General features: G+C 48.4%; 3 protein-coding genes, 1 long non-coding RNA gene and 1 other non-coding gene across 5 annotated transcripts in view; 1 reads left to right on the forward strand and 4 right to left on the reverse strand.

Annotated features, from left to right (window-relative positions):
- The first annotated feature begins 7,843 nt into the window (after positions 1-7,843).
- NRDE2 (NRDE-2, necessary for RNA interference, domain containing) lies at positions 7,844-53,132 on the forward strand. The gene is made up of 14 exons (XM_059688253.1): positions 7,844-7,995; positions 16,218-16,326; positions 17,985-18,218; positions 21,215-21,364; positions 25,237-25,687; positions 26,507-26,912; positions 28,877-29,010; positions 34,450-34,570; positions 36,871-37,046; positions 39,070-39,456; positions 43,045-43,973; positions 44,629-44,767; positions 46,677-46,748; positions 47,203-53,132. Exons 1-14 carry the CDS (start codon positions 7,932-7,934, stop codon positions 47,326-47,328), a joined length of 3,498 nt encoding a protein of 1,165 aa, XP_059544236.1. The 5' UTR covers positions 7,844-7,931; the 3' UTR covers positions 47,329-53,132.
- On the reverse strand, positions 21,807-30,939 carry LOC132230597 (uncharacterized). The gene is made up of 2 exons (XR_009451895.1): positions 30,583-30,939; positions 21,807-30,437 (listed from the first exon to the last, which is right to left on the reverse strand). It is a non-coding gene; the product is annotated as an uncharacterized LOC132230597 (long non-coding RNA).
- PSMC1 (proteasome 26S subunit, ATPase 1) lies at positions 48,924-63,038 on the reverse strand. The gene is made up of 11 exons (XM_059688238.1): positions 62,981-63,038; positions 59,986-60,039; positions 59,051-59,147; positions 56,859-56,983; positions 55,889-56,074; positions 55,599-55,727; positions 52,770-52,866; positions 51,516-51,705; positions 50,727-50,878; positions 49,972-50,126; positions 48,924-49,064 (listed from the first exon to the last, which is right to left on the reverse strand). Exons 1-11 carry the CDS (start codon positions 62,981-62,983, stop codon positions 48,930-48,932), a joined length of 1,323 nt encoding a protein of 440 aa, XP_059544221.1. The 5' UTR covers positions 62,984-63,038; the 3' UTR covers positions 48,924-48,929.
- LOC132224940 (small nucleolar RNA SNORA55) lies at positions 58,196-58,329 on the reverse strand. Its single transcript, XR_009450768.1, has one exon. It is a non-coding gene; the product is annotated as a small nucleolar RNA SNORA55 (small nucleolar RNA).
- A 15,519-nt stretch (positions 63,039-78,557) lies between the features above and the next one.
- KCNK13 (potassium two pore domain channel subfamily K member 13) overlaps positions 78,558-143,326 on the reverse strand; it is an 81,402-nt gene continuing 16,633 nt past the window's right edge. Inside the window, exon 2 of the mRNA XM_059688278.1 lies at positions 78,558-80,217. Coding sequence (XP_059544261.1) covers positions 79,340-80,217 — 878 coding nt within the window. The 3' untranslated portion in view covers positions 78,558-79,339. The remainder of the gene's footprint in view (positions 80,218-143,326) is intronic.

A 143,326-nucleotide genomic window follows, 5' to 3' on the forward strand; every position in this document is an offset into this window, starting at 1 on the left:
ATCAATAAAAAAAAAGTTACAATTTTTAATTATCAACCTGTGTTTCCTATCAAAATTACTTCTTGCGTGAATTTTGCGTGAAAGGGGACACCCTTTACATATAAAACATGTTTATGAGATTTGGATTAAAACAGAGAGATGCTTGTGTATTTATTATACTTGGAAGAAAAGCAATCACAACCATGATGAAAAAATATATAAACCAAGACACCCGACAAGCATAAAAGAAAGAAAGAAAGAAAAGGCCTGTGTAGAAATACTCCAAAACAGTATTCATCTTTGGGTAATGGAAATTGGGTGATTATTGCCCACCTTCTTTATACGTCCCTGCTTTTAAAACGTTTTCTGTATCAAGCATGTATTGCATGCTTAAAATTAGGAGAGGATAGTTCCTCTCTGTGTTCATAAAGAGGTAGGCAAAAGGTGAAATCAATTTAACTTAGGTACTTCCACCTGCAACTGGAAGTTTACAGGTGAGAAGATTCACACGTTTGCTTTTTTTGGCAATGAGAGGAGGCAGTGAGAAGAGAGGTGCAGATGGGAATGAAGGGGGAGGAAATAAACCAGCCACTCCCGCCCCACACTTAGGAGAACTGCCAGAAAGACAAAAGTCAACCAGATAAAAGGGTTTTTATTTATTTATTTTTTTTAAATATATTTTATTGATTTTTTACAGAGAGGAAGGGAGAGAGATAGAGAGCCAGAAACATCGATGAGAGAGAAACATCGATCAGCCGCCTCCTGCACATCCCCCACTGGGGATGTGCCCGCAACCCAGGCACATGCCCTTGACCGGAACCGAACCCGGAACCCTTCAGTCCGCAAGCCGATGCTCTAGCCACTGAGCCAAACCGGTTTCGGCGATAAAAGGGTTTTTAAATGGAGACTAAAATCAAATCAGTTCTTAAATGGTCACTTTCCTGTCAAAGAAAGGCAGCTTGAATGGTGAAGATTTAACTATTTACTTATTAAACAATTATTTTTAAAAATAAAGGATTTATGTTGTTTCGTTGATCTCTTTCATTATCAACATAACTCATAAAACATATATCTCTTTCTGGAAGAACTCTAATCACAACAAAAGCTGGGCATTTTGGGAAGAAGTGTTAGTTTCAGAGTAAGCTACCCAAGAAACTGCATTTAACCTTTGAAAACTCTTGTTAAAATCCCTTTGATCCAAAGCATTTAAAAAATGCCCTCAACCTGAGCACACAACCCTCCTTAGAGGAGAGCAAGCCGGAGTGAGCTTCCTCCTGAAGATTTTATTTTTTGGTTAATCCTTACCCGAGGATATTTTTTCCATTGATTCTTAGAGAGATTGGAAGGGAGAGGGGGAGTGGGAGAGAGAGAGAAACACTGATATGAGAGAGACACATTGATTGGTTGCCTCTTGTACATACCCCAACCAGGGTGGGGATTGAACCTGCAACCCAGATACGTGCCCTTGACTGGGATTCAAACCCAAGACCCTTTGGTGCAGGAGCCAACGCTCTAACCACTGCGCCGGCCAGGGCATCTCCTGAAGATTTTAAAGATTCTAAATGGTAACATCATTATCAGGTGTTGTTGCTGACGCTCATTTCTATACAATATCTCAAATCCTTACATATCTCAGATAGATTCTTGAGTACATGAATTGTGATTAGGCACAAATAGGCTAGTTTAGCTATGGCTGAAGAACTACCACTTGGGATTGTGTCTACATAGTAAGGCATTTCCAACCTAAGACAGTTCTACCCTCCTCACCACCCACTTCAAAAAAATAAATAAGTAAAAAGGAATGCAGATCATACCGATGAAGTGGTTCAGGCTCTTTTATTTTCTTGTGGTATCTCCTGTCTCCAAAGGCACATTTCCTTTCTTTTACTTCATAGGGGTTACCAGAAAGTTCCTTAAGATGGAATGAGTCGATAGACCAGTTTCTCCAGTTGCCTCAGTTGGTGGGTGAGGATTCTTTCCCTCTTAAGATGAAAGGAGTCTGCTTTTACACGTTCTGGGTAGACCAGTTTAAGAGTCTCGTTCACCCCTGAAACTAGTTGGAACACCTCCAGACACTGGGATCCAGACCTCCGAGGGTGGAGATGGTGTCATTTACTCATTCATTCACGTTGTCATTCTGTATTATTTGGGACTCTTGGTTGTAAATGACAGAAAGTCAACTTGAATCTGTTCAGCTGGAAATGGGGAATGTATCATAAGGATATTGGGACGTTTCTCAGAATCCAAGCATAGGAACGAGGCCCCAGGGACAACTAGAATTAGCGTTCCAGAATTTCTGGGACCCTCTTCTCCAACTGACATCGGCTTTCACCCTTCTCCCTCCACAGGTAGGTTTCCTCTGCTCCTCCACTACCTCCTGGGCTATTACATCTTGCAGTCCAGACACAATAAGAGACACCGTGTAGCTTCTCTTTCTCAGTTCTGGTTCCAGAGTTCCTGGAAGAGAAGTTTTCGTGGCCTGGCTTGCCTCAGAGCCAAGACTGAGCACCTACAGCCTGAAAACGTGGCTGAGTTGAGTCACATAGTTACCCTGACCAACCAATCAGATGGTGCCAGGAGAGTGAGGGCTCATTGCACTAACATGACCACATTGTAAATTCAGAAAACAGGGTGCTAATTAAGCAAAAATTAAACTAATTAACCAAAAAAGTGTTCACTACCTATTCTTTTTTCTATATCCTGCAAAAGTAAATGGGAATTATGTAGATGCTATTTTGCCAACAAACAAGTACTGAGCACCTAACTATCATGTGTCTAACTGCCTCTTGGCAATCCTTTTGTTCACATTGAGTCCTCCATGACATTACTTAAAGGCCTTTTCCTATAGTTTTCAGCTCCTAATCATGCCTACCTCCTTTGCATTCACCATGGCCAGCCTGGCTGCCTACTTTACTGAGATCAAGACTGTACCTCACCATCTCTCACCCAACTCCTTTGCTACTAAAATAAAGGCCTTTGTCACACATCTCTCGTGCACAATTTCTCCTTCCCACTTTTCCTTCCTATAGGTTTTCTTCCTCCAGCTTCAGAGAAAATATTCACTCTTGTCAATGTCTAGAGGTAATCAAGATCTGTGAGACAGGGTCCTGGCCCCCCAGCTCAGTTGGTTAGAGCATCATTCTGATATGCCAAGGTTGTGGCTTCGATCCCCAGTCAGAGCACATATAAGAAACAACTAGTGAATGAATAAATAAGTGGAACAATAAACCTCTCTCTCTCTCTCTCTACCTCTCTCTATCTCTCTTTCCTCAATAAAGATCTGTGAGAGAGATGCAAGCTAAATTAGAATGCACTAGAAAGTGAGATAGATGCTAGAATAGCATCTTACCAATTTAGATGAGTAATCTCTGCCACAAAGAATAGAAATACTTAAAAGTGGTTGAGTAGTGCATGCTCTTCCTTTGGTCAAGCCATGTGCAAAGCCAAGTCATAATTTGAAACCATTTTTGGTTTATTCTAAGAAATCCCTGCCACAGCCGCTAAAAATACCCACGGTGTCTGTGTGGTGAAATCATCATCATCATCATCATCATCATCATCATCATCATCATCATCATCCTTTATAATAAAAGCCTAATATGCAAATTGACCAAACAGCAGAACGACCAGTGGAACGACCGGTCGCTATGATGCACACTGACCACCAGGGGACAGATGCCCAAAGCAGGAGCTGCCCGCAGCCCACAGGCCCCAGGCCAGCCAAGGTGGGTACCAGCGGGGGCCCCCTGGTCGCCCTGTCGGTCACCTCACAGAGAGAGGCAACCCATGGCAGCAGTGGGGCAATCAGGGGGCTGGGGCGGTGGGGTGATCAGGGGTTGGAGCCGAGCGGCGAGCAGGTGGCATCGTCCCCCACATCCCCCCGATCACACTGCCAGTTGCCTCCCGCAGAGGGAGGTGATCAGCAGCGGTGCGGGGTGGGGCCCCCAGGTGGGTTGCACCAGGCCGGCCAAGGCGGGTGCCAGGGTGGTCCTTCAATCGCCCCATAGATTATCCCTGATCACCGCCAGGCCTAGGGACCCTACCAGTGCACAAATTTCGTGCACCAGGACTCTAATAATAATAATAATAATAATAATAATAATAATAATAATAAAAGTGAGCTGTTTTGTGCCTTCTGAATGGTTTTTCCTATATAGAAAAGACTATTCAAAAGTTTACTTTTAGTTTTGTCTAATGGCAAAAAGTTTGTAGGAGTCCAGCAAACTATGGCCTGGGTCAAATCTGCCCACTCCAATTTGTATGGCTCATGACTTAAAATCGTTTTTACATTTATAAATGTTGGAAAAAATGGAGCAAGCAAGTAATATTTTGAGACATGTGAAAACTGTATGAAATTCAAATATCAGTGTAGTTGCCACAGAGACCTTATGTCCTGCTAAGTCTAAAATATTTACTATGTCGGCCTTTCCAGATCCCTGGTTTAAAAGATTGGTGTTCCGTTTATTAAAACAACAAATTCAAAACCTTGTGTGTTTTTAAGCTTTTAAAAAACCAGGTGGTTACACAGCCATGAAACCACAACCACTACAATCAAGATAACAAACATTTCCATCACCTCAAAGAGCGGCTCCCCGCCTCTGCTCCCAGAGCCAGGAAACCACTGATCTGCTTCCTGTCACTACATTTTTATTTGCATTTTCTAGAATTTTATAGAAATAGATTCATACAGTAAGCACTCTTTTGTGTCTGGCTTTTTTTTTTTTTTTTTTTTGGTCCAGATTATACAGATTTTGAGATTCATTCATGTTGTTGTATCAGTAGTTTGTTCCTATTTATTGTTATGCTTTAAAAAACTTAAACATTTTTAGTCTAAAATTTCTGTATCATGGAACATTTAAACATACCTAACAAAAAAGTTCCAAATAATGTATGAACCCCCATGAACACATTACCTAGCTTCAACATTACTAATTTAGGGTCAACCTTGTTTCAGCCATACCTCCACCCATGAACTCCCTCCCGTATTTGAAGCAAATCCTAGGCATCATACCTTTTCCCCTGCAAATATTTTAGTATGTACTTCTAAAAAAGAATGGACTCTTTAATAAACATATAACCACAACACCACTATAATGCCTATAAAATTTTAACAGCAAAACTAGTTGGCTATGTAATAATAAATGTTTTAATTGAAGAACGATGTCCTTAAATGTTCAAGTTCTGCTTAAAATTTTAAGTCTATAAAATCTAGCAATAATTTCAAGGGGTCTTGAATACTGTTTGTTTCAATTTATAAAGGCTGCCCAGTTTAATAGAAGGCCCTTTGGGGTTGGCAAGCTATAGCCTAGGGCTTGCTACTTGTGTTTATAAATAACTTTTTATTAGAACTCAGCCATGTCCATTCATTTATATGTTTATTATCTACTAGAGCCCCGGTGCATGAAATTCGTGCACTCGGGGGTGGGGAGACCCTCAGCCTGGATTGCGAGAGGGCGCAGGCCAGTCTGAGGGACCCCACCGGTGCATGATTGGGGCCAGGGAGGGACTCAGGAGGTTGGCCAGCTGGGGAGGGACCACGGGAGGGCTCCAGGGCATATCCGGCCCATCTCGCTCAGTCCCAATTGGCCAAACCCCAGAAGCAAGCTCACCTACCTGTCGGAGTGTCTGCCCCCTGGTGGTCAGTGCACATCATAGCGACTGGTCCACCGGTTGACTGTCTGCCCCCTGTTGGTCAGTGCACGTCATAATAAGCAATTCAGCTGCCGTAGCATATCATTAGCATATTGCGCTTTGATTGCTTGAATGGCCGACCAGATGACTGGACACTTAGCATATTAGGCTTTTATTATATAGAATGGCTGCTTTCCCAATAAATGGCACAACTGAATAGTTGTGACAGAGAGCCTCTGGCCCACAAAGCTTAACATATTTACTACCTGACCCGTTAAGAAAATGTTTGCTGACCTCTGCTGGAATTTATACATTTCATATAAAGTTATATATTGAATACATTTTCTTTCCTTTTCAGGTACTTCAGTTACCACCTGACAGTACATCAATCTTTTTCAAGTATTAATTTTTATAAAGTCCCAATTATACTCACAAATTAGGTAAACTTTATTATTTTTTAAAAAGTAATTTTATTGATTTTTAGAGAGAGGGAGAAAGAGTAACATTGTTGTGAGAGCAGAACATCAATTGGTTGCCTCCTGCACACCCTTTATTGGGGATCGAACTCACAGCCTGGGCATGTGCCTGACTGGGAATTGAACCCACAACCTTTTGGTGTATGGGACGATTCCCAACCGAGCCACACAAGCCAGGGCTAAATGTGGTAAACTTTGAATTTTTTTAGATGTTCTGAAACTCTGGTTAGGCTTCATAAGCTTTCAACTTAAAGTCAGGAGTCTATTTCAGTTACTCAACCATACACTTTAAATTGTTCTCATAAGGGAGTATCTCAAGCCAAATTCTTGCACACATTTGTAGTACAGAAAATATCTAATATATCCAGATTTCTTCTTACTACAGAAACTATGGTTTTGATTCTCCTAAACCTTGCCTATTAGTTATTTTCCTGAAGTGGGAAGATAGGAAGCCCTGGGGAAGACTGTCACCATCCCAGTAACCAGAGCTGATCTGCTGAGGGAGGGAGATGCTGCCCCAATTAACTGAGGCAACAGCAGAGATTTTGGTAGGACCTGAGTTTTATAGTTGCAGACATGCAGGGTTTACCACCACTACTGCCCTACTAAGTCCCTTTGGAAAATACTCCGTAGAGGCCTCTGAGGCTTGATGGGTGCTCATCTTGGGATCACACAGTGCTCATCTGGGGGCAGCAAGAGTCTGTCCGTTCCTTGATTAGATTTGCATCTTTCGGTTCCTAATTCATTTCCTCTCTAACTCTAAAGATCTTCCAACTCTCAGGGATCCAAAAAATGTATTTTCATTTATCTGTTTTCACCTGCAAATAATAGAGCATGTATCTCTAACATATTAAAACTTTTAAAAGGAACCTTAGTGCCAGTAGTTTGTCTAGAATTAAGAATTACTAGATGTCATCTAATACTCCTCTTATTCACCTCTTATTTCTCCACTTGCCTAAAAAAGGTCTTTTTACAATTTGTCCAATCAGAATCATAATGAGGCCATATACTGTATTGCATTTGGTCTCCAAAGTCTTTTCATCTATTGCAATCTTCCATCCCCTTGTGCCATTGATTTGTTGAAGAAACTGGGTTGTTTTCTATAATTTCCCATATTCTGGATTTGGTTGATTAAGTCTAGGTGGTATGATGTCTTTAAAATTGTCTTTTTTTATTTTTTTAATCCCTTATATTTCTAGCAGGCTTAATTAGTTGTTTTTTTTATTGTTTTTTTTTTCTTTTTTAGTCAAGCATCCTTCATAGGTGGGTAAATGTATTTTCTAACTAGCAAAGACTTGAACTTGATATGACCTTGCATTCTTTTTTGCTATTTCTAAGATATTTAACATGGTAAACTTATTGAAATTTGGATATCCCACATAGCTTTCCCTTGGACTTGCAGTCACAACTCACATAATAGCTAATTTTTAAGTGCTTTCCAGGGACAATGTTAATTAAGTACCTTACCTATATGCTCATTCAATTTTCTAAACTTTTTGCAGACAAGGAAACTAGAGCTTAGAGAGTTAGATGAACTCAACCCGGTTAGTAAGCGATGGTGTGAGTTCAGGAGTGGAATTGCAATCCTAACTTCCTAGCATTTCCCGCTCCGAACAATTCCAACTCTCAGTCTCCGCCTTTTTAACGATTCTCACGGAAACTTGCTCGTATCCAAATTACCGGGACTGGCCCCGCCCTGCCAGCCCCGCCCCTTCCCGCCCCGCCTGAGTGAGCGCCAGGAAAACCACACTTCCCAGAGTGCACCGCGACCACGATGGCCTCACTACCGGCGTCCGCTCGCCGGGCGCCATTTATGTAGCCGGGCACGCGGTGCGGCCTGCGACCATGGCGCTCTTCCCGGCCTTTGCGGGCGTTAGTGAGGCTCCCGATAGCGGGAGCGCCAGGAAAGGTAAGCGCACAGAAGGGACGAAGAAGACACTCGGCGGGCTTAAGACGTAGTTCCTCCGCCCCCTGGCTTTGGATTTGTTGGTCCACCTGTGTCCCAGAGTTCCCCGCGGCGCTGCAAAGCCTCCTGGGAAGGGCCCCTGTCCGGGTCCCGGCTCCTTAGGCGCGCGAGTCCTAGAGTTACGGAAGGAGAAAGACCTCGGAGGGACCCTGGAGCTGGGACTTCCATAGTCATTCTTCCTCTGAGCCTCAGTTACTTCGCCTATAAAGTGGTGATAATGGTGCCCCACGCGTCAAGGAAACCCCTGGCGCAAATGCTGGGTGTTCTGGTGCCCTCCTCCTGTTGTGCTTATTCCTGAAACGCTGATTGGGTTCTGGCTTTAGGCAGGCCGAGAGCTGGGGCATGAGGACCCCCAGCCCAGTCAAACTGTTTCTCTCCCGACAGGCACAGCGGCTGGGAATAGACGTGACATTTATTTTTTGAGAGCCTACTGTGTGCCGGGTGATGGCCTACCATGTAGTATGTCAGCCTTAACCGTCCCCTGGAGGTCTGCAGTGTTAAAAACTGAGGCACTGACAGGCATGCCTCCGAGATGTTGAGAGTTTGGTTCCAGACTACCCCGCAGTTAAGCGAGTTGTATTCTTGTTGGTGGAGGGTCTTCCATTCGTAAAAAATGGAACACCTGTGAAGCACAGTAAAGGGAATAGGAGGTATGCCTACAGGGAATTGTAACGTACAGGAATTCTAAGTCATGGCTTAATGTGGCGGAGTCCAGTTGTATCTGACACCTCTTACATCCTCTCAGATGGCGCTGACATCTATATTCTGGTAATACAGTAATTGTGAGTAATTTCTTATATAATTAGTGCAATTTTGATCATCCTTTACGGACTCTAATCTCCATGTGACCAGGACAGTGTCTGTCCACTATAGCACACTCAGCCCCTAGCATAGGTCAAAAACAGAGTAGATGTTCACTACATATTTGCTGACTGTAGAGAACAGTAGTAGGTGTTTAACAAAGAAATAGCAGTACAAGGCAGGATGTTATAGATGTCACTAGAGGCCTGATGCATGCAATTCGTGCACTCGGGGAGTCCCTCAGCCTGGCCTGTGCAGTCTGGAACCCCTCGCTCCTTACTGCCCAGAGGCCTGCAGTGGATGCAGGAGAGGCTCCTGAGCTCTCCAGCCTTGAGCTTGGCTTCTGGCTGAGCAGAGCTCCCCCTGTGGGAGCGCACTGACCACCAAGGGGCAGCTCCTGCATCGAGCATCTGCCCCCTGGTGGTCAGTGCGTGTCATAGCCACCGGTGGATTTGCATATAAGGGTTTTATTATACAGTGGGGCCTTGACTTACAAGTGTCCCGACTAACGAGTTTTTCGAGCTACGAGCCGTCTCTCGGCCGATTTTTTGCTTTGAGTTGCGAGCTAAAATTTGGGTTACGAGCCAGCTTCAGATACCCCACCGCTAGTTGGCACAGCGAACGTCACAGTGAACGCCACAACATCAGCCCAGCATCACGTGTCTCACTCGTTCACTTTTTGATTTGACATACGAGTAATTTGAGTTACGAGCTCCGTCACGGAACAAATTAAACTCGTAAGTCAAGGCCCCACTGTATAGGATAGGTTAACTATGGGAATAATGACTTCTCATGGGAGCTTCATATAAGGCTTTATGTAGGAGCTAACTTTAGAGGCGGGTCTTCAAGAGGGTGGGGTTTAGACAAATAGAGTTAGTGGAAGGGCATTCCAGAGCCTTAGAAGGCATGCAGGAAGGGGAGCATGAGACCTGTGCAGAGAACTGCAAATAGTCCAGTTTGTCTGGAAATATAGAGGAAATATAGGAGCCTTGGGAAATATGGTTGGGACTGGTGATGAGGGAAGGTAGTGACTTGAGTAACAGGCCAAGGGCTTATCCTTTTATTATGGAAGGGTGACGTGGAAGGTTCATAAGGGGAGTGTTGCTCTTGTCTTTTAACTAGTACTTATTGGACGTCTGGGTATCCTGCATGGATAATGTTTGTAAAAGTGTTGTTTGTAAAGTACTGTATTTTTAAAAATTTAAACAACGTATTACTCAATGAAATTAATGTCATCTCATTGTCAATGTTCAGACTTCCCAGCTTGTCTCAAAAATGGCCTTTTATAGTTCGTTTGTTTAAGTCGGGATCCAAAAAAGATGCAACGTTGCATTTTGTGAGTATGTCTCTCAGTGCCTTTTAAGTATAAAGGTTTCTTCCTCCCCTCTGTTTTCCACTGTGATTTGTTGTGGAAACTGGATTGTTTGCCCCATACATATTTTCCACCAAATCCTCATGGTGTCGTTTAATATGCTTCTCCCAGTGTTTCCTGTAAACTGGTAATTATATCTAGAGAGTTAATTAGATTCAGGCATAATTTTTTTTTTAGTTGAAAATAGCTCATTGGAGGTGCTCTGCACTCGGTGTTGAATCAGATCAGGAAGATCCGCTGTCTAGTTTTCTCTCCCTTAGTGATGTTAAGATCCATCAGTGGGTTCCTGGACAACCGGACTCATCCACTATATTTTTAAAATATAGTATTTTACAAACATTACAAACATTATCCATGCAGGATACCGAGATGTCCAATAAATACTGGCTAAGATAAATGACAAGAGCAACACTCCCTTTATAAACTTTCCACTGTCAGTCTTCACTTAATAATCTTTGCAGCCATTTATGATTATTGCTTAGCTCTATTATTTCGTTGGGGTTACAAAATGGTTATTTTCTAATTTTAGCATCCCTCATATATTTGTTAGCTCAGTTATTTTATGAAGAACTTTCCTCGACACTATTGGGACAACCCGAAGTATAGTATAAGCTGCGTCCTCTGCCTGGGTGTTTCTTGGGAGCATATTTGCCTAAGTCCTTCTCATCCTTTAGGTCAGTGGTTCTCAACCTTCCTAATGCCGTGACCCTTTAATACAGTTCCTCATGTTGTGGTGACCCCCCAACCATAAAATTATTTTCGTTGCTACTTCATAACTGTAATTTTGCTACTGTTATGAATCGTAATGTAAATATCTGATATGCAGGATGTATTTCCATTGTTACAAATTGAACATAATTAAAGCATAGTGATTAATCACAAAAACAATATGTAATTATATATGTGTTTTCTGATGGTCTTGGGCAACCCCTGTGAAAGGGTCGTTCGACCCCCAAAGGGGTCGCGACCCTCAGGTTGAGAACCGCTGCTTTAGGTCTTAAATGAGATGCTCTTCCAGGCAGCCTTCTCTGATCCATATCTAGTTTGGATGAGGGGACCTAAGTATGTGCTCTGATTTTATGCTGAGTGTTTTCTCTATTTTGGCGTTTGTCCCATTGCATACAATGACTGCCAGTGTGTCAGCTCCCTGAGGGTCATGTTTGGTTTGTTGTATTGGTTTTGCATTCCTAGCATCTAGAACAGTGCCTGGCTCTCAGTAAAAAAAAGTGCTGAATGAAATAGACTCAGATTATCTTATTCAGTGTTGTACAACTAATAAATAATAAAGCCAGTGTTTGAACACAGGTTCTTCTGACTCCAGAACTTGTGTTAGAAACCACACTATGATATTAACATGCTCTGGTTTTGGTTGTTTATACATTATCTGTGGGTCTGGGTGTTTTCAAATTGTAGGTTTACTTCATGCAGGAGCTATCTTTGCCTAGGTTCTCTTTAATCACCACTTTAAAAAATATTTTTATTGATTTCAGAGAGGAAAGGAGAGGGGGAGAGAGAGATAGAAACATCAATGATGAGAGAGAATCACTGATTGGCTGCCTCATGCACACCCCCCACTGGGGATCGAGCCCGCAACCCAGGCATGTGCCTCTGACTGGAATCGTACCTGGGACCCATTAGTCCAGAGGCCGAGGCTCTAGCCAAACCAGCCAGGGCTCACCATTTTTAGGTGTAGTTTTGAGCCACGTTTTCTGGTGCTTTTTGTAGGAATGTTTGTGCTGTCAGATTCTTTGTCACAAAGTAAGGGTTTTGATCAAAATGAAGAGCTTGGCTCATTCTTTTTAAAGGAACCCCTTCCTTAATACATATGCTAATTTATTTATGCAATGAGCCCTAGAAATGTCTTTTGAATTACCATCCCTGGAGGTGTGGCCTTCACCTGAGTTCACTTAAACAAACTAGTAATCAATGCTATTTGGTTATAATAGGATAGGGAATGGGTATAGAATTGGATACTTTATCCAGTTGTGATTCAGAATTTATGTTAAGTATAAGGTTATGATTAAGTATAAGCACTATAGGAGCAGAGGCCTGGCCTATCTTGTTCACCACGGTACCCTCCAAAGCCGAGAACTGTGCCCGGCACATAGTAAGTATTCAGCACTCTATTCTTTAAATTATTAAATCTCTATTTACAGTGAAGTCTAGAAGAGTTATAATAGTTGTACTTTATACCTACCTAATGGCATACTTTTTAAAATCTCTTCCATTTGTTCAGTAAATTAGGTGCTGGGATACAAAGATGAAAAGATATGGTTCAGATCTTTATTCATTCATTATGGGACAAATACTTATGAGTCCAGTTACTTTGTGCTGGGAGTTGGGAATACAGGAGTGAGTGGTTATGGCTTCTGCCCTCGTGTTGCTTTTAGTTTGGGAAGAAAGGAGTTGGAGGAAGAAGAGGGAAGCTGGAAACCAGTTGGTGTATTTGTTTGGCTGGCAAAATATTTTTGTTTTGTCTTTTTTCTGTTGTCACTCCCTATAATGTCACAGTAATCGTTACTAACCTGGATCCTATAGGGGTGTGAGTTGTTGACCTTTAGTTTAGAACAAGCATGTCAAATTCAAAGGCTAACACAGGCCAAATAAACAAGGTTTAAGTTTATGTGGCCGCAAAAAATCAAGAGCTTCAATTTTCATGGAACATAGGTTTATTTCGATAGAGACATGTGACTACAAAGGGCTGAAATAAATGAGTCATCGTTAACATAAAATAATAGAACATTTTAATAAAAATTAATATTTTTTCTTGAACATTACCAGACACTGAATAACTGCACAAATTAATAAGCGTAAGGCAAATAAACCTATTTTTCTTGTTCTCCAAAAGCGAAGTACTTCCTGTTGCTCACACTGAACAAGTCAGTCCAAGACCAATGACGTGGCACGCGGCTGCTAAAATATTCGCTGCTAGTATTAGTGGAGAGAAATGGTGTGCCTGCGCGGAAGGCACGGAAGGGAAATAAATGCAACACGATTCTGTAATCAGTCATTAGCGAACGTAGTTTGTTATTAATAATTATGTATAATAGGCTATTGTAAAAATTAAGTTATGAAATTTTTATTAAAATGATTCTTACATACCGTTATATTGGCTGGGCCGCATGCGGCCCGCGGGCCGTGCGTTTGACATGCTTGGTTTACACCGACAAAAGATCATTTGAAATGAATGTCACACAGAGGGCCAGTGATTATTTGAGTTCAAAACCCAAGAGTTGTTAGTTCTTTATACTCTCTCTCTCCGCACTCTCCCCCCGCCCCCATGATCCTATATGCCTTAATTGCACCTTACAAACTCCTTCTGTGCCTTCTGAAGGACCTTGGAGAGGCACACTGTGTTTTTGACATTGTATCTGTTTACCTTTCCTCCAAGCTGTTGTCACCATCTAGAATCTTTGTGTAAAAATACCCTGGAATTGTTCGAGAGCACCTCTCCTTGCATGTTTTTTCCACCTCTCCCCGCTTTTCTTTCCCTCTGTTCACTCTAGAATCCAGTTGTTGTGGAAATAATTGTCATCTCAGCAAGCAACCGGAACTATTTTCACATGCCTCTTGCCGGGAATTAGGCCCAAGGGAAGGGAACCAACCTCAGAAGGAGCAAGGAGACAGTAGAAAAAAGATTGTGTGCACGGTTGTTTAGCACTTACTGGGTCTGACTTTATAAGTGACTTAGTCCCTTTGAGCCTTAGTTTCCTCTGCTGTATAGCAGAGATCATCATCCCATAGAGGATTAACAGATAAAGATGTACAGTGCTTACCCTGATGCTTGGCTTATTGTAGGCACTTAATTAGAATCCCTCTCTTCTTTCCCCCTTTCCTGTGCTTTTTAACGTACCTCTCCTCCTGAGGAATTTTCCTTCCTTCCTTTCCTGTTTTTCACCAATATTTATTAAACTCCTACTACTGTATGCCAGTCACTGGGTCCAGTGCTGGGGTATAGCAGTGAAGAAAACAAAATACTTGTCACCAGGGACTAGAATACAAAATATGTAAAGAACGCTTATAACTCAATAATAAAAAGGCAATCCAATTAAGAAATGGGCAATGAATAGCTATTTCTAGTCCAGTATGAATGGCAATGAACACATGAAAAGTTGCTCAATATCAGTAATCATCAGGGAAATGGAAATCAAAACTACAATGAGAAAATATATCACACCACTCAGACGACTGTAATATAAAAGACAGTAGCAAGTTGGCAAGGATGTGGAGAAATTGGAATCCTCATACATTGTTAGTGGGAATGTAAAATGGTGCAGCCAGTTTGGAAAACAGCCTGGCAGTTCCTCATAATGCCAAGCATGAATTACCTAGCAATTCTGCTCCTAGACATCAGCCCAGGAGAAATGAAAACACGCGTTCATATAAAAACCTGCACATGAATGTTTATGGCAGCGATATTCATCATAGCCCCAAAGTGGAAACAACCCAAGTATCCATTAACTGATGAATAGGTAAAATGTGGTATAATCCATAAAATATTATTTGGCAATAAAAAGGAATAAAGTAGTGGTACATGCTATAGCATGGATGAATCTTGAAAACATGTCAAGTGAGAGAAGCCAGTTACAAAAGACCATGTGTTGTATGATCTTATTTATATTAAAAGTCCAAAATAGGCAAGTATGTAGAGAAAAATGATAAGTGGTTACCTAGGACTGGAGTTGGGGTGGGAGAATAGGAGGTGGGTGGTGGAGAGTAACTGTTAACAGGTATGGGGTTTCCTTTGGGATGATGAAAATGTCCTAAAATTATTTTATAGTGATATTACACCATATTCTAAATCCCACTGAATTGTACATTTTATAAGGTTAAACCTTATGGTATATAAATAATATGCCAGTACAACTGTTAAAAATCTAATTACCCTTTTCTATTCTAACTGCACCCATCTTTTCAGCCTAAGAATATGCCCTGACCACCCATCCTAAAGCAAAGTAGGACAAATATAAACCCCTCGTTGGTCCCCCTTCCTTCTCCCGACCTATGATTTTCTTACTTTCCTTCATAGCTGAGACACCTAAAAGTTAGAAAATAAGTAATTTATAAATAGTTCATTGTAGAAGAGTTAGAAATTAATGGGTAAGCAGAAAAATTGTTTCAGACATTTAATCTGTTATTAATAAATAATCATTGTTACTATTTATTTTTATTTGTTGATTTTACAGAGAGGAAGGGAGAGAGGGAGAGAGAGAAACATCAATCGGTTGGTTGCCTCCCGCACTGGCCCTACTGGGAACTGAACTCGCCACTTTTTGGTGCATGGGATGACACTCCAGCCAACTGAGCCACACTGGCCAGGAGAGTCATTGTTAGTATCTTATATAATTTTAACTTTAGTTAGAAAAGTTGACACCTTGTGTGTGTATGTTTTTAAATCTTCACCTGATCAGTTGCCTCTCATATGTGCCCTGACTGGGGACCAAACCCACAACTTTTTGGTGTATGGGATGGATGATACTCCAACCAACTGAGCCACCCTTGTGTTTCTATTTTCAGAGGAGTGTTGTTATAAGGGCAGGTTTATGTTAACTCAGATAGAACATTAGAATATTCTTTTAAAGAAAAGAGTCTTACTCTTCTGTGACAATGGTAAGTATGGCGGGCTTTTATGCATGACTTGATTTTTTAACTTTTTGGAATTGCCTAGATCAAATTTGAGGTCATTAAAAACTAATGCTTACGAGGCCTTCCTGCTCAGTAGAGTGGATGGAATGCATAAAGCCTGGTTGCCTTTTAGGCCACACTTGTTACATGGCTTTTGCTTAAGCCGCAGCCTCATATCACAGAGGATTTCAGCCCCATGCCCTGTGAAATAAAAATTTCATGGATTACCTTCCGCTTCTGTGGACTATTCTAAATGTCTGGCTGACATTGGCTGTGAATGAGGATGTGAGCTGGTAAGATGGATTTCCTGCCTTAGAAATTATACTGAGCTCGTTTCATTGGTCTTTTCTCTCTTTTGCGTGTGCAGAATTAGATTGGCTGAGCAACCCAAGCTTTTGTGTTGAAACCGTCACAACTCTGAGCCAACAAACTGAAGAGGCCGCAGCTCTTGTTTCTGAAGGGTCACCACTGACGAGGTAGTACTTTTGGGAGATGGAGTTTGAGTCTTTGTCAGTGACCACCTATGGCTTAGCCTGAATGAGCCTCCTTAGAAAACCCTATGACAAAGAGCTAAGTAAAGCTCTCACTGAGAGTAATGAGGCGACCTTTGACTATTTTCCCTTACCTCACTCTTATTCCTTTCCCCCTTTGCATTGCAGTGGCAACTGCGTGACACAGTTACTGCCAGTAATTAGCCCATGAGGGAAATGGCATCACTGTGACTCTTATTTACTAACCTCATTAGTAACCTTTAGAATATTGATAAACATAGAATTCAGCTATTTCTTCAGTTGCATTTTCAACATTTTTGTAAAAGTAGAAGGCACTTGCATAATATAATGTGGGGAAGGGGGAAGTTTTTCCTTTCTTTCCTCTGGTTCTTTTTGGCTAGCAAAATAATATTTCAACAGGAGGTAGATTGACAAGAGAAAATAGAATTTAATATAGCGTGCACGGGAACCCCACATACAGGAGAGAGGAAGAGACCCGCATGCATGGGAGGTTCAGAGATAGAAAGGGAGACATCCTGAATGAGGGGTGAGGTGAGGTGCCTTCAGAAGGTCATTGCAGGATAATAAGAGCAGACCTTTAGTAAAATAGAAGTTTCCTGACCTATAGGTAGGTCAGAAGAAGCTATGACAATCTCTTATGGGCCAGGGTCTCTAATTCAGCTTCTTCTAGGTAGTTAAGGAATCGGGGAGGGAGGAGAAGTTTCTCTTGAGCCTGAAGCTAAAATTGCCTTTAGCTCAAAGCAATCTGCCTATCACTGAGGCACTCCTTGGGGTAGCTCCTTCTAGACCTCCACAATAGCATAGGAGAAATCTCATGGAAATGTTGGGAAAAGCAAAATGGTACACATCTCTACCCAGCTTTGAAAGAATATTGTTGTAGATGATTGAATTGAGAAATGAGCTCACTCGCCCGCCAATATAGACTAGATGGTCCATTAATAAATACGATGAACCCCGGAAGCCATGTTCTCCCAAAGCGGAAGAAGCCATTGAAAGTTGAGAGTAGTTGATACATGAGAGGGAGTTGTTTGTAGATATTTCAGTAATGATGAAGAAAATAAACCTTGCCCTAACCAGTTTGGCCCAGTGGATAGCGCGTCGGCCTGCGGACTGAAGGGTCCCAGGTTCGATTCCAGTCAAGGGCATGTACCTTGGTTGCGGGCACATCCCCAGTGGGGGGTGTGCAGGAGGCAGCTGATCGGTGTTTCTCTCTCATTGATGTTTCTAACTCTCTATCCTTCTCCCTTCCTCTCTGTAAAAAATCAATGAAGTATATTAAAAAAAAAAAAAAAAGAAGAAAAGAAACCTTTTCTAATGTTGCTTTTAAAAATACTATATTTGATAAAATAACTGGTAGATTACTTTCATTTAAAAATGTATAGATATCAAAGTATAGCTTCAGAAGCTATTAGAATTTCTTTACCTGGTTTTACTTTAGATCCAACTTTTATTTTAAGGTGAGTTGTGATCCAGGAAGATATTTTATGATACATGGGCAAATAGTAAGTCTCTGTGAGCACTTTTAGAATGTCCTTTTATAGACTTGTTTATTTGGTTACTTATTTACATATTATTTCCCCTCGTTCTCTTCTAAAAAGTCTAATGTGGATTTTCCCAAACAGGAGTCCTCTGAAATCAGAGCTATCAGATGAAAGTGACTCGAACAGAAACCTCAGACAAGCAAGCAGGAAAAAGAAGAAGGAGAAAAAGAAGAAGAGGAAGCATCAGCACCACAAGAAAACCAAGAGAAAACGCGGGCAGTCCAGCAGCAGTGGGTCCGAACCAGACACTGACTCCGAAAAGGACAAATCCCCCAGAGGCCTCAGAGGCGGCAGCAGAGGACCGGGGACACTGAGGTAGGTGTCCTGCCTCAACACCTGTGATCTTCTAAATCTTTAATTTTTCTCCCCCGATTACTGCCATAACTTAAGCGGTTAAATGATTATTTAACTTTACTCAGTCAAACAAAGTAAAAAAATATCTCAACAAAGCTGGGGAAAAAATAGTTCTACCACCCTGTCAACATAAAGAAAAATTTTTAACAAATTAGGGTCATGATTTTGTTTGAGAAATGTTAGGCATGGTAATGATTATGTCAAAATCTGATTTAGACAAAAAAAAATCCTTGGGAGTTTTGAAAGATGGCAAATGTGCACATGGTGAGCGTCTGGGCTAGTTCACTCGAAGGGGCCGTTGGCTCCACATTTATCAAGAATAAGAGAAACGTCTTCTTCTCATTGTGCTGTATCTTCCTTTTAGTCACTTTCACCCCTCTATGCACCCCCTCACACACTTTTTGTTAAGGTTAATTATAGCCCTTAAAATAATAGTTGCTGTTGTTCTTATTTCACATTTTTTAGAACCACTGAGTTGGAGGTATGAGCTAGCTATGACCACAGTATTTCCTCTCTGGGGCTTCATTGCTGTGCATCCTGGGCTGCTGCCTACCTCGAGGGCATTGTCCAAGTCCTTCTGCAGACGGTCACAGCGTAGGTCCTCACGGTCCCTGCTCCTCCTGCTTCGTCTAACAGCCCCTTCATAGGGAGGCCCTTTGCCCAGAGGCGGGACAGTGAGTATGCGGTGAAAATACTGAATTATCCCCTATTTAACTTTTTTTTTTTCTTTGTTCATACGGTCGAGAAGAGAGAAAAGTTAAGCACCCGTCCATGGCATACTAAAAGTTTAGTGCTAGTAAGATTTCTGCGATTCTCGAGGGGTGATTTGCTTTTGTTGTATGCTCAGAAGTTCCATGATGCCAGTGAGAACTCTGTGTGGAGCAGGTTCAGGACGTGGCCCGTAGAGTTTCCACTGGAGAGGCGGACGCTGCAGTCTTCAGGATCCTTCTGTTGTCTGACCGGTGATGGAGGACATGCCGGCCTCTGACATGCCAGGTGTATTTAGCCCTCCGTGTGTTTCAGGCGCTCTCCCTGTAACCCACACTTGCTCTCAGAGGATAAATAAGGGGTCAGGCAAAAAGGTGGGAATTTCTGTGGGCAGGAGCCAGGCCCCCCTTGCTGACCATTGTTCCTCCCGGCCTTGGCACAGGGCTTGATGCGTAGTAATACACACGCCAAATGCATTTTTGTTAAGCGAACCAGTGAGTATATTATTGACATGCTTGCTTTTTTGGCATGTCTTCAAAAAAAAATATATTAATCGTTATAGCGTCTGAAAATTCACTATTAGCTACCTGTCCCTTTTTATAGCCAAGGCAGAAAAGCTTCAAAGGATTTCCCAAACACACACAGGAACCACCATTCGAACTGGAAAGATAGTTGTTTGCCGCCTGTGCTTAACTACAACAGAGGTGATCTTTGCAGCCTCCTGGTGGTTTTATGACCCAGACAGCATTTTTAAATTTGTTGATGTTTTGCAGAATATCCCCAATAAGATAAAAATAAAATGTTTTTGTCCGGTTTTACGTTCTTAGTATGACTGTCTGTAGTCTCTTTGTGGGAAGGTGACCTGGAAGAATTGTTTGTTTCCATATTGATTGGTGAGTTCTGAGTCTTTCTGTGATGTCAGTAAAGCGGATTCATGGGGGGTAATGCACCCTGTGGGTCTCTAGATCAAGGGAGACTTCCCCAGAGACTATAGCTTCTAATTGACTTTGTTTCCTGGGATGACTTCTTCTTCACCTTCAGGTGGGAGGCAGATTCCTCCCTGCGCACAGCCCAGACCACATCCTGCTTCCTGACCTGAATACTCAGCAGGGGAGGGATTAGGGCTTGTTCACTCCCCAGGGATGGTCTGCTGCTGGCCCTTCCTTTTACTTTTTGTTTTATTGCCCAGCTGGCTTTCCCTTTCTTTCTGGAATGCATCCTTCTCTTTCCCTCCCTTTGCCTGACCCTATGGTTTTCATTGACAGAAACCCCTCCACAGTGTTTCTGAAGGGGGATGTGTTATCATCACCCTGTTAACCCGAGACACGTCATTTAACAGATATTTATTGAATTGCTACTTTGTGTCCCTGAAATACCATTCTCTTGTATTCCCAGCCAAGAATGATTTAGAAGCCTCCAGAATCCTCATTTCTGTCCGGGAGAGCTAAAAAGCAGGTGGGACAACAGTTAATGGCTGTTGCGACCTTTGGCAGCATCTGTCAGCAGCAGCATGAACTGATTTTCTTTAGAGGAGGAAAGATGTGAGATGCCAGAAAACCCGCCCCTCCCTCTCACTTGACTCCTAGGGAAGTGGTTCCATTGGTATCTGAGCTGAAAGTCTGCCAGCTCACAGATTGGTTCAGAGGGATAAATCAGGGCCTTGTCTTACAGCGGGCGCGCTCTGCCCTTCATGTAGGAGGTGGGTCCATGCAGGCAAAGCCGTGCTCAGAGCCCAGGCCAGAAAAGCAAGACTTAGACTTATCCCAAGTGACATCTGAGGCGGAACTATTCACAACTGTGGCCTTTGTTGTTGTCATTGTTGAGTTTAGGGTTGGAATAAATAACCCAAGCACTTTCAAATAAGGTGAAGTAAGAGCCGCCCACCTTTTTTCTTTTCTTAAAGAAAAATCGCTTGTTTATGAATATATTTGACATTCAGGTTACAGTAATTTAAATGGAATACTTGGAAAAGAACACCTCCGTACCCCTCAGGTAAGGTTCTGAGATGACTTGTTTTCTGGGAAAATGCCACTTAGTGTTGACAGGTTTGCTTTCTATTTTAAACCTGCTTTTGCAGCAGGCCTCCTCTTCTTGTCTGTATGGCATGTGCGCATTTTGGGCACCTGGTTCCCTTGATGCCGTGTGGAGTTTGAAACGTGTAACTTCCATGTTGCTGCAAATGTGAAATGTTAATGGAAGGTTGTTAAGTGCCTCTCCCTTTTCCTTCTTCACCTTCCCTTCTCCCATAGCCAAGAAAAGAATGCTGCTGCTGCTGCTGGGCCCCGCTGTGTTTGGCTTGAGGACATCCAGGCTCTGACAGGAGAAACCTTCAGAACAGATAAGAAACCAGACCCTGCAAACTGGGAGTATAAGTCTCTCTACCGAGGAGATATAGCCAGGTACCCATCCTATCTTTTCCTGACTTTCTCTGGTGGGAAGTCACTTCTCTCTCCTGAACTCTCTCAGCCTGTCTCTGGCGGGCCGGCCACACCCATCCTCTTGTAGATTCTGTTGGGTTTTTGTCCATTGCTAAGTTCTTTAGGCGTATCTTATCTTACATTCTTAAATGAAAACTTAAAACTTGAGATCAGGATTCAGGTCGGATTAATCGTATTTATCCATGGTGCTTGGGGAACAGTGCCTGGCATAATAGGTGTTCAGTAAGTATTTGTTGCATGAATGAATCTAAAAATACTGTGAAATAATTGTGACAAACTATCTGGAAACCATTTGATCTAACCCAGCAGTTCTCAACCTGTGGGTCGCGACCCCCTTGGGGGTCAAACAACCCTTTCACAGGGGTTGCCTAAGACCATCAGAAAACACATATATAATTACCTATTGTTTTTGTGATTAATCACTATGCTTTAATTATGTTCAATTTGTAACAATGGAAATACATCCTGCATATCAGATATTTACATTTCGATTCATAACAGTAGCAAAATTACAGTTATGAAGTAGCAACGAAAATAATTTTATGGTTGGGGGTCACCACAACATGAGGAACTGTATTAAAGGGTCGCGGCATTAGGAAGGTTGAGAACCACTGCTCTAACCTATATGCCATTTTAAAAAGTTGCAAAAGCCTTTTATTTATCCATCCCCCACTCCCATTTTAAAAATGACCTTAAATGGTAATGACTTTTCCAAAATGTTTTCAGCATACATCACTAGATAATCATAAAACAGGTGATGATATTTGCTTCAGTAATGAGTTTAAGCTTTTCTCCTCTAATCTGTTAATAAAAAATATTTGAATACGTATTAAACCTTTTAGGTACTTAGTGCTTTGTGAGACACTGTTGGGAACATAAAGAACAATAATATACAGTCTCTGTTCTCAAACAGCTCACAGGTAATCAAAAGAGAAGGCAGAGAATCATGGGATATAAGGCCAAGAGGTCCTGTCCAGTTAATAAGATTCTCTGATAAATGATAAATTGGCTACAACCTAAATGTCCTGGAAATTGTTAAATAAACTATGGCATACCCCTCTAAATGGACCAGTTCAAAGCCAATAAAAATTACATATATTAAGACTAATAGTGTGGGAAAATACTTGAAAAATAGGAAGAAAAGTCTGAAGCTTTATAACTATTTTAATCTGGGTTGTGTATATATACATATAAATCTATACATACCCATATATCTGAAAGAAGATGCTTAAAAATATGTACCAGTAATATTATTTTTTCTCCTTTATCATTTTCATTGAATTTGTTATGAAATGCAGCTATTAAAATTAGTTTTACAAAATGCAGTTTTAAATTCAGAAAACTCAGTAAACCTGTTTTGGATATATGAATTTCTAAAATATTAATTTTTAGTGAAAATAAAATAGTAATTAAGGAGAAAAAAACTAGTTTTTTACTTAAAATTTGTTCCTTAGGGAATGATAGGCTCATTTAGAGCAATTGTAGCACTGTTTTATCTCCTCACCCTATTGTTAAAGTTGTTTTTAACTCATAAATGGAACGGAGAGAGGTTCTTTGGAGATAATCTAGGAGAAGCTGGGGGAGAGGATGAAGAGAAGGGTTTGAGAGACAGCTCGTACGTGTGTGTGAGACACTTTTCCCCCAAAGTGGACTCACTGCACCTGGGCAGCGAGGGAGCACAGGCAAGCAGAGAGCTTCTCGGGTACCTGTTGACAGTGGGAAGCCAGTGAGGTGCTGGCTCAGCCACAGGGGGAGGGGGCAGAGCTCCCGGGAGTTGGGAGTTGATAGAAGATGGCAGCGGGTCTCTCCTGTGTTTTCTCCCCTTGGCACTTTATTATGAAAATGTAAAAAAATACAGCGAAGTTGGAAGGATTTTACAGTGAACACTCATATACCTGCCCCCTACATTCTTTCATCTTATCCAATATAATAAAAGGCTAATATGCAAATTGTCCCCTTGGGAGTTCAACCGGGAAACCGGGAGCTTGATTGCTTGCTATGACATGCACTAACCACCAGGGAGTGGTGTGGAATATGGCAAGTGACCAGCGGTGGTGGTGGGGTGCTGAGGGAGCGAGGGTGGCGGCATGGGCTGCGAGGGAAGGAGGAGGCGGGGAGGCAGGGAACCTGATCAGCCCTGATCGCTGGGCAGGCCTAGGGACCCTACATGTGCATGAATTTCATGCACCGGGCCTCTAGTTTTATTATATTTGCCTTATCATATATCTGTCCATTCATTCATCAACCCATATTAGTTTTTGATGCATTTCAAAGTAAATTGACAACATCAATATACTACCCCCTAAATACTTTAGCATGGATATCATTAACTACAATCGAAGATTTGTTTCATTTATTTCTCTTTTGATTTAAAATTTGCATATATTGTAATACACAGATCTTCATTTGCTGAGTGTGACAGAGGGATGCACCTGGATAACCCAGACCTCTGTGAAAGGAGAGAACATCACTGTGACCCCAGAAAGTTTCCTCAGGCTCCTTTCCAGTCAGTCCACACCCCACCTCCCCCGAGGCCAACACCGTTCTAATTTTTTCCTATCAGTTAGCTTGGTTGCTTCTAGAATTTCATATTCAGTGGAATCAGATAGTGTGTACTCTTTCGTGTCTGGCTCCTTCCACTCAGCGAAATGGTTTTGAGTTTCATCCGTGTCGTAGCATTTACCACCGTTTGGTTCTTCATTCTTCAGTTGGCAGACACCTGGACTCCCTCCAGTATTTGGCTGTTGTGAATAAGCTTATGAGAAGATTTGTGCACAAGTATTTGTGTAGACATGTGGTTTCCTTTTTCTTGGGTAAATACCTAGGAATAGAATTACTGGGTCATAGGGTAGGTCTATACTTAGTTTTCTAAAGAAACTGCCAGACCTTTTCCCAAAGTGCTTGTACCAGTGTATATTCCCATCGACAGCATATGGGGGTCCTGGTTACTCCGCAGATTACTCACCAACATTTGATATTGTCAGTCTTTTTAATTTTGGCTGTTTTGAAGGGTATGTGGCCTATCTCTTCGTGGTTTTAATTTGCATTTCCTTGATGACTCATGATGTCCAACACTTTTTTCATGTGCTTATTGGCCGTTCATGTCTTCTTTTATGAGTTCTGTTCAGATCTTTTGCCCATTTTTAAATTGGGTTGTTTATATAACATGTATACAGAGAAGTGCACCATTTTCCTGAGCTTTTGTGCAGCTAGTCGGTAGTCATGTGTTCCTAACTCTGGGGACGCCTACACGTTCCATAAAAGCATTTCAGAACCCAGCCTCTTTTCCTCCCGAGGAGAAAATAGCCAGATGTAATTTTATTTGACACACTTAGTTTCAGGATTAAAAAAGAATCTTAGACCTATATGTTATCTTTTTAAGTAGGGACACAGGACCACACTGAGGGAAAGGAGACAGATGACTTGGTGTCACCTGAGGTCTCAGTGTCCTTATTTAGGAACAGTAAGGGGGGGATGATGGTTCCTGCCTTGCCTGTCGCCTGTGATTGTGATCAAACGACATAATGTAGGTGACAGGACTTGAACTACAAAGCTCCAGGGAAGTGTAAATTACCACCATCCAGGAGGCAGGCATGAGCTTAAATTCGTGAGACGTCAACGGAGACTTGAAGTGTTAGAGGAATAAGTTACATGGACAGAAAAAGTTCACTGCTAATCCTCCTATTTTCCTCAGTAGAGACAGTTTGAAGGTAAGGTGAATTTGCACATATGCATTTAACTTGCATAACAAGAGTTTTAAGTGTGATGAGCCTTCACCCATTCAGAGTTAGTGCACATATTTCCTCAATAACTTTTTCTTTTTCATACTTAAGATACAAGAGGAAAGGAGACTCCTGCCTTGGCATTAACCCTAAGAAGCAGTGCATATCCTGGGAGGGGGCTCCCACGGGAAAGAAGCGTGCGCAGAAGCACATCGAGCGCTATTTCACGAAGAAGAACGTGGGGCTGATGAACGCTGACGGAGTCGCCGTGAGCAGTCAAACTGACCCTCCCTCGTCTGCGCCCCTCTCCTTCATCCCAGTGAAGGACTCGGACGATGTGGCTCCTCCTGTTACAACCTGGCTGAACCCTCTGGGGATTTATGATCAATCCACCACCCAGTGGTTACAGGGACAAGGTCCTTCGGAGCAGGAATCCAAGCAGCCAGACTCCCAGCCGGACCGTGAGGACGCGCTTCTCAAGGCCAGGGTGGAGGAGTTCAACCGGAGGGTGCGGGAGAACCCTCGGGATACTCAGCTGTGGATGGCGTTCGTCGCTTTTCAGGTAAGCATCACCGTCCCCCTCCTGCCTCACATAGCACGGCAGTGCTCATGTTGGCAAAGCGATGTGCCCTGTGAGCTCCCAGGAGGAACCCAGGCACTGGGCATGTAAAGATGATTACGCTATAGCCCTTGCCCTGAGCGTGCCCAGAGTGCAGGGAGAGGACTGGCGTGTGAAGAGCCATGCATCTGGGGAGGTAAACGCCTTCACGTGTAATTCGGGGATGGAGTGAGGGAGTGACTTGCCATAGAGAGTAAGAAAGGGTTTCCAAGAGAAGGTGAGATCTGAGCAGAATCTTGAGGGAAGAGTGGATGCTCGCCAGGAGGGGGAGGCCTTGGGGAAGTGCAGACAGACCACGCGGAGAGCGCAGAATGTGGAGAGAAGGGCTGCTCGTTGAGTTACCTCCTTAGGGCTACGTGCGCCCTTTCTAAAGTACATGGGTTGTCTTAGTTCCACCTACATTTTTTTGAACAACTTATACAGTTATATTTTGTCCCTCATTTGACTGTTTTAATGGTCAAGTTGATTCCAGAAAAGGATTTCAAGGCATTGCATGCTAGTTATTGATACATAAATCTAAGTTTTAAATGCCAATAGGCAGGTCAGTCAGGTGAAATAAATACAAGATCAGTATACGAGGTGGCACAGGTACCCCAGGAACTGAGCTGCCATTAGGAGAAATTGTGATACACTAGTGGTTATCAACAAAGTCCAAATAGCAGAGCCTTTTGAGAGATGAGGAACCCTCTGGGGCGTGTGGGCAGCTGGGATCCGGAGGTGCAGTTCCCCGTGCATTTGTAAATGGGTGTTTTTGTTGTTGAGGACGAGGTCATGAGGAGCCCTGGCCTGTATGCCATCGAGGAAGGCGAGCAGGAGAAGCGGAAGCGGTCCCTGAAGCTCATCCTGGAGAAGAAGCTGGCCATTCTGGAGCGGGCCATCGACAGCAACCCGAGCAGCGTGGACCTGAAGCTCGCCAAGCTGAAGCTCTGCACGGAGTTCTGGGAGCCCTCCACGCTGGTCAAAGAGTGGCAGAAGCTGATATTCCTACACCCCAACAATACAGCCCTTTGGCAGAAATACCTTCTGTTTTGCCAGAGCCAGTTCAGCACCTTTTCAATATCAAAAATTCACAGCCTTTATGGGAAGTGCTTGAGTACATTGTCTGCTGTGAAGGACGGCAGCATCTTGTCTCACCCTGAGCTGCCTGGCACCGAGGAGGCCATGTTTGGTAAGGAGATGGTGACCAGATCCATTTACGTGGGAGAATGATGCTGCCTTTTTAAAAATTTTTTTTTTAATTAAAGGAGAGGGAGGGAGAGATAGAAACATCAATGATGAGAGAATCGTTGATTGGCTGCCTCCTGCATGCCTCCTACTGGGGATTGAGCCCACAACCTGAGCAGGTGCCCTCGCTGGGAATTGAACCGTGACCTCCTGGTTCATGGGTCAGTGCTCAACCACTGAGCCACACCTGTTGGGCAGGGAATAATGCTTTTGACTTTCATTGAAAATGAAGATTTATTTTGATTTACTTTAAAAGAGTCGAAGTTGATAAACCTGATTGATACATTGATAAAACTGATTAATCAAGAAAAAAACTATTTTGACTCCTTTTGACCATGATGGATTCTTCCCCCTCCAGCTTCTTGGTGGTGGTGGTAAGGGCATTAGAGACAGTAGAGTTAGGAAATTATCCCTGGCCTAGAAGTTTCAGCTTCTCTGGTTATTAACCAGGGAGGTACAGTCAACACTCATAACTTTGGCTGCCAACGGCCTGGTCTGTTGAGGTACCTGTGCTGCTCATCACCTCCAGTCCTAGGGTTTCGGGCAGTAATGCTTGTGGGATGTCCTCACTGACTGGAAATCTTTGCATCAGTTTAGAGGTTACTGGGATTATATGGTTAGCCTTTTGGTGTGTCCCGAAGGAGCCTAGAATATAAATTTGTCCAGTAGTGACATATCAGAGGCAGCATGTTATGCAGGAGCTAGAGAATGTCGCTCTTGACTTGAATCCTGGGCTTGCCCTTCAGTGGTTCTGGTATGACCTTGGGTAAGTTCCTTAACCTGTTTAAGCTCTTGTTTCTCCCTCAGCATCGATAGTATGCTACCTGCTTACAGGGTTATATGGTGAAAATATATGGTGAGTCTAGCTCAGTGTCTGGCACACCACAGGCAGTTATTGGGTCAAAACCCTGCGATTACAGTGAACTTCTAAAGATGTAAATATATTGCTCTAGAGCAGTGGTTCTCAACCTTGGCTGCACATTAGAATCACCTGGGAATCTTTTTAAAATCCTGATTTCTGGACCTCATCCTCCGGAAATTCTGTTTCTTTCTTACTAATGTTGTGGCCCCACCCCATAACAAAGAAACAGAATTTCCGGAGGATGAGGCCCAGAAATCAGGATTTTAAAAAGATTCCCAGGTGATTCTAATGTGCAGCCAAGGTTGAGAACCACTGCTCTAGAGAGAACAAGCATTTACACACTGGCATAACAAGCCTCGTGTGTGCTATCATTTGTGATATGCTCAACTAGCTCAACATGACTTAGTAAGTGGAACTGCACCACACTTAAGGCAAACTGAAATGTTCAGGCGTGGAACCTTGATTTGGTTACAGCTGACGCTGAGCACAGGATGAAAATTGCTGGTGAATAATGCCATCTAGTGATCCACTGAGCATGGGTCTTGGCTTTCTGGTAAAAAAAAAAATGTACCATGCCATCCTTTAGTAGAAATCTTCTTGTGGGCATAACTAGCATTTAAACTAGGGCCATAAGTAAAGGAAAAAAGGGACATTAGTGAGTCTTTGTATTGGGGGGGACTCGTTTTATCTCTCCATGGTTCTCCACCTTCATTGTGGAAGTTTCCTTGGATTGCTAGAATCTGTCTGAGAAACAATCCTTTGAGTTTTTGATAACAATATTCAGACCAACCTCTTGCCTTACACTTATGTATATGTAGTTTTTATTGTTAATATTAGTATTCTGTGGTGGTTTTATATAAAAATTAAATGAATATACTTTGATTACAGAGCTGTTGTGAGTCCTTTTAAATCAGGACATGTAGGTATCACAGCTTAGAAATTTCAGCAGTAACTGATTTCAGGGAGATGTTCTCGGTGTTTTACTGTATCTTAGGAATCAGGTTGTTTTTTCCTCGGTGTTAACCAGAGTTCTCTGCCGCGTTCAGCGCTCTTTCTTCAGCAGTGCCACTTCCTGCGCCAGGCCGGGCACGCGGAGAAGGCCGTCTCCTTGTTCCAGGCCATGGTCGACTTCACCTTCTTCAAACCCGACAGCGTGAAAGACCTGCCCACCAGAGGGCAGGTAGGAGCTCCGCTTTCCTTTCTCTCCGCCCTTTTCCCCTCCCCCTCTTTCCTTCCCTGCTCCTCTCTCTTTTGGGGCGAGGGATGGATCATAGGAGGTGATGGTGGTGTTTTTTTTTTTAAATCCTCACCTGAGGATATTTTTCCATTGATTTTTAGAGAGAGTGAGAGAGGGAGAGACAGAGAGAAACACTGATGTGAGAGAGACACATCGATTGGTTGCCTCCTACATGCCCATGACCAGGGCTGGGAGCCTGCATCCGAGGTACATGCCCTTGACTGGAATCGAACCCAGGACCCTTCAGTCCGCAGGTTGATGCTCTATCCACTCAGCCAAACCAGCTAGTGTGGTGGTGGTAGTATTTTTAAAATACCATATCTTCCTTTGTATCAGACCTGCTGAGGATTGTTTCTCAGATAGATTCTAGCAATCCAAGGAAACTTCCATGATGAAGGTAGTGAAACATGGAGAGATAAACAAGAGTCCCCCCACCCCCAATGTAAAGACTCACTTATGTCCCTTTTTTCCTACTTACGACCCTTGTTTAAATGCTAGTTATGCCCACAGTCAGGGAAACCATTGTCTTGCCTACTTTTGTGCGTTCTAAGGTGAGTCTTTTGTAACTTCCCCTCGTAACCTTGCCGCTGCTCAAATCTTCGCTGGAGTTGCCAAGGGAATGCCACGCTGGCACTTTGCCAGCACCAATCCTAATTGGGGAAGGGTTAGTCATTCAGGTGACAGGTGAGCGTGGCCAGTATTTGTGATGTGAAGCAGCAAGAAAACCCTATTACAGAGCCATTCAATAAGAAAGCCTTTTCCCTTTTCCATGGAAGATAACCCGGTTTCCTGTTCTGCAAAGGGCATGGTGGAGAGGGATAGGATATCTGAATTCATGGTGACCTTTCAGAGGCCTTTCTCGAGAGGCCTAGGTCTCCATCTTGTAGAATTTTTTTGAATTGCCCATAAAGACTATTTTTACCATCATTTTTTCCCCACTAGAAAAAACACAGGATTTTATTGTTGTCCTGTTGAAGGGCAGGTCTTTGCAGGACGGGGGAGTGAATTTGACAGCAGGGAGGAACCCCTACTTGCCAGCGATGAGTGGGTTCCGCAGGACCACAAAGGCCGAGTCCCTGCGCAGGTTCCTTGTGGACTGGCTTGGACTTCTTGCCTCGCCACTCTCGGGGCCCTCGGGCCACATCTCCTTCACTTCTCCAGCACCGTGTCGCTCCGCCCAGGAGCTTCTTGTTGTTGCGACAGTTGGTGAGCACCTGGGTTGTTCTTGACCGACTGCGTGAGCACGGAGTGTTAAGCTCTCCCTCCTCCGCTCCTGCAGCTCCTCTGGGTCATCTCACTCGGGCTGTGGAGAAGGCTCATGGGGGTGTGGTTGCCTCTCAAAACGCTCCCATTCTCTGCATAGCATTGGCCTCGGAAGAGAAATATCATTATTATTTTTATCTATTTTTTTTCCAGACAAAGTTGGGTTAAAGAATATTGGTGGATATTGGGGTAACTGATTATTCGTATAGTAAGCCAGATAACAGTTATTTTAAGACATACTTTGCTACTTACGAGTATGCTGTGCTACAGCAGTGATTCTTAGCCAGCTCTGCAGAGCATGGGGTGTGTGGTCGGGGCTCAAGGTCAGGCTCAGGGTCATGCTCACGCCCACCCCTTTGCTGACACTCGCAGTCTGATGAGAGCCGTTTCTCATGGGGCTCAGGGGCGGGCCCTGGCCAGGACTGTGGGGCATCGGCAGCCTCTCTGATGTGTCAGGAGAGCCTGATCCAAGCTCTTGGGGTTAACAGCACAGGTAACTGCAAAGTATTTATATGGCAACCTTGAAATAAAGCTTTTTATTTAGTGACTTTCTGTATCTCTGAGTAAGTCGTCACCATAAGCAGACAGAGTCTAGTATTACTAGTCTGTGTTTCTTTTTTTTTTTTTAATTAAATCTTTATTCAGATTATTACATTTGTTCCTCTTTTTTCCCCCCCATAACTCCCCTCCTCCCAGTTCCCGCCCCACCCTCCGCCCTCACTCCCCACCCACTGTCCTCATCCATAGGTGCACGATTTTTGTCCAGTCTCTTCCCGAATCTCCCACACCCCTTTTCCCCCCAAGAATAGTCAGTCCATTCCCTTTCTTTGTCCCTGATTCTATTATAATCACCAGTTCATTCTGTTCATCAGATTATTTATTCACTTGATTCTTAGATTCACTTGTTGATAGATGCATATTTGTTGTTCATAATTTGTATCTTTACCTTTTTCTTCCTCTTCCTCTTCTTAAAGGATACCTTTCAGCATTTCATATAATCCTGGTTTGGTGGTGATGAACTCCTTTAGCTTTTCCTTATCTGTGAAGCTCTTTATCTGACCTTCAATTCTGAATGATAGCTTTGCTGGATAAAGTAATCTTGGTTGTAGGTTCTTGGTATTCATCACTTTGAATATTTCTTGCCACTCCCTTCTGGCCTGCAAAGTTTCTGTTGAGAAATCAGCTGACAGTCGTATGGGTATTCCCTTGTGGGTAACTTGGTTTCTTTCTCTTGCTGCTTTTAAGATTCTCTCTTTGTCTTTTGCTCTTGGCATTTTAATTATGATGTATCTTGGTGTGGTCCTCTTTGGGTTCCTTTTGTTTGGGGTTCTCCGCGCTTCTTGGACCTGTAAGTCCATTTCTTTCACCAGGTGGGGGAAGTTTTCTGTCATTATTTCTTCTAATAGGTTTTCAATATCTTGCTCTCTCTCACCTTCTGGCACCCCTATAATTCTGATGTTGGTATGCTTGAAGCTGTCCCAGAGGCTCCTTACACTATCCTCGCATTTTTGGATTCTTTTTCATTCCGCCCCTTCGGTTGGGTGTTTTTTGCTTCCTCGCATTTCAAATCATTGACTTGATTCTTGCGCTCCTCTGGTCTGCTGTCGGGAGTCTGTATAATATTCGTTATTTCAGTCTGTGTGTGCTTAATTTCTCGTTGGTTCCCCAATATAACATCAAGGGTCTCATTAGTTTTCGTGTAGATCTCATTAAGTTTATCGGCGGCTTCTAAACAGTTCTTGAGAGACCTTAAAAGTGTGGTTCTGAACTCTATATCTTCCTTTGACAATTTTGTCCTGTTTCTTTGTCTCCGCATTTTGTTATGCTTCCTTGGTGCACCCCCTAGTGGTCTTTGTTCACAGTCTTATAGTTAAACCTTTTTTTTTTTTTTTTTATTGCTTAAAGTATTACAAAGGGTATTACATATGTATCCACTTTATCCCCCCGCCCTAGACAGTCCCCTAGCCTCCCCTATCACCCAGTGTCTTATGTCCATTGGTTATGCTTATATGCATGCATACAAGTCCTTTAGTTGATCTCTTACCCCCCTACCTCCTGCCCCCCAACCCTCCCCGGCCTTCCCGCTGCAGTTTGACAATCTGTTTGAGGCAGCTCTGCCTCTGTATCTTATAGTTAAACCTTGATTGTTGTAGCTAATCCCAGGGAGGGTTTGACCTCCAGGCCAAGTGGCTATGAGAATCAGCTGTGTCAGCAGTGAGAGAACTTCTGTCCTCTAGGGAGGTGCTAATTTAGCCTTTGCCTGAGGCTATCCAGCAAATGCCTCTGTGCAGGGCTTGGGTAGGGCGGGTCGCACAGGATCAACAGGGTGGGCCGGAGAGAGCAGTTATGGCGGCTCTCAGTCCTGTCCCCAGGGGCTCTGCCTCTCTGAGTCCCAGCACCCGCTGCAAAACTCGGAGAGAAAGCTGCACTGGCTCTGACCGAAGCCAGATAGTCCCGCTTCTCCCGTTTGAGTCTGGGTCCCTAAAGACTCGCCTGTATCTGGAGCTCAGAGTCTGCAACTCCCTCCCGATTGAAAACAACAACCTCGCCCTCCGCCGCCAGCCCGCTCCGCGCACACTCGCACCTCAGAATTTGACTTCAGCACTGCGCCTCCTCTGAGTGTCCGTATGCGTTTCTCTTTCCTGCTAGTTGTAGGACTTCCACTCAGCCAGCGTTCCTGTGGTTCTGGGTGATGTCCCTTCCGTCTTTTAGTTTCACTTTTGAAGTAGTTGTTCAAAGCAGCAAACTCCGGCGTTAACCTATGCCGCCATCTTGGTTCTCCCTAGTCTGTGTTTCTGTGGAATAAATAAATTGGTTATAACCATTTATCACACTTTTAAAAAAAACATTTTGTTTTGAGTAAATAAAACCTGTAAAGAGGGAGTGTAGCGAGGCTGGCGTGGCTCAGTGGTTGAGTATCGACCTATGAACCAGGAGGTCACAGTTCGATTCCTGGTCAGGGCATATGCCCCAGTTGTGGGCTCAATCCCCATTAGGGGGCATGCAGGAGGCAGCCAATCAATATTCTCTCTCATCACTAATGTTTCTACCTTTCTCTCCCTCTCCCTTACTCTCTGAAATCAATTAAAAAATAAAATATAAATGTAAAAAGAGAGGGAGTGTAGTCTTCCCAGTTCCCTTCCTGAGGTGGCTGACGTGTGCTCAGCATCCAGGGCCCGTGTCATGCTGGCCGCCCTGCCTTCGTGGCTCTCCTGGACACCACCCTCCCTGGCGTGCGAGGCACTTCTGGGCTCAGGCTGGATAATCCTGCGGCTCCTGGCCCCCGTGTGCCTGTTCAAAGCCTGGTATCCTCTTCAAAGGTTCCTTACAAAGCTCCCATGGAGCCAGTTATTGGCTCTCTTATAAAGTCCTTACTGTGTGTTGATAGCATGATCGCTTTCCTGTTCCTTGCTGTGTCCACATTCTGTTCCATGTGGAATTGCTGCCACTGAACTGGTTACCATGCACTGAGGACCTAGTGTCCAGATGAGTGAGGGAGGGGCCAGGCTTGCAGACCTGTTTATTCGTTGGGTGCCTGCCATGTTCAGCTCTGTGCTAGCAAGTATTTATTGAGCCCCTACTAGGTGCTGGGCGCTGTGCCAGCTGTTAGGAGCAGGTAGTTGAGACATGGCCATGTCCTCAAGACCTCAGCGTCTGTCCTGATGGGACCTTGGCTCCCCTTCCCCTCAGCAGGTCTCGAAAGCAGCATGACTCTGGGTACCAGTTAGGAGGCCGGCAGTGCCAGTGCTTCCTGTGAGACTGGCCGACCAGGGTCAGAACTGGAAAGCCTTTCTGCTCCTCCCCTTCTCAACGACCTAGGCCAGTCTTTGTAACCCGATCTTGGACGCGTCATCCCATCACTTTTTGCCATATTCTTGGTCCAGCCCATACCAAGCGTGTGAATCCCATAGCCCTGAGGGTTACCATGGAGCCCCCCCGCCCCCCACTAGATAATTACATTTTCTGTTTTGGGGTGTGTGTTATATCTACTTCAGAGACTGATGACGGGCAAGGCTTCACGAAGCATAGCCCCTCTGAGGCCAGCCCGGACTTAATTTGCCTGGTGACTCGGCAGATTTGTACAAGTTGGGCTAACCTCCCTGTCTTACATCTGAACAGGTGGAGTTCTTTGAGCCCTTTTGGGACAGCGGAGAGCCCCGGGCTGGGGAGAAGGGCGCCCGAGGCTGGAGAGCGTGGATGCACCAGCAGGAGCGGGGCGGCTGGGTGGTCATCAACCCAGGTAAGGCCCTTGCAGCACGTGTGTGAGTTTTCCTTCTGGGACTTGTTTGTACGTCATCATGATTAGTTGTTTATATGAGGAAGCCATTAGCAGTAGCTTAGGAACATTGTACAAATGTCAATGTCGAAAGTACATTAAGTAGATGTCCCGGGAGCATAGACTGTTTTCCTCTTGCAGTGGTTCTCAACCTTCTGGCCCTTTAAATACAGTTCCTCATGTTGTGACCCAACCATAAAAGTATTTTCATTGCTACTTCATAACTGTAATGTTGCTACTGTTGTGAATTGTAATGTAAATATCTGATAGGCAGGATGGTCTTAGGCGACCCCTGTCCTGTGAAAGGGTCATTCGACCACCAAAGGGGTCGCGACCCACAGGTTGAGAACCGCTGTCTTAGAGCCTTTGAAGCACATGACCCCTCTCTGCATCACGCTTGCAGGCTTTGAGTTCTCTCAGGGGAAATGCTTCATTTTTCCTTTTCAGGCTCCTGAAGACCTGATCTTGTTGCTAATCCCCACCCCCATTTCAGTGTGTATTTAAGACGGTCTTTTTGTTTTCTTGGCAGTGTCCAGATCATTTGAAAATACATGCCTTTTAAGGAATACTATAAAATAATTATTAACTAGCACTTCTATAAATGTCATTCTAAATGACCCAAAGCACTTTCCAGAGTTACCCTCTAAAACAGCCCTGACCAGTAGAAATATAACTCAAGCACATGCGTAACTTCACATTCTCTAGTAGCCACCTAAAACAAGCAAAAAGAAAAGAGGGGCAATTAATTCTGGTAACGTGTTTTGTCTAACCTAGTAGTAAAAACATTAATGTTTCAACATTTAATCAACATTAAGAAACGAATGAGTTATTTTGCATGTTTCCCCATACGAACTCTTTGAAATCTGGTGTGTAGTTTCCCTTTATAGCACATCTCAGTTCAGACCGGCCACTTTCTGGAGCTTGATAGCCACTTGTTAACGCTACTGTTTTGGCCAGTGCAGCTCTTAGCTATTCGGGAATTGCTTCACTCACCTGGTTTCTTGCACGTGTGAGGGAGAAAGCGGTGGATGGGCGCTCACCAGGCTCGGCCAGCCTCTTTTCACAGGTGTCACCTTCCAGCGTTCATCTGAGAAATGAACACTTGGGATTGGCTGTGATCTGCCTGGCAGTGCAGAGCTGCAGGCCAGGTGGCATGTCTGTCGCCTCTTAGGCGGGGCCCTTCAGGTATCTGGGGTAACTTTGCCAGCACTTGTTTTCTGTGTAACTTTGAAGATTGGTTCCCCCCCCCCCCCCCCCACTTAGCATAGTTCCCCTGAGATTCAGCCAGATTGTTGTGTGTGTCAATAGTTCATTCATGTTTCTTGCCCAGTAGTGTCCATGACATAGCTGTACCAGTTTGTGTATGTTGTCTCCAGTTTGGGGCTGTTGTGAATGAAGCTTTGCTATGGGCATTAGTGGATAGGGTTGTGTGTGAACATAGGTTTCCATGTTTCTGGCATCAGCACCTACAAGTGCAATTGCTGGGCCTGATGGTGAGTGCATGTTTAATTTTATAAGAAACTGCCAGACTTTTCCAAGTGGCGGTACCATTTTACATGCTGTTTGTTTCTGTTTAAATGTGGAACTTTGCAGGTGATTCAACTCTTCTCCTCTTCCATTCTGCCTGCTCAGAGTCAGGAAACAGTGAAGTAGAGGCTATCACTGAAGGATGTCTTGAATTGACATTTTTTGAAAGACGTGAACATAGGTCATAATCGTAAGGTCACTGGCTAAAAATTCTGATGGCTTAAGAAAATCTAAACCAATGTTGTCATTAAGTGTCACTTAGTACTCTAGAATGGTGTTGTCCAGTAGCAGCCACTAGCCACGTGTGGCTATTTTAATTAAAGTTAATTAAAATGGAATAAAATTAAAAACTCATTTCTTCTACCAGCTACATTTCAAGTGCCCTGTGGTGGTGGCTGCTCTGTCAGACAGCACAGACATGGAACGTTTGATCACCACAGAGAGTTGTGTTGGTCAGCGCTGTTCTACAATATGTGTCCTCATTTTCATTGGTGTGATAGTGTTAAAAATCATTTGATTTCAGCAGCTGACCTACCGCTGCTGGGGGGACCTTGATTGTGATTACAGGAGAGCCCATCGGCAAAGCCACTGAGCCTTGCAGAGGCTGGGCCTAGGTAGCTCTTACCCATCTTGGCATTCCAGGGGCCACCACAGTGGCTGGCATGCAGGTTGATTGGGTGTTGATGGTGATGGTTTTATTTGCTGGTTAGTGAGCTGGAAGTTTTGTTCTTGCCTAGATGATGATGATGATGAACCAGAAGAGGATGACCAGGACATCAGAGATAAGACCCTGCCCAGGTGGCAGATCTGGCTTGCTGCTGAGCGGTCCCGAGACCAGAGGCACTGGCGGCCGTGGCGGCCTGATAAGACCAAGAAGCAAACGGAGGAAGACTGTGAGGACCCAGAGAGACAGGCAAGTACCCCGCCCCAGGAGGGCGCTAGCCATGGGGTCTTTGCCTTCTCCCCATCCCCATTGGGTTTGGTGCCCAAAGAAGGTGTTGGGCTCTCAGAGCACTTGCCTGGCTTAGGAGATGCTAGCCTGGCTCTTGTTCTTGTCTGGAAACTTCCCTCTCACTGAAAACCAGGGTAGAATGTCATTGGCTGCTGGTGATGTGGGAGCTGAGCGGCACTTGACCAGGTAGTTCCTGCCCCCGAATAGGAGCGGTGGTCTTCAGGTTGTTCAGTTACTTTTGCACATGGAAGCTGGAGGGCTCAGGGTTTAAAAACACAGAATCCCTGTCCTAGATTCTTTTTTTTTTTTAAATATATTTTATTGATTTTTCACAGAGAGGAAGGGAGAGAGATAGAGAGTTAGAAACATTGATGAGAGAGAAACATCGATCAGTTGCCTCCTGCACATCTCCCACTGGGGATGTGCCCGCAACCCAGGTACATGCCCTTGACCGGAATCGAACCCGGGACCCCTCAGTCCGCAGGCCGACGCTCTATCCACTGAGCCAAACCGGTTTCGGCTGTCCTAGATTCTTTAACTGTGTCCACTTTCCCCGCCCCCCTTGTATCTTCAGAAACATGGCCGATAGGTTTGACTCCAGAAGACAAGGGGGACTGGATGTAAGGCCGTTAGGGGACAGTCGGCCTACAGCTAGTCTTACTGGAGAGGGAACCAGCAGTCAGCCTGCCGTGTGCCAGGCATTTAACTCACGTTGGCTCTGTTACCGCCGTTGCCGCGTGACTCGTACATGCTGCTCTGCCTCGTGGCCGCAGCTCTGGGAGCTTTCCTTTAAAATAAAGGAAAAGATTCTCTTTTGATAACTGGAATTGACCCAGTTTCACAAGATACATGTTATATTGCTTGGAATAAAGTATAATAAGTATATGTTTTATAACATGGTAGTATGGACTCAGAGTAGGGAGGCTTGTCGGCTTTGGAATGGTTTGTTGTCTGTGACCCTCCCTACCTGTTACATGCCTCGAGGGTGGAGCTGTTTGCCTGTTTTCTTCACTGCTGAACCCTCAGTGCTCCGTGAGGGGACTGCCATGAGGCGAGTGTGCACGTGAGCTCCCTCTCCTGGCTGTAGCTGGAAGGTTCAGGGAGGACTGGGGTCTTTCTGTGGAGGTTGAGGGTTTTGCAGAGTTCATTACCCTTCCAGAGTCAGTTCTCAAGGCTCAAAATCTGGGCAGTTTCCTGGAAGCTCATTTCTGGAGCACACCACTGCTGCCCGCGGTTTCTTGTCACTTAGCTTTCTCAACTCCAAGCCTGGAGATTTCTGACTGACGGATGGTTTTGATTAGTTGACTCCAGGTAGTCCTTTGCTCAGAGCCACAAAGACCTCAGATGTGCAGGACCTTGGAACAAAGGGTAGTCTCCGTGGCCTTACATTTTAAAGTTTTACCTGAAGTCAGCCACGAACACTCACTGTTGGTATTAGGCTCTTAAAACTGCTCTCAACACAGTCTTTGCTCCTGTAGTTTCCTTCTTCCCTTACCTTCCTGCTGTTTATCTATTTTTTTTAGCACATTTTTCATTTCCTGAAGCAATTTCGTACCAGAAAAACACAGAACAATAAAGTTATTCTTCTATCTTAAAAAAAATTTACACTTGTGACTACAAAGCAATTATGTGTCCTTTCAGAAGTGAATGATTCTAGATTTCCTATGAATCCAACAGGATATTTTGAAAATTTTTGGCTCCAGCCTGCTCATGGGCCTCCCTCCTTCTGAGAATCTCAGGAGTGTGGGAGTCCTACCAGCATTGCAAACCTCTCCTGCAGCGCTCTGGGTAGCCTTGAGAGGCCTCCAGCTTTTTTGCATCTTGCAGAAAATCTAGCTCCTACCTGTTTAAAATTGTATGTTGAATCATTATGCAGCCATGTGAAGAGAATAGTGGGAGAATTGTGATGGTTTTCTGTTTATTACAATAAATAAATAAACAAACAAACCGAGCTCCTGAGCAGGTCCCTTTGTCTTTATTGCAGGTGCTGTTTGATGATATTGGACAATCTCTAATCCGACTTTCCAGCCAAGCTCTTCAGTTCCAGCTGATTGTGGCCTTTCTGCAGTTCCTGGGTGTGCCCGCTGGCTTCAGCCCTCCAGCCTCCTGCCTCTACCTGGCCATGGATGAGAACAGCATCTTCGATAACGGACTTTATGACGAACAGCCATTGACTTTTCTCAACCTTTCATTTTCTGGCGTCAGCTGTGTTGGTCGCACGGACCAGTTGGGCTGCCGGCGCTGGACCCGGGGTCACGGCCGAGAGGGCGAGGAGTTCATCCGCAACATCTTCCACCTGGTGATGCCTTTGTTTTCCGGCAGGGAGAGGTCCCAGCTCTGCTCCTCCTGGCTACGGTACGAGATGGCAAAGGTAACTCCGGCCCCTCCACCCTGCGTGGGGACTTCCTTTTGTGTCTGTTTATAAAGGCTCTTGGCGTTCTTCAGGGTCCGGGGCCACAGCACCTCCTTCGGGGACCCTAACGGCACCTGGTGTGTGGCTGCCCTTTCAGAGGCCTCAATACTAAAGTATTTCTTCTAAAGCTGCAGTAAGAGGAACGTAGGAGTGACTGGGCTATTTGTGTTGATTCTTGTGTCACCAGATGCCTGTGATTATGTGAGCTCTTAGTGTTAAGAACCAAGCTTAAGCTTAAGCAGGGTTAGAGGACTTAGGGGCTTATTAAAATAGATAAAATAAGCTACTTACCCTGCTCTCTTATCGATGTATCTGCTAGAAATTTGTCTAGAATAGACTCTTCTGCCCTCTGCTGGCCAGAGTTAGTATAGAATCTTAACCCCCAAAGTTGTGACATTTTAACTACAGATTGTACACACTGGGTTGTATTATCTCTATATATAAAAGGCTAAGTGTCCTCCCAGCCGGTTGCTATGATACGCACTGACCACCACAGGACAGACAACGCAGGAGCTGCCATGACGCACACTGGCCATTTAAAAATAAACAGCATCATGGACCTGGAGCCCACAAAGCAACACTCAGCCTCCCCCAAACAGGACACAGGCCCCTCCACCACCCCGGAGCAACACCCCACCAAATCGCAGCCAACGCTGCCAAGACCCCGTGGCGCAAAATGCGGCCCACAGCCCAGCCCAGCCCAGAAATGGTCTCTGTGGGCGTCAGGTAATGACGTCACATAGCAACGTCCAGCTTCTTCTCCCTCGTGACTAGCCTCCTTGGAGTTTCTTTAGCCCAGGAATATGACTTGCTTTATAGCCAGGTGCAAACATTTCACACTGTAACCAAATGTCTGTGAAGCATTGTCCCGTGTCTCATCTCATCTGATCCTCACAGAAGTCCTGGAGTAGGTAGATAGGAGACTCGGTGGAATCTTATTTTCTTTTCATTAGCCAGAAAACGGAGATTTAGGAAGCTTAGAAACTTGACCCAATTGAAAAGAAGAAAGAAATGGTGGACCTTGAAAATGACTTGTTTTTCTCACTGCGCAGAATGTAGTCAAATACTGCTACAGTTAAATATTTTACCCTATGTTCTTCCTGCGTGATCTACAATAATAATGTTTTGTGTTGATATTTACTGCTGTGTTGCTGACAATTACCTGAAAGAAAAGTTGGGGTGCTTCACTGGGCTGGAAAAAGTTAAGCTACATCAGAAAGCATGTCTAATTAAGCAAGTTTATCCTATCTAATAAAAGAGAAACATGTTAATTAGCGTACGACCGCTACCCTTCCCATTGGCTAATCAGGGCAATATGCAAATTAACTGCCAGCCAAGATGGCGGCCGGCAGCCAGGCAGCTTGAAACTAACATGAGGCTTGCTTGCTTCAGTGACGGAGGACTCCAACATTCCCCGCCTGCAGCTGCAGGCCTCTGAGCTGCAACTCTAAGCAACTATGTAACAAATATAGAAGCTAAACAAAAGTCCGCTGGGCTTCAGCCAGCAGGATTGCAACATTGTAAGCAAAGGCCAGAAACCTACTTTCAGCAGCGGAGGCCTAAGAGCTAGAGCCAAGCCTCAAAGCTAAAGCTGGCCCAGAATAAAAAAAAGAAAAAGAAAAAAAGGAGCGGTTGGGAGCTTCAGTCACCAGCCTGAAAACTGCCCTCAGCCCCTCACCCAGACTGGCCAGGCACCCCAGTGGGGACCCCCACCCTGAAGGGTGTGTGACCAGCCGCAAACAGTGATCATCCCCTCACCCAGGCTGGCCAGGCATCCCAGTGGGGACCCCCACCCTGATCCAGGACACTCTTCAGGGCAAACCAGCCGGCCCCCACCCGTGCACCAGGCCTCTATGCTATATAGTAAAAGGGTAATATGCCTCCCAGCACCGGGATCAGTGGAGCCGAGAGGCCCCCTGGCACCGGGATCAGCGTGACAGGGGGCAGCGCCCAAACCCCCTGATCGCCCTGCGGTTCTGTGTGTGACAGGGGTCGGAGCCACAACCTCCCTTTCCACCCTGCTCTGTTCGTGACAGGGGAAGGCGCCCCAACCCCCTGATCAGCCCTGCTCTGTGCCTGATAGGGGGGGAGCTCCCCAACCCCCTGATCGCCCTGCAGCTCTGTGTGTGACAGGGTGCGGTGCCCCAACTCCCTGATCGGCCCTGCTCTGTGTGTGACAGGGTGCAGCGCCCCAACCCCCCCCCCCCATGGGCCCTGCTCTGTGTGTGATGGGGTAGAGCCATAACCTCCCCATTGGCCCTGCCCTGAGTGTGAGAGTGGTGGCGCCCCAACCCCCTGATCGGCCCTGCTCTGTGGGTGATAGAGGGCGGTGCCCCAACCCCCTGATTGGCCCTGCTCTGTGCGTGACAGGGTACAGAGCCCCAACCCCCCTGATGGGCCCTGCTCTGTGAGTGACGGGGCAGTGCCCCAACCCCCTTATTGGCCCTGCTCTGTGCGTGACAGGGGGTGGCGCCGCAACCTCCCCATCGACCCTGCCTTGAGTGTGACGGGGGCAGTGCCCCAACCCCCCAATCAGCCCTACCCTGAGCGTGACTGAGGGTGGCATCACAACCTCCCTATCGCCCTGCTCTGTGCATGACAGGGGGTGGCGCCCTAACACCCCAATCGGCCCTGCTCTGAGCCCAACCAGGGGCTGCACCTAGGGATTGGTCCTTCCCTCTGCCACCCGGGAGCAGGCCTAAGCCAGCAGGGCGTTATCTCCCGAGGGATCCCAGACTGCGAGAGGGCACAGGCCGGGCTGAGGGACCCCCCTCCCCCCCGAGTGCACAAATTTTTGTGCACCGGGCCTCTAGTCTATATATATAAAAGGCTAAGTTGACTCATGCATGTGTGATACATATAAAGTTCTCGCTGGCACCAATCGCACATGTGTGTTTCTATCTGCCATTGTCAGTCTTGAATTTGGTTGACACTTCTATTGTAGAGAAAGGGCGAATAGCAATATTAAAGTATTTCTTCTAATTAATTTCCTTTCAATGTGCATGAATCTGTGCACCGGTTAAAGTATAAAATTGGGAGGCTGCCTCTTTGGAGAACATTTAGGGTATGTGAGCCTTGTTTATAGCGGTTTCAGATGGAAACCGGGATGTTTCATATTGGGATTCCTGTGGCCTTGGTAAAAAATCCTGATTTGTGCCTTGGCTAGTATGCTCATTGGTTAGAGCATCAGACCACGCTCCAAAAGGTCATGGGTTTGATTTCCAGTCAATAGCATGTACCTGGTTTGCAGGTTCGATCCCGGCCCCAGTCGGGGCGTGTGCGGTAGGCAACCAATTGATGTGTGTCTCTCACATCTATGTCTCTCTCTCTCTCCCCCCACCCTCTTTCCCTTCCACTCCCTCTAAAAATCAATAGAGGGGGAAAAAAAATCCTGATTTGTTTCCCAGCTTAGAGAGCCTAAGTGTTTACCAAACATGTGGTGAAGGAAGAAAGTGTAGACGCCTCGTGTGGCTTTCTCAGGCTGGCAATACCCCGCGGCTTAACATCATAGAACACGTGGAGTTATTCTTTACTTTTTACCTCTAGGTCATTTGGTGTCTGCACACTAAAAACAAGAAGAGGTTAAAATCACGAGGAAAGAACTGCAAAAAACTAGCCAAGAATCTCCTTAAGGAGCCAGAAAACTGCAACAATTTTTGCCTCTGGAAGCAGTATGCACATCTGGAATGGTTGCTTGGCAACACAGAGGACGCCAGAAAAGTTTTCGATACAGCGCTCAGCACGGCAGGGAGCGGGGAGCTGAAGGACCCTGAGGTCTGTGAGCTCAGTCTGCTCTATGCTGAGCTGGAGCTGGAGCTGGCGCCAGACACCAGAGTGGCCACCGCGGCCCGAGCTGTTCACGTATTAACCAGGCTGGCTGAGAGCAGTCCCTATGGGCCCTACACTGGGCAGGTCCTGGCCATTCACATTTTGAAAGCTCGGAAGGCTTATGAGCACGCACTGCAGGACTGTCTGTGTGAGGGCCGCGTCTCCGATCCAGCTGCCACCGCCTCCCTCAACCGCCTAGTTAGTGTGGTTAAATGCTTTATGCTCTTCCAGTATTTGACCATAGGGATCGATGCCGCTGTGCAGATATACGAGCAGGTATCTGCAAAACTGAAGGGCTCTCTTTCCCCAGAGGACCCAGGCCTGGAGGCCAGGGCCTGCCCCCCAAGTGTGAGCAGCGTCCTCGAGGCCGTCACCCTGATGCACACGAGCCTGCTCAGGTTCCACATGAAAGTCAGCGTGTACCCTCTGGCTCCTCTGCGGCAGGCGCTCTCAGAGGCTTTGAGGTTGTATCCGGGCAACCAGGTTCTTTGGAGGTCCTACGTTCAGCTTCAGAGCAAGTCCCACAGCGCCAGCAAGACCAGGAGGTTCTTCGGTGCCATCACCAGGTCTGCGGCACCCTTGGAGCCTTGGCTGTTTGCCATTGAAGCTGAGAAAATGAGGAAACGACTGGTGGAGACCGTCCAGAGGTAATCACGTTCATCTTGGTCGTGTGTCCACCTTTATGGAACGTGTGCGTGTCCCCTGCCCTCTGAGCCTCGGCACAGAAGTGAACACGGCCAGTGCTTGGCATGCCGGGGTGGGTAGGGTTTATAGAAGAGACTGCGAAGAGCAGCACCCGCAGGTGAGGCTTCTGTGGCCGGCTTCCTGGCCATGCCTTCTGGGACCCTGAGCCTTGCCGACGGTGGTGGGTGGGGATGGTCAGGCCTCCAGTGTCTGAGACGCTGTGGGGAAAGCATGTGGGTGAGAGCCAGGCCTGGAGTTGGACTCTGGGTGCAAACCCCAGCTCTTCCATTCACCAGCTGTGACCTTGGATAGGCCACTTCGCCTCTCTGACAGGTTCCCGAGAAGCAAGGACTTGGTGTGTGACTTCTAGTCAGACTCGTGGTGGAGAAACCACGGAACCCTGGGCACTGCCTTCCTCTGGCTTTGGCGGAGCGCATCCCATCTGTACTCCGCACCCCCAGCACCCCCAGCACCCCCAGCTCTGAGGGACAGCCCTGCCTCTGACCGGCTGTGAGCCAGTTGCTGCTGACGTTTGTTGTCACGAACACATGCATCTCTGCCTCTTGTGATGCCAGTGAGAGAACTTGTGCCGGGGTTTCATGAGCCTTTGTCTTGCAGGGTAGATGGCAGAGAGGTCTACGCCACAATCCCTGAGACCGGCTTGACGCACCGGATCAGAGCCCTGTTTGAAAATGCGATCCGGAGTGAGCACGGCAGCCAGTGCCCCTTACTGTGGAGGATGTACTTGAGTTTTTTGGTAAGAAAGTACTTGGAGTTTTTGTTTTTTACGCAGAAAGTGCAGGTGTCCAGGGGCCCCGCGCGGGAAAGCTGGAGGCACTTCCTTGTCCCTTGCCCTTGGACGGGGATAATGTCAGGGCTCCCAGGAGTTGCATGTAGCAGTTTTACTCGGTATTTGGTGGGAGGACAGGGAGGAGTAGTTGCTGGGCGTTTTGGTGTGAGGCTTCGTCAGTATTTAGGGACGGTTGTTGGCGGCCTCGGAGACTTTTACGTGGAGACCATACCTGCAGCTCTGCCCCTTCGGCACCTGTGACTTCAGTCCCGTGCCTGGTCCTGATTAGTGCCTGGTTAGTGCCCCGAGACGTTCCCAGGTGCCCGAGGAGACACACTTTCACCGTCACAGCCCCGCGGGGTCACAGGGTGCATGGGCGTCACCCACTGGTTAGATTTCAGCCCTGACGTAGGAACTGTACAGGGTCGGGGTTTAAGATGAGGAAATTTAGAAGGTGGGTGCTGTAGTGAGAGGGAGCAGTCACATCCAAGGCCGTTGTAGAATAGGGAATTCCGAACAGAGGAAACCAGCGGTCTCACAGGCCTTCCCCTGGCCGAGACCCTCTGTACGGTCCAGCGGAAGTGTCAGTGGCCGGTTGACAATCGCAGAGAACGGGTCCCCTTGAGGCCAGCCGGCTCATAGAGGCACCTGGCTTGCGGTGCAGGACCTCTGAGTCTCGCAGACACGCTGGGTGAGAACTTGCCGTAGTAAACCTTCTTCCAAAAACAAGGGGAAAACATCTCAAGTTTAGCCAGTATTTTTGGAGAGGACATTGGAGTACTTCGTTGAGTGACGGAGGGACCGCTCACACTGGCCCTAGCGTGCGATGCAGAGGTCTAGCCCCAGAACGGCTGAGGCTCACGCCAGGGGGGGAAGCAGGAGTGTTCAGCCAGAGGCTCTGTAGGGGGGGGGGGGCGGGGGGAGGACATGGGGAGGCTTGAACCTTTGATCACAGATGCTGGGTACAGCCCAAAGGTACAGTCTTGGTGATGGTGGGCATTAACCTGAAACATGGAAGAGGAAGTGAGCGGGCCTTGGTGGGCAGAGCTCCCGAGGCACAGATCAGAGTCTCTAGATGCCATTGCCAGGGTTTCCAGGAGGTTGGTCAGCAACCCTCATGGAGCCATGCTGGACGCCAAGCACCAGCCACCTGGCAGAGACCTGGCGTCCCCTAGAAGGTTCTGGGAATGAGTCTGGAGGAGGTGGGTGGGTAGGTGCAAAGTCCAGAAACACTTGAACTCTGCGAGCTTGGCTTGTGCCCACGAACAGCTGTGGACACCTGGCAGCCAGGGGAGCTGCCCGGTGGGCTGTGCATGGAGGAGCCGCCACGCAACAGGTCCCTTCCTGGGACGTGGGAGGCCCCCGGGGGGTGCCGCCTGCAGCTCCGGCTCCCACTGGGCGTGGAGAGAGAAGGCGTGTCTGAGTTGAGACTAAGGATGTTATGCTTGGAGAGACCTGCTGAATGTCTGCACCCTCTCGGACTGAAATGCCTGCCTGAAGTTTCCGTTCAGTGTTAGCCATTCAGCAGTCCTGGCTCTTTTCTTGGAGAGAGTTTTCAGAAAACGGCACGTGTTAAAGCAGATGTCTTCTCTGTGTAAAGCCATCAGCCTCACCACACACAGGGCCTCGGGGTCCCAGGCACTGTTAGGAATGAAAGGCTGCGCGCCCACAGGGAGGAGATGCAGGCCAGACAGAAGCACTCCAGGCCTGTTGGTGGAGGAATGGACCCCACACAGCAGAGGCCCCGATAGCTAGTGTCCCCTGGTACGTAGACCCCACGGCTGGCTGCAGCTGAGGACCCGGCGTGGGTCAGTGCAGGGGTGGTCTCCTACCTGCTTCAATTCACCATTTTTGTGTCCCCCTTCTTCCACCCTAGGTTTCGTTAGGAAATAAGGACAGAAGCAAGGGTGTGTTCTACAAAGCACTTCAGAGTTGTCCTTGGGCAAAGGTAAGTTCTAAAGGCCATGGTATCGCCTGACATCTGAGGACCTTCCTGCCCCGTCAGTCCCCCGTGTCCGCCTGCCTGTCCCTGTCAGGGAGACGGCACCCATCCAGGCCCCTCTGGGGGAACTGCCCTGGGCAGCCTGAGCCGGTGGGCACGCTTCCAGTCTCTGCATGGAGCGGGGTTCAGGGTGTTGCTGTGGGTTTCCCGGCGTTTGCCCTGAGGCTGCAGGCGTTGGGGTCTATGGCCCGTCTGCTCTGCAGAGTCCGGTCAGACACTGAGAACCTGTGTGCCAACTGGTCCCACCTGGAGTTGACTTGCTTTCACTGCCCCGAGGTCAGTGTGCTCTGAGGTGCTGCCGGAGTCAGGACGGCGAGGGGCTTGCGGGCTGTGGAGGCCGGAAGGCAGGCCTGCTAGGAGAGGGAGTGGCTGGTGACGGGGCGGTGGCTCTCCTTCCTAGGCGCTGTACATGGACGCCGTGGAGTACTTCCCCGATGAGATGCAGGAGATCTTGGACCTGATGACCGAGAAGGAGCTCCGAGTGCGCCTGCCCCTCGAGGAGCTGGAGCTGTTGCTGGAGGACTAGCGACCGGGGATGGGCCACGCCTCAGGGCATGTCCCTGCCCTGGGAGCTGGGGGAGCACGAGGTGGGATCAGGTGTGCGAGCATGCGTGCCAGCAGACCCGTTTTTAAAGTTTTCTAGATAATTTATATCTAGTTCATCAGTCTCATCTCTTGCACATTTTTTTGGATGTGCCAGTGACACAAGCCCTTGTTTTACATATTATAGATGCGCATCTGTGTTTACATGTACATGGACAGGAACAGGGCAGTGGTAACCAAACCTACTGTGGTTGGCGTGTGTGACTCCTTCTCTGCCTCTGCCAGTGCAGGGGTGAGTGACCTGCTCAGTTGGCACCCATGGTGGTCCTTGCCAAGTCTTTTGGGTTTGCAGTCACGATTAGAAAGGTCTGGTTACTCAGCACCAGGACCTCCTCCCCCGGGACTGGTTAGTAGAGATTCTGCCCTACCTTCAGATCAGGGCAGTAGGGAGTCATTAAAACTTGGCCTGTATCAGGTGTGTTTAGACAAGTGTTATTCCCTCAGCCTCCGCGTGATGCCTCCGCCATGGACCAGCCTGTTAGAGATGTAGGCCCAGGCCCGCACCAGCTCTGCTGAGTCAGCATCTGCTCAGACAGGACCCCCGGGGACTCGTGTGCAGTGGGGAAAGCACTGCCCGAGGAGACAAGGCGCCCTGCTGAGGGGGCAGCACTGTCCCCAGCTCCTTCCACCAGACCCAGCCCTGCCCGTGAGACGTGCGGAGCTCCGCATCCTGAGCTGTGCACAGGGCTGCTGAGGTGGAGGGGTTTTGTGAGGGCTGTCCAGCTGCTCTGGCTTTTTAAAGTCATGGTCTCTAGAATCGAAGAAAAATTTCTTTGGCAACTCATCCAGGAAAGCCAGTGTGTGGACTAGAACTCTGGCTACAGACATGGACATTAGGTTGGGAAAAGGGGAGGGCAGTGTCTCAGAGCCCACGAGGATGTTGGCCAGCCAGATACTTGCTGCCCCACTTACTGGCTTTAAGACTAAACAGTTGTGAGGAAGAGAAGTGCAGGATTTACATGGAGAAAAGGGAGAAGCTGACACTTTTAGATGCTCTTGAGAAGGATGGTTTCTGAGCCCAGGGACAAGGCAGGCAGGGCTGGTATGAGCTGTTTCATCCCTGACCTTTCCAGATTTCTCTTATCAGCACCAATGCTGCCCAAGTGCTGGGAACCCACAGCCACAGGAACGCAGCCTTTGTTGCTGGAGCGTCAGTGATGGCTGGCACGTGGCTATGGGGTGACGGCTTCCCCACTGGCTGTGCAGCCACCACCCGCTCTGGGGCGTGATGTGAGGGCAGCAGGTATTGAAGGCTGCACTCTGATCGCCCAGAACAGAAGCTTCCCTGACACCCAATCCACCTGCCGAGCAGCGGGTGTGGATGCTCCAGACACGGGAGGACCTGCTTGAGAAAGAACTCACTTTATTGGCGCTGCACGTCGGGCTCCTGCACGCGGTGCTCAGAGAGGTACACAGGGCACATAATGAAGAGCAACTGCAACGGGCTCCTCTGGGCAACTCCCCACCTCCTCCCTCCCCAGGGTCGGCACCCCTGACCACTTCCTTGAAGGCAACTGAGGTTCCCTAGAGATAAAGCCCCTCAGGGGTGCCTTCTTGTTTTTTATACAGAACATTTTCTTTCGATTTTTTGAAGTCTTCATTTGTGACTTTCATTCTGCGTTCTCTCAAGGCCATGAGACCAGCTTCTGTACAGATTGCCTGTAAGAAAGAACGGTATGTTCAGAAAGTGAAATACTTTTTATTTTTATTCTAACAATTCAGAGAGCTATTTGGAAATAAGGTGGAAGACACTTGTTTTAAACACAAATCACTCTAGATTTATTTGGGAAAAGATTAGATTTTTTAAATGCGTTAAGCATTGTAATTGTTTTCTCAAAGGACTGGAGTAACTAAGGAAGAGGACCTGGCCAGGAAGTAAGGCCCAGGTGCTAACCAGCTGTGTGGCCTGGCAGGTCAGTGAGTTCTCACAGCCCCACCTTAAAGGGAGAAATATTTCTAAGTAATAGATGATTTATACACGGAAATTTAGAGGTAACAGTGTATGACCATTTCATAGAATGAATACATAATATTCACTTTAATATATTTACTTTTTAAATAATCACCTGTTACAAAACAAGATATAAACAATGAAATGATATAAACAATCCTAGCATTGAAGTTCCTATTTGGTTAAAGTTCAGCAGAAAAAACGTGTGCATAGAAAGATAAAGCAAACGGTAAAATGGCAACATTTGGTAAATCGAAGTAATGGTGTATACGGGTGTTTACTAGTTGCAACTGTTATGAAGGCTTAAAATATTTCGAAGTAAAAAAGTTGGTGCAAAATCAGATTTCTCTTTTAAGAAGAGAGATTTTACTTCCCAACCAAGACACTAATGTAGTCCTACAGATCCAGGGATATACAGCGCAGGCAGCAGCACGAAAGGCCACGTCTGCGTCCCACCCTACCTAATCTAACAGAAACCGGATCTTCCCATAAAGAGCAGGATGCAGCATATTCAGTGCTGCCAGGCCTCGTTCTAAACCCTGGTCACCTGGGAAGAACCATCCTAACTCATAGAGGGATGTGATCAAACAAGAGTCCAGCCAGCGCAGTTCTCACCTTGATGTCGGCACCAGAGAGGTCGTCCTTAGCCATGATCAAGTCGTCCAGTGTCACGTCATCAGCCAGCGTCATTCTGCTTGTGTGGATCTGAAAGATGCGCTTCTTGGTCTTTTCATCGGGCAGGGGGAACTCGATCTTCCTGTCAATGCGGCCTGCAAGTACAGAGGCCTCAGTGGCAGCTCTGTGCCGCCCCGGCTGTGCCCGCGCCTGTCTCCTCATGTGCAGTTTCAGTGTCCTTTGGAAGGGGTCCAACTCTTAAAAGGTGAACACTCACCTTTCTAGTTTGTAAGTTTCTAGTTTGGATTCACTTATTTTCTCTGCTACCTCCAGAAACAAATGAAAGGAATGGTTCCTGAATGGCACATTTAGTGCAAAAGGACAGATCAGTCTGGTTAAAAAAATTATGAAGAGGGTAACGAAATTAGCTACCCCTGCTTTCACTGCTAAATGAATGCAAAAACTGAGCCTAAACTATTATATGAATTACTTCTTCATTTCTTCAGGAAAAAAGTCTTTGAGGCTTAAAAGGGAGTACCCGGGAAAGAAAAGATCACATAACATTGGAATTCAAAAAGCCACACTGCACAGACTATATCATGCTTATCTACAACCTCAAGGTTACTCTAAATTTCAGTGCAATGTTGCCTTTACATGTATCATTTTATAATCTCATAAGCTCCCCAAACTTCACGTAAGAAGCACAAATACACACAGACAACTATTCTCCATGATGAGGCAAAAGCAAATGTGACCTGGTCTGATTAGTGCTGGATCCAGAGTTTCTATTCGGTTTGTGGCCATGATGACTTTCACGTCTCCCCTTGAATCAAATCCATCCAACTGGTTCAACAGTTCCAACATTGTTCGCTGAATTTCTCTCTCACCACCGGAGTTTGAGTCATATCTTTGGAAAAAAAGAAGGAATGAAGACCCAACTGATCTGCTAACGGGAAATTACAGCAAAAAAACTCAACCCAACAGCCAGGTTACACAGCTCATTATTTTCTTTGTAGCAGTTTTCATTGCCTAAGTTTTCTCTCCCAACCCCTGAGTGCTCCCTGAGGCCAGAGGCTTGTTTTCATGGCTGTGTCCCCAAAGTCGGAGCCTGGCTCAGAGCAGATGCTCAGGGTGTGGTTACTGACCGACCAATCTTCAGGTTCACACCACCCAGTAGGTGGGAGAGCAGAGCGTACAGCATCAGGGAAAGCCAGAGTAGGAACTGTGGCAAACACTGAGGCCACAGGGAGTGCCCAATGACCACTCGGAGAAGAGCTACAAGGTTTTTCCCTCTAAAGCAGCAGTTCTCAACCTGTGGGTCGCGACCCCTTTGGCAGTCAAATGACCCTTTCACAGGGGTCGCCTAAGACCATCCTGCATATGATATTTACATTACGATTCATAACAGTAGCAACGTTATAGTTATGAAGTAGCAACGAAAATAATTTTATGGTTGGGTCACAACATGAGGAACTGTATTTAAAGGGCCAGAAGGTTGAGAGCTACTGCTCTAAAGGATACAAAACAGGTAAAAGAAAGTCTACCTTTTTGTCCCAATGGCATCAATTTCATCAATAAACACAATCGATGGTGCATGTTCTTCAGCAACTCGAAACAATTCCCGAACGAGCTTGGGCCCATCGCCTAGGTACTTCTGAATAAGTTCAGAGCCAACCACTCTCAAGAAAGTGGCTGAGGTTTGGTTTGCTACTGCTTTAGCCAGTAAGGTCTTACCTATTTTAGATTAAAAAGACAAAGGGAAAAAATCCTCAGACTCTGTCATTACCTACTTAAGTGGATATTAAAAATGGACAGATTTCTATGATGAAAAGGCATGCCACCCTCTTGGGTACAAGATTTTAAGTCACTCAAATAACCTTCCTCCTTTGTACTTTACATAGCAATGAAATGCTAAGTCCTGGACTGCACAATTTACACAAGTCAATTACATATAGACTAGAGGCCCGGTGCACGATGGGGGCCGGGGAAGGGACCATGGGAGGTTGGCTCCAGGGCGTGTACCGCCAGTCTCGGCCAGTCCCTGATCGGCGGGACTCAGCAGCAAGCTCACCTACAGGTCGGAGCATCTGCCCCCCGGTGGTCAGTGTGCATCATAGCGACTGGTCAAACGAACGGTCGGACAATTAGCATATCAGGCATTTATTATATAGGATTTTTTTTTTTTTTTACCTTCATGCATTTATTCATCCACTATGAATATTTAGTGCCAGTGGACCAGGAGAATGAACCTAATCTGAACAGCACAGGGTAGGTTTTAAATAATGACCCTCCGCTGTGGCTCTGGTGCGTGATCACACTCGACGACACATCGTAATCTCCAGGGAGGGGCCCAGACAACCAGGGTTTTTAAAGCTCCCAAGGGATGCCAATGTACAGCCAAGGTGAAGCACCCTCTTTTATTGAGCTCTTCTTACAAACTAGTTTCAATAGACTCACACTGCTTTTATAAACATTTGAAGGCATTATATTTTACAGCATATACTTCCACTGTGTTTGAGTATAGGACTTTTGGGGAACTGTTCCTAATATTGTTTTATTTATACACTGACTGTGTGCAGTCTACAATTTCAAGTCCTAAGTTCAGTTTCTTAGTGCATCTATTATACAGATAAATACACTTTTTTATGTAATAGGTATTTTTCCAGAGAATCTGCTTATCCCCAAATTCCAAAATATTGCTTAGAACACCGTTTTAAACTAAGGACCGTGTAACTCACTAACGCTGCTGCTCAGGTTGAGCTGAGTGCCTCGAAGTGTCAAACCCACAGCACACATACCTGTGCCAGGTGGCCCATAGAGAATGACCCCCTTAGGGGGCTTTATACCCATCTCTTCGTAATACTCAGGATGAGTGAGAGGGAGTTCCACAGATTCCTGTAGGAAACAAACACTACGTAAAAGTGGAAAGCTTTCTTACTGAAACCACCACCATAGTCATGAACTGGCATCACGAGCATGTCTCACTGGCAACAAAAAATGAGCTAAAATTTCAGTTACTCTTGTTGGAGACAACGTGCTTGACGTCACTAGTAGCAAGGACACACTGAAGACACCCACCCCCTCTCTTCCTAATGGCACCCCATTTCCCCTTCCCTTCTTTGTAGAAGTCAGCCTTGAATAACATCTAAAACTTCCTCAGCGAGGAGAACCAAGATGGCGGCATAGGTTAACGCCGGAGTTTGCTGCTTTGAACAACTACTTCAAAAGTGAAACTAAAACACGGAACGGACATCACCCAGAACCACAGGAACGCTGGCTGAGTGGAAGTCCTACAACTAGGAGGAAAGAGAAACGCACACGGACACTCAGAGGAGGCGCAGTGGTGAAGTCAAATTCTGAGGTGCGGAGTGTGCGCGCGGAGCGGGCTGGCGGCGGAGGGCGCGGTTGTTGTTTTCAATCGGGAGGGAGTCGCAGACTCTGAGCACCAGATCTGGGCGAGTCTTTAGGGACCCAGACTCAAACGGGAGAAGCGGGACTGTCTGGCTTCGGTCAGAGTGAGTGCAGCTTTCTCTCCGAGCTTTGCAGCGGGTGCTGGCACTCAGAGAGGCAGAGCCCCTGGGGACAGGACTGAGAGCCGCCATAACTGCTCTCTCCGGCCCACCCTGTTGATCCTGTGCGACCCGCCCCGCCCAAGCCCTGCACAGAGGCATTTGCCGGATAGCCTCAGGCAAAGGCTAGATTAGCACCTCCCTAGAGGACAGAAGTTCTCTCACTGCTGACACAGCTGATTCTCATAGCCACTTGGCCTGGAGGTCAAACTCTCCCTGGAATTAGCTACAACAATCAAGATTTAACTATAAGACTTCGAACAAAGACCACTAGGGGGTACACCAAGGAAGCATAACAAAATGCGGAGACAAAGAAACAGGACAAAATTGTCAATGGAAGAAATAGAGTTCAGAACCACACTTTTAAGGTCTCTCAAGAACTGTTTAGAAGCTGTCGATAAACTTAATGAGATCTACACGAAAACTAATAAGACCCTCGATCTTATATTGGGGAACCAACGAGAAATTAAGCATACACGGACTGAAATAACGAATATTATACAGACGCCCGACAGCAGACCAGAGGAGCGCAAGAATCAAGTCAATGATTTGAAATGCGAGGAAGCAAAAAACATCCAACCGGAAAAGCAAAATGAAAAAAGAATCCAAAAATGCGAGGATAGTGTAAGGAGCCTCTGGGACAACTTCAAGCGTACCAACATCAGAATTATAGGGGTGCCAGAAGATGAGAGAGAGCAAGATATTGAAAACCTATTTGAAGAAATAATGACAGAAAACTTCCCCCACCTGGTGAAAGAAATGGACTTACAGGTCCAAGAAGCGCGGAGAACCCCAAACAAAAGGAATCCAAAGAGGACCACACCAAGACACATCATAATTAAAATGCCAAGAGCAAAAGATAAAGAGAGAATCTTAAAAACAGCAAGAGAAAGAAACTCAGTTACCTACAAGGGAATACCCATACGACTGTCAGCTGATTTCTCAACAGAAACTTTGCAGGCCAGAAGGGAGTGGCAAGAAATATTCAAAGTGATGAATACCAAGAACCTACAACCAAGATTACTTTATCCAGCAAAGCTATCATTCAGAATTGAAGGTCAGATAAAGAGCTTCACAGATAAGGAAAAGCTAAAGGAGTTCATCACCACCAAATCAGGATTATATGAAATGCTGAAAGGTATCCTTTAAGAAGAGGAAGAGGAAGAAAAAGGTAAAGATACACATTATGAACAACAAATATGCATCTATAAACAAGTGAATCTAAGAATCAAGTGAATTAATAATCTGATGAACAGAATGAACTGTTGATTATAATAGAATCAGGGACATAGAAAGGGAATGGACTGACTATTCTTGGGGGGGAAAGGGGTGTGGGAGATGTGGGAAGAGACTGGACAAAAATCGTGCACCTATGGATGAGGACAGTGGGTGGGGAGTGAGGGCGGAGGGTGGGGCGGGAACTGGGAGGAGGGGAGTTATGGGGGGAAAAAAAAGAGGAACAAATGTAATAATCTGAACAATAAAGATTTAATTAAAAAAAAAAAAAATAAAAAAAAAATAAAACTTCCTCAGCAAATGAAACTTAAAAATTCACAGACAGGAACTGACAAGGCTTTCTGATTGCTGTAACCACCCTGGCCATTCCCAGCTGTGGAAAGGTCACCAGTGAGATCTGTGACAGCTCTGAGGGACTCCTCTACAGATGAAAGAACCTGCAAAGGACTGGCCCACAGCCTCCCCGAACCCCAGGCCCAGGGCAGGGAGTATGTTCCAGACCCCACCACTGTGTAAGTGTGTGCCACGCACCCTACCCCACACATCACTGGCTGAAGTCAACACAATGGGACCATTATATACTCACACAGAGAATCATTAAACATTACATGCAAAAAGTATTAAGTTGCAGCAAGGACTATCACAGAATTAGTTACTTCTATTACCTAACTCGGTATTCACAAATATAAAACACCACAGCTGGTAAGCTCTGAGTCGGTTATTGGTCTGATCAATAAAGAAAACAAAACATGCAAAACAACTCCAAGTATCCTAAACGAGAGACCAGAAGTCTAAAGACCCAGCGCTGGTTCCTAGACATACCTTAATTTCCTGGATTTGGTTGTCCAACCCCCCAATGTCGGCATAGGTCTCCTGCGGGGCCTTTTCCACCTTCATCACCGTGACCAAGGGGTCTGTGTCATCCATCAGCACCCCTATCACAGCATGCACCTAACAGGGAACATTACGCTTCAACACAGGATGTGAGGCTCACACATTCATTACAACCAAGCAATGCTGGTCACAGAATTTGACTGTGGCAGATGTACTTACATGGGATGGGTGGGCAGGTCTACAAGAAAGGAGAAAGCTTTCTCTGAGACTCCCCTCACCTTGTGGTTGAGCAGGACGGAGCAGCCTGGTTCCAGCAGGTCCTTGTCCACAAAGGAAAGAATGCTGACGTAGTGTTCTGAGCCCACAGATGTAGACACGATGGCGTGATTGTCATCAATGATCTCTTCCAAGGTCCCCACTGACATCGGAGTGCCCCTCAGGTCATCTACCTTTGATCTTTCCTCCTACGGAAGAGTGTGTCAAGAAGGAAAAGATTAGGCTTAAAAAAGCAGATGAATTCAGAGTTCACTAGATTTACAAAGCAGTTGGCACATTTATTTATTACTAAGGGCCCGGTGCGTGCCCATCAGTCTGGCCTGCGCCCTCTCGCAATCCAGGACCCCTCAGGGGATGTTGAAGAGCTGGTTTTGGCCCAATCCCCATAGGCCAGGCCGCGAGACCCTCCTCCCTCCTCTCCGGGTCTGGGGTGCAGGTGAAGTAGATTCGAGGCTGACAGTGCCCCAGCAGCAACCTAACCCATGACCGATTCCACGAGGAATTGGGCTCCCTCCTCTACGGGTCGGAGCGTCTGCCCCCTGGTGGTCATTGTGCATCATACCTACCATGCGAACAATCAGACGGTCGCTTAGGCTTTTATATAGATTACTTTTTGTTACTCCTCACTGGAGGATATTTTTCCCATTGATTTGGGGGGGTGCGGGGGGGGGGCATGAACATGAGAGAGACACATCGACTGGTTGCCTCCTTGCATGTGCCCCGACCAGGGCCAGGAACGGAGCTTGGGTCTGCAACAGTTAAGGTATAGGCCCTTAACTGCGAGCCAACAGTCTAACCACTGAACCACACAGGCCAGGGCACAGTTGGTGCTTTTAAAAGGCAGCTAATAATGAATCATCATAAAAGCCTGAAAGATTCAACTACTTGAATTTCATTTATCCACGGACAGTTTTAGGGTTTAAATAGAATTTAATTTGTAAAAATGAAAGCTACAGTAATTTCTCAATTTACCTCTTGCTTTTCTTCTAAAGGCTTCATTTGTTCCTGATTTCTAATGAATTCTTCCTCCATGAGAAGATAGTCTTTAATTCTTTCTAACTTCAATAATTTTAACCGGCACTGAGTGTGAGGTGTCACTGTAATTAAAAAAATAAAGTTTTATTATACTTGAAGCTTTAAGTTAGCAATTGTTTACTCTTTTTTTAAATTGTTGACACTATTACAGATGTCCTCATTCCCTCCCTTTGCCCACCTCCACACAGCCTTCCCCCCTCAGTTTATTCTTGAGAGAGATTTAAAAAAGACTTAAAATTAAGTTCACTTTAGTTGGACAGACTCTGAAAGTTAAAAGTTTGGTGACCCTAATTAAGCAGGAGCCTAAATGCAAAGGGGACAGGGATTTTGCAGTGACAGGCAAGCCTGTAAACATGGGATGAGGACTGTATAGATGCAGAAGGTAAGTTTGCTTTGGCTTATTATTCCCCACAGTGCTAATGGGTACACATAATGTGCAGTCCGTCCACCCTGTTGCACACTAATGTAATTCACCTCCCTTTGTAGGATTGTGAAATACTAGTGATATTTACATGCACTAAACATTTTTTTCCCACACACTTTTGCACTGTTTCTCTTAGCTTCGCTTCTTAATATTTATATAAACCTTTTCTTTTGTGGTGTTGGGTTTCCTGACTTCTTCAAAAGGTCTGTCCTCCCCTAAGGTTAATGAATTATTCCTGGAGTTACCATTTATCTACTTATTTTCATATGTGTATCTATAATCCATCTGGCAAAAAGCAAGGTGTCTATTTTCTTTCAATAGCAAATAAACCCAGCATCTTTCCACAGAACTAAAATGTCACCTTCGCCGTATATTAATTATCCATGTAACTTGACTTCCTATGCTCTTCTGGTGACATGATCTATTCTTTTTTTTAATATATTTCTTTATTGATTTAAGAGAGGAAGGGAGAGGGAGGAAGAGATAGAAAACATCAATGATGAGAGAGTCATTGATTGGCTGCCTTCTGCACGGCCCCCACTGGGGACCAAGCCCGCAGCCCGGACATGTGCCCTTGGCCGGAATCGAACCCAGGACCTTTCAGTCCCCAGGCCGATGCTCTATCCACTGTGCCAAACTGGCTAGAGCAAATTCCTTGACTTTAAAATAGGGTTCACATACTTACCCTGCTAACTCAGTTGATTTGATTATCAAAGAAAAATCAAGCAAATTCTGCAAATTGCAAAACATGGAAAAACAAACTTCCCACTCATCTTTCCTTCTTTCTCAGACCAGGATGGAAATTCTCACCCCAGCTCTAAAATCCTCACAATACCTTCGTTCAGGGAGAAAGTGTGGCAGAGCTGTAGAGACAGGCCGCAAGACAAATGAAAAACAACCCGTCTGGATTTCCTCTGCTTTACTGTGGCACCATCTGTCCCCACACTAGCACGAAGCAGCAAAGAATGGGAAAGATTCAGGTGCTCTGATGATCTATTCTTTACCAATGCCATATTGATTCATTACAGTAGACTGATGGCACATTTTTTACTGTCTGACTCATTTCTTAACCAGGCAATATTTTAAAAATTATTTCATCTAAGCAGGAAGGGACTGGTTTAGATAGGGGCAGGGGAGGTTTTTGAGCTCAGGCCTAATGGGGTGAGAAGCAGGCAGCCATAGGAAGGACTGGGGACGCACATTTTGAAGCAGAGGGCAAGGCCCTGGCGTGCAGAAGAGTCAAAGAGCACAGGGCTACGAGAATCACCAGCAAAGGGAGTGATGGGGCTAAGGATGGACAGAGGGGCCGGGCCACCTGGTCTGAGTTTTATTCTGTGTTGTACAGGAAGCCATTGAAAACTTTTAGGTTCAGGCCCCATAGGATGTGAATTCTAACACAGTGGCATTCCTTTGCTTCATACAGTAAATGTGTTTCTAAGTTACTCAAGCTCAGCCTGAGTTTTCTACTCTAAAACTACTTTTAGTAAATTAGAGGAACTGGTTCAAGATTCCTAAAGTGAGATAGTCATGTAACTGTTAAACCCAAAGTACAGCTTGTATTCCAACCTAGAGGCATGCCGCACACAGGAGTCAGACAGAATACAGTCCCGGGGCTGGAGCTCCAAGCGCGCCCATCTCCCGTCTACGCTACGCACAGTCCATTTCCCTAGAAGCGGAAGACAGCAAGGAAGAGCCGTGTCATTACCCAGGGGCAGTTTGCTGGCAGCATCTGGTCCCTTGGTTTTCTTCTTCTTTTTCCCCACTCTGGTTGGCACGGGAGGTTCATATTTCTTCTTCTTGTCCTAGAGTTTTCAGAACAGCAGGGGGAAGAGAATCACACAAATCATATGAAAACACAAACTTATTTCTGTAGGATCATTGTCTATTTCCAGGTGACATGATTTTCCTGATCTTTTAGGATACTATTACAAACTGTTCTTTAAAAAAAACACACTAGGTTTTATCTTTCTGCAATTTAATATGTGAATGTAATTGGTCTTTCTTTTTATAACATACAATGATAGATTATTCAATAAGGACTAGAGAGGTTAGAATTCAGTTATATTCCAAAAGTTTGAGTTGATATAACTTGAGACAATTCTTCACATCTCAGGAAATTAAACACTAAAATTAGAAGCAGCCCTGACTGGTTTGGATCAGTGGATAGAGCGTCGGCCTGCGGACTCAAGGGTCCCGGGTTCGATTCCAGTCAAGGGCATGTGCCTTGGTTGCGGGCACATCCCCGGTGGGGAGTGTGCAGGAGGCAGCTGATCGATGTTTCTCTCATCGATGTTTCTAACTCCCTATCCCTCTCCCTTCCTCTCTGTAAAAAATCAATAAAATATATTAAAAAATAAATAAATAAATAAAATTAGAAGCCATTTATTTTAACACTCCTCCAATGTGTAAATTACTTTTACACATTTAAAAGTCATTAATTCATAAGCACATATGTGCCAGGTCAATCACCTTTTCGAAAACATGTAAAGGGCACTGTATCTGTGGGCCAGGCTGGGTTAAATAGCTACAAGATTATTTATCTTGCATTTTAAGATCCATGAATCCCCACATTATGCACTGAGATCCATGACATTTCCCACAAGCTGTTCACAACACGAACATATCTGGCTTCATACTTACCTTGTCATCCTTCTTGCCACCTCCAGGGCCATGACCACCACTCTGACTCTGACCCTGGGGGTGAGGGGGGAAGAGGTATACATTCAGAATATGATCACTTCAAAAGAACACCCTTCTTTTCCCGAAGCTCTAAGACACTGGCAGCACTCCCCCCATTTTAACATCTCTGAACTCGAGATGCACTTGCAGTCAAGGAGCACATCGGGCATGGCACAACTTATTTTTCTGCAAAGCAGTCAGTAGCACGACGGTACACCTTCTAACTGCATAACTCAAGGACAACTCCATCAACAGACAGACATCACTAATGTATCACAATGAGGCCAACATTCCAGACACACACCCTTCTTGAGGGGAAGGTATAGAGTTTGGTACAGTATTTAATATAAAACTACCACCAAGAGTGTATTTTGTGAAATTAGGCCATGAAAACTAAATCATTTTCCCTTTCAACAATGACTTATTAATTTACTCCTCACTAAGATAACACCAGACCCAGGAGACTTCCTTTCATCAGCAGCTCACACACCTACAGCCTGGGCACTGGTGCCGTCTTTCCCCAAACCTGAAAGGCACCTTAAGGCACCAAGAACTTAAGGGTATTAATAATAAGCTTCAGCGGGATTTCTGATTTTAAAAGACCCTTCAGTTACAGGACAATGCATAACACAGAGCAATGTCTCGGAAAAGACTGCATTTTAAACAAGTAATAGTGAACCTGACTGGGGGGCCCCCTCAAATCACTTCTTCATCGGAACCTCTAAATACGCAGCCAGCTTCAACATCAAACAAACTACCATATCACGGTTACCCAAAGGCGTTAGGGCCAAATATATATCCCAGGTGCAGCCTTTTTAAAACACCGTGCTGACGGTAACCACGGGCTCTCTCTGAGAAATGCTGGGAAACAGCTATGCTGCAACAGGCTGCCCAAGCGACAGGTCTTCACAGTCACTTACAATAAGGAAATCTGCTGGTGGCCGGGCAGCTCGTGTGTGGGGTGCTTACTCTGTGCCCGTCTGTACAGACGGTTTCCTTCACTATCTCGTTAATTCCACACAATCCTCCAAGGCGGGGCTCACTATTCCCACTTTCTAGACGAGGAACTAAACAAGCCTAAGAACATGGCAGATGCATCCAGGCTTGACTTCCGACTCCATCACTAATAGGCCAGTGACCTCAGGTGAGTCAGGGCACCTACCAGAGCCTTGGGGTCCTTAACGGGAAAGCCCGGAGGATTCTAGCTCCTCGCTGCTGCTGAAAATGAAGTAGCATAATGATCTATAATGACCCACTCAGTATTCACGTGACGCATAACTACTCACCAGTATGTACAGTATCAGTGTCAGAAACGCCAGGGTCAGCATTTCATTGCTGGTCTGGTCACGGATCTGGACACTGAACTCCACCTGCTCCAGCTCACTCTCTCCTGTCCACCCCTAATCTCTGCTTCTGTCCAGGCCGCTGTGTCTTATTTGGACTCAACCTCTCCCCTGAGATTCCCCCCTCACCTATCCAGCTTCCACCTTCGAAAACAAGCAGCCGACCCTTTAATTCTCCTTAAAGGCCTGAGCTGCTCCCCAGCACCTGCGATGTGACACCCAACCCTTCAGCTTAGCATGCCGGCCGGGCCCTCCACAAACCGGCTGCAGGTTCCTCTGCTGTTCAGACAACCTTCCCAGCTTCACCGACTTCCTCGCGATCCCGCCGGCCCCGCCCCCCGGAGGCCCCTCCTGAACAGACCCCGCACCTCCGTGTCGCCGTTAACAGACACACCACACGCCGAGCCCGAGCCTCACCTCATCCTTACAGACACCAGGAGCGTGGTACCATCATTACCTCGAATTCACACACAAAACCAAACCACCGAGGCCCAGAGAAGTCACGCACGTTGTTACCAAGCAGGAACCACACTCAGGTCCCCTGGAGGCCAGTCTGTGTGTCTCCACCACATGCACAACGAGTCCATCGCAGAAGGGGCCCAAGGAAAGCCCGGCAGGGTCTGCCCCCAGCACAGCCACTTCCGGTGTCTCCTCCTCGCTAACGGGAGGATGAGAACTGCCTCGCTTGTGAGGAATATGAGGAAGTGCTGGCAAGTGCCTGGCACAGGCTTCAACAGCACCCCAAGTCCCAGATGCCCCCCAAGGCTCGGGGCCGCCTGCCTGCTGTGGGCGACGCGGGCTGCACGGTCCGCCGCAGGCCCTTTGCTCCGGGACCGCGTTTCCCCGTGGGCGCAGCTCCCCGCCCGCTGGATTGAGCTCCACGCTCAAACCTGACCTCCCGGGGGGCCTCCCCCCGCCCCCAGGCGGCCCTATGAACTGACCAGGCCGCCCGGGCACCCTCTGCACCCCGCTCTCCGGCATCACCGGACCTCTTTCTTTCTCTGTGTTCGCTGCCTCCCCTAGAACCTAAGCCCCGCGAAGGCGGAGACGGTCAGTCACGCTCAACCCCTACACCCCAGGGGCCTGAAGAGGGCCCGCCCCGCGCCCCCCAAAGCGCAGGTGCTAAGCGAACGGTGTGTTTTACTGAGATCGCGCCCCGGGGCCTTTCCCTCCGCCTTCCACCCGTCCCGACGCCGTCCGCCTTCCAGGCCGCCGGCCAGTGCCCCGCTCCGAGCGGCCTTCCACGACCCCGCTCTGCCCCGTCGGCGGGACCGAGGCCTCCCTTCCGCCGGGCGAACATCCCGCCACCGGAGCGGCTCACACTCACTCATCCCAGGTGCGTAAGGAGGCTCCCCGGACGGTCAGCCGAGCCCCAAAGCCGGGTGACCGGACCGCCCCGCAGTCCTACCGGTTCTCCCGGGGGACCCTTCGCGCCGAGCCGGCCCCAGCTCCCCGAGCCAGGCCCGCAGGTCGGCACGGCGCGCGGCGCACCCGAGCACCGTCGCCCGGAGCCTCCGTCCCCCCCAGGAGATCGGGCCGGCGGGAAGGGCAGCGGGTGGGCCGCTCGGACCCCGTCACACCGTGACCACCAGCCGAAAGCCTTAGTCACTCACCATTTTGCCTCGGCTGCAGGAGCCGCCGCCGCCGCCGCCGGAAGTGCTCTCGCACGGCAGGCGTCAGAAACGGAAGCAGCCCGGGGACGCTACGGGGGCCCGTAGGAGCCAAACCCCGCGGGATAAAATCGCGCGCCGAGGCTTCGCTCGGGAGAGTTGGGGCAACGGTATCTTACAACATGTGAACCTTATATTTTACTTGAAAAAACAAAGTCTAAATCGCAGTTTTTAGGCTGTCTCAACAACTGAAGAGAATAACCTCGACTGTCAGAGAACTAAGATAATTGTGAGAATACAAGTTATTTTAAACGTGCAAAAACCGTAACTGGGAAGAACTTTTCCTTATTGCTCCAAGAACTGGACTGGAGGGGTTGACTGCGGGGTTGACGTATGCTTGTGCATCAACATTTAAGTTATTATTTGGCCTCTGGAATTAACCGCTCACTTGAGAATATTTTTTTTGGTCTCGTGAATTACCTAAATCTTTTTTTCCTTTCTGATGACTTGTGTCTTGCAATTACGCCAATAAAGCCCTCATCTTGCACCTCGTTGGTTAAGTTCGTCACTTATCATACCCACCAGGACATCGGGAAGATGGCAAGCACCCCTTTGCCCGTGTGTCTCCTATGCTTGGTGATAAAAGGAGGAATGAATGAATGGCTGGTGATCAGTTCTTCTGGCGGCTGATGGGCGCCTGCAGTTCACACACTCACCAGCAGAGGGAGCCACAGCCAAATACTGCGCAGTGGCCCTATCACAAGTTCCTGTGGAGCTGGTCCCTCCCTGCTCCTCGATCCCAAATGGCTGTGACACTCCTTGCTCACCCTCCTCTGGGGTTACCCACCCTCGTTCTCACCGTGGCCCTTGAGCCCTTTGCCCAGGAAGCTTGGTGTTTAGCCTCTATCCGGACTGGCATGCTTCTGGAATCTACTTGCTGGCATCTTTGTGGCCACCTTTTGTCCGCCTGCCCAGGCTGAACCTGGCGGCCCACCCATGCAGGAGAGATGCTGGCGCTGCCCAAGCCCCTCTTGGTGCTGGAACCAGACCACTCCATTGCCCCTGGGCCACTAGTCACCACTCCCCCCTCCTCGTTTTTGCACCCCATCTGTCCCCTTAGGCACGTGATTCTCAAAGATAACTAAAGCTAAAAACTTTGATTGCACTTACACTGCCAAGTGCCTCCTAACTGCCTTCGTGGGGTGGGCTCAGATGACCAACACCAGTGCTTTGAGTTGACTGTATTGCCCTCACTTTGCAGATGAGGAATTAGGGCTCGGGGACATGAAGTGATCTGCTTGAGACCATGCATGTCTAACTCAGATACTCTGGTTCCCAACCTTTATCTTCATTGCCCTATTTGTCAAGAAAATCCAGAGTTCTGGCCGGCGTCCTCAGTGGTTAGAGCATCGGCCCGCGCACGGAAGGGTCATAGGTTCGATTCCTGGTCAAGGGCATGTACCTGGGTTTTGGTTCGCTCCCTCCCCTGGGTCAGGGTGTGAGCGAGAGGCAACTAGTTCATGTGTCTCACATCAATGTTCCTCTTCTCTCTCCCTCCCTCTCCCCCACGCCCCCTCCTTCCACGCACTCTGGAAAGCAAATGAAAAAAATGTCCTCCGGTGAGGATTAACAAAAAAGAAAATCCAGAGAGTTTTAGGACTGGCACGCACCCTAAAGTTCACATTCTGCAACTTCCCATCCAGTCGGTCAATGACTCAGCCAGTCCCGGGGACCCCATGCCCTCTGCTTGGGGACATCTCTGCCTGGCTTCCCTCCTCTTAACTTTCAGGTCTCAGTTCAGAACCACTCAGCCGGGGACCCACTCAGAACCCTAGAGCTGGTATGAAGGTTATTTTAAGCTGAAAACATTTGAGATTCAACAGATGCAGAAAGATGCCTTCTTGGAGCCTCTCTTATCGGACTGACTAAAAGCAGCAACCTCGGGAAATGGGGCGCCGTGAATTCCCTCGGTGGGCGTGCCCACCTCCAGGAGAGAGGCTCACGGTGAACAGACTGGAATTCCCTTCCGGGGTTATGGCTCCAGAGAGGACTGCTCACACCTGTCTGTCTCCACAACATCACAAGCTCCCTCCTCTTCCATTTGTTCTAAAACCCCTGTGTCTTTTCTGTAAACACCTATTTGTTCTTCCCTTAGACGTCGTTCCTGCCCCTCCCTCCCCCCTGCTAAGGTAGGTGGGTAAACCTCTAACTTGGACCCTTTGTGGAACTACCTGTTCCTTTGTCAGCATAGCCACCCCCCGGGCATGCCCACCCAACCTGATCCTGGGAGACACCAGCTGCGCCTGGGAACCCCTTGTGGAGGGAAGATGAGGTGCAATTGGTTAAGAAGAGTGTTCACCACGCGTCAAAACTTGGCTTTCTCTGTCTCAGCAAAGCCTTCTAGACCAGCAAACTCCCCGGGGCCATGCAGCAGGCACTACGCAGCCGCCAGCAGCGATGGACTAATTTATGGGATCCAAATTGCAATATTAGTAGGAAACCTCATTACCCAGGTGTGTCGGCCCTCCCCAGCCAGCACCAGCAGTGGGATTAGGAGCTGGTTTCAGACAGCTGAGAGGGTGGAGGTGGGCCAATCCCACCCAGCCCGGGGGGCCCCGGGCTCCATGGCTGGGTGTGTGACCACTGGATTTCAGGTTGTTGTCCTGGAGCATTTATTGAGCACCTACTGTATGCAAGGCACGCTGGCTCAGGAATTAGCGAACCTGGCTCTGCTGTTTGTGGGATGGCAAGCACTTTGGTCTCTCTGGACCTCGTTTCCTCAACTCTAACGTGGGGACAGTGATGGTGACGGTGAGTTTCCACAGTAAGTGCTCACTCCGTGCTGTCCCCGGGTTCTTGGAAACGGTGGCTTTGAGCAAACGACGCACAACCAAACCAGTTTTACCACAGGCTAATCGATGTAAGTCAGAGTTAAGTTCTTACGACATATTTCTGGTCACAAAGCATCACCCAACTTCTAAATAAAGACCCCAAGCACTTCTAATATCAGACATTGGAATAAATGTGAGCTATCCACACATTTTAGAAAGATGAATAAAAACAAGCAAGATAATGATTTACCAACCTGCTTACTTTAGTTCAGGCCAGGGGGTGGGCTGGGGGAGGGGTTAGTGGCCGGAGCCCATCCTGGTGGCTCAGGGCTCAAGGCAAAACCTACCCTGGAGAGGACGCCCTCCCATGGCAGGGTGCATGCGAACACACACACACACACACACACACACTCGGGCAAGCGGGCACGCCGGAGGAAACCAGAGAACCAGGGGAAAACGCAGGCAGACGCGGGGAGAACGTGCAAAACACACAGACAGTGGCCACCAGCAGGAATCCATTCTTTTCTCCTCATCAACATTATCCTGAAAGGATGCTGAAGGAAGGGACACTATCCTGGGACCCGCTGTATTTGGTGAGCGCTCTCACTGGGCCAGGCTCCGTGCTGACAGCTTTCCAGCCATGTGTCTTAGCCCATCCTCACAGCAAGCCCAGCCACAGCAGCTACGAATAGCACCAGTTTATAGATGCGAAAGGAAAAACGAGCCTTGCAGAGTGTGCTGGCTCGGATGGAAGCCCCCTCCCAACTCCTGTCCTCCCTGGAACCTCAGACTGGGCCTGTGTTTGGTTATTTGAAAGTTGGGTCACTACAGATATAATTAGCTAAGCCGTGTGGGTTAATACTGGAGTTGCTTCATGAGTAGGAAGGGCCCTTACTCCAGTATGACTGGTGTCTGAATAAAAAGAGGCCTTCTAGCCTCCAGCACTGGGAGAGAGTGCATTTCTGTTGTTTCAAAGTGTGTGGCCATTGTTCCAGCAGCTTCAGGAAACGCACACAGAGAGGTTAAGTAAGCTGCCCAAGGCTGCACAGCTGGGAGGCGGAACCCCTGAGATTCCAGAGCAGATTCCCATCCCAGAGCCCCGGTGACGCGCCATTCCTCTTCTATTAAATGAGTCCGTTGTGTAAATCAGTGCCTGGAACACAGCGAGAGCTGAAGAAAGTACTATTATTGTTACTGTTGTTATTAATTATACATCCTCCTAGGCGCCCTCCCTCCTCCGCACAGCACACTCCGAGGGGTTGACGTGCCAATCAGGAAGATAATGAGTACCTTGTGATCCCTCAAGGCCCAGACACCTGTGCGTTATATTATCATTAACATTATCAGAGACAATGATGTGAAGAAAAACCACAGCTCATGTTTCCCCACAACCCACTGAGGGGGGTTTCGTCAGAGCGACACCCCTTCATCCTGACGAGAGGGAGGTGGAAGGGCCAGGGCTCTGCTGTCTTCTGCAGGGAACTTGGCATTGTCCTGCTGCTTCCTGGATGTCACCAGAGGCTGCCAGGCACCGGGCAAGAGGGAGGGAAGAATGGCCCCCCAATTCATCTCTTCCCACGTGACTTGGCAGCTCCCTCAGGTCTGTAGGTGGAGCTTAATTCCCTGCCCTTGCCTTTGGGTTGACCATGTGACTTACACTGGCCAATAGAATGGGATGAAGTGACGGTATGCTTAATCTTACCGATTTCTACCTGCCCTCCGCGCCTCTGCCATCACTGGGAGAAGCTTGTTTGGGGCAGCTTGCTGATCCCAGGGGGAGGGGGAGAGACTGTGGGGGCAGAGCCACCTCCAGTGAGCCCAGCCCACATCAGCCAATCCCTGGCTGCAGACACCAGACATGGGAGCAAAATCAAAGCTCACTGCTGTTTGCCATTGAAGTTCTGATGTTGTTTGTGTTATGCCCTGATTTCAAGACCCCCCAAAGATCCACCAGGGAGCACCAAATCCTATGCAAAAGCAGAGAGTCTTTAATACAAGCTCGCTTGGTTCCCCTCCTCCCCCCCCTCCCCCCCCCCCCCCCCCGCCTCCATTACTGGATGCAAGAGAGAGCCCCGAGTTCCAAGAGAACAAAGGTTATATAGGGCTGGTTATTTGGGTGGGCTTAGGGGGTGACGTGGGTTACAGAGATTGGTCATTTAGGTCAGGGTTTTCCATCAGGGTCTTACAGCACAAAGGTCAGGAAGTGGCCAGCACATTCTGAGGCTTGGGCCCTCCCCCACTGTAGCCTTATCAGGACCTTAGCTGCATTCCTGGAGCTTCATTGGTCCACTCAGGTGGTGGTTGGGGGAGTTAGGTCAATACCGGCATTCTTGTGGTCACTCAGAAAAGGAGGGGGCTTGGGCTGAGGGCCAGCCCTACAAGGCAAGATAGGGGAGAGGGAGGGGAGTATGTTTCTGCTTTGTCCTTTCATTTGCTATGTAGTATTATTGTAGCCAAAGCAAAGAGATACGCCCCCAAGCCAAGGACTTCCACCCTGATCTATGACACACAGTGGGGCTCAAATAGCAGTGAGGGCGCTCCCTGGAGCCTCCACGGGGACTTGGGGGTTGAGAATATGGCCACATGAGCCCTAACCGGTTTGGCTCAGTGGATAGAGCGTCGGCCTGTGGACTCAAGGGTCCCGGGTTCGATTCTGGTCAGGGGCATATACCTTGGTTGCTGGCCACATCCCCAGTGGGGGGTGTGCAGGAGGCAGCTGATTGATGTTTCTAACTCTCTATCCCTCTCCCTTCCTCTCTGTAAAAAATCAATAAAATATATTTTTTTAAAAAAAGAGAATATGGCCACATGAATAGCACCTAATAGCCGTATGCCCTGGGAAGCTTCCTTAAGTCTCTGTCTCAGACTTTCATCTGTAAAATGGGACTAAAAGTGTTTCCCTCAGGGCTGCTTTGAGTACTAAGTGAAAGCGGTCGAGAATAGCACCTGGAACATAGTAGGTGTCACAAAGTACTGGCTCCTTAGCAAATGGAGTGTTTGGAGGCCTCACACTGGTTAGGCTTCAGTATCGAGTGCCCCCTCTGTCCCGGGCACTCACCCCATTTACAACTGAGGACATTAAAGCATTGATGGTCCTGTAAGTGGCCCGAGCGCCACAGCAGGGAGGGGCAGAAACAGACTTGAACACGGGTCTCCTAACATTCAGAAAAGGGTGACAAAGAATGGTCAGAGTTTGGGCAGATGGAGAGACCACACACCCCCCCTCCACTTACCCACCACCTTCCTGGGGGCCCAGGCCAGGCTCCCATCAGCACTATGTGGGGGGGTTCCGGGCTCCCTAGGGCCAGTAGCTGGGGACTGAAGGTCCAGCTGACCCCGCACTTGTGTTCAGGAGCTGGGGTGAGCTCCTCCTATGCCAGCCGTGGGCAAACTATGGCCCGCGGGCCGGATCCGGCCCCGTTTGAAATGAATAAAACTAAAAAATAAAAAGACTGTACCCTTTTATGTAATGATGTTTCCTTTGAATTTATATTAGTTCACACAAACACTCCATCCATGCTTTTGTTCCGGCCCTCTGGTCCAGTTTAAGAACCCATTGTGGCCCTCGAGTCAAAAAGTTTGCCCACCCCTGGTCTATGCCCATTTCTCTCATCTACCTGTAAACACCCCCACCTGCCATTCTCCCAGGGCCATTGCTGGAAACCTTTCTGGAGCTTTAAGAGCAGCTGGAGGTGGGCCACAGTCACAGCTGTGCTTGGAGTTCTCCCTGAGATGAGCTTTGTGCTTTTCCCAAACCAAGCAACCATCCATCCATGCACCCAGGCATCCATCCATGGATCCATCCCCCCCGCCCCCATCAATCCATTCATCCATGCTTCCGTGCATCAATCCATCCACCCTTCCATCCATCTTACATATCTCCATGGAGCATATTCTATGTGTCAGGAACTCTGCTAGACGCTGGGCTCACAGCAGTGAATGAGACACAGAGCTCACATTCCAATGGGGAGATACAATGAAGAGAAAACCCTGTTGATAAATACTCTCCATGTGGGTGGGGCGCCAGACTATAACCTGTTGGTTCTCAATTCCATTCCAGCGATGAAATGAGAGATGCCATTTACTGATGGCTCACTCTGTGCTGGACCTTTTATTTGCATGAACTCATCGCATCCTCACAACCATCCTGTGAGGCCGGGCTGCGACAGCTGCAGAGAAGCTACACACTAGCTCAGGATCACACCACTGTTATGTCAAGGACGGCAAGAAACGACAAGCCAGGTTCTCTGGGCTCCAACAGCCTTCCAACACACCCTCGCCCCTGCCTTTGTGTGGCTCGTCCCTCCCACATGCCTCTATACACACCCTCAGTTTCTAATGCACTTTCTTCTCTGGGTGGCTCCTGTCTACAAAAAGCCTACAGGGGCCAGGCAGCACCTAAATACTCTATGTGTATTACTGGTTTTTAATACCTCCTCATGGTAGGTATTTTATTGATAAGCCATTCGAGTCTCAGAGAGGTACATACCTTGTCTCTGGTCACATGAATGGTAAAGAATGGAGCTGGAGCCTTGGCTGCTTACTCTCCGCCTGTGCTCCTTCACCATCTCACCTTGGACCTCCCTCTGGTGAGCTCCTACACATCCTTCAAGACCCACTCTAACTCAAACCTCTTCATGGAGTCATCTCTGACTCTCTGAGGCATCGTTTTCCCACTTCTGTAGTCCCATCGTCCCTTTCGTGTGATACTGATGTGTGATTATTTGTTTACTTCTGCCTCTTTCTCCCTAGGAGTGAGCTCCCTGAAGGCGGGCATGCCTGGCTCTTCCTGCAGAGACTGGGGCTCTGTGCATTGAATTTCACTTCTGATTTTAAGCTCATTTAACCTGTCAGCCTATTTGTCCACTTATGTCTGCCATTTACCACGAATCCAGTTAGTGCGGAATGAGGAGTCAGTCCCAGCAGAGCTCATGGAACAAGAGTGCCCAAGGTCAAGCCCAGCCCTCAGCAATGTCTCCAACTCTGCCTTCAACCACGTCCTGCCCCTTTAACACTGTCCCTTGCGGACGCCCCCGGGCTCTCGGACTATATCTGCCCCCTTGTATTAGGAGCACTGGCTGATCAATAGTCTCCCATGTTAATGTCCCTGGAACCTTCTCTCCAGGGACCTGCTTTCAATTCAGAAAGAACTGAGAGTGAACTGGCACTTGCCTGCACGTAGTGGGCCGAGGTGCGCCTCTCGGGACCCCTTTCCTCCAGAAAACATTAAATTACATTTTATAACCGCACTGCTATAAAGACAAGTATAATCCAGGGTGATTTATATTCATTTCCCTTCCCTTCCCTTCCCTTCCCTTCCCTTCCCTTCCCTTCCCTTCCCTCCCCTCCCCTCCCCTCCCTTCTCCTTCCTCCCTCCCTCCCTTCCTTCCTCCCTCCCTTCCTTCCTTCCTTCCTTCCTTCCTTCCTTCCTTCCTTCCTTCCTTCCTTCCTTCCTTCCTCCCTCCCTTCCTCCCTTCCTTCCTTCCTTCCTTCCTTCCTTCCATTTTTCCTCCCCTCCCTCCCTCCCTCCCTCCCTGTTCTGACAGGAGTTACAGTTTTACTGCGGAAAAGCTGATTGGCAGATGAAACAGCAACAGGCTGTGGAACCCTCTATTTCCAATATCTAGGGGCTGGGGTTCCCATACACAGCCCCCTACAGCCCCGGATGTATTGTCCCCTTCAACAACAATCACTGCCCACCTCTGGCGTGGACCTGCCACTGGCCACAGACCTGCCAGTGGCCACAGAACAGACACAACTCTTCAGGGCGACTGCCATCAGGAAGTCCCAGGCTCTGTCTCCTGCTCCCTCAGGCTCCTCCCAGCCCTCAGGCTGCAGCAGCACTGCGGGGTGCTGACTGTGTGCAGGGTGGTGAGGGCAGTGGTGGTCGCAGGGAGAGGGGGAGGGGGAGGAGGAAGGAGGGAGGGGGAAGGGGGGTGGAGGAAATAGCAACCGCAGACCTTGCTTGGGGAAGTGCGGCTCTGAAGGGGAGCGGAGAGATGAGGCGGCAAAGCAAAGGAGCTTTTGGTTTCTTTGCTGCTTAGTTTGACGGGGAGTGACTCCCGTGTGGTGCGGTGGTTCCACACTTGTCTTCATAGCCATGCGGTGATGGTGTGGCACGCGGTTAAGTGTTCAAAGCTTTGGCGTCAGCCAGACCTGCCCCCTCATTCCTCACTCGAGTGCCTGTAACTTCCCTAGCCTTGGGCAAGTCACTCCTCTGAGCTCCAGCTCCTTTGTTGTAAAACAGGGAACATAACTGCTCCTGCGCCGTGTGGTTACCGGAGGAACCACATAACATCACGTGTGTAAGGCCCCTGGCAGCGTGCCTGGCACCCAGCAAACCTCAGCAAGTGTTCGCTGTCAAGACAGGGGAGGCCGATGGGAGAGACCAGCCGTGCAGAAGAGGGGGACCATAGAGCCGTCAAGTCCCTGAATGGCTCCGTGCCTAACACAGGGCCTGGAGATTCTGGTGGCGATGCCAACGTGGTGCCTGGGTCCTGCTGGTGTGTCAGGCAGTGCGGTCACCGGAGGTAGGACAGGAGCTTCATGGAGCTCAGGGCCCGGCTGTAGACCGGGCTGGGGCCCGCATATGCCCCTGATTGCTCAGCACATGTCTCTGTGGAGGTGACATGGGCCTAAGACTTGCTTTCATTGCTTCTTGGCAGCGAGGTTTGATGGGGCAGCTAACTCTCCTCTCAGAGTGGCAGTGGCCGCCTCATCCAGCACCAAGAACCTCAACATCGTCAATGACCACATTGGCTCCGCTCAGGTCACAGGGGGCACCAGAAATGGGCTTTTTTTACTTTTAAAACTTTTTTTATTTTAAAAAATTTATTTTAGAGATAGGGAGAGAGAGAGAGAGAGAGAGAGAGAGAGAGAGAGAGAGAGAGAGAGAGAGAGGCTCCCATACACGCCCCAACCGGGAATCAAACCCGAAAACCTGAGTATGTGCCCTGACTGGGAATCGAACCCACCGCCTGTAGGTGTATGGGTGCTTACTGAGCACACCAGCCAGGCCAGAAGTGGGCTGCTGAAGTGAGAGGTGAAAGGACCAGGTAATTAAGAGGAGGGGAGAAGTGCGGGATCGTGGGGGTTAAGCTGAGTAAGAAAATGGAGTGTCCAAGGGTGGAAAGGGTGCATCTTCAGATCAGCCTCTTCCTCTCCCTCCGCGGCCCCCAAGATCGCTCAGTGGCTGAAAGGCAACCGACTGACTGGACCAAGAGGGACCGTGGGATGGGCCTTGCGATGAGTTGTGACCACGACTCAGCATGAAACATATCAAGCAGCTTCGTCATGACATTAATCATGGCGGCATCCACTCCCCTGGCCCGTTCGTCATATCTTCTACTCACAGGACAACTGAGGCTTCTAGTTAAGGGTCCACATACGTGAGGCTTTGCGCCTGGAAAGGATTGGGGGGAGGTGTCTGACGGTTTTCTTCGCAGGCCTCTGCGGGAGGGGCAGTCTCCGTAGCTGAAGAACAGCTGTGGTCACAAGCTCAGCACAGAGAATGGGCACCTGAAACATTGCCCAGGAAGCCGTCTGCTGCTCCCCACCAGGGCTCCCCACCAGGGCTCCCCACCAGGGCTCCCCACCAGGGCTCCACACCAGGGCTCCACACCAGGGTTCCCCACCAGGGTTCCCCACCAGGGCTCCGTACCAGGGGTTCCCCACCAGGTCTCCATACCAGGGGTTCCCCACCAGGTCTCCCCACCAGGGCTCCACACCAGGGCTCCACACCAGGGTTCCCCAACAGGGCTCCGCACCAGGGTTCCCCAACAGGGCTCCGCACCAGGGGTTCCCCACCAGGGCTCCACACCAGGGGTCCCCAACAGGGCTCCGCACCAGGGGTTCCCCAACAGGGCTCCCCACCAGGGGTTCCCCACCAGGGCTCCACACCAGGGCTCCGCACCAGGGCTCCCCACCAGGGGTTCCCCACCAGGGGTTCCCCACCAGGGCTCCACACCAGGGCTCCGCACCAGGGGTTCCCCACCAGGGCTCCGCACCAGGGCTCCACACCAGGGCTCCGCACCAGGGCTCCGCACCAGGGTTCCCCATCAGGGCTCCGCACCAGGGCTCCACACCAGGGGTTCCCCACCAGGGCTCCACACCAGGTCTCCCCACCAGGGCTCCCCACCAGGGGTTCCCCACCAGGGCTCCACACCAGGGCTCCGCACCAGGGGTTCCCCACCAGGTCTCCCCACCAGGGCTCCCCACCAGGGGTTCCCCACCAGGGGTTCCCCACCAGGGCTCCACACCAGGGCTCCGCACCAGGGGTTCCCCACCAGGTCTCCCCACCAGGGCTCCACACCAGGGCTCCGCACCAGGGTTCCCCATCAGGGCTCCGCACCAGGGCTCCACACCAGGGTTCCCCACCAGGGTTCCCCACCAGGGCTCCGCACCAGGGTTCCCCATCAGGTCTCCCCACCAGGGCTCCACACCAGGGCTCCCCACCAGGGTTCCCCACCAGGGCTCCACACCAGGGCTCCCCACGAGGGCTCCACACCAGGGGTCCCCACCAGGGCTCCACACCAGGTCTCCCCACCAGGGCTCCACACCAGGGCTCCACACCAGGGTTCCCCACCAGGGCTCCACACCAGGGCTCCCCACGAGGGCTCCACACCAGGGCTCCCCACGAGGGCTCCACACCAGGGTTCCCCACCAGGGCTCCACACCAGGGCTCCCCACGAGGGCTCCACACCAGGGCTCCCCACGAGGGCTCCACACCAGGTCTCCCCACCAGGGCTCCACACCAGGGCTCCACACCAGGGGTCCCCACCAGGGCTCCACACCAGGGCTCCCCACGAGGGCTCCACACCAGGGGTCCCCACCAGGGCTCCACACCAGGGTTCCGCACCAGGGCCCCACACCAGGGTTCCACACCAGGGCCCCACACCAGGGTTCCACACCAGCGGCTCCACACCAGGGGCTTCACACCAGGGTTCCCCACAATGTCAGGATTCCAGCCCCTAGCCCCATCTCTAATCTGAGAAAAAAGTAGAATAGGAAAGAAGAAATGTTTTGGATCAAAACCAGACAGTTGTAACTGGATATTCTCACCACCAGTAACTCCATGTTCTAGAAAGTTCTTTGACTTCAAAATATGTAATGGTATCCTTATCGGCAATCATTTTGAAGAATTCTCCTTGGTGAAGCCAATTATACATCTGTTACATTCAATAACAGGACTCTTCTCTTTGAAGGTGTATAATTCAAAAGGGCCTGGCTGGCATGGCTTAGTGGTTGAGCATCAACCTATGAGCCAGGAAGTCATGGTTCAATTCCTGGTCAGGGCACATGACTGGGTTGTGGGCTTGATTCCCAGTTGGGGGCATGTAGGAAGCAGCTAATCAGTTATTCTTTCTCATCATTGATGTTTCTATCTCTCTCTTTCCCTCTCTGAAATCAATAAAAATCTATACTAATAAAAGGGTAATATGCTAATTAGACCGGACATCTTCCTGACAAAGCCACAGTGATGGGGGCCAAGGCAGAGGCAGTTAGGGGCGATCAGGCCAGCAGGGGAGGGTAGTTAGAGGGTGATCAGGACTACAGGGGAGCAGTTAGGGGGCGATCAGGCTGGCAGGCAGAGGCGGTTAGGGGCATCAGGCAGACAGGCAGATGAGTAGGGCCAGTGGTCCTGGATGGTGAGGGGGATGTCCACCGAGGGGTCCCAGATTGGAGAGGGTGCAGGCTGGGCTGAAGAACCACCCCCCCCCCTCGTGCACAAATTTTGTGCACCGGGCCTCTAGTATATATATAAAAAGGGAAGGATGGCTCTTCATAAACAGTGAGAATACCATTTATGTTCTCCAGTAATCCAGGAGGGAATGAGAAAGTGAAGTGGGAACGTGTATTAGTCAGGGTGCTCTAGAGAAACAGACCAATAGGAGATGGATAGATAGACAGACAGACAGACAGACAGCTAGATAGATTCTGAATGAGAAGGTCTAGGGAAAGGCCTTTTAAAAAATGTCCCTAGGTGCCTCTGGGGGTTTGAAGATGTTGGATGTGCGGTGCTTCTGGCAGGTGATTCTGCATTGACTCAAATTCCAAGGCTGCTGCTGGGAAGACTAAACATTCAATTAGCCAACGGCCTACGGTGACACAGGAATCTTCTACCCCAGGGCCATCATGAGGTGATAATTTTTTAAAGTCCCTTCCAAATAAAACAGCACCTCCTCTGCCTGAATCCAGGATGCCAACGCATTACCCTCGTCTAATTCCTCTGTGGGAGCAGTGCCCACAGTAGATGTGTTGGCGTCTGGGCAAGTCAAGTTCACCAGCAATGGCTCCGAGATGCAGACGAGAGATTCAGTCTGGGAGGCACTGGGATCCGGTCACAGCGGCAGAACGTGGTGGGGACACGAGCGGGGCTCCAGGGCAGGGCCTCTCTCCTGTCCTTTCCAGCTCACACTCTGGACATTCTTTCCTGGAAAAAATCACCCGGAGGATGCGTTAAGATGCAGATTGCCAGGCCCTGCCCTTCGCGCCTCCGATTCCTTCCGTCGGGTTGGAGCGCTGAGACTCTGCACTTCCAACACGTTCCCAGGGCTGCTGCTGGGCAGGACCACACTCTCGGGGCGACTGCTGGAGATCACTGGCCACGGCTCGCGTGGGATGTGAGATCCGAATTGGAGTCCTCTGTGTATGCTCAGCTCCCGGCCCAAATCGAGGTGTGACTGGCTGTGTGCAATCCTGAGAAAGTTTCGATTTTTTTTTTAACGTTTTACTTTGAGAGAACTTTGGATGTCTAGTCGAATTGCAAAGGTCGTACAGAGAGTTCCCATATACCTCTACCCAACTTCCCCGTATGTTAACACCTTACATAACCACAGAGCAACCATCAAAACCAAGAATGTAACCTTAGTAAAGACGATGACCAACTAGACTACAAGTTGTTGGGGCTCACCCCGCTTTCCCACTAACATCCTTTTCATGCGACTCAAGACCCATCCAGTCCAGGCTCCCATGTTGGATTTCGTCGTCATGCCTCCTCGGTCTTCCCACCTGATGTCTTCCTGTCTTCCTGTCTCTCGTTAGCTTGACAGCTCTATCTGGGAGGACGCCTCTCACGTTGTCTGTGGTTTTCTCGTGATTAGACTAAGTCAGTGGTTCTCAACCTTCTGGCCCTTTAAATACAGTTCCTCATGTTGTGACCCAACCATAAAATTATTTTCATTGCTACTTCATAACTGTAATGTTGCTACTGTTAGGAATCGTCATGTGAATATCTGATAGGCAGGATGGTCTTAGGCGACCCCTGTGAAAGGGTTGTTCGACCGCCAAAGGGGTCGCGACCCACAGGTTGAGAACCGCTGGACTAAGCTATCTGTTCCTGGGAAGGATGTCACAGAGGTGCTGTGTCCTGCTCAGGGCACCGCTTCCGGTGATGCGTGATATCGGCCCGAGCGGCTGGTGATGTTGACGCACTTGGTTAATGTGGTGTCTGCCAGAATTCTACACGGGGAAGTTGCTGTTTTTCCCTTTGTAATTACTAGATGTTTTGGTGGCGATCCATTGAGACTTCAAGTATCCTGGCTCAGCTTAAATGTGAGCATCACTAATGTCAGTGCCCACCGTGGATCCCTCGGGCAGCAACGGCGACCTTGACGTTCTGATGGAAGCTATTTCCCTGGCTCCTCCTATGTTCACCCACTGGAATGCTTCTGCATGAAGAGGTGTTTCTCCCAGGGATGAAGACCTCCGACATCGGAGGGGCAGAGCCCACAGTCAAAGCCGGGGGCTGCTACGTAACACACCTCTGCTGCTGGGCACCTCTGACCTTGTGAAGAAAGTAGTTGGGTTTGCCAGCTGGAAGAAAAGGCAATTCGGCCTGAAGAGGGCGCCGTTGCAGGAGGGCTCCGGGCGGTGTGAAGCCTGGAAGAAGAGCCCGGCTTCCCCATATGGAGACCTGGGCTCCCCTCGCTGTACCCCATCTTCCCGAGAGCTCAGACAAGGAGCAGCCCCTTCGTGCCCGTTTCCTTGTGTAAAAAAACAAGGCGGTTGGATGTGATGGTCCAGCTGTGATGGTTTCTGCTCAACATTTCAGTCTCATTAGGCATCGGTTTTCCCCTTTATCTTCTGTGGATATTTTCCCATTGCTTTTGGATAGAGTGGAAGGCGGGTGAGGGGGAGAGAGAGGGAAACATTGATGCGAGACAAACCGATTGGTGGCTTCCTGCCTGCGCCCTGACTAGGGCTGGGGATGGAGCCTGCCACCCAGGTACAATGTGCCCTTGACCGGGAATCGAACCCGAGAGCATTCAGTGTGCAGGCCGATGCTCTAACCACTGAGCACCCGGCCAGGGCCCCTTCATCTTCTTTATCGCACCCGTCCTTCCCTCATCACTTCTGGAAGAACTGTGTGTGCACTGTTCCTATCGTATAAAAACAACAGCTATCTCTTTCTAACTGTGCTCTCATCCCTAACACGTTCCCTCCTGCATACGTGAAGATGAATAGCCCTTGTTCCTAGCGCGGACATGTTAACGACTTGGGAGGTTATGCAACCAGGCTTGTTACAATCCCAGAAGGCAGAACTGAAACCGATGCCGCAAGGAAAGCCACATTTTATTTTCTGGCCTAGAATGTTTCTCCAGCCATGAACCCAAGATGAGGCTCATATCTCCAAAGGTTCATTTCCTGCTGCCTTTGCCTCTGAGTGCAATAAACGCCTGTTTCGTTAGACACCTCACTCCCCCTGTCCACAATGAGCAGCCACGGGCTCTTAGTTAATAAAACGAGGGTTTATTGAGTTTCCAGTTCTAACAAATAGTCAGGCATGATCTTCGCCATGGGCCCCCAGGCCTGGTAAGAAGGAAGTGGTCCCCGTGCCCGCGGACAGGGAGAATGTCCAACCGTATTCTTTAGTCTCAAAGCTGAGGCTCCCCCACCTCTTCGCTGCTGAATTTCATGTTCTTAGCACACGGAGGTCCCAAAGACACTTTTGGCCAAACATTAAGATCTTAAAAAAAAAAAAAAGGAAAAGCAAAAAGCAGGGAACCAGGTATAGACTAAAACAGATGGTGGCCTTGGCCGTGGCACCGCAGAGCAACCTGCTCTGAAGGCGGCCGGAGCCCAGACCTGCCGCACGCTTCCCCTGCTCGCGCTGACGGGCCGGGGAGGGAGGAGGTGAAGGAGGCCATGCGGGTTTCCAGGAGGAAATCAGGACCTGGAGGGGTTTTATTTCCACAGGAAGGTCAGAGCGGCAGGAGATCAAGGCTTACCCTCCCCCCCTCTCCAGCAAATAGTTAAAACCCTGGAGCAGGAGAGCAAAGAAACAGCCCACCGTCTTGGGCTGCTCTATGATTTGTGTTTAAAAGACTGAATTTAAATGAAAAGAATAAAGATAAGGAGGAAGGCATCGGGGCTTCAGCTTCCGCGGCCCTGAAAGCCGGCTGTTTGTTGGAGCCCAAAGAAGCCAGGCTTCGAGAAGCCAGAGGCATGGCCCAGGACGAGCCCGGCCACGGGCAGAGCCGAGCTCGGTGACGCTCCTCTCCCGGCCGCTCTCCCCTCGGCCGCCTCGGTCCTACCTGTCCCCACTGGTCTCTGCCAGCCTGTTGTTCATGATGGCAAAGGCCCCCACGCCCCCTGAGAACTCGCTGTCCCGAGGCTGCGTGCCCGTCTGGAGGCGGCAGCCGTTGGCCGACTCGGACAGCTGCTTCTGCAGGATGGCCAGCGACACCTTGTTGGCGGTCAGGAAGTCCTTCATGGAGATCATCTCCTCCGAGGGGCACCGCCCACCCGCCTCGCTCTCCATCACCCCGCCCGTTTCTGAGGGGTCGTTGCCTGGCATGACCGCGTTCCTGCGTGCCCGCGGGAGGCCGCCCCGGCACTGCCGGCAGCACCCGCTGCCCATTTTCCTCAGGATCCAGTTCACCGACTGTTTGATGAGGATGGAGATGACATTGAACAAGGAGTAGATGCAGCAGACGCCCATGAGGATGAAGGCGAAGTTGGCAAAGCGGTAGAGGCCCTGGCTCTCGTACATGGCGTTCTGGCTGCTGACCAGGTCCCCAAAGCCGATGGTGCTGAACGCCACGAAGCAGAAGTAGAGGGAGTCGAAGTAGCTCCAGCCCTCGACGCAGGTGTACATGGCCGAGGCGCAGCAGGAGATGAGGAGGGAGGCCAGGCACAGGATCAGCATGACGTAGTACACGGAGGGCTTCCAGCCCGCCAGGCCGCCCACCGCACTGCAGAGGCCCTGGTTCTTGGGGCTCTCCCGGGGCAGGGCCCCCTCTCTCCGGAGCTGCTGCTGGTGGCAGGACTTCATGATGTAGGCGATGACGGTGATCAGCCGCTCCAGGAAGAGGTTGAAGAACAAGATGGTGCTTGCACACCCAATGAGGCCATAGAAGATCAGAAAGATTTTGCCTCCTACTGTCGCGGGAGTCGTCATCCCAAACCCTGCAGGAGACAAAAGTCAGAGGAGAGAAGCGTGAGGGAGAGCCGTGCCGTGGATGGGGTCAGGGTCTTGGCTCTGATGTGGGCCAACGACCCACGGAAACGGTTTCACCGAAGCACCCAGGCCTCGTCCTCCCAGGACTCGAAGGCAAGTCCTCACTGCCTTTGAAGACGCTACGCGTTGTTCAGAGATGGAGCCGCAGAGCGAATCAGGAAAAGGCACCTTGTCCTCCTGGCGGGCGCGGCCAGTGAGATGGCGTGGTGACGGGCAGGTGGGCTGATTTCCGCCTCCCCGCCCCACTCTGCCGGACGTCCCAGTACAGTACACAACCTGAGCAGACAGACTCGACAGATGTTGTTCAGAGAGATAAACAAAGGTTCATACAAAGACAGGGCTTATACAGACTCATCGAAATCCATAAACGTGTTGAGTGCCATTTGGGGAACGAGGGATCGAGCGGTGGGAAAGACAGACCTGGGCCCTGTCCTCAGGGAGCTCTCGTCCAGTGAGGCGATGACTAATACTGTGTGGTCAGCCTCATGCTGTAGGATCCCAGGGGAGCTGCTTAGAGGGGAGCCCATTTCAGAATTGGGGTTCTGGAAAGACGAAGCATGGAGACTTGAAAGCTAAAGAGCAGTTAGGTAGAAAAGGAGGGTGTGTGCGTGCTGTGTGTGTGTGTGTTGTGTGTGTGTGTGAACGAGTGATGATGAAGATGATGGTGGTGGGGATGGGGCTGTTCCAGGCAGGGACACAGCAGATACCAGCATATGTGGAGTTGAGACATTTGCTCAACATTTTTTAAACAAAATTCTTCCCATGTACACCTCATGCTCTGGAAGTGAACACTGAGGTGTTGGCTGACAAAATATAAAATGTCTCTCTTGCTTTTGTCTTTTCCTGTTCACGATTTCCATCTTCTTGACCTTCCTACCCAGGCACACAGACAAGTTACTAAGAATCCAGCTGTAGGACACTGGATGTCACTAAGAAAAATGAGAAACAGAAAACAGAGCAGTGGTACACTTGCCGAGAATCAGAAGAGAGCTTGCTCGTGTAGCATGAGATTCAAGTGGGCACGCTTTCTTTTCCGAAATCTTCCTGTCCGATCCCAAAGGTGACAATTATTTTTCTTGTGGAGAGCAGGGCAGCTCTTAGCCACAGGTAATAGTAATAATGTATTATTATTAATTTAAAAATAGTTTTTTATTCATTTCAGGGAGAGGAAGGGAGAGGGAGAGAGAGGAACATCAATGATGAGAGAGAATCATTGATTGGCTGCCTCCTGCACGCCCCACACTGAGGATCGAGCCCGCAACCTGGGCATGTGCCCTGATGGGGAGTCAAACCATGACCTCCTGGTTCATGGGTCAATGCTCAATCACTGGCTGGGCAGCAGTAATTTATTGAGTTAAGTTCATCTGTTAAGTTCAGGAGCCTGCATAGGGGTCTGGGTCACACAAAGATGACCTGTCTGAGGTCCTGGACCTCAAGGAGCCCAGCTTCTGGGCCAGCGGTTCTCAACCTGTGGGTCGCGAAGACCATCCTGCATATCAGATATTTACATTACGATTCATAACAGTAGCAACATTACAGTTATGAAGTAGCAACGAAAATAATTTTATGGTTGGGTCACAACATGAGGAACTGTATTTAAAGGGCCAGAAGGTTGAGAACCACTGTTCTAGGCCAAGACAGATAAACTGCCATCTACAAAACAAGGTCCATTGATTCAAGGGCCAGCATGAAGATGTAACGGGGCTCCCCTAGCATCAGGGTCCTGAATGCAGCCTCGCCCTGGACGAGTGAACACTGGAAGTGAACACTGAGGTGTTGGTTGACAAAATATAAAATGTCTCTCTTGCTTTTGTCTTTTCCTGTTCATGATTTCCATCTTCTTGACCTTCCTACCCAGGCACACAGACAAGTTACTAAGAATCCAGCTGTAGGACACTGGATGTCACTAAGAAAAATGAGAAACAGAAAACAGAGCAGTGGTACACTTGCCGAGAATCAGAAGAGAGCTTTCTCGTGTAGCATGAGATTCAAGTGGGCACGCTTTCTTTTCCAAAATCTTCCTGTCCGATCCCAAAGGTGACAATTATTTTTCTTGTGGAGAGCGGGGTGGCTCTCAGCCACAGGTAATAGTAATAATGTAGTATTATTAATTTAAAAATAGGTTTCTATTCATTTAAGAGAGAGGAAGGGAGAGGGAGAGAGAGGAACATCAATGATGAGAGAGAATCATTGATTGGCTGCCTCCTGCACGCCCCACACTGGGGATCGAGCCCGCAACCTGGGCATGTGCCCTGATGGAGAGTCCAACCATAACCTCCTGGTTCATGGGTCAATGCTCAATCACTGGCTGGGCAGCAGAAATTTATTGAGTTAAGTTCATCTGTTAAGTTCAGGAGCCTGCATAGGGGTCTGGGTCACACAAAGATGACCTGTCCGAGGTCCTGGACCTCAAGGAGTGCAGCTTCTGGGCCAGCAGTTCTCAACCTGTGAGTTGCAACCCCTTTGGCAGTTGAACAACCCTTTCACAGGGGTCGCCTAAGACCATCCTGCATATCAGATATTTACATTACGATTCATAACAGTAGCAACATTACAGTTATGAAGTAGCAACGAAAATAATTTTATGGTTGGGCCACAACATGAGGAATGGCATTTAAAGGGCCAGAAGGTTGAGAACCACTGTTCTAGGCCAAGACAGATAAACTGTTGTCTACAGAACAAGGCCCATTGATTCAAGGGCCAGCATGAAGGCGTGATGGGGCTCCCCTGGCATCAGGGTCCTGAACGCAGCCTCGTCCTGGACGTGTGACTTGCCCACACACAGGTGTGCTGCTGAAGCCCGTGCGCGAGCTTGACAAACCGACTTCCCCGTGAATGAGACGTCCAGTGATTTTGCGACGTGTTCCAGGAATTTAAAATTTCTAGACTCGATCTTGTTTATTTGTTTTTAAAACATTCGATTTTATTAAAGAAAGGGTAATCCGCAACGTTTGATCACCTACTGTATTAGATCGATCACTGCCATCGTTTCAATCAGCAAAAATAACAGAAAATGGGGGTGTTCCCAGCGCAATGGCAGACAGCCTCCTCGTTTGCACGTGGAGGTGTTTCCATAGCTGTTGCCCCTCTCGGGCTTAGGCGTGTGTAAGCTGGCAATGCAGGCTTTTCCAGAGAAAGCCGCCCCTTTCTTGAGCTCAGAGTACTGAGCACCGAGGATGCCCTGGTGCCGGGGTCCAACCCCAGCAGGTCCAGGGGTCCCCAAAGGTGTGGACGGAGTCGGCGAAGAAGGAATGACACGGAGACAGTGTTCAGTTGATCAGCAGCCTTGCCAGGATCTCTAGCCACAATCTCCAGCCAAGTTCTGTGTCCATGTCCTCTTGCTAGGTTCTCCAGCCAGGTTCTGTCCAGGCTCTCCAGTCAGGTTCAGTGTCCAGGTTCCAGTCAGGTTCTCCTGCCAATCTCTGTAGTCAGGTTCAGTCCAGGATCCCTTGCCATGTTCTCCCGCTAGGCTCTGTCTCTAGGCTCCGAGGCCAGTTCCTGTCCAGGATCCTCCGGCATGCTCTCGCCAGCGAAGTTCTTCTGTCTCTAGAGAACGTTCTGTGTAGGTTCTGTGCCTACGCTCTGTCTCTCTTGGTCCTGTCTTCCAAGCCCTGTGTTCTCAGTTCTGTGTTCTGAGTTCTAACTTCTGTCTGTCTCTGTCTTGTTACATCTGTATTTATACCAGTTGATTCAATCCTATCAATCTCTATTACAAAGGTTAGGGCGTTTCTTATCTCCATTCCAGGGAGTAAAGATTATGTAGCTTAAGCATGATTGTTTGTAGTTAAAGTGATTAACTACCCGCCTGGCACTTAGTTAAGGGGTTTTATTCCCTCCCTAACTTCAGGGGAAAATCCCTACCTGGGGATTCAACCTTTCTCGGAGAGGTGACCTTGGTTAAAACACAGCGCCAAGAAGGTGAGCAAACATATTAAGAACCGTATGCCATATATGCCAGGTCCCTTGAAACAGCAAGGATGGACCGGCTCCCGGCAAATTCTCCCTTTTTTATTTTTTAAAAGCAAGCATTAAAAAGAAAAACCTCAAATGCTCTCTTATATCCATTTTAAGCGTAGGATTGGCGCTTTCCGCTATTACCTGAGTCCTGATCTATCATCCCAGGGAGGGCTTGCCAATCCTGCACTTTCCCAGGGTAGAAAGGCTGCAGTGGGGTTAAGGATAAGGCTCCTTGGGCCTACCTTTTCCCATGCCTCTACATTTACCTTTCCAGCACCTTTCCTTCCTCAGAAAAGCATGGACATATTTCTTGTATAAAATGTTCCATCTGACTGGGAGTAACCTTAACTCCTCTGCTAGCAAGCATATGTGTTAAAAGATCAATACGGAGTCTTTTTTCTTTAGACTCAGTATGGCACATCTTCTTAATCTAAAGATCAATACAGAGTCTTCTTTCTTTGGACTCAGTATGGCACATCTTCTCAATCTAAGAATCAATACAGAGTCTTCTTTCTTTGGACTCAGTATGGCACATCTTCTCAATCTAAGGATCAATACAGAGTCTTCTTTCTTTGGACTCAGTATGGCACATCTTCTCAATCTAAGTTCTGTACTATCCACCTTCTTACCCTACTTATCTTCTATAGGGGGGTCTGTAGCACCCTGGTGGAGTCCTATCCGTCCCGAGTGTGGGGTTCTCAATGAGGGGGGGGCTTACCTAGGGGAATCCTGTTCCAGGGGTTCCCAAAGGTGTGGACGGAGTTGGCGAAGACTATCCACCCTCTTCCTATGGTGGAGTCCTATCCGTCCCGAGTGCGGGGCGCTTACCTAGGGGTCCCTGTTCGGGCGCCATATGCCGGGGTCCAACCCCAGCAGGTCCAGGGGTCCCCAAAGGCGTAGACGGAGTCGGCGAAGAAGGAAGGACACGGAGACAGCGTTCAGTTGATCAGCAGCCTAGCCAGGATCTCCAGCCAAGTTCTGGTCTCGATCTCCAGAGAGGTTCTGCTTAGGATCTCCAGCGAGATTCTGTAGCCATGTTCCCTCGCTAGGTTCTCCAGCCAGGTTCTGTCCAGGCTCTCCAGTCAGGTTCAGTGTCCAGGTTCCAGTCAGGTTCTCCTGCCAATCTCTGTAGTCAGGTTCAGTCCAGGATCCCTTGCCATGTTCTCCCGCTAGGCTCTGTCTCTAGGCTCTGAGGCCAGTCCCTCTCCAGGATCCTCCGGCATGCTCTCGCCAGCGAAGTTCTTCTGTCTCTAGAGAACGTTCTGTGTAGGTTCTGTGCCTACGCTCTGTCTCTCTTGGTCCTGTCTTCCAAGCCCTGTGTTCTCAGTTCTGTGTTCTGAGTTCTAACTTCTGTCTGTCTCTGTCTTGTTACATCTGTATTTATACCAGTTGATTCAATCCTATCAATCTCTATTACAAAGGTTAGGGCGTTTCTTATCTCCATTCCAGGGAGTAAAGATTATGTAGCTTAAGCATGATTGTTTGTAGTTAAAGTGATTAACTACCCGCCTGGCACTTAGTTAAGGGGTTTTATTCCCTCCCTAACTTCAGGGGAAAATCCCTACCTGGGGATTCAACCTTTCTCGGAGAGGTGACCTTGGTTAAAACACAGCGCCAAGAAGGTGAGCAAACATATTAAGAACCGTATGCCATATATGCCAGGTCCCTTGAAACAGCAAGGATGGACCGGCTCCCGGCACCCTGGGTTGAGAATAATCAGCCTCAGGGTCCTCCTTGGTGGAAGGAAAGGACACAGGCATGGCCAAGGCCTGTGCTCTTCCAGGTGCCACTGACCCTTCACCCCCACGCTGGGGGGCTGGGTGTTAGTGTCCAGTCTACTGGCCTCATTGGATGAATGAGAAAAAGCGGAATTCAGTCACTTTGCCTAAAGGCGGGAAGCCGGAATCAGGACCTAGAAGTGTCTCGTTTCCCAGGCCTGTGCTCTTTCCACCTGACTCTGACAGTGCAAGCGACTGTCAGGGGGAACACACTGGAAGCAGAGCTGAGGGAGGGAAATGGACAAGCATCTGTAGTTCCATGCTTGACACAGACACCCACACTGCAGTGGCTGCCAAATCTGGCACCAAAATCAGGAGACTGGCTGTCATCAGAAGCTAAAACCCTACAGTCGTTACTAAAACATACACTTCAACATGTCTCTTCCAACAGGTGATGTAAATACATCAGTTTAAACCCTGTTATGCTCCATGAATTTTGGTCTCCCTGTATTTGACAGGCACAGAAATGAATGGGTTGTCACAGGAGCCACTTTTCAATGCACAATGTATTCCCTGTGCTTCCAGCCTGAAGCTATCTGATTTGTGTCCAGCCCGAATCTGGGAGAAGATGAGCCAGTCGACTGGGGACCAAAGGTGCACAAGTGTAGTTTGGAGGCCACAGAAGCTCACCTGGCAGTCCATGGTGGTCTAGCTCCACGGAACCATTTCCGACCTGTTTTATGTGACCACGACCCCCAGGCAACTCCCTGGGGTCCTTGGGGCCAGGAATGAAGTGATCAGGGACTGCCAGGGCCGCAGTCAACCCCCAAAGAGCCCTTCACTGAGACCAAGAAGAGAGGTGTCCTAGTAGGCCTGCAGTCTCCACCCTTCTATGTAGATGTTGTCCACTCCATAGTCTTAAAAAAAACAACTCAAGGTCAAAAGATGTAAAAGCTTTGCATTATGATATTTTTCAAACACACACAAAGGTAGAGAGAATCTTACCTAATAATAGACAAACATGTAAATTGACCGTACCTTCGCTACGCTAACCAGCCAATCAGGAGAGTATGCAAATTAACCCAGCAAAGATGGCAGTTAATTTGCATATGTAGGCTCCAAGCTGCGGAGCAATGCCTGATGGCTCCGTGGCCGGCTCCGGCCAGAGCCCAGCCAGAGCGAAGGCCTGGGTCCCGAGTGCCAGAGGCAAACTGGTGCCAACAGCCAAGGGAAGGGAAGGCCTATTACACGAATCTCTTCTTGCAACAGGCCTCTAGTCTATATATAAAAGCCTAAGCAACCGTTCGATCTTTCGACCGTTCGACCAGTGCTATGACGTGCACTGACCACCAGGGGGCAGATGCTCAACAAACAGGCATGGAAACATGGAACAGACTGATGAATCTCAGAGGGAAATGGGGAGGGTGGGAAGAGATTAACCAAAGATCTTATATGTATGGATTCATGCACCGGTGGAGTCCCTTGGCCTGGCCTGCATGGATCTGGCCGAATCCATGCACCGGGCCTCCAACATCCCCTGAGGGGTCTTAGATTGCGAGAGGGCACAGGCCAGGCTGAGGGACCCCACTGGTGCACGAATCTGTGCACTAGGCCTCTAGTACTATAATAAACTCTCATTTCCCAGTTCCAGCAATTGTCAACATTTTTGCCAATCACGTTTCTGCTAGCCCAGCCCACTCCCTTTATTTACCAAAGTCTTTTAAAGTAAATCCCAGAAATTCCCATTTCATCCATTAATAACAACGCACTGTAACTGGCAAGGACTTTCTGCTCCCAAAGGAGCCACTCTGCCATTATCACACCCTACAAAATGAACACTAATTCCTTAACACCAAATAATACCCATCCATATTCAAGTTTCTCAAAATGACTTTTTTACAGATCATCTGTAGAAGTCAGGATCCTAACAAGGTCCACACATTTTATCTGTTAAGTCTTTGTTGTTAACAGTCTCCCCTCTCATATTAAATACATACATACATACATACATATATATATTTTCCTAACATTAAGAATATTTTATTTCAGAGAGGAAGGGTGGCCCAGATGAACTCTAAGGACCTTCAGATTCCAATATTCTGTGCTTGGTGTGTGCAGAGCGCAGATCTGAGCTCATTCTATACATTCGATCACCCCAGGATTCTGAAGGGAGCTCACCTTGGGTACCCGTGGCTCTCCTACAGGCCAGGCAGGTAAATCTATAGTGCACCCCAAGAAAAGTTCTATCTGTCCCATTTCTCAACTACAGTGACATCACAGACTGAACGCATTTCACAAGGCACCACGCGGGCTGAGGGGAGATGGTCTCACTGCAAACCTGAGCTGTTAGGAGTCCTTTCTAACGTTAAGGGATATTTTTAGACTTTGCTATTTCAGGGTTCTAACTCCTCTCTCATTTTGTTCACAGTGAAGCATCTTTGACAAAATATCATAAAATCATATGTAGTAAAGATTTAGCTATTTTCCTCTTAACTGCTGAATTCGGGGTCATTTCTAGACTCCTTAGCAATCCTATATAATAAAAGGGTCATGTGCAAATTGACCGAACGGTGAAATGACTGGTTCCTATGATGCGCACTGACCACCAGGGGGCAGATGCTCAATGACATCCCCTGAAGGCTCCCAGATGGCGAAAGGGTGCAGGCCAGGCTGAGGGACAACACCCCCCACCCCCAACATACACACACACACACACACACACACACACACACACACAGTGCACGAATGTTGTGCACTGGGCCTCTAGTGGATTAGAAGCAAAAAAAAATAAATTACTGCATATCGTAACAATACAAGTTGAAAACTTGGGTGTGATGGAGAACTCTTTAAATCATGTGCATTAGTACAAGTCACCGTCATTTTTATCCTACTCAGAAAGCAACAAAAATTAGCCTCCAGGGAGTCAGAATACGTCAGCTTCTGAAGAGGAAATTTTACAAACTGCATTTCCCGGAGAAATACAGAGTCGCGGGGGCATTTAGCTCTGCGCTTCAAGCTTTCTCAAGCATCAGCTAGGATGATGGCTGAAATAAATGCTGTCATTATTTCTGACTGCTCGCATTTAAACAGGGGGGAGAATCATTCACTTACCTCGAGTAGGTGTTCCAATTCCAGAGCTACTTAACTTCTAAACTGAGAAGCGACGCCTTAAAAGCAAGCGCCTATAATTATGTTCCCTCTTGCGCTAAATTGCCCTCCCCCAGACTACAACGAAATGGCTCGGTTAAGTAGAATGTTACCACCACGCAGGGCTCGTAGCAGCCTGAGTGAGAAGTTCTGGCTGCGAGACACTTTGAGGAATTATGAAAATGCCGCCTGCACCCTGGTGGCTCTCAGCCCACCTTCTGCACACCCTCCCACCCCCACAGCAGCCTCTTAGCTCTGGTGGGATCCCAGTGCCCCCAGAAATCCAGTTCGAAAGCCAAAGACCTGGAGAAAATTGGTGGCTCTCTGGTCTTTGGTGGTTTTACTCAGATGTGTGGTGCGGTAGCAAGAGTGAACCACGGGCCCGGCTGGCGTAGCTCAGCAGTTGGGCGTCGAACTATGAACCAGGAGGTCACGGTTTGATTCCTGGTCACAGCACATGCCAGGCTGTGGGCTCGATCCCCAGTGTGGGGCGTGCAGGAGGCAGCAGTTCAATGATTCTCATCATTGATGTTTCTATCTTTCTCTCCCTCTCCCTTTCTCTCTGAAATCCATAAAGAACATATTAAAAAAGGAATGAAGCATGACTGGGGCAAGTTCAGTGACAGATCATCACCATCTGTGTCCTTCCCCAGTCTGGATCTCTTCTCTACTAACTCATGACATTTCCTGTGTATTACGTCCCTCCAAAACGCATATGCTGGAAGCCGACGCCTCAACGCGATGTATGTGGAGGTGGGCCTCTGGGAGGCAAGTAGGGTTCGCTGAGGTCATGATGGTGGAGCCCTTATGATGCGATTAGGGCCCTTGGAGTCAGCGGGGTGGTCTTTCTGCCTCTCTCTGCCACGTGCGGATACGACAAGAAGTCGGCAGGCCGCACCCAGAAGAGGGCTCGCACCCAGAAGCCACCTGTGCGGGCCTCTGACCTCGGACTTCCACTCCTGAACTCTGAGAAATACACTTCCATTGGTCATCAGTCACCCAGCCTGTGGTGCTGGCTTTTGCGGCCTGAGCTAAGACAGTATGTTACTATGGCATCACGACAAACCCTACATTACCTAGAGTTTCCTGGAAATAGTCGGTACACATTCTCCTGTTTGCTATGGAAATCAGCTCTAGGAAACCGAAGCTTCCTGTGGAAAATCCGGTTTCCCTTTCCCGTCCTCCCTTCTTCTCTTCTAGTCCCCTCTCTCCCTTCCATTTCTTTAAAAGACTCTTTAGAGACCCACCACTCAAACTCTGTTCTTTTTATTCATTTATTTAATTTTTAAATATATATATTTTTTATTTCAGAGAGGAAGAGAGGGAGAGAGAGAGAGAGACAAACATCAATGATGAGAGAGAATCATTTATCAACTGCTGCAGGCCCCACCCAGGGGATCGAGCCCGCAACCTGGGAATGTGCCTCGATCAGGAATGGAACTGGGACCTCCGGGTTCATAGGTCGACACTCAATCCCTGAGCCATGCCGGCTGGGCAAACCTTGTTCTTTTTAGAGGCTCCTCCTGGCTGAATCTGAATGAATCACTGCTCTGCAATAAATTATTCTTTGAGGGGGCTCTATCGGGCCCTTTGCTTAAAGACATTTAATTCTGACATTGTTAGTTTCCAGAAAGCAGTCATAAATTTCTTTTGCCCAAAGCCAGTAGAGAAGAACCCATTTCGGGAAGCTCTGCGACGCTCAGGGCACAGAGGGAATCCGTGTCATAATTTAACTGCCAGAGGGAACGTTTGAAGATACCGTAACAATGGCATTTCAGCCGTCACGGGGAAGGAACGGGCTGACTCACGAGGCTTCATTTTCCCACTGAAGGAACAAAACACCTCCCTGAACTCTGGCTGCTAACCCAAATGCGAGGGGCTTTAGTCAATTATTAAAAAAAGAAAAGAAATGTGAAATCAGAACAAGTCTTAGGCGCCCAGTGCAAACCAGGGTCCAGGCCCGCCCTGCAGCGGATGCGCCTCTTGTCCATCACCCTGCTGATGCTGCGGGGTCAGATTTCATGGCCAGAACACAGGCTGGAAAAGGGCAAAGTCGTTGTCATCCACGGGGAATGGAAGAGGATGAGCAGCTGCGCATTCAGACAAAAGGCCTTGAAGAGAATGGTCTAAAGTTACCCTGGGTGTTATCTCAGAGCCGCTCCCGTCTCGTCTCGGTGTACTCCCCCCCGCCCCCCCGAGGCTGTCAGGAGTGGGCACTAAGGATTGTCTCTGGGTGACATCATTTCTGGTTTTACTGGCAAAACAGGCTCTCCAATAAAAGTTGACCTAATTTTCCCTTCCCACCCCCCTCAAAAACGGCCTCTACCTCTGCCTTTCTCTTCTCTCCAATGTGCATCTGACGTGTTCCTTCTCCCTGGCAGGTCACCTGTGTCCTGCATCTCTGCTCACTCCTTCAGTCGACAAACATTGGTGGAGTGTGTGCTGTGTGCCAGACTCAGCCAATCGTTATCAGCAAAGAAGACAGTACCTCTCCGCTGCCTTCAGCTGTATTTCTTCTAGAATTTTTACTTTCTTTCTCCACCAACGTTTGTTTCATTGCCTACATTTTTTACATTGTTTCTTGGCCTTTTGTATTTCTTCCTTTGTGAAGTCCTATGCATGCCTAGTCCATTTTCCTGATAAAATACTGTTTTTCTTACCGATTTCTGAGAGCTCTTCATTTATACGTATGTTTAATTAACTTGACTTTTACATACGTGAAATATTTTCCCCAATTTATCTGTCTTTTATTTTTACATAAATGTTTTGCTGCTAGGCCAAAGTTTATTTTTGATGTAGGCAAATCCATCAATTTCTCCTTTACTGGCATTTGGCTTTGGGATTCATGGAGAGAAAACTCCCTCCTCACCTCAGAAATATACTAATATTCACTTATGGTTCTAATTTTTAAAATAATTTATGATTTTATTCCTCTTTAATGGCAACCTTGATGTATCAGGACGATGCTCTAACCCACTGAGCTACCCGGTCAGGGCCCCCCCTGCTGCTTCTAGATTGCTATCATTTACTTACCCCCCAGGAAATGTCAGAGCATGGCCACAAGTGGCCTGAGAAATGGTCACAAAAAATGCGCTGCCCTAGGGAGAGCACGAACCTTTGCTGATTTATTTCTCATCACAGAACCAGAAACCTACAGAAGTCACTGGCAAATTTATCTCCAGTTCCCAGCCAATATCCTTAACCCTCAAACTCTACGGGGCGTAATTAATCTTTCAGAGAATTCAGAGGAACCTTACAGGGCAGCCAGTGGGTTTGTCACAGGAGAAACATTCCAGTGAAATGGGTTGCACTTTATTTCGGTGCTTGTCCAGTTGTGGCACCAGATTTATCTCCTTGGAGAGGGGTTTGGCGTGGAAGGGATGATAAGCCATGATCCCAGCCCCTCCGCCAACACTGAACGATGAATAGTACCGTTCCTCGGCTCTGTGTCCCCAGGATCTAAATTTTGGCTTCGTGGTATGGCATGCGGAAATGTTTAAGTTCACTGCTTGTTAAAGGGCCTTCAAGGAGCATAATGTTCTTTTTAAAAATATTTTTAAATTGAATTCAGAGAGGAAGGGAGAGGCAGAGAGAGATAGAAACATCAATGATGAGAGAGAATCATTGATCGGCTGCTTCCTGCATGCCCCCCACCGGGGATCGAGCCTGCACCCTGGGCATGTGCCCTGACCAGGAATCGAACCTGGGACCTCCTGGTCCATAGGTCGATGCTCAACCACTGAGCCATGCAGGCCAGGCTTAATATTATTTTAAAAAACTGTAAGTAAAAGGTCGAATGCATTGTTTTGAACTTCAAGTTCTTTTATAAATAAAATAAAAGTAACTGTAAGTAAAATCTGATAGTTTACTTTCTGCCATGGGTGCTGGCAAGCAGGAAAATGACCCCAAATGACCCAGGTCGGAGAGGAGATACCGCCATGGGCTGAATAATCAGGCCCGAAATCTCCCACTTCTCCCGATGACAGCAGCTCCTCAAAGGCAGGAGCCGTCAGTCTTCACAGAAACAGTCGGACGGCTTGCCAGGCTGGCAGCGAAGTCAGCCTCTAATGATAAGACGTTACAGGCTTTTTAAGTGCACAGTTGTGTGTGTAAGCAGCTCATTACCATTGTGTCAGGCCACTGAGCGGGAAAATAAATTCTGACATTTGCAGTTCTCATGTGGTAAGCACACGGCTCACAGTCAATTAGAGTGTTCCCGTTTTCACAGCTCATCTCTTCCCTCCATGTTCAGGAATAACTTCACCATTACAAGCTGTCTTTCATTTGTTCCCAATGTATCATTTTTAACTTAAAAAACAATTTTTTAAAATTGATTTCAGAGAGGAAGGGAGAGGGAGAGAAAGATAAAAACATCAATGTTGAGAAAGAATCACTGATTGGCTGCCTCTTGCACGCCCCGTACTGGGGACTGAGCCTGCAACCTGGTCATGTGTCCTGACCTGCAATCGAACCGTGACCTCCTGGTTCATAGGTCGATGCTCAACCACTGAGCCACGCTGGCCGGGCTCCAATGTATTGTTTGTTTTTAAAAATATGTATTTTATTGATTTTTTACAGAGAGGAAGGGAGAGGGATAGAGAGTTAGAAACATCAATGATAGAGAAACATCGATCAGCCGCCTCCTGCACACCCCCTACTGGGTATGTGCCTGCAACCAAGGTACATGCCCTTGACCGGAATCGAACCTGGGACCCTTCAGTCCGCAGGCCGACGCTCTATCCACTGAGCCACGCCGGCCAGGCCCCAATGTATTGTTTTTTAAACAAGAACAGGAGCGCTGGCCGCGGTGCAGAGGAGCAGGGGAAAGAGGCCTCGGCTATGTTGAGTGTGGACCTCGTTACGGCAGGAAAACGCACGTGGAATGGAGTGGCCGGTGACCCCCCTGCGGCACGGAGGAAGGAAAACAAAGGCCAGCAGGAAGTTCACCGCGTTTTCTGTGTTTACTTTGGCTCTTTTTAAATGAGCGAAAACATGGAAAGAAGAAACATGAATCAGAAGAACCCACTGAACTGCTCCATGACCTCTAACGCGCACGCTATAAATCACTTTCGCCGCCAGTTTCACAATCCTGTGACCGGGCTGTGTTCTTCTTTTCATTTCTCTTTTCATTGTCCGTCTTAGCCAGAGAAGTACACACGAACCTACTAATGAAAGTAGCTTGTGCCGTTCAAACCAGCCGGTGGTGGCCTTTCAGCATCCCAAGTGGTGTCTAAGAGCCGACGGGGCCCGCAGGCACCCTGCGCTCAGCCTGGGATGAGGGGAGCAGAGACAGGAGTACCTTCCCTGTCTCCATCCATCCTGGAGCCTTCCTCCAACATCAGTCCCGCATGAACACCAAGGAAGGGGCGGGAAGAGTCCTGCCCTCAAACAGCTCCGGACCTGGTTGGACAGACAGCCAAGTAAGGACCCATTCTATCACACGACGCTGGGTGCTGGGTTTATTCTAATCACAACCATTGGCACTGTTTTATTTTCAGTGGAACCTTAGACAGTTCAAGTTTTAGCAAGATTAAAAACAAACCTATAGCCGAGACCGGTTTGGCTCAGTGGATAGAGCGTCGGCCTGTGGACTGAAAGGTCCCAGGTTCGATTCTGGTCAGGGGCATGTACCTGGGTTGTGGGCACATCCCCAGTGGGGAGTGTGCGGGAGGCAGCTGATCGATGTTTCTCTCTCATCGATGTTTCTAACTCTCTATCTCTCTCCCTTTCTCTCTGTAAAAAATCAATAAAAATATATTTAAAAAAACCCAAAAAAACCTATAATCAATAAGTTTGTGTTCCGGCTCTAAGGGAGAGACCTATGTATGGAATGCTTTCCACAGGGCCTTTGTTAAAGGGGACTTTCTTCTGGGTTCAGGATCTGCTCGGTAAGAGTCCAGATACCCTGTGCCCCCAAACCCCCACCTCAGCCTCTGTCACCTGCTCCCAGCTGCCTGCTCCCACTGAGAAGGGGCCTGTTGCATGGGAACCAGAAGAGGAGGCAAGCAGGAGACCTGCAAATAGGTCAGGGACCATCTAGAGCAGAAGTTCCTAAGCATTTTTTGGCCACGCCCCACCTAAGCACCTCTAAAATCCTGATGCCCGCCCCCATGACATATAATCTTATTATTCAAAAAGTGAACTATTCACGTGGAGGAAGCCTAGAAGGCCATTAACTTGGTCTAAACAAGCTTCCAAAGAACATGGCATCCATGAAAGAGAAAAATAAAAGAACGAAAGGATAGTTAAGTAACTGAGGAAGAAATCACTAAGAAATTGTTTAAAAAATAATATGAAGTGATATGAAAAAATAGCAAATAAAATTTCAGAACATATAATAGAGAACTGAAATGCATAAATATGCCACAACGTATTTACATACTGTATATGAGGCGCCTAGAACCATAAGTAATGCAAAAAATTCACTGTTCATAACTCATTCTCGAATTGCCCCCTTAAAAATCAAATTGCCCCCCTGTGGGGCGTGTGCCCCACATTGGGAACCACTGGTCTCGAGCACCTGCTCAGTTTTGCAGGAGGCGAGGAAAGGGCCAGCCAGAGATACCGGCTCGTCCCCAACGCATCTGCTCTCACACACAGTCGTCACTTTTCATGACTCTCAGACCAACCTCCCTCTTGGGTAACAGGCTTCTATTTCCAGGCGCCACCTGGCTTGTCTGTTCACCCAGGTGCAGCCCTGGCCTTGGCTTACTCAGCCAGGTGTGCATGACCTGCAGATGGCCTGTGCCCTGAGGCCTGCCCTGCCCTTCCAGCATCTGTGGCGTGGTTCCCTGCATTCGGAAGAGTTTCAACAGCTGGATGCACGTTTTTGTTTTTTTTTAATCCTCACCTGCAGATGTTTTTCTTTACTTTTTCTTTTTAAATTTTATTATTATTATTTAATCCTCACCCGAGGGTATTTTCCCATTGATTTTTAGAGAGAGTGGAAGAAAGAGGGAAGGACAGAGAGAGACATCGATGTGAGAGAAACACATCGACTGGTTGCCTCCTTCATGCACCCTGACCAGGGCCAGGCAGGGAGGAGCCTGCAGCCAAGGCACATGCCCTTGACTGGAATTGAACCCAGGATCCTTAGGTCCACAAGCTGATGCTCTATCCATTGAGCCAAACAGGCTAGGGCCTGAGGATGTTTTTCCATTGACTTTTAGAGAGAGTGGAAGAGAGAGGGAAAGACAGAGACACATCAATGTGAGAGACACACATTGATTGGTTGCCTCCTGCATAAGCCCTGACCAGGGCCTGGGCCGGGGAGGAGCCTGCAACTGAGGTATGTGCCTTTGACCGGAATTGAACTCAGGACCCTTTGGTCCGCAGGCCGATGGTCTATCCAGTGAGCCACACCTGCTAGGGCTGGATGCATGTTCTTACCCTTCCTCAGGAAGAACGTGGCTCATCTGCAGCCCCTCCTATCACAGCGACGTGGACCTTTCTGCTCAGCCATGGCAGGCACTTTGGGAACCTTCTCTCACCCTCCATGGGGAATGCCATGCTCCCCAACTCAATTAGAGCTAAACACTCAAACAGGGAAAAACGCTTCCCTCTCTTGAGGAGGCCATCAGCATGACGTAGAACTGAGGTGCAAGCAAGGGCCCCGAACGTTCCTGAATAGGCCAGGCGTTTCTCATGCCCACCTGTGAGGCAGGGGCCGCGCCCCGCTGATGGCTTTACAGGCTGGCTGCCTCGGATGCCCGTCTGCGCAAAGCATCCTCCGGAGGTGGACGGAGGTGGGGAAGGTCTCCTCAGACCTGACCCTGGACAGTCGGTGGTCATCAGATGAGAAACAATGGGACCGCAACGGCTCTGTGTTTGGAAAACCTGAGAAATCACGTGCCCGGCACCTTTATCAGCCTGGAAACAGCCCGGGTGTCAGTGAACCTCAGCACCGCCCTGCCCGCGGGTCTCAGCGAGGAATGCTGAGCCCACACCGCGATGCGTGACCAGCGAGACGGGCCCGAGGAGACACCAGCCGGCGGCACACTTCCCGTCCTTCCTTTGCCAAGAAGTCATCAAGCGCACGGAGGCTTTTCTCTCATGAACCCACTTCAGCTTTATCTCTGTTTTCTTTGTGAATGAGTCCCAGGTGGAGATCTGTGTTGTTATTGGAAGACCTGGGGCAGAGCCTGGAGGGGAGAGGCCCCCGGAATGAGCCAGCGGGCCCCACCGCTCTGTGGATTAACCACGTGCACGGTGATGCACTCACAGGTGACTTTAACAGTGAGCGGGCGCTTAGTCATAAGCCTTGCAGCCAGAGCCAGACTCTCAAGTGAGTCCCGCGCATGGTTAACGGGCTAGCGTGAGCCCCACAATTCCCAAGGCAAGGCAGCCCCGTCATCTGGAAAAGCATTTCTGTCCAGCAGCTGCTACATTCTTTGTTTTGTTTTATTAATCCTCATCTGAGAATATTTTTTCCATTGTTTTTTAGACAGTAGAAGGGAGGGAAAGAGAGAGAGAAACATTGATGTGAGAGAGACACATTGACAGGTTGCCTCCAACATGTGCTACATGTCCCTCGACCAGGGCCAAGGATTGAATCTGCAACTCAGGTTCGAGCCCCTGACTGGGAATTGAACCCATGACCCTTTGGTGCTGGGCTTGTGCTCTAACCACTGAACACACCAGCCAGAGTGCCTTCTTTGGTTTGTTTTTAATAACTGTATATGTATATGCATATATATATATGAAAGCCTAAGTGACCATCCGACCGGTAGCTATGACACACACTGACCATCAGAGGGCGATGTTCAATGCAGGAGTGGAAGCCACAGGCATGGAATCATGGAACAGACTGATGAATCTCAGAGGGAAGGGGAGGAGGTAGGGGAGGAAGAGATTAACCAAAGATCTTATATGCATACTAGAGGCCCAGTGCACAAATCCATGCACCGGGACACTAGTTTGTTTATAATAGCATTTAATATGTGTTATTCCTAATAACACATATCATCGTAAAAAATTCAAAACATGTAGACAAGCAGAGAAGAGCAATTAAAAAGCATTCATGCCCTGACTGGTTTGGCTCAGTGGATAGAGCTTCGGCCTGCTGACTGAAGGGTCCCAGGTTCAATTCCGGTCAAGGGCATATACCTTGGTTGTGGGAGGTGTGCAGGAGGCAGCTGATCATTGCTTCTCTCTCATCGATGTTTCTAACTCTCTATCCCTCTCCCTTCCTCTCTGTAAAAAAATCAATAAAATATATTTTTTAAAAAAAGCATTCATGAACGTGCCATCCAGAACAGGGAGCTAGCGCAAACCGGGATCCCTCCATGGGCGAAGTGGGGACAACAACAGAAAGAGAACGAGAAGGTGACATGAGTTTACAGTGTAGAGAACCCGGCACGACTTCAGAGCTGGCTCCCGTGAGCTGCCACTACTGGTAACTTCTTGATGCCTGTCCTTCTAGTCTTTGCACGCGTGCTTTCACTACCTTTGGACCTTTCTGATAGAGAAATTCAATTTTTCTTAAAATCCCTACCTGTGTCCAATTTCAGTCGTGTTCTGACCAAGGCTTCCAAGGCCGTGCCCTGTGGACTGTAACTGGGAGAAAGAACGAGAATAAAATGAGGCCGTGTCTCCTCTGTGTGCGAGGGAATCTTTTACGCCTACCACGCGGACGTGAAGCTGAGGATATTTTTCCACAGGCCATGATGTTTTCCCCGAATCGTACACATCCTTATCTAGTCTCCCATCTTAACTGCACGGGCTTTGCCAGAAAGCTGTCTGGGATGAGGTTCAATTTGCAATCACAGAAAGCAGTGCTCTGTGACCCCGTGGCGATTAGCCTGGCCACTGTGGCCTCGTCCATGTGAAGAGCTCATCACTCAAACTCCCCAACCCAACTGTGTCCGTAAAAGTGCCCCCCATGGGCCATTTCTTCCTTTTTTTCTTTAATATGTTTTTATTGATTTCAGAGAGACAAAGAGATAGAAACATCAATGATGAGAGAGAATCATTGATCGGCTGCCTCCTGTACGTCCCCCACTGGGGACCCGGCCTGCAATCTGGGCATGTGTCCTGACCAGGAATCCAACCGTGAGCTCCTTGTTCACGGGTCAATGCTCAACCACTGAGCCATACTAGCCGGGATGGGACATTTCCTCGTGGAAGGGTGCTCTGTGGCAGGGGCTGGCTTGCGCCCTGTGATCTCAGCCACGGCCTCAGGACCTGACACCCAGGACCAGTGGCAGCCACAAGGTTGGGCCTGGGTTATGGGATGGAAAGGACCCCGGCTCTCCTCTCTAGAAGCATTTTACTGAGGGGCAAACAGGCAGCCCGCCTCCCAGGACCCTGTGAAAAGCACTGGAGACGAGGTCTTTTCAGGGCAGCCAGGGCCCAGGAGAGGGAGCGCGCAGGCTGCCTGGAAACGCAGGAAACCCTGGGCAAAGAGGCAGAGTTGAGTGGGGGGTTGGGAGGGGCTTAAAGGAGCGGTTTGAATTTGTCAGGGTGACATGGGGGGGCGGGGGAGCGGGAGGGATCCAGAGGCATCGATTGAGGACCTACACTCACGTGCCAGGTTCAAACCCCAGCCCTGCTACTCATTGGCTCTGTGATCGTGGGCACGTTCCCTAACTTCTCTGTGCTGGTTTTGTTTTCGTTGTTGATACGATTTAAAAAATCAGCTTGACTGAGATATAATTCACATACCCCATGACTCATTCATTCAAAACACAATTCACTCAAAGTGCAACGTAGCCGCAGAATTGTGCAACCACGTCCACATCCACTTTAGAACATTTTCACTGTCCCATAGAGAAACCTCACACCCACCAGCGGTCAGTCAGTCAATCATTCCCCGTTTGCCCCCAGCCCCCCAGCTCCCGGCAACGCCTCACGTATGTCCCGCCTCCATCGATCTGCCTATTCTGGATATTTCATACGGACGAAGTCCTACAGTTGCCTCGTCCTCTGGGACTGGCTCCTGTCACTCAGCTCTCTGTGTTTGAGGTCTGTGGCGATCCCGTCACGCATAAAACGAGAGTAATAACGGGACCCACCTGGCTGTACTTTTTGGTTAGATGAGATGAAACCTGCCAAGTGTCTGTCACTGATCGGGTAAGTGCTCAGTCGTGTGCGTCCCGCTCACGAGGATGTTTCTGTGCAGAGCTGAGGAGGGGAACAGGTTAAACGCCACCTGTGGGTAATGGTCCTGTCATCCCTACCTTCAGGTGACAGAGTGACAGACCACGGCTCATGCACACAGCTGTGAGGTGCCGCGGAGAAAGGCAGGACCCAACTACACAGGAGAGTGAACGCATCCGAGGGGAGGCAGGTCATGGGGACGAGCACAAAGGGAGGATATGACAACAGCAGCCATCAGGGCTCCTGGAGAATTAGACGGGAAAGGGCTGTGCAAACAGGGAACTAACATAAAAATGGTGATAGTGTCTGTTTTTTAAAAAAGATATATTTTTTATTGATTTCAGAGAGGAAGGGAAGGAGGAGAGAGAGATAGAAACATCAATGAGAGAGAAGCATTGATCGGCTACCTCCTGCATGCCCCACACCGGGAATCGAGCCCACAACCCGGGCATGTGCCCTGACCAGGAATTGAACCGTGATCTCCTGGTTCATAGGTCGATGCTCAATCACTGAGTTGCACGGGCCGGGCAATAGTCTCTTCTTATAAAACCTGTTCAGAAGGAAAAGAGGCAATGGAACTCTTACTGAGTGTCCTACCACGTGCCAGGGGCCCCCATGGGTTACCTCGAGTCACCCTCCAAAGCCTGTGAGGTCAACAGGAGCGAGTCCAATTCAGCAGGGAGGCTGGGCTCAGGAGAGACCAGGAAGCCTGGGCCGGTTCTCACACCCAGGCTTCCCCAGGGGAGCTGGACTTCAGACTCGGGTCTGGCTGACGAAAGCCGATGCTCTTTCCACCTTCTCTGCTTCGCCACCTCGTGAGCGAGGGACGGGAACAGTGCCCTCCACCAACCACCCCCTGCCCCCTTATTTATTTCCAATGCCCATCTCTGTCTCCGTCCAGGTCTGGCCTGTGGCACATCAGTCTGTGATCATCTGATCTGTCACAACATCATACAATTTCAACCACATCTCTCCTGGGTCTTTGTCTTCTCAAAATGAGGGGCCTTTGGATTCAACAACATGATAATCTAAGGGGAGAACAGACAAACATGGCGGTGCCGATGGTACCAGCCAGCGCGTGAGGACCATCCCGGTTTCGATTGGCTGTTTGAAATGAACCTGAATGACTAACCCACCAGTTCTCCTCACTCTGGTCAAAGACGTTCTGTTACAGGTATAAGAACTGTGCACTGTTTACCTTCCTTGGCAAACCTGTTCAGGTCCATTCTTTCGCTTGTTACGCCCAAGGAAACATCCCCAAACGTCTAAAGATCTCTGTCTCCTTTTCAGAAAGTGTAAAACACGCTTGTCTCCGCGAATAAATTCTTTCCCCTCCCCGTCACGTTGAATGCCGAGAAAGGACATAAAGAATACCAAGGATTGCTGAAAACATGGCTCAGTGGAATTTTTCTGTGTTGCCAGGAGAAAACAGTGACGAATGTGGGAAAACACCTGGGCATTCTCCTACACTGTGGGGCCGGGGCACACCCCGCAGCCCAGCCACCCCCGCCTAGGTGCTCACCCGAGGCCAGTGGCTCCCAAAGCACGGTCCCAGGCCATAGGGTCGCCTGGAGTCATTAGAGATGCAAGGTCTCTGTCCCCACCCCGGACCCACTGAATCAGAAGGCCTGGGAATGGGGCCCGGCCATCTGCTTAACAAAGCCCTCCAGGGGTTCTGCCAGGCGCTCACGTTTGAGAACCACCGCCCCGTGAGTGCTCCTACGGATGCACCTGGCGACCTCGACCAGGAATGTCCACTGGGCCACTGGTCCTCATGAAGGAAACCTGGGGAAAACTCAAACACCTCAGATCAGGAGAAGGGCTAGGCGAGCTGTGGATCAGCTGTACGACAGCATCCTATAGAGAACCACAAATAAACGGACTGCAGTCGTACGTTCCACACGCTGGAGACGGACGCTTAGAAACAGGCCTGAGCCAAGGAGAAGGCTGCAGCCCTAAGGGTGCGTCTTGTGTAGCTCCCAAAGCCGAAACGAAGCAATGCATCGCTTAAGGTTTGATACTTAAGTGACGAAAGTATAAACTTTGGAAAACCAGGGAGTGCAGACCCCACAGTTCAGAGAGTCGTCACATCGGGGGGAGGGGAGGTGGGTACATGGAGGTGTTGCCAAGTCTCCCATCTTCGGGCAGGTGGCGGGTTCCTGGGCCTCTGCCTTATGAAGAGGATCTGTACATTATGTTTATGCTACACATGTTCTTCTGACGAAGCAAATAAGTACAACAAGAGGGGGAGGGGATGAATTCTGCCAAGTACCACACCATCCCTGTCTGCCGAGGAGAACGATGCTCAGGAAACGTGTTCTGTCTGAGAAAGAGCGAGGACATTCTTCAGAGCAGTTGGAAAGGAGGCTAAAAGCCGCAGAGAATTCCTCCTTCCCCCCCATCGCCGACCTCCGTCTCCAGGAGCAATTGCTGTGTGGTGGCACTTGTCCACCGCCCCACCTTGTCTGGGTTATCCTATATAATAAAAGGCTAATATGCAAATTGTCCCCTCGACCGGGAGTTCTGGACTAAGGGGCAGGGCCAGCCAACTGCCCTTGGCCCCTCCTCCCAGCCGGCCCCGCCCCTGACCACTCCCCTCTACCCATGCACGAATTTGTGCACCAGGTCTCTAGTTTGTTCATAAAACCTTGAGAGACCACGAGGTGCTGGGCAGAGAGATGTCAGGGGCAAAGAATGAGCTGAAAGGCAGTGAGGACAGGAATCAGGAGGAGCCCACGCCTGGATCCTAAGGCCCAAGAAATGCCCCAAACTACTCACCGACAGGTGCCTTTACTGCTTAAAAAATTTTTTTCTTTTTTATCTCCCTGGATCCTCCCTGGCACTGGAAATAAACTGTAGCGCGGATATTTGTCAATCTGTCACTGAATGAAGGCGTAACTTTCATTTGAAGACAGAGAACTTAACTGCCTCATCAAGTACTTTACACCGAGCCTGTAAAGATGAGAGGCACCGTTCCTGCTCTCCTTCTGCCAGACCGCAGGGCTAAGCATCTGCTCTTCATCCCCATGTGCGGACTGATTTAACATCACCCCCCATCCTAACGTGGAACGCTGTTGTAAACGACGCCGGAGAGAGCTGGGATCCCACAGGCCCAGAGTCGAGCCAAGTTTGCCTTCCATCCGGTGATTACCGAAGTGCCAACGGCTTTCTACAATGACATATTTCCCCTTCCCAAAAGTACACTCAAAATGCTCACGGAATACACCATGTTAAATGAAACATACTCCTGGAACATTAAACAGTTTTAATACACCACAATGAGTGAGTTGTACGTGAAGCAGTGTAAAAAAATAATGCCATATGCAGAGTGCTTTTACTTAACAAGCTGAACAGGTGCTCCCTCCCCCAAAAGAACTGCGAGGGTAGAGGGAGTATGTCCACATTCATACTCACAGGGCTCCCTTTCCTGCTCAGAAAATGCAGGAGGCTCTTTTTTACTCCACAGAGCACACATGGAACTGTGGAAGACACATTTGCATATGATTCCCCCCCCCCCCACTTAAAAAAATAGACTTTTAGCCCGGCTGGTGTGGCTCAGTGGTTGAACACTGAACTATGAACCAGGGTATGGTTAGATTCCCATCAGGGCACATACCCAGGTTGTGGGCTCTATCCCCACCCAGTAGGGGGTGTGCAGGAGGCAGCCAATCCATGATCCTCTCTCATCATTGATGTTTCTATCTCTCCCTCTCCCTTCTTCTCTGAAATAAATAAAAATGTGTATTTTTTAAAAATAGACTTTTTATTTTAGAACTAGAGGCCCTATGCAAGAAGATTCGTGCAAGAATGGGTCTTCCTTCCCCTGACTGCCGGCACCGCCTTCGCTCCAGCCAGAGCCTCCTTTCTGCCTTCCCACATTGCCCAGAGGCCCAGAGTGGCTGGGGTGGTGCAGGACACTGGCCGCTTGGTGCCTGCATATGCAAATTAACTCACCAGCTTTGTTGGGCTAATTTGCATGCTCACTCCTGACTGGCTGGTGGGCATTGTGAAGGTATGGTCAATTTGCATCTTTCTCTTTTATTAGTATAGATAGTTTTAGATTCACAGAAAAACTGCAAGGACAGTGCAGGAAATTCCCATATACCCCGCCTCTACCCTCTCCGAAGATTAACAACAGAGTTTACAACACTGACATATTAATATTAATGAAAGCCCATGCTTTATTCCTATTTGCTGTGCTTTACTCAGGGTGCTCTTACTGTTGCAGACCCCACCCAGGACGCCATCATTAGTTACATCCGGTCCCCATGTCTCCGTAGGCACCCTGGTCTGGGACACTTCCTCACACTCTCCTTGCTTCTGGTGACCTGAGAGTTCTGAAGGGGTACTGGTTAGGTAGTTTGTAGAAGGTTCCTCGTTTGGGAATTGCCTGGCGCTGTCTCACGAGGAGACTGGGGTGATGTGTTTTGGGGAGGAAGACCACAGGGGGAAGTGCTATCTATTCTCACCACAGCATGTCCAGGGAGCCCACTGTCGCCACGACTACGCACTGAGGATGCTGAAACCTCTATCACCTGGCTAAGCGTTTGCCAGTGTGTAATTACCACCACTCCTGCCCCCATACAGACTTTTCCGTCCTGTTCTCTTAGAGGAAGTGGCTGTGCACCCACAGGGAAGGCGTGGGGAGAGGTGTTCCATCACCTTCTAAGGGCAGAGAGCCTTTACACAACTTGTTAGGAATTCTTCTTCAGTGGAAAATGGTCTCTGCACCCCCATTTATTTATCCAATTGTCTACTTATATTACTATGGACTCATAGTCACAGACTTTATGTTTAGCTTATTATCCAGTAGTACTTTATCGCTCAAATTGTTTCAGCTTTGGCCACGGGGAGCTCTTTCAGTTGGCTCCTGTGTCCCTTAGACATGCCCCCTACTATTGTGGGTTTTTAATTTTTTTTTTCCTGTATTTCCTTACTTGGTGCATATGATTTAACCATGAGCTTTCATCCTAAAATTAAGCAGACTTGGGAATTGAGGGTGGGAGAAGACAGGCATTCCGTTGAGTCTGAGGAGCGATTATTATTTTCTTCATAAAAACCCTTCCCTTTCCAAATGATCATCCATTCTATATTTTCACCCCCCAAATTTCCCTTTCCCTCCAATCTACAGGAACAGGTTCCTCATTCTCCTTTTTGCTGGAATCTCTGTTACAGGACTCCAGGGCAGAAGGAATAGAGAAACTGAGATAGGAAAGTTAAAACAAGGCCACACAGTGTGGGCAATTTGCAGCCAGCTTGTAAATAACAAACAACCCGTTATCTTCGCCAGCCAAGGACACTTGAGAACAAATGGTTAAAAGCCTCCCTAACAAGAGAATGCAGGGAAGGAGGGGAGGAGGGGAAAGGGGGGAAAAAAGAGCAGTTTTACTCCCTAAGCAAAGAGGCCAGCAGTCTTCAAGGTTTGGCGAGATAAAATTGCCAGATGCGTCTCATGAATTCTGGGAAGGCCACAACAAATGGGGTCTTGAGAATTAACCTGTACCAAAATAGTCAGCAGAGGAATCCTGACACCTATGGACAGGAGGGTATATAACGCCTCGGACCCCCACCCACTGGCTCTTCACATTAGCTGAGAGCCCGTCTGTGCTCCCTAAGCCAGATGTATAGGTTTGCTTGCCTTGCTTCTTTAATACAGGTGCATGCCTTAATTGCTTTAATAAAATCGGCTTAATCACAATGCAATCAAAGTCTCTTGTACAAATTATTTATATGAGAAGACAAGAATCGAGGTCGGGGACAGCCCTCTCCCACCGATGCAGGGGGCTGTCCCAGTCACACCTCTCCAGTGAGAGGTGCCTCTACCACTTCCTTCAAAAAGTACAGAGTCTGCCCTGACCAGTTTGGCTCAGTGGATAGAGCATCGGCCTGTGAACTGAGGGGTCTCAGGTTCGATTCTGGTCAAGGGCATGTACCTTGGTTGTGGGCACATCCCCAGTGGGGGGTGTGCAGGAGGCAGCTGATCGATATTTCTCTCTCATCAATGTTTCTGACTCTCTATCCCTCTCCCTTCCTCTCTGTAAAAAGCCAATAAAATATATTAAAAAAAAAAAAGTACAGAGTCTGGATCTCACAGATCACCTGACACCCTCGAATTCCAACCCTTCAGCCTAAGACTTGGGTTAGCCAACACTTGATTTGTTTCTCCTTTTACACATTTTGCAAATTTGAGATGCTAAGCTCCATGACAACGGGGAGAATGTTCCTTTGTTTTTCAGGGTTCGGCTATGTTAGTTTTCTATTGCTGCTGTAACAGTCGCCACAAATTTAGTGGCTTAAAACAGCACAGATGTATCTTGGGTCTCACCCCTCGGTGTCTGCAGGCTGCCTTCCTTCTCGGAGCTGCTGGGGGAGAATGGTTTCCTTGCTCATTTGGGTTGTTCACAGAATTCAATTCCTTGTGGTCGTGAAACGGAGGGCCTGTTTCCTTGCTGGCTGAGAGCTGAAGGTTGTCCCCAGCTGCCCAGTTTCCCCATTGGGTGAGGCTGCCTGCATTCCCTGGCTGGAGGCCCCCTTGCTCCATCTTCAAAAATACCAGCAATGTGGCTGCGTGCTTGTCATGCTTCCAATCTCTCCTGATCATCTTATATTTGACTTCTGCTAGGAAAGGTTCTCTGCTTTTAATTTATTTATTAATTATTCTCTTTATCGCTCAGAGTATTGTAGATGTGCCCCCCCCCCCATTGGCCTCCTCCACCTGGTTCCCATCTTGCCCTAGTCCATTGGGCAATGCATATATGCATATAAATCCTTTGATTAATCTCTTCCCCCTCCCTCTCCCCTCTCCCCCCAAGATTCTGTCAGTCTGTTCCATGTTTCCATGCCACTTGTTCTATTTTATTCACCAGTTTATTCTGTTCATTTGATTCCACATATAAGTGAGATCATGTAATATTTGTCTTTGATTCTTATTGCCAGAATGGCTGCCATCAACAAATCAACAAACCAGCGCTGGCGAGGATGTGGAGAAAGAGGAACCCTCATGCACTGCTGGTGGGAATGCAGACTGGTGCAGCCACTGTAGAGAACAGTGTGGAGTTTCCTCAAAAAGATTAAAAATGGAAGTGTCATTTGACCCAGTGATCCCACTTCTAGGAATATATCCTAAGAAATCCAAGACACCAATCAGAAAGAACATAGGCACCCCTATGTTCATAGTAGCATTATTTAGTATAGCTAAGATCTGGAAACAGTCCAAGTGCCCATCAGTAGATGAGTGGATAAAAGAGCCGAGGTACATTTACACAATGGAATACTAGCCTATCTAATGATAGACAAACATGGTAATTAACTGTACCTCTGACACGCTTCCCATTGGCTAATCAGTGAGATATGCAAATTAACTGCCAACCAAGATGGCGGCAGGCAGCCAGGCAGCTGAAACGAACAGGAGGCTTGCTTGCTCCAGTGATGGAGGAAGCCAAGGTTCCCTGCCTGCCACCGCCCAGCTCTGAGCTGCACTCTAAGCAACTATGTTGCAATTATAGAAGCTAAACAAACCCCAGAAACCTGCTTTCAGCCAGCTGGGCCTCAGAGCTGGAGTTGCAACAGTGTTTCAATTATAGAAGCCAAACAAAACCAGATACCTGCTTTCAGCAGCCGAGGTCTCAGAGCTGGAGCTGAGCCTCAGAGCTAAAGCCGGCTCTCAGCTCCAGTGACAGCCATAGAAAGTAAATAAATCCCAGAATTAAAAAAAAAGAAAAGAATAAAAGGAGCAGTTGGGAGCTTCAGTCACCTGCCAGCCTGAAAACGGCCCTCAGCCCCTCACACAGACTGGCCAGGCACCCCAGTGGAGACCTCTACCCTGAAGGGGGTGTGACCAGTTGCAAAGAGCCATCATCCCCTCATCCAGGCTGGCCAGGCACCCAAGCGGGATCCCCACCCTGATCCGGACACCCTTCAGGGCAAACCAGCTGGTCCCCACCCATGCACAAGGCCTCTATCCTATATAGTAAAAGGGTAATATGCAAACTGACCCAAACAGCAGAAGGACTAGGAATGACTGGTCACTATGACACACACTGACCACCAGGGGGCAGACGCTCAATGCAGGAGCTGCCCTCTGGTGGTCAGGGCGCTCTCACATGGGAGGAGCTCTGCTCAGCCACAAGCCAGGCTGATGGCTGCCAGTACAGCGGTGGTGGTGGGAGCCTCTCCTGCCTCCTCAGCAGCACTAAGGATGTCCGACTGCAGTTTAGGCCTGCTCCCCGCTGGCAAGTGGACATCCCCCGAGGGCTGCTGGGCTGCCAGAGGGATGTCTGATTGCCATCTTAGGCCCAATCCCCCAGGGAGCGGGCCTAAGCCAGCAGGTGGTCATCCTCTGAGGGGTCCCAGACTGCGAGAGGGCACAGGCCGGGCTGAGGGACCCCCCTTCCCCCCCGAGTGCACAAATTTTTGTGCACCAGGCCTCTAGTCCTATATAATAAAAGAGAAACATGCAAATTAACCATCACTCCATCACTCCACTACACCCACCAGCCAATCAGAGTGACTATGCAAATTAACCCAACAAAGATGATGGTTAATTTGCATACACAGGCATGGAGCAAAGACTGAAGACGACTGAAGATGGCGGCAGTCATGGAGCTGGAGTGAGCAGGAAACTTGGGTTGCTCCCGGCGAAGGAGGAAGCTAAATTTCCCGCTGGCCTGGGCTCCACTCAAGGAGGGGCTGGGGGCCTGGGTCGCTGGGGAAGAAGCCAAGCCTCACTGCTATGGCCGGACCAAAGGCCTGGGTCCCGGGTGCCAGAGGAAAACCCATGCCGGCAGCCAGGGGAAGGAAGGCCTATTGTGTGAATCTTCGTGCAACGGGCCACTAGTCTATAATAATAAAAGTGTAATATGCTAATTAGACTGGACAGCCAGACGACCTTCCGGACGAAGCCAGGGCTGTGAGGGCCGAGGCAGCCAGAATTTCATGCATCGGGCCTCTAGGTCAACTATAAAAAAGAAGGCGCTCTTACCCTTTGAGATAGCATGGAGGGACCTGGAGATCATTATGCAAAGAGAAATAGGAAAGTTGTTTCTAAGAGCTCATACGATTAAATTGAGCCCATGTGGATGACCCAGCGTAATCTCTCTATTCATGTTTCCAGGGATTAGAGTATGGACATCTTTGGGGTGCCACTCTTCAACTTATCCCATCAGTCCAGTGTCTAGCGGACCATGTGCCTTCCACTAATGACAATTTTAGTGAATGAAAGAGCAAAAGAATGCTGCAAGCTGATGGGCACGAACTGGAGACCCGAAAGTGAGCTGCTGCACTGATATTTTGATATTTTGCCATGGGAAGGTGTTCTGTACATAGAGCTGAGCATTTGCTAGACAGGGAGCATGACAGTTTAGAACAGTGGTTCTCAACCTTCTAGCCCTTTAAATACAGTTCCTCATGTTGTGACCCAACCATAAAATTATTTTCGTTGCTAGTTCATAACTGTAATGTTGCTACTGTTATGAATCGTCATGTAAATATCTGATATGCAGGATGGTCTTAGGCGACCCCTGTGAAAGGGTCGTTCGACCGCCAAAGGGGTCGCGACCCACAGGTTGAGAACTGCTGGTTTAGAATAATGAGAGCAACTCAGGTGTCTTCAGTATTTCAGTTACAAGGCGCACATTCAAATCACCAAGGAGCTTAAAAAAAGGTTCTCTTTTTATTTTATTTTTGAGAGAGAGAGGAAGGCAGAGGGAGAGAGATAGTAGCATTAATGAGAGAGACATTGATCGGCTGCCTCCTGCACGCCCCCGACCGGGGACCAAGCCTGCAACCCAGGCATGTGCCCAGAACCTTCGACCTCTCAGGACGACGCTCAATCCACGGAGCCCCAATGGCCGGGCTCACTAAGCAGCTTTTAAAAAATAACTGTGCCAGGGCCTCCCCTGACCATGTGGCTTGGGGAGTCCGCTCTCCCACTCCAACGCACACAGATGATGGATGCCACTGAGCTGGTGACGGGCTCCGGCACGAAGGCGACCCTCCCCAGCACCTTTTCCTGGAGTGGGTGGGGAGCACATCCGAAGGAAGCCAGGGTGCTTAAAGGGAGGCAAAGGGCAGGAGCTGCCGAGTGCTGCTTCAGCAACTTCTGTGCCTTTAACAAAACATTCTCCTTAATTAACTTAACAGAAACCTGTCGATGATCGGCACTATTTACCTAGGCCTGCAATTCCGATAAGGCACGTACGTCACTCCTACACTCTGCAGCATGCTCTACATGGTGGCCCCTACCTGGCAGGGAGTGACAGCCACCCGCTCCGTTCCATGAGCCAGAAGTGCAGGCGTTGGCTCGTGGCCTCCCTCCCCTCATGGCCACACCAGTCCTCCCAGTGCTGTTGATGAAAGTCTCCAAATAGGCCTGCAACAGCCCACTTCTCTCTGCGGCCAATGCCACCACCATCTCTCCCGGAACAAATGCAATAACCTTCTGAGCTAGCAGCTGCTTTCCTTTCCATTCATCCTCCCCTACTTCTTTAGTAGTAGAGCCTCCTAAAGGAACTGGGCACACTGCCACCTAGAAAAAAGCAGACAGCTATGACCTGTGTGGCTCAGTTGGCTGGGCATCGTCCTGTGCACCAAAGGTTACCAGTTTGATTCCCAGTCAGGGCATATGCCTGGATTATGGCTCGATCTCCAGTAGGGGGCTTGCAGGAGGCAGCTGATCAATGTTTCTTTCTCATATTAATGTTTTTCTCTCTCCCTTTCCCTTCCTCTCTAAAAATCAATGAAACAGAACAAAACAGCCCTAGCCGGTTTGGCTCAGTGGATAGAGCGTCGGCCTGTGGACTGAAGGGTCCCCAGTTTGATTCCAGTCAAGGGCACATGCCTGGTTCCATCCCCAGTAGGGGGCATGCAGGAGGCAGCCAATCAATGATTCCCCCTCATCATTGATGTTTCTATCTCTCTCTCCTTCTCTCTTCCTCTCTGAAATAAATATAAAATAACAATAAAAATAAAATTGTTAAAAAAATTAAATTTCAATTTCTGTATATATTTTTGTTGTGTGGAGAAGGGTGGTCAAGGGAAGACTAACATGTAAAAGAAAGTGTGTTAGTATACATTTCTGTGGGGCAAGTGGAGTGGAGACACATGTCCCAGAAGAAAATCAAACAATCTAAAATTTCTGACAGTTAAAGAAAATCTTGTTTATATATTTTTAAAAATGGATGGTGATTGGTGGGTATCAAATCACTACAGCATTTAGATTCCATTGGGTGCATTTAGAAGAGATATGTAATAGTTCTGCTTTAAATATCAATATTTATAATATATCTAAAAATCCATCTTTACTATTTACATTTATGAAGAAATTCTAGATGTCAACTTAAAAATGTGTGAGTTTTCCAAAATTCTTCTAGGAGGCATCTGAACAAAAAGTTTGAAGACAACAGCTAATGGGGCCAGCTTGTCAGGAGATCTGTACCCCCTCTGGCTTCTGCTAAGGATCTTTGGCTTGAACCACAGGGTTAAGACTTCTCCTTGGTTCCTTGGACTAAGAGAGTTTTTCTTTCTTTTTCTTTTTCTTTTTCTCTTTTAACATATTTTTATTGATTTTAGAGAGGAAGGGAGGGGGAGAGACAGACATCAATGATGAGAATCATTGATCGGCTGCTGCTGCACGCCCCTTACTGGGGATCGAGCCCACAACCTGGGCATGTGCCCTTGACTGGAATCAAACCCAGGACCCTTCAGTCTGCAGACTGATGCTCTATCCACTGAGCCAAACTCAGGGCAAGAGAGTTTTCAAGGGTTTGGCCAACTCCACCAAAGTAACAAGGAAAAACAGCCAGACTCCTCTATCACCAGCTCACTCGTTCCCTTCTCTGCACTGCCCAGCCAGAGGTATTTGTTTGTAGTTCATCAGGCCCAAGAACCTAAACTCTGGCTGTCAACACGGAGCGCCTGGCTATAAGAAGAGGTCTCTTAATGGCTCCAAATGTTAAATTCTGACCAGAAGCTCCCACAGGGCTAAATACAAAAATTGCCAACTCCACCATCAGAAAAACAAAACAACACAGCAGGGACCCATACTCACGGCTTGTTCTGGCACTACTTTTATAAGTGTAATACATATAAGGTAATTATTTTGGGTAAACAGGGAGTAGATATAAGGTGAAGGAAACTCTTGGAGGGGATTACTTGGTTATCTTCACTAGAATAGTGCAAGTATGCACACACAGCACAATACCACACACACACATCCGTCCGAAGAATGAACAGAATGGGAACCAAGAATCAAAGGGTACTCGGCACGGGGGCTCTGAGCACACAGTGGGAGTGCACTGCATACTTGGTGGGCTTGAAAAACATATGCAACAACTAACAAAAGGAAAAACAGATGGCCAGGTATTCCAGTAGGGATACAAAAGAATAGCGGGTGTAAAATTTCCAGGCCAAGGTAGACTTCCTGCATCAACATCGACTTCTTCACCTACTTGGGCAGCAGTGGAAAGGGCGGTGGGGCTCCACTCCAATCCATCCTGGTTAGGCCTCTGTCTCAGCTCTGTCACTGACAACCTCTGTTCCTGTGGACAAGAAACCTAGTTTCCTTATGCCGGCTGCTTCGGATACAGAGTAGGAAGTCTACCTCATAAGGCTGCTGTGCGGAATGAATGAAGTAGCACTTAAAGCAATCCTAATGGTTATTGGTAGCTATTCTTCTTTAAAATGAACACGTCTCAGACACTGTATTCTCATCAGTGTCAGTGTTGCCACTTCCTATTTCAGGGCTGAACATCTGGCTCAGGCGGCCACATACAAAAAGTCTTTCTTGGGGAATCCTCAGATACCGCAGCCCGGGGCACAGCCAAGGGTGGGACCCCGTGGTAGATGATGCTCAGAACATTCATCTAGGGATATGTTGGGTGACAAAACCTACCTAGCCAGGTGAGAAGAGCATCTGAGACAGGTGAGCCAGATGCCCTGTAAGGAATCTTACTCAAAGATGAAAATTCAAGTCCGGCACTGAGCTAGCAAAGTGAGGTTGTTGCAGGCATTTTTGTTGCCTCTCTGACACCAGTGATGAGACAGTCGCTATTACTGAGCTTATGAAAACTTAGGTGAGCAGAAGACCTGAGATGTAAATGGTACATCATCACCACATTGCTCAGGACTCAACCCCTTGCAAGAAAGGGGCTTCCAATTCAAGGCAGCTTAAGCTGAAAAGGGAGACCGGCTCCTACGATCAGATGAAGAGACAGCAGCCTTCTCCAGCTCCTGAGCTGGTATGAAGGCTGTTTTTATCTGTCTCTCATCTCCGCCATCTTTGCATGTTGGTTTGTTGGGAGATCGTCCTAGTATTTCTGCATACCTTCTGAGCAAAGGTCATTAACAGTTTCCAAGACCACTCTGGGGCAGGGGGCAGATTTGCTCACGTTCTAGAACTTGGCAATGGCATCTTAGATATGACACCAAAGACACAAGCAAAAATAAATAAATAATTAGATAGATGGAGTTCCATCGGAATTTATAACGTTGGTGCGCCAAAGGGAAAGGACAGCCTGCAAAATGGAAAAAAAAATATTTGCAAATCACCTATCCACTCAGCAAACCAGTCAGGGCATACTTTTTTTTTTTTTTTTTTTAAAGGAAGGAGTAGACTAAACGTTACAATCAGACACCGCTCTTTAGAATGCCTTGTGCAATGACAGTGCAGTACATCTGTGGTTCTTAATCCTGGGTGATTGAAAACTCACCTGAGGCGCTTTAAAAAAACACCAAGGACCCCTAGCCGGTACGGCTCAGTGGCTAGAGCATCAGCTGGGGATGAAGGGAACCCAGGTTCGATTCTGGTCACGGGCACATGCCCGGGGTTGCGGGCTCGATCCCCAGTAGGGGGCGTGCAAGAGGCAGCCGATCAATGATTCTCATCACTGATGTTTCTATCTCTCCCTCTCCCTTCCTCTCTGAAATCAACAAAAATATATTAAAACAAACAAACAAAGAACACACCAAGGCCTGGGCACCACTCACAGAGAATCTCATTTAACTGGCCCAGGGAGAGAAATCCATTGTCTCTCTCCCCCCAGGTGTCGTGTCAGGATGCACAAACCATGGCCCACGTGCTCAATCGGCCTGTTGCCTGCTCCTGTAAATAGCGTTACCTCTAGAATCCAGCCTGCACATCTACAGCCTTCCCACACCACGGTGGCCACGCTGAGCGGGCGCACCAGAGAGCAGTGGGCGCCAAGCCTGAGGCATTTACTAGAAAAAGCGTTGCATCACACCAGGACTGCCTGCACGTTGCATTCTTGGGGAGTTTATAAACAATCAAATAAATGTCCGGCACCACCGGGAAGCCTGACGCCAACTCTCCGGTGACGGGGCTTGGGCACGACTTCTTTGTAAATTCCAGATTTTTATGAGGAACCCCGAGTTCTGAACCAGAGGCCTTGATGTTCTGGGGTGATGTGGTTCCCAGCAGCCGTGGGCCGGCTCCCCCAGCATGGCCTGAGGAACTAGTACAGCTCATTCCCGGCCGCCACCCTTCAGAGAGTCCGAGTCAGTAAGTCTGGCAACTCCGTTCCGAGAAACAAGCACACACCTCGATTCCGCCCTGGGCCTGGGACCTTCACATCCAGGCGCTGACATGCGACCTGGCGCAGCCCCGATACTTCAAAGGCACAATTCCCTGGACGCGGAGGGCGCAGTGGGTTGGTGGGTCAGGTGACTTTGACCTGACTTTGGCTATAAAAGCCACCGGGAGAGGCTTTGTCCAGGCCACAGGGGAGGGCACCTGAACCACTCGGCCCTGCACAGGGAGTGGTCAGAGGAGGACCGACTGTGCCCGGGGGCCATGCCGCCTAGCATTGAGCGCCCCCAGGAGGGTCCTGGCTGCCTGCGGTCAGAGGGAAGCCAGCGAGAGAGCCTCGCTCTGGAGCACGGCTCACAATATCCTGAGAACCAGGAGTGGGCACCTCCTGGTGGTGGAGAGTGGGCGCGTCATGCACATACATGTAGGCATCTGTGCTGGAACACGTGTGACCTCCAGGGATTTGAGGAGGAGGATGGAGAAGGGCTGGGCTCAAACAGGCTTTTTAGAGACCAACAGGATTTAGTTAGAGGACACCAGTGGTTCTTAAACTTGGCTGCACATTTGAATCCCCGGGAGAGGTTTTTCTTTATCTATTTCTGTTAATCCTCACGGAGGATATTTGTTCCATTGATTTTTGTAGAGAGAATGGAAGGGGTGGGGTAGAGAGGGAGAGAGGGAGAGAGAGAGAGACACAGACATCAATTGGTTGCCTCCCGCAGACGCCCCAACTGAGGCTGGGGATCAGCCTGCAATGGAGGTACATGCCCTTGACCGGAATAGAACCTGAGACCCTTCAGTTTGCAGGCCATCACTCTAACCACTGAGCAAACCAGCTAGGCCTTCTCGGGTAGGTTTTTAAAATCCAGAAGCCCAGGTCATGACCCAGCCCCCTTCAATCGGAATCTGTGGGGGTGGCAGCCAGGCACCATTGCTGCTAGAGCTCCCCAGGGCGTTCCGCTATGCAGCCGAGTCGAGGTGCACACACGGGTCCAAGGGAGCCAGTTCCAGGGACGGGCAAGAGAAAGCTGCCTGGGACCTGGGGAGAGACGTGGGTGACGCCAGCGGCCGGCAGAGCACAGAAGTCTACACGGGGTGCTGAGGGGCAGGTGTGGCATCAGGCATAATTGGCCAGAAATAAATCCACGTGGCACAGCCCAGGCCGCACTGGGAAGTGAGCCGCCGTGCTCACGGGAGAGTGCAGTGGGAACTGTGAGGTTTGGGTTTTTTTTTCTTTTGTCCAGGGCATTCTGATCCCCACCACATTTGGGGGAATAATTTTACGCTTACAGAAACGTTGCAAAGAGAACACAGAAAGTTCCTGTACCCCCTCCCCCAATTTCCCGGATGCTAACATCTCACACCCCTGCGTGTTGGGGAAGGCCAACAAGGTGTGACCACTGGTCTGACCCCCAAGCTGGACCCACTCCCCCCTGTGCCGTGGGGTGTCCTGTCTGCTGCCTCTCCTGCGCCCAGAAGCAGCTCTGAGGACACAGCCTCGAGGGAAATGTGGTGCTGACTCCGTGTGGACCGGCCCCCGTGAAGGCCCCTGGTATGCGACTGCACCCAGTGAGGGCCTCCGGCTGAACTTTCCAGACCTGGCGGGTGGGTGTGGAGAACTAGTCATGAGTCGCTTAACGACAGAGATGCTTTCTGAGAAATGCATCGTTGGGCGGTTTCGTCATGTGCGCACATTACAGAGTGCGCTTACACAAGCCTCGGCGGTCAGCCTACTCCTCACCCGGGCGGGCTCTGTGGTCTGGCCCAGAGATTTTTGGCTTTTTCCATCTCATGGCACAAGTAATAAACTAATTACTAAAGTTCTGCAGCTCGCGTGCACACACACACAATATATATATGTATGTATAGATGACCTGACAAAAATTAAATAAAGGTTTAATTTTGACTCATTCGCACTGGACAGCTATTGTTAGGTTGGCTATTGTCACTTTTCTCATTTGATCATCTAAGGCAGCGGTTCTCAACCTGTGGGTCGCGACCCCTTTGGCGGTCGAACGACCCTTTCACAGGGGTCGCCTAAGACCATCGGAAAACACATATATAATTACATGTTGTTTTTGTGATTAATCACTAAGCTTTAATTATGTTCAATTTGTAACCATGAAATTGGGGGTCACCACAACATGAGAACTGTGTTAAAGGGTCGCGGCATTAGGAAGGCTGAGAACCACTGCTCTAAGGGAAAGAGGTCAGTGCCCCTGACTGAACACTCAGGTGCTGCATGTTTTAAACATCCTTGCGGCGCCGGGTGAAAATCGCTGGCCTGGACTATTGCTCCTACGCTACAAACCTGTACAGCACGTTACTGTACGGAATACCGCAGGCAGTTGCAACACCGTGTCACTTGTGTATCTAAACACAGAAAAGGACAGTAAATAAACGATATAAAAGGTGAAAAATGGTGCACCCGAATAGGGCACTGCCCAGGAACGGAGCCCTGGCACTGGACGTTGCTCTGAGTCGTGAGTGATGGTGAGCGAATGTGAAGGCCCAGGGCACCTCTGCGAGGCTGTCGACTTCATAAACACTGCCCCACAAGCCCTCCCACAAGCCCTCCCTGCTTCCTCTTCCAGGGTCAGAAGCAGAACACGGGGCTGTCGGTGCTGCTCCACGAACAGAGGTGGGCTGGCTTGATTAGAGGCACCGAGGAGAAGCGGGCTGGGGAGAGCGTAGATCACGGCAGCGGTGGCCGTCAGGAGGGCGTGAGAAGTGGCCTGAGGATCAGTAGGAAGGAGAAACCAGGATGGGAGGATAAAGGAACCTAGGGGGTTGCCATGGCAACGTGGTTTTGGCTGCTGCCATGTTGGAGCGGTGGCCAGATTAAGGAACTTTGTGGCTTTCGTGAAAAAAAAAAAAAAAAAAAGAGGGTGCTTAACGTGGATGGGGTGTGGCACGGAGGGCTCTGTATTTACAGAATTTGGAAATTTGTTTTTGGATCTGACCCTGGCTGGCACAAAGGGCTCTCTCTGGCAGCGAGCAGGTGGAAGGAATGAAACTTATCTTGCTTTACATCGTTGCAACTGAAAATATTTCCAAGGTACAGGGGCAGGCTGGCCCCCACCACCACAGAAAGCTTCTACTCGAGTGGCAGGGGCATTCATCCTTGTGCAGGAAGCTCTGTGGCCCTGTGTCCGTGTACAGGGGCCTAGTCCTCACAAAGAACTTACAGCAACGCTCTGTGGGGACCATGCAGCTACATCAGGAGGCTGCAGCACCTCTGCGTGGGTGGGGCTCGGTGACGGGCTCCTCTGTGCTGAAACAGGTCAGCGGCTGGTGGGCTGGGGTGTCATCTGTGCCCTCAAACTCCAGCTGCTGCGAGTGAGAGGGAACCTGCTGCCAAGTCCCACAGATGTTACTCCAGCAGAGAGAAAAAAATCCTCCTGCACCACATCTCCTTCCATTTCTTACGGGAAATTCAGCTCCATCCTCGTCTATGGGACCACAGTCATCATATACATGGTCCCGCGTTGGCAGAAACGTTGCTATGCAGCCCATGACTGTACTCATTTGGTTTCATCCAAGACAAGCCTCACGTATTACCCCTGCCCCACCATCTGGGCGGGGCTGCCTCTCTCCAGTCTCTCCCTGCCCTCCCCTGTGGGGCTGGTTGCAGACTATAGCCAGCAAGCACCAGAGGAGGTTGCAAACCAACACCAGGACACGTTTTGTCAAAAATGAAAGCCAGCATCGGTACATTGCTAGCCACTGACCTCTAAACTTCATTCGGATTTCGCCCGTCTTCCCACCAGCGTGCTTTTCCTGTTCCAGGATCCAGTCAACAACGTGGGGTAGTCACCCAGTCCTCAGGTCTCAGTCGATGCCACCATTTTTTTGGAGACTCGATTTGCCCTGGTTGGCGTTGCCCTGAAACACGTTTTTAATTCCGTCTTTGTGGATCTATAGATTTTAATCTGAATTTTACCAACACTGAGGACATGTCATTGAGGAAGTATTTTTCTCAGCGAATTCCAATGTAAACCACTTTCATCCCCCAATAAGTTTTCCATTCTGTGCTGTTTTCCCCATTTTAAACATTTCTTTTCAATAGCATTTTTACCAAAAATGTGATTCTTTAACTATTTTTGTCCGTCCATCATGGCTTCTGACAATCTGAGAGTCCTTGATGATCACCTTTCTACTGAGATCCATTTTCTTGGGTCACATTTTGCATATCCAGATTTTCCCAAGATTATTTGAGTCTTCCATTGGTTTTTTAAAAAACAAACAATTTTACCACATGGCACTTTTCCTTCTGTAGGTTTTATTTTGTGTGGGTTTTTTTCTATCACATCTAATTTCTCCCAGTACAACTGTTGCACTTTTCAGCCGTACCAACAAGTTTACATTCTTTAGTTTCTCATTTGGGACAAACTGTATCACGCACAGTGTTAGCTGTTGCCAGTTTCATTTTGGATGGGTTCTTTCCACCAATAATATTTACCCAGAACTTGGATAAAAGGCAGATAACGTGTATTTTTTTTTTTAGGAAAGCCACAGAAGAATTGAGGGGTTCTTCTCAGACATTCCAGGAATACTCCCCTGTTCAGAATTAATTTACTGTATTGCTCACCCAGTTCTTCTCAATGCTTGAGCTCAAGTCCCGTGCCGTGGACAGCAGAGCAAGGACAGACAGCGGGTCAAATGGGCAAAATGATCTGTGTCATTTAAAAAGAGTTTTGAGCCTGACCGGTGTGGCTCAGTGGTTGAGCATCGACCTATGAACCAGCAGGTCACGGCTGGGTTCCCGGTCAGGGCACATGCCTGGGTTGTGGGCTCAGTCCCCAGTGGGGGTTGTGCAGGAGGTAGCTGATCACTGATTCAGCTCTCTCATCATTGATGTTTCTCTCTCTCTGAAATGTATAAAAATAAAACAATAAAAAAAATTAAAAGTTTTGATTGTTTTGGCGTCTGTACATCAGCAGCACAGCCTTGCCCACAGAACCCAATGGAAGCGGCCTCGCGGAGCTGAGCGGGGTGATGGCCGCTGAACGCCCAGCGGAGGGAGATCAGAAACAGCGAAGACCCAGAGCCAGGAGCCACAAGCAGAAAGGACGTCAGGGTGAGCCCCCGGCAGACAGGCATTGGAAGGGGGGCCGAGGGAGAGGCTTGGCCAAGAGACACAAGTCCCCGTTTTGGGAATCAGGTACAAGGTCAGGGTGCAGCCAGCACCACGGCTGATTTGCTGCTGAACTCCTTGCCTAGGCTCCCTGGGCCCCATCTCCCCCGGAGGAGTGGCGCGCGACCCCTTCGCAGCCTAGAGCCCATGACCCACCAGCCCTCGAGGGCTGCACGAGGGGAGCCAGGACATTCCTAGAGAAGGCCATTCATCCGAGGAGACTGGAGCCTTATTTGTTTGTTTATTTATGTATTTATTTAGTATATATTTTATTGATTTTTTTACAGAGAGGAAGGGAGAGGGATAGAGAGTTAGAAACATCGATGAGAGAGAAACATTGATCAGCTGCCTCCTGCACACCTCCTACTGGGGATGTGCCCAAAACCAAGGTACATGCCCTTGACCGGAATCAAACCTGGGGGGACCTTTCAGCCCACAGGCCATGCTCTATCCACTGAGCCAAACCGGTTAGGGCGAGCCTTATTTATTTATGTAAAAACGGTCTCAGAAGGTTTAACTCTCATAGTACCGGCTGCCTGTACAGAGGGAAGGGGCTTTATTGCTGTGGCTGAGCCACCTGGGGATCTGATGCTGGGAGGGAGAAGGGGGCATTCTGCATCCGGGAGACTCAGCCCCTTCCCCAGACGCTCTCAGGAGGCCTTTTCCAAAGCAGGGCAGGCCGTGCCCTCTGGTCTCAGGACGACAAGAGGAAACATTTCACCATTGTCTCCCACGGTCCCCTCTCCCAGGAGCAGGTCAGAATAAATGGAACCAACAGAGAAAGGGCGCAGCTGGGATATAAAGGAGAATTGGGCTTGAGCAGTAAATAAAAACTCCCCCCCCATGCTTTCCCTGGGCTCACTGACCTCATCTACGAAAGCCCTAGAGGCGAGGCCTTCTTATCCGTGTGCCTGTGAAACGTAGCATGCACTCAGAGAAAAGGAACATGCATTCAGAGAAAAGGAACATGCATTCAGAGAAAAGTAACATGCATTCAGAGAAAAGGAACATGCATTCAGAGAAAAGTAACATGCACTCAGAGAAAAGTAACATGCATTCAGAGAAAAGGAACATGCATTCAGAGAAAAGGAACATGCATTCAGAGAAAAGTGAGTAAATGCGTAGGTGGCTCGGGCATCCAGAACCGCGGGGGAGTGGTTGACTTCCCAACCTCTAGCTGATGCCTTAGGTTTGTGACTTGACAGCAGCTGGGATTTGGACGGAGAAACAGGGCTTTGTTCCCAAAGATCCTCAGACCCTGAGACGTCTAGCTAGGTACTGGGGCTCACAGCTGCAGCGGTTTTAAGGCAATACTCGGAGAAGTATTAAGATGAGGATGTAAGGAGCTCCTGATTCAGGACGCCTGGGGTGAGGCTCAGGGACATACATTCCCCCCCTTTTTTTAAAAAAGATTTTTAAAAATTGGTTTTGAGAAAGAGAGGAAGGGAGAGGGAGAGAGAAACATTGATTAGTTGCATTTTGCCTGCCCCCTACCAGGGATTGAGCCTGCAACCAGGCATGTGCCCTGACTGGGAATCAAACCAGCAACCTTTCAGTGCATGGGACGATGCCCAACCGACTGAGCCACACTGGCCAGGGCGGGACATACACTCTTGACAGGCACCACAGGAGATTTGACAGCAGGTGGTTGTCAGACACCCACGCTGGAGAGACACGCCCCGAATCCACGGAATCTTAGCACAAGACGGGGCCACCTGAGTCCCTCGGGTCCTTGCTACTCCAGGTGTGGTGCTGGCCAGACGCGGCCAATGGAAGCCTGATGCGCATGTAGAATCGTGGGCCCAACCGAGCGCTCCCGGATCAGATGCACTGAAATGAGATCCCCAGGAAATCTGTGTGCGCATGGAGGTTTGAGAGCACATCTCTGGGTTCACTGAAGACAGAGTTCTCAGGGGCAGCGCCATCCGCACAGAGCATCCAGGAAATAGGCGCCTGGACGTGGCCTGGCTATCATATGACTTGGCATTTTGTAGGCAGGGAATGCTAGACGTCCCACCTTAACAACTGTCCTGCTTCTGAATGACTTTCAAACATCCCAGTGGACATTCATGTACACAGAAAACCTAGAACCTAATTCTTGTTTGTTTTACAAATAAACACTTTTTTTTTTTTTGCACAGGTTTAATATACATTGAAATTTCTAGGAATGCAACTACCATAGAAATTGAGGGGAGATTCAACATCCACTTTAAGTATTACCAAGAGCTGGCCCTGGCTGGTTTGGCTCAATGGATAGAGCATCAGCCTGCAGACTGAAGGGTCTCTGGTTCGATTCGGTCAGGGGCACATGCCTAGGTTGTGGGCTTGATCCCTAGTAGGGGGCGTGCAGGAGGCAGTCAATCAATTCTCTCATCATTGATGTTTCTATCTCTCCCTTTCCCTTCGTCTATGAAATCAATAAAAATATGTTTTTTAAAAAAAGATGTTGGGAGAACCAAGATGGCGGCATAGGTTAACGCCGGAGTTTGCTGCCTTGAACAACTACTTCAAAAGTGAAACTAAAAGACAGAACGGACATCACCCAGAACCACAGGAATGCTGGCTGAGTGGAAGTCCTACAACTAGGAGGAAAGAGAAACGCATACAGACACTCAGAGGAGGCGCAGTGCTGAAGTCAAATACTCAGGTGCGGAGTGCGCGGAGTGGGCTGGCGGCGGAGGGCAAGGTTGGCGTTTTCAATCGGGAGGGAGTCACAGACTATGAGCTCCAGATACGGGCGAGTCTTTAGGGACCCAGACTCAAACGGGAGAAGCGGGACTGTCTGGCTTCAGTGAGAGCGAGTGCAGCTTTCTCTCCGAGTTTTGCAGCGGGTGCTGGGACTCAGAGAGGCAGAGCCCCTGGGGACAGGACTGAGAGCCGCCATAACTGCTCTCTCCGGCCCACCCTGTTGATCCTGTGCGACCCGCCCCACCCAAGCCCTGCACAGAGACATTTGCCGGATAGCCTCAGGCAAAGGCTAGATTAGCACCTCCCTAGAGGACAGAAGTTCTCTCACTGCAGACACAGCTGACTCTCACAGCCAGTTGGCCTGGAGGTCAAACCCTCCCTGGTATTAGCTACAACAATCAAGGCTTAACTACAAGACTGCGCACAAAGACCACTAGGGGGTGCACCAAGAAAGAATAACAAAATGTGGAGACAAAGAAACAGGACAAAATTGTCAATGGAAGATATAGAGTTCAGAACCACACTTTTAAGGTCTCTCAAGAACTGTTTAGAAGCTGCCGATAAACTTAATGAGATCTACAAGAAAACTAATGAGACCCTCGATCTTATATTGGGGAACCAACTAGAAATTAAGCATACACGGACTGAAATAACGAATATTATACAGACGCCCGACAGCAGACCAGAGGAGCGCAAGAATCAAGTCAATGATTTGAAATGCGAGGAAGCAAAAAACACCCAACCGAAGGGGCGGAATGAAAAAAGAATCCAAAAATGCGAGGATAGTGTAAGGAGCCTCTGGGACAGCTTCAAGCGTACCAACATCAGAATTATAGGGGTGCCAGAAGATGAGAGAGAGCAAGATATTGAAAACCTATTTGAAGAAATAATGACAGAAAACTTCCCCCACCTGGTGAAAGAAATAGACTTACAGGTCCAGGAAGCACAGAGAACCCCAAACAAAAGGAATCCAAAGAGGACCACACCAAGACACATCATCATTAAAATGCCAAGAGCAAAAGACAAAGAGAAAATCCTAAAAGCAGCAAGAGAAAGAAACTCAGTTACCTACAAGGGAATACCCATACGACTGTCAGCTGATTTCTCAACAGAAACTTTGCAGGCCAGAAGGGAATGGCAAGAAATATTCAAAGTGATGAATACCAAGAACCTACACCCAAGATTACTTTATCCAGCAAAGCTATCATTCAGAATTGAAGGTCAGATAAAGAGCTTCACAGATAAGGAAAAGCTAAAGGAGTTCATCACCACCAAACCAGGATTATATGAAACTAGGGGCCCGGTGCACGAAATTCGTGCACTGGGTGTGGGCGGGGGGGGGGGGAGTGTCCCTCAGCCCAGCCTTCCCCCTCTCACATACTGGGAGCCCTCAGGCGTTGACCCCCATCACCCTCCAATCGCAGGATCGGCCCCTTGCCCAGGCCTGACGCCTCTGGCCTAGGCGTCCGGCCCAGGCAGCAGGGACCTGCAGTGGCAGCGGGGGGCGCCGCGATTGCGCGGGCTCCGCCCCTGCCCCTGCAGGATGCCTCTGGCTGAGGCGTCCGGCCCGGGCAGCGGGGACCCACAGCTGCAGCGGCCCCCGCGATCGTGGGCTTCGCTTTAGGCGCAGGCAAGGGGCCCCTAGCTCCTGGGACTGCCAGCTTCGACCGTGCCCAGCTCCCATCGCTGGCTCCACCCCTACTTCCTGCTATCACTGGCCAGGGCGGAAAATGTGCCTGATTCTCCGATCATGGCTGGGGGGCAGGGCAAAGGCGGCCCCAGGGCCGCCTATGCCCTGCCCCCCAGCTCTTAGCTCCCCCCTGGGTTTCCGATCACTGTCAGTGGCAGGGGGCTTCTTCCTGCTTTCCCTTTCGCCTCCCTGCATTGTGCCTACATATGCAAATTAACCGCCATCTTGTTGGCAGTTAACTGCCAATCTTAGTTGGCAGTTAATTTGCATATAGCCCTGATTAGCCAATGAAAAGGGTATTGCCGTACGCCAATTACCATTTTTCTCTTTTATTAGTGTTGATGCTGAGAGGTATCCTTTAAGAAGAGGAAGAGGAAGAAAAAGGTAAAGATACAAATTATGAACAACAAATATGCATCTATCAACAAGTGAATCTAAGAATCAAGTGAATAAATAATCTGATGAACAGAATGAACTGGTGATTATAATAGAATCAGGGACATAGAAAGGGAATGGACTGACTATTCTTGTGGGGGAAAGGGGTGTGGGAGATGCGGGAAGAGACTGGACAAAAATCGTGCACCTATGGATGAGGACAGTGGGTGGGGAGTGAGGGTGGAGGGTGGGGCGGGAACTGGGAGGAGGGGAGTTATGGGGGGAAAAAAGAGGAACAACTGTAATAATCTGAACAATAAAGATTTAATTTAAAAAAAAAAGATGCTGTGCTTACCTTACAAATCTACACCTTTAAAAAAATAGGTGGAGAGGGATGGGTGTAGATGGAAGAAGGCATAGAGGGCATGCAAAGTGATGGGGGAAAAATTAGAAAAAAAAAAAAGTATTACCAAGAGCTGTTCACCATCTGTGATGGTTAGTGTTATGTGGCTACGGGCTGCCCAGATAGCTGGGAAGACATGATTTCTGGGTGTGCCTCCGACGGTGTCCTCAGAAGAGGTGAGTACTGGAGTCAGTAGACGAAGGAAGCTCATCCTCCCCCAGGTTGTTCAAATCAGCTGAACAAGAACAAGAAGGCCAAGGAAGATACATGTGTTCCCTCTGCCTGAGTGAGATACCCATCTGCTGCCCTTGGCCAACGGCACCCCTGCTTCTCATGCTTTTGATCTCAGACTGGGATTTACACTGTCAGCCTCTCAATTCTCAGGCCTCCAGACTCCAACTGAATCAATTACACCACTAGCAGATAGCAGATTATGGACTTCTCAGTCTCCATGACTGTGTAAACCAATTCCTATAATAAATCTTCTCATCTATCTATCCATCCATCCATCCATCCATCTCATCCCATCCATCCGTCCGTCCGTCCATCCGTCCGTCCATCTGTCCATCCATCCATCTTATCCCATCCAACCCATCCCATCCATCCACCCATCCATCCACCCATCCATCTATCCATCCATCCATCCATCCATCCATCCATCCATCCATCCATCCATCCATCTTATCCCATCCCATCAATCCCACCCCATCCATCTATCTATCCATCCATCCATCCATCCATCCATCCATCTCATCCCATCCATTCATCTTATCCCATCCGTCCGTCCATCCATCTATCCATCCATCTTATCCCATCCATCCATCCACCCATCCATCCATCCATCCATCCATCCATCCATCCATCCATCCATCTTATCCCATCCCATCAATCCCACCCCATCCATCCATCCATCCATCTTATCCCATCCCATCAATCCCACCCCACCCATCCATCCATCCATCCATCCTCCCTCCCACCCACCCACCCATCCATCCCATCCATCATCCACTGGTCTGTTTCGCTGAAGAACCCTAAGACACCATCTTAGACAACCCCATCGCAGACAGTAGTGCAGTGGTGTGTAGTACAGCATACCTGTGTCGGTCCACCTCTCTGTCTGGCACCTGACTACTTCATCAGCGTCAGAACCAAGCATGTAGGTATTAACATACATATTCTTTTCCTATAAAAATTTTAAATTTCTTCTTTATATTATACTTAGGACAGTATTATACTCTTTTGAAATGATGTGTATAGATAGCTTATTTTACTTATAAAATTTCATTTCTGTTTATAATTTTTTATATAAAAAGGAACTTGTTGGATATGACAGAGCTGAGAAGGACTGTTCTGACTGAATTGCCTAATTTATTAGTCACAGGAGCTGAAACCCAGAGAGGTGGAGTGCCCAGGTCACAGGGGTGACTTGTGTCATAGACCCTGACACCCAGGAACCCAGCCCCCACCAGGACTGCCCGCCCAGCACCCGCACTGCCCGCCCAGCCTGCCCTGCTGTCTGGCGAGGTCCTTCTCTGTCCCTGCTCTTGCCAGGCCCTGGGCAATGATTTGCAATGTCATGTAGCCCCACAGGAAGCGCAATTATTATTTTTACCCAGAATATTTTCCTTGGAGGCAAAGAAATTACAAATTACAAAATGAATGGAGCCCTTGTTCCTGGCTCTCTTTGGACACAAATTGCTGCCTTCCTTGTTTGTTTGGTGTTGGCCTTCAAAGAGAAATGACAAGATAAAAAAAACTTTGGATTTTGGGAGGCAATGGATTTTATAGCTAAAGACCCAAAGCCCGAGATCCTAAGCCTGTTCATACACTGTCACCCTAGTGACAACAACCCAGGGCCCCAGGGTGGGTGGGCCTAATCTGCATACACAGAGCGTCACCACAAAATGTGGATGAACTCGAGTTGCTCAAACAGTGGTTGTTCTGCCACTTGCTTTCTTCTGAATATGAAAGTGAAGGCACAAGTTTTGCCTCTAATGTCCATCATTTCGGGTTGGCACATAGAGGAGCTACGTGAGGGGAGGCCACTGCCCCCCAGGTGTTAAGAGAAGCCCTGGTGTCTGCAGGTGAGGCTGAAGGACGGTGACCGGTTGCACAAAGAGCTCAAAGAAGCAAAGGCAAGTTCACAGGGCCCGAAGCCGAGCCAGCTTGAAGGACCAGAAGAACAGAAAGGAAAGCAGTGTTGAATGTCCTGGGGATACCGAGGGACCCAAACCCAATTCCCAACTACTAAACAGCAAGATGGAGTTGGAAAGTAGTCACTTCCCAAGAAGGGATTCCCTAGCACTTTCTTTCCCTCCTTTTTTGCCCAACCTGAATAGGGCAGGGCCTCTCTCGGGCTGAACCCCGTCATCCCATGAGGACACGTGGCCCGGGACAGACACAGAGGATCCCATATCAGTCACTCCTGTGGGGCAATTCCGGCAGACTTATTCAGATGATCACAAAAAGCTTTAAAGAAAATTTATTTATTTATTTATTTATTTATTTATTTATTTATTTATTTATTTTTTAAATATATTTTATTGATTTTTTACAGAGAGGAAGGGAGAGAGATAGAGAGTCAGAAACATCGATGAGAGAGAAACATCGACCAGGCGCCTCCTGCACATCCCCCACCGGGGATGTGCCCGCAACCCAGGTACATGCCCTTGACCGGAATCGAACCCGGGACCCTTCAGTCCGCAGGCCGACGCTCTATCCACTGAGCCAAACCGGTTTCGGCAAAGAAAACTTAAAGAGGATAAAATGATCAAGCGAGTCAGAGTCCCCAAACACAGTAACGCCTGTTGTGACCAGGGCAGTGTGTCTCACTGCCACCTGGGTGCTTGCTGTGCGAAGGGAGAAAACTGCCTTCAAGAGAACTGTGTTTTCGGCGAGGCTTCCAGAAACTCATCGAAGAATGGCCTGGAGAATGATGGATTGAAAATAGTCTCCATATTTGACCCAGTGATCCCACTTCTAGGAAGATATCCAAAGAAACTAGAAACACCAATCAGAAAGGATATATGCACCCCTATGTTCATAGCAGCACAATTTATCATAGCTAAGATCTGGAAACAGCCTAAGTGCCCATCAGCAGGTGAGTGGATTAAAAAACTGTGGTACATCTACACAATGGAATACTACGCTGTGGTAAAAAAGAAGGAATTCTTACCATTTGCAACAGCATGGACTGACCTGGAGAGCATTATGCTAAGCGAAATAAGCCAGTCAGAGAAAGATAAATATCACATGATCTCACTCATTTATAGAATATAATGAACAACATAAACTGATGAACAAAAACAGATCCAGAGACAGAGAAGCATTGATCAGAATGTCAAACCTCAGAGGGAAGGTAGGGAAGGGTGGGGGTAAGGGGGAGAGATCAACCAAAGGACTTGTATGCATGCATATAGGCCTAACCAATGGACACAGACACCAGGGGGGTGAGGGCATGAGTGAGGGGGGAGTTAATGGGGGGATAAGGACACATATGTAATACCTTAATCCAGTGGTTCTCAACCTTCCTAATGCCGCGACCCTTTAATACAGTTCCTCATGTTGTGGTGACCTCCAACCATAAAATTATTTTTGTTGCTACTTCATAACTGTAATTTTGCTACTGTTATGGATCGTAATGTAAAATATCTGATATGCAGGATGTATTTTCATTGTCACAAATTGAACATAATTAAAGCATAGTGATTAATCACAAAAACAATACGTAATTATATATGTGTTTTCCGATGGTCTTAGGCGACCCCTGTGAAAGGGTCGTTCGACCCCCAAAGGGGTCGCGACCCACAGGTTGAGAACCGCTGCCTTAATCAATAAAGAAATTTAAAAGAAAAAGAAAATAGTTTCCACAGAACAAACAAACTCATTACTACTTCAAGGGAAGGAAGGGTCCAGAGACAAAGCCCCCAAATGACTCAGCTCCTGACACCCAAGAAGAACCGATGGCTGGGCCAAGCCCACGAAGAGGCAAAGACACGCGGGGCTGAGAGCAGCGTTCATTCCGCAGAGCCCAGGAGTAGGAGGTTCAGCCAAGAGGAGGAATGCTGGTGTCAAGGAGCAGAGGTGAGATGCTAGAGAGGGGAAGGATCCGGGAGAAAGGGTGGACAAGAGCAGCTGGCCCGTGCCACCCAGCAATGTGCCGAGACAAAGGCGAGGTCTTGAGGAAGCTGAGAGGTTGACCTTCCACATCTGGGTCAGATCCACGCTTCCTGTCAGCGAGGGAGAACCGGAGAAAGAAAGAAGTCTTCAGAGGCAGGAGATGCACTCCGAGACCTCTCCATCCCTTTCTCTCCTTGGCGCGAAGAGCGTGCTTGAGTTTCCTTGTAGCTTTCAATCTCCAAAAATACCTGCACTATTTCTCACGGGAAAAGACCCTGGATAAAATAGCCCACGTTGCCCAGCAGTGTGGCTCAGTGGTTGAGTGTCGACCCATGAACCATGAGGTCAGGGTTCTGTTGACAGTCAGGGCACATGCCCGGGTTGCGGGCTCAGTCCCCAGTATTGGGTGTGCAGGAGGCAGCCAATCAATGATTTTCTCATCACTGATGTTTCTCTGCTGCTCCCTTCCTCTCTCTGAAATTAATAAAAATATATTTTAAAAAAAACAGCCCAGGTTTCCGTTAAAATTCCCCAAGTGTTGATGAAAATAAACTTCCTCAATCTCCAATGTCGAACACCTTAGACTAAAACTTCCCAGTTCAACAGGAAAACAGCAAGCCAACAGAGGAAGAAATGTAATGTGACCTCTCATAAAACAGGCCGCACTGCTGTAGAAGCTCCCTGGAAAGGCTTGTTTCCAGGGGCTGAGCACAGATAAGGCAGGCATCTCATGAGGGCAGGGGGCACACAGGAAAGACTATACTGTCCCTGTCCCTCATTCCCAATAACGGGGAAGGGGGCGGGAGAGAAGAGGACGTTCTGCGTGTGTCTGGGTGGAGCAGGGTTGAGAGGATGGATTCCGAGTCCCACCCTCCAGGACTGAATTCTGCCTTTGCCACCAGGCATCTGAGCAAAGGCAAGCGTCTTTCCTTAATCCCCGTAAGCCCCAGCTTCCTCATCCTCCTGTGAAGATGCTCTAGGGAATGGAAGAGCTATGCACCGAGCCTGGCATCCAGGGGGCTTTCTCCATGTGTCGTTGGCAGTACCACACCACAGGGGTACGCGCCCACCTCTGCCCAGATGAATGGAGCACCCACATCCATCCCGAGGAATCCATGTCCATGGGCCATTCCTGAGCGAGACCCCGCCCCCTGGTCTCAGCACTGCTTTGGCCATCACTGATCCAGGGCACGGTATCGGAGTGGAGAATAGCAGAGACTTCTAACCAAGTCCCCTGCCCGGTTGGCGATTTCAGTAAGAAAGTGCAATCGAAACGAATATGAATTGGGTGCCCACTGGACAGCGGACAGGTTCAAAACACCTTGCCTACATCATTCTTTTACTTCTTAGCTCAACTCGGTGAGGTGCTATTAGTACTCTCAAACCCCGCCCCTGTTACAGGTGGAGAAACTGAGGCACAGAGGAGAGCGGCATCTTGCAAGGTAACTCCATTGGCAAGCTGCAGCCCTCCTAGGTGCAAGGAGTGTGAAGGCATCTGCCTGAGGGAAATATCGAACTTGAGTTGCAAATGTGATTTTCAAAGTGGCAGCGTTTCAGGGTAATTTTCAGAATCATTCTGCTTTGCATGAGGACAAATCAAAGCGCTGAAAATCATCACTACTAATGTGAAGAAATTACTGTTTTCTTTGTTCAATCCACCGCTTCACGCCTAAGAGGCCTGCCTAATAAATAACTCTGGGTTGATTAGACCTTTGTCTTCTCTGACGCACGTAATTTTCTCTCCAGGAAATAGAAAAGGTCTTACGTCCTGGAGGTCACCCATTCCAGCTACAAAATGGATTTTTAAATCTAATTTCATTTAGAATCCACTTCCAGTTTAGGTTTCATTAGGGATCAAACACTACTGAGGTTTGAGAATGGCCAACTGACAAAAATATTAAATCACAAAAATGCAGCCAGGGCACCTACTATGGAGTTTTTAGGGTAAGAAGTGAACTCACTGTTTTCCATCAGGGTTCCTACATGAAGCTCTTTTCCGTTTCACTTAGTTCCATTTTACTGTGGCCAATCCCTAATTAGCCAGGTATAGATGAGCTATACTCCTTATGCCACAGTGGGGTTAACTCCAAAGAAACTGTACCCCAGCCATTAGGTACTGCCCAACATAGAAAAAGCAAATTAATTTTAATCTTGAGTTGCAAATGGAAAGCAGGAGAAACATGAGCCTTAACCAGGTGTAGTGACCTATCGGAGAAGGAAATTTGCTGGGGGTAGAAACCGTTCTGCTATGTCAAAGCCAAATACACAGTTTTTAGACCATTTGCACAACTTGCCTCCCCTGGAAGGAAGAAAGCAAAAGCACGCTTGTTCAGTGGGAGAAAAGGTGATCTGAAACTTTCTCTCTTACGCAGATGTCCCAGCCCCTTCTGAATAACTCTGCGAACGCCATGCCTTCATCCGGGGTCCTCAGAACCCACCTCCACCATCAGCTCTCTTCTCCCTGCTGTCTCGAAGAGAAAACTGGATGGTACATAGGAGGCCATCGGGGGAGCCAGAAACCATCTTTCCAGTAATGCGTATGGATGAATCAATTCTGTTTCCTGGAACCCAGCTAATGGACGTTCTATTTTTCTTGGGGTCTGTCATATACTCAACTTTTAGGAAAAGGAGGCCATTAACAAGAAACGAAGTGCATCCGGCTTATCTGGGACACTTACAAAGGCATCCAGGGGGTTACGGGAACAAGGTGGAGAGAGTTCATGCCGGTGCTGGAGGCCATGCCAAAGCCCAGACATAATCTCAGTACAGTGGGCTAACATGTTTTAGAAATATTTTGTCTTAACTGTGTGAAAACCTTAAGCACACTGTTTGGAAAGACATGAAAATGGAAGCAGTAACTCTGGTTAGGGAGATAAGGGGTGGTTTTTATTATTTAATTCCAAAGGTGGATATGAAATTATTTTCTAAAGATCTGGCACAGGAGATCTTAGTGGTGCTTGATGACAAGAGTTCAATCAACAAGACCGATTCCCTTCCCAGAGCATCGGCAAGGCTTTCCCTGTCTCCTGCAGGACTCCCTCTATGATGTGGCCCTGTTGACCTTTAGCCTGGTGGCCATGGGCCTACTATCCTATATAATAAAAGGCTAATTTGCAAATAGACTCCATGGTGGAACAACCTAACAACCGGTCGCTATGACATGAGCTGACCACCAGGGGGTGTGTGCAGAACATGGCAGGCCTCGGCCGTGGCAGGATGGTGGAGCAGGTGAGCAGGGGCACAAGATCAAGGCGGGACTGGTTGCTGTCATCGGGGCGAGCCTCGGGTGGTTAATGAAAATTCTTTGCTCCTGCGTGCCATGGTCCCACCTGGCACTAGCACCTGCTGCCGACACCGGCCCCGCTCGCACCCGCAGCCAGTGCCGGAGTAGCCACTTGCACCTGTTGCCGGCGCCCAGCGCTGGTCCCGATTGCTCAGCACTGTCAGTGGGTGCGAGCAGGGCTGGCACCATCAGCACGTGGGAGCGGCAACAGTGGGAGCGAGACTGCAGGCAGAGAGGGGACCAGGGGCTGCCGCAGGAGGGGCTGGGTGGGGGTGTGAAGGATGGGCCGAGACCCACCCGTGCCCACCACAGTTTCGCAGTCCACAGTTCCTTTCAAGGTGCATGAATTCGTGTACTGGGCCCCTAGTAGTTATACTAGTATAAATGGCAGTAGCACTACCTGACTGGTGTTGCTCAATGGTTGAGCTTCGACCTATCAACCAGAAGGTCATGGCTCAATTCTCGGTCAGGGCACATGCCCGGGCTGCAGGTTTGATCCCTAGTGTAGGGCATGCAGGAGGCAGCTGGTCAATGATTCTCTCTCATTATTGATGTTTCTATCTTTCTCTCCCTCCCCCTTCCTCTCTGAAGTCAATAATAAAATATATTTAAAGTGCAGCAGCACTAACTAAGCTTCTTCCTATGCAATGAGAGCAAGAGATCACAGAGACTTTGTCTGAGTGTGTGTGCGCGCGCATGCCATTTAAATAAATAAATGCCAATTCAATGCCCATTAAAAATCATGTTTCCCATGTATTACCTAAAATCATGGGTATCCCCAGTGGTAGCTGGAGAACCCTGCAGGAGGAATGCCCAGGTCTCTGAATCTGTATTGTAGAGTCTGTGCAGACCCCTAGGTCAGAGCCTGGCACGTGGGACCAGGCAGGGAGGGCAGCGGGAAGCAGATGAAGAGGCTCAGACAGACCAAGAGACTCATCCCCTCCTGGGGACCCAGCCACCTGTCTGCCCTGGGACAAGGAGAGGAGGCTGGATCCCTGGGATGCATCCCCTGTGCTTGCTTAAGTGGGAGTGGGTTTTGATACCTGTGTTTTCAAAGTGTGGTTTCACCTTCCTTTCCCTGGCCTTCGGGATGCTGCCTGTGCTCTGCCCCAAGAGGTAATACCCAGATGCGATACCATGGGCGTTCCTACCCCATTCCGAAGGAGAATTTTGATTGCAATTCTGTCTGTTTTCCCTTCCAGTATTGTACACCAGGTGCATTGTGGCTGGGGTAGCCTGACTGCTTAGTCCACAGCTGCAGGGTGCTCCTAACTAGTGCAGGCACCGTGCCAGGTGCAGACACACAGACCCAGGTAGACCTGGAGCTCAGGGCTCCACGGGGCAGAAGCGGAGGCAGAAGTTAGGGGGTGTGAGCGGGGGAGAGCGGCACCCACCAAAGCCCATCCCAACAAACCCCATGCAGCCCAGCCGGTTATGGCACAGACCAGGATTTCCAAACGCCAGGCACCAATTCAGCCACAGAACAAGCAGGGCTGTTCTCCACATCCCATTCCTGAGGACCGAACAGAAACCTCCGCCCACAGCGAGGAGACCTTGGCGTCTTCTGGGAGGAGGACACTGAGGCAGCCACGGTGCTCTCTGTAAGCGCAGGGGAGCCGGATCCCCACAGGAGACCACACCTCACACCAGGGCCGGCTCTCTGTGGGGCCCGAGCCCTTCGGCAATATCCACGCCACATCTAATTCAGGCGGGTGCACCCATGGGGTCAGGCTTCCCTGGAATATAGCCTCATGCGCCACCATTCTCCCTGCCTCACCCTCGGTGTGTTAAAAAAATGTAGATAAATGAGGCAACGGTAACAGCTTTTATTATAAAAACCACAAACGATCACGGAAGACTAGAACTGAGTGGAGATGGAGCTGATGCCATCCTCACTGAGGTGATTTTGAACGGATTTTTCTCCATCGGTGCTTCGAGAACAACAGCTGTTCTACACGCTGTTTGGGGAGTGTTCCGCTCAACTAATTAATTAGCTCACAATACAATCCGATGCTTGAGAAGGTGACAGTTGTCTAGGAAAAGTGCGGGCTTTGGAGCCGGACGGGCCTGCGGGCCCTTGTGCTGACGGTGGGGCCAGGGGGACGTTTCCTAAGTCTCAGTTTCTTCACCTGTGAAATGGGGGCATCACCCTTTACCGTGGAGGGTTGTTCTGAGGCTCGGGCGGGAGGATTACAAACCTGCACTTAGTACGGTGCCCTGTGCACTGAAGAGCTCAACAGATTCAATTAGTATAATCGAGGTGCTTCCTCGGAGTGTCTGCCCAGCCTCTGCGCGAAGGAGATTTAACACCTGGTGCAAAGTGGGTTCCTAAGAAACGGTGGCCGTTTCGTCCCCCTCTTCCTCCTTTGAGAGCACCCTGACGCTTCTTTAAAGCCAGAAATGAACATGCTCACGTCTGAAAGGCTCGTGTTTGGTATTTCCCACCCGACTCATCTGCTTTACTCACCGGCGGTTTTTCCTGCCCCTTCAAAACGTCCCCTTTGACCTCGATCCTCTAGTATCTTTTGCTTGCAAACTTCAGTATTTTTCTTTTTACCTGTGTTTATCTGTATTTTTCTTTTTAGGTGAGGGACGACCAAATGACTGAACAAGCAGGCTGCGTGGGGCGACCAGGCCGGCGGGGGAGGAGGGGGGCTGTGAGGGGCGACCAGGTTGGCAGGGGGGGCAGCTGGGGGTGCATCCGTGTTTAATAGGCTTCGATGACCAGTGAAAAACCCCTTCCTCTCTTTATTTCATGTGCATTGTTGGAAGAACCTGAATGGACGGGTGTCCTTTATCACAGGCTCCTACCTTCCCCCGGACACAGGCGAGAAGAACATGGGGTTCTTACAGAGGAGTCATTAAAAACGCTGCCTGGGTTAATGTTCACAACAATAGAGCTCCCCTTCCCAACATGAAATTGACTTTATTCTCAAACAACACCCTTGCCAATGTTTTAGTCAGTACATCCATACAGCCATTCTTCGCCCCAGTGCTTCTCTGACCGGAGTCCCCTAACCCTCCAGCACTGGAGACTCTAAGACTCTCCCTTAGCCCCTTTCCAAACCTCATCTTCCTAAATCATGTGCAGAAGCACGCCACGCCACCCCACCCAAGAACAGGGTATTAAAATGTCTAATGCCCTTTACGGGTCCCCTGATGCCCATACATAATGAGGTCTTTATGGTACAGTCACTCTGGCGGGGCTGCTCTGCATTCCAGGTTTCAGAGCGGTCTTCCCCTGGACACTTGGGTGTTGTCCAAAATCAGCCAGGACGGGGGCCAGCGAGACCTCAGAGGTGCCATTTTTCTTCCACCTACACGCAGGGCGTGCTACATCTTTACTCCCTCTCCAAGTTTCCTCTGAACTCAGCACTTTCCAGCCCTTCCAGTTAGTGGGTCTTCATTCCCCACAGAACCTTTAGCCTGTCTCCAAGTTCATGCTTTTCTGGCTTGAGTTTCGTTTATGAAATATCTGAAGAAGGCAGGGGATGAGATCACTCGGTTCTGACATCTCAGAGGGACAAGAGGAGCCTCAGCAGTGAAGCCAGGAGACAGGAAGGGGTCAAGCACAGGGACAGGTGGCAGGCGACACTCGGCCGAGGTGGGGTGGGACCAGGGGGCTCCCCAAAGGGAGCATCCACAGCTCTTCTTCTGTGAGCTGTTGGCTGGGAGGAATGTGTACCCAGAATACCCCGATTTCCCCTTTTTCGAAGAGAAACCAGAAATCTAGATTTTGACTGGAGAGTCTGATTTTTAAACGTTGACAGCCAACTTGAATGTTTCTCAAACACTCTGCGACCCGAGGTAGTGTGCTGGGGAGGCCCACAGAGCCCATGATGCACACCTTCCCTCCGCTCTGCCTCCTGCCTTCAGTGACTTCATGTTCATAGCTTGCAATCAGCCATTGTTGGGAACATCTACACCACAGAAATAGGCAAACGCTACAAATCAGGGTTTAAAAAAAAAATCTGGTTGTTTAACATTTACCAGCACATCGCCATCGATAGGCCGAACAAAGCATGTTGCTTTTGGCCAAAGTGGTAGTTTCTAATTTAAATATTAAACAAGAAGTAGCGCTAAATGACAGTGAAGTGTTATACACCGAGTGGCCGGATTATTATGACCACCCCATTAGTCCTTCGTTGGGCCACCTTTTGCCTTCAATACTGCAGCGATTCTTCTTCGCATTGACTCTATGAGATGTTGAGAGGTGATGTGAGGAATCTGACACCATGCCTGATGAATAGTACTGTCCAGTTCTGTGAGATGTGATGGTTGTGGAACTAGGTGCCTGATGGCTCTTTTAACTTCGTCCCACAAATGCTTAATTGGATTGAGATCTCGTGATTGTGGGGGCCACCTAAGCAAGGTAAAGTCTCCCTCATGTTCTTGAAACCACTCCTGCACAGTACGAGCACCGTGGCATGGCACATTGTCTTGTTGGAAGAAGCCATCTCCACTGGGATACACCATCAACATGATAGGTGAACTTGATCAGCAATGATACTTAGCTATGTTGTGCTATTCAGACGTTTATAATGATCTAGCCCTCTAGCAACTTCAGCGCAAAATTATAGCTAATTTGCCTACAAACGTCAGGTGGTCATAATAATCTGGCCACTCAGTGTATAGTTCCAAGTCTGTATTTACAACAAACAGTTCACGTGACACTGCGACCACAGGGGAGGGGGTGGGCTAAGAGTGGGAGGGACATCTTAACAGCTGAGAACAAAGAGATAAAGGAACAGGCCGGCAGCTCTGGGCCACGCCTACTACCCTAGAAGGCAAGCACCCTATAAATAGGGCATTTGCTCCTTCCTCCCTGCTCAGAGGGAGTGTGGCAACGGACTCCCAACCAGACCCTCAAGACACTGCAACATTCGGAAATGTCTTCTGAATCATCAGGAAATGATGAGCTGATGCACAGTGACTGAGCAACGACAGTGTTTCAAGTCAGTTTTCAAATTGAAGGTGATTGATTTCTTTTGCTAATCACACTAGGAGCAGAGACCTTCCCCTTTTTCTCTTCATTCAAAATCAGCTTAACTCTGGTGTGGTTCTCAATTCCTGTTCCTGTTCGGTGAGCCTTGGGTAGCCGATGGGCCCCTTCTTAGGATGTTTTTAAATGATTGAAATAATAGGCATAGGATTACAACCATATGAAAACACAGTTATTAAACGACAGCCCAAATGTGTGTGCCAGTCTGTGCGCGTCTTCATGAAATCGTTCAATAAGGAGAACTGGTCTAGTAATTTTGACATAGTGGTGAGGGGAATGGTCACTGGCACCTGCTGTGCTTCATGTGAGAAGAATACAGCTGTGGTTTCTACAGGTGACAAAGCTACAGGTGCTGCTCCTGCTACCCGGGGTTGTTGCCTACATTCTTTATTGAAGGACATGCTGGCAGAGTTGCGTAGTTATAAGTCAGTACACATAAAGATGGAATTATTTTCTCACTCAAATTTACAGACTTTTTGAATTCTACCCATGGATCTGGGATCCGAATCTCCATAGTCAGGTTGGGCACAAAGTAAGAACTCAATACATTCAATGGAACCCAACTGAATTTTTTATTTGGTATGAGATGCGCACTGGGTGTGGTCCTAAGGAGAAAAGAGGGGAGAAAAGACGGTGTTCAAACTTAGCGTGAGACCATAGAGATGTTGTCTTAATTATACAGCCCGGCAGTCCAGTTTCTTCAAAACAATAGCTTGCAAAGAGTATTCACCAGTGACATAAAATAGAAATCCACTGATGGCAAAAGTAAATACAGAACTAGGGCCTAGGTTTTTACTCCACTTTCACTAGACTTTTTACTACTTCAGAGGCGAACTTATTTATTCTCCAAAATGTAGATCATGGCTGAACAAAGTTTGAATCAAAGTGCTAACACTCCTGCCCAGCCGGCGTGGCTCAGTGGTTGAACATCGACCTATGAACCAGGAGGTCATGGTTCGATTCCCCGTCAAGGCACATGCCTGGGTTGTGGGCTCGATCCCCAGTGTGGGGTGTGCAGGAGGCCGGCAATCAATGATTCTCTCTCATTATTGATATTTCTATCTCTCCCTCTCCCTTCCTCTCTCAAATCAATAAAAATATATTTTAAGAAAAAGTTCTACCACTTCCTAGCTGTGTGACTTCAGGCAAGCTAGTTAACTCTCTAGGCTCCTATTTTTTCACCCATAAAATGAGGAAAATAATAGTCCTGCCTCATAGGATGAAATATTATGTATCCAGAATGTGTAGTATAGTACCAAGGAAGAGGAAGCATTCAGTACATGTTACCTGCAAGAATAACAAGGTTCTTGCGAATTGGTTAAGATAATGTTTATATTTTCAAATTCTCAAAAATTTGGCAGTACCTATATTTACAATAAAAAGTTTAAATATTAATTTTTAAAATTAATAACATGCATTATAGAGCTGTTGTATTAGCAAATAATTAGAAACAACCTACATGTCGTACAAGACGAGAAACATTTTAATTACATCCATGTCATAGCCGTATAGCCTGGGTGTTATAAAACCACAGGTGAACACTTCCCACCTGTTTCTATAGGCCAGTGTCATCCTGAATGCCAAACGAGACAAAGATAACCCAAGAAAGGGAAAAAAAAAATAGATGAATATCTCTTTTGAATATATAGTCATGCACGACATTTAGGTCAACATATGAGGGTGTTTTCAAAAGACCATAATGCGGCTGAAAAATTCCTATCGCCTAGTGACCTCATAGCTGTCGCAATGTTGTAGCTCCGTAAGTTCAACACTTTCAAAACTCTACTCAGGATCCCTTCAACTGACCCCACTTTGGTACCCGGTTTCTGACAAGCACCCTCCAACAAGGGACACGATGGAGTATGTGTGAGCCTATTCCTTCTCCACCAATAGTTTTGGGTAGTGTTCCTTTCTTTACTTCCAATTACATGCCACCCCAACACGGCCCTTGCCACTCACACCAGAGGTGGGTGTGCGACCTGACTTTAACTCTTGTTAATGACATCTGTCGTGCAAATAAGACCATGCAGGTTCCTGTAGAGCTCTGTCCAGGGGAGTTCCAGATGCCAAGCATCATGTCAGCAGGAAGCTGCTGGGACCAACCTCACCGCTCTGACACAGGGCCCAAGACGGGCGCCCCTAGGAAAAAAGCAAAGCTAGGACAGAGACAGAGAGAGACCCACTGACATGGCTTGAACCCATAGATTCAGCCTGCGGTGGAAATTTCCATTATACATGTCAATTTATTATCTTTTCATTTCCATTAGTTAGAGAGCTAACTTTATTAATGGCCTTAATTTAACAGGAAATAAAGAATTAAATATTTATTTGCATTAGTGTTTTTCCTTTGGAGACTAACATTAGTCACGACCTTAGTTAAGAAGGGAAGGAAAGGAAAATGGGAGGGAAGAAAGGAAGAGGAGGGGTGGGAGGGGAGGAGAAGGGAAAGGAGGAAGGGGGATGGTGAGGGAAGGACAGACAGCTAGGCCTGGCTGAAGCAATGGCACCCACTGGCCCTGAAGGAATCCCAGGGCCAACTCTGCACCAGTTCTGCGCCCACCAGCCTTGGGTAGCTCCCACCGCATCCTGCCTTTGCCACACTGTGCCCTGTTCCCTCTGAAGCAGAGGCAATTCCTCTGAGCTCTGCATCCAGGCCGCCCCCGGGGGACCTTCACCTGCCCCTCCTTGGCCTCCTCTGCTGTCTCCTGGCCTCCACACCCTGGGCTGTAGTCACAGACTCCTCCCTGCTCTCCTGCTCCTAATCCTTGGAAGAGATCTGACCCACTCTGCCTGGTTCATCTCCCGACATTCCACTGTTTATTATGCGATTCTCCCCAGTCTCCCCAGGTGGGTGGAGTCCCCACCCCGTGGCTCTTCATGACTCAGTCATTGATCACATCCCCATGGTGAGCTCACTGGCTGCCTCCGGGGTTCTTTCTCTCGTTATTCCGCAGTAACTGTTGTCTGACACGTTACAATCCGGAGTAAAGATGTCATGTCCCAGCCACTGTTGCGGCTGGGTATGACAACGTGACAAAGTTCTGGACAAGGACATGTAAGGGCAATGTCCAGAATTTCTGGGAAGCCCGCTGGAGTGGACGTTGTTTGTGCCCCGCTCAGATCCCCTTCAACCCCTGGATCAGCTCTGTGTGGCCATCCACCCGCAGGTGCTAACAGCCTATACCCCACAGATGGCTACGTGCCTGGGAGGCTCAGGCCCCGCCCAGCCCAGCCACAGCCAATGAGTGACTGTGTGGGTATAAAAGCCCAGTTCCTTTGACTCAAGGTGGGACAAATTCCAAGGTGTAACTCATGTTCAAGTCCATACAATACCCTCCTACTCCACTCCTTCCCTTTTCTCACTCTCACTCCCTCACTCCCCCACTGGTCTCTCCTTATTCACTCCCAGCCAACCCTTAGCTCAGTCAGCTTCTCAGAGAAACTGACCTAAGAAGCTAAGCTCCCTGCAAGGGGAAAGACACGTCTTCCTCTCCCTTTCTCCCATCCTACCACCTTGGATGAACCTAAGGTGTGGATGTGATGGGCAGAGCTCCCACAGCCAGCCCGAGTCCTGAGGTGAAGACGGCACCCAGGGAGAGCAGAGCTGAAAAGGCCCGACCCCCTGTTGACCTTGCACAGTCACCATAGCAGCTTGACTTCCTACATGCGGTGCAGACCTCTTTTCGGGGATACAGGAAAGCCTTGTGAGCTTTTGGGGTCTTGTAACTTGAAGCTAAACAAAATCCTAATTGATATACCCCCTTATTTACCAGCTGTGTGTACTTGGGAAAGTTACTAACTCTCTCTGGGCCTTCCCTCCCCTAACTCAAAAGATGGTTGAGAGAATGAACAGATCAATTCTTCCCAACCAGCCCCAGACCCCATATCTTCCAGGGAATTGTTTTAATTAATTAAAGAAAAGGTGGTGATTTCTTTCCCTTAAGTTATCAACTCTCAGAATTCAGTCTTCAACATCATTCCATTCAATGGAACGCAAGTATATCCCTACGTGGTCAAAGCATGCCTTTCAGACGTTTCTTTGTACAGGTGTTGGTCCTGGGTCATACACAGGCTGTTAAATTAAAACACACACACACACACACACACACACACACACACACACACACACACACACAAACACACACACACACAAATAAGTCTAAAACTATGGGAGACTGAGAAATAATACAGCATGCCTTCATACCAGATACCCAAAATAAAAACATCTGGAGCAGAAGATATCAACAGCCAGAATTAACAAAACATGCCTTAGTGAGGCAAATGCTAAATGTAACATACATTCTGTTTTTAAATGTAAAGTCCCAAAGAAAGGCCTGAAGATTCTGTTAGGAATGGCTTCTATGAAATAGCCAGGAAACTAAGGCAGAGGAACCTCGCAGATGCACAAGCCTGAATGAAGACAATGTAATAGAGGTGTAACAGAGAAAAGAGATATAAGAATTATAAATCAACAGAATCAAAGGTAACAAAAGCAAAAATAAACACGTGGGACTATGTCAAACTAAAAAGCTTCTGCACCACAGAAATTAAAAGGCAGCCTACCAAATGGGAGAAAATATTTATAGATCATGTATTTGATAAGGGGCAACATCCAAAATATATAAAGAACAGTCAACAGCAAAAAAAAAAAAAAAAAGAGTCCCTAAACCCACACCAAACAAGCTGACTAAAAAATGGGCAGAGGATCTGAACAGGCAGTTTTCTAAAGACAGATGGCCAACTATTCAGAAACAGGTGCTCAACTTCACTTGGCTGTTATCGAAAAGAGAAAAAATAACAAGCATTGGCAAAGATGTGGAGAAAAGGGAACCCTTGTGCCCTGTTGGTGGGAATGTAAATGGGTGCAGCCACTATGGAAAACAGTATGAAGGATCTTCAAAAAATTAAAAACTGAACAACCATATGATCCAGCATTTCTACTTCCGGGTATTTATCCAAAGGAAACAAAAACATTAACTTGAAAACACAGCTGCACCCCCATGTGCATGATAACATAGCCAAGGCGTGGAAACTACATAAGTGTCCATCATAAATGTAAACTGTGGTGTGCATGTGCATGCGTGTGTGCGTGTGTGTGTGTGTGTGTGTGTGTGTGTATACACACACAATTCGTGCATGGGTGGGGGGTCCCCTCACCTCAGCCCAGCCTGCACCCTCTCTAATCCAGGACCCCTTGGGAGATGTCCGACTGCCGGTTTAGGCCCGATCCTGGCAGTCGGACATCCCTCTCACAATCCTGGACTGCTAGCTCCTAACTGCTCACTTGACTGCCTGCCTGGTCACCCCTAACTGTCCCCCCCTGCTGGCCTGATTGCCCCTCACTGCCTCTGTGTGCTGGCCTGATCGCCCCTAACTGCACCCCCTGCCAGCCTGGTCTCCCCCAACTGCACCTCCCGCCACCAGTCTGGTTGCCCCCAACTGCCCCCCTCTGCCAGCCTGGTCGCCTTTTACTGCCCCCCTGCTGGCCTGGTCGCCCCATGTAGCCTGCTGGTCAGTTGTTTGGTCATCCCTCACTAACCCCCCTGCCAGCCTGGTCGTAGGCAGCCATCTTGTGAGGGTGTGAGGGTTAATTTGCATATTACCTCTTTATTATATAGAATACCTATACATATAGACATATACACACACACACATATACATAACGTGGAGTATTATTCAACCATAAAAGAAGGAAATCCTAGCGTCTGCGAAAGATCTTAATGGTATTATGCTAAGTGAAATATGTCAGACAGAGAAAGACAAATACTTGTGATCTCACTTATATGTGGAATCTTAAAAAGAAAGCTGAAGTCACAGATGAAAAGAAGAGATTGGTGGTTGCCAGAGGTGGAGATAGGGGGTGGGCGAAATGGGTGAAGGTGGTCAAAATGTACAAATC

Source organism: Myotis daubentonii, chromosome 1 (genome assembly GCF_963259705.1).
Source record: "Myotis daubentonii chromosome 1, mMyoDau2.1, whole genome shotgun sequence".
Lineage (NCBI taxonomy): Eukaryota > Metazoa > Chordata > Mammalia > Chiroptera > Vespertilionidae > Myotis > Myotis daubentonii.

Coding starts and splice junctions, on each gene's coding strand:
- NRDE2 (XM_059688253.1), top strand. CDS start 7,932: ATGGCGCTCTTCCCGGCCTTTGCGGGCGTTAGTGAGGCTCCCGATAGC. Junction 7,996..16,217: donor TAGCGGGAGCGCCAGGAAAG/GTAAGCGCACAG, acceptor TTGCGTGTGCAG/AATTAGATTGGCTGAGCAAC. Junction 18,219..21,214: donor AGAGGACCGGGGACACTGAG/GTAGGTGTCCTG, acceptor CTTCTCCCATAG/CCAAGAAAAGAATGCTGCTG.
- PSMC1 (XM_059688238.1), bottom strand. Junction 56,075..56,858: donor CTTTAGAAGAAAAGCAAGAG/GTAAATTGAGAA, acceptor ACTCTTCCGTAG/GAGGAAAGATCAAAGGTAGA. Junction 52,867..55,598: donor ACCAAATCCAGGAAATTAAG/GTATGTCTAGGA, acceptor TGTTTCCTACAG/GAATCTGTGGAACTCCCTCT.